General features: G+C 38.5%; 3 protein-coding genes and 1 long non-coding RNA gene across 18 annotated transcripts; 3 read left to right on the forward strand and 1 right to left on the reverse strand.

The window, feature by feature from the left end:
* Positions 1-8,256: 8,256 nt before the first annotated feature.
* On the forward strand, positions 8,257-31,307 carry ARHGEF40 (Rho guanine nucleotide exchange factor 40). 6 transcript variants are annotated; one of them, XM_051980383.1, is made up of 24 exons: positions 8,262-9,008; positions 12,039-12,236; positions 12,751-13,993; positions 14,105-14,269; positions 14,446-14,566; positions 15,009-15,105; positions 15,183-15,263; positions 15,374-15,493; positions 16,572-16,667; positions 16,832-16,947; positions 17,159-17,285; positions 21,327-21,449; positions 21,603-21,746; positions 24,143-24,753; positions 24,914-25,148; positions 25,612-25,698; positions 26,414-26,629; positions 27,643-27,813; positions 28,498-28,675; positions 28,836-28,940; positions 29,166-29,309; positions 29,852-29,982; positions 30,558-30,614; positions 30,745-31,307. In XM_051980383.1, the coding sequence occupies exons 1-23, from the start codon at positions 9,006-9,008 to the stop codon at positions 30,597-30,599; spliced, it is 4,554 nt and encodes a 1,517-aa protein (XP_051836343.1). In that variant the 5' UTR covers positions 8,262-9,005; the 3' UTR covers positions 30,600-30,614; positions 30,745-31,307. The 6 variants fall into 6 exon arrangements, with proteins under 6 accessions (XP_051836347.1, XP_051836346.1, XP_051836343.1 ...); XM_051980384.1 differs by having other exon boundaries at positions 30,750-31,307; XM_051980385.1 differs by having other exon boundaries at positions 31,120-31,307.
* Positions 31,308-31,960: 653 nt separating this feature from the next.
* On the reverse strand, positions 31,961-45,352 carry ZNF219 (zinc finger protein 219). 7 transcript variants are annotated; one of them, XM_051980390.1, is made up of 5 exons: positions 45,254-45,352; positions 35,495-35,580; positions 33,763-35,194; positions 33,357-33,488; positions 31,961-33,019 (listed from the first exon to the last, which is right to left on the reverse strand). In XM_051980390.1, exons 2-5 carry the CDS (start codon positions 35,498-35,500, stop codon positions 32,406-32,408), a joined length of 2,184 nt encoding a protein of 727 aa, XP_051836350.1. In that variant the 5' UTR covers positions 35,501-35,580; positions 45,254-45,352; the 3' UTR covers positions 31,961-32,405. The 7 variants fall into 7 exon arrangements, with proteins under 7 accessions (XP_051836350.1, XP_051836353.1, XP_051836354.1 ...); XM_051980393.1 differs by lacking the exon at positions 45,254-45,352 and adding an exon at positions 40,686-40,753; XM_051980394.1 differs by lacking the exon at positions 45,254-45,352 and adding an exon at positions 40,443-40,575.
* Positions 34,630-45,293, forward strand: TMEM253 (transmembrane protein 253). 3 transcript variants are annotated; one of them, XM_051980397.1, is made up of 7 exons: positions 41,512-42,252; positions 42,472-42,590; positions 43,291-43,401; positions 43,494-43,550; positions 43,796-43,906; positions 44,037-44,183; positions 44,526-45,293. In XM_051980397.1, exons 2-7 carry the CDS (start codon positions 42,486-42,488, stop codon positions 44,595-44,597), a joined length of 603 nt encoding a protein of 200 aa, XP_051836357.1. In that variant the 5' UTR covers positions 41,512-42,252; positions 42,472-42,485; the 3' UTR covers positions 44,598-45,293. The 3 variants fall into 3 exon arrangements, with proteins under 3 accessions (XP_051836359.1, XP_051836357.1, XP_051836360.1); XM_051980400.1 differs by lacking the exon at positions 41,512-42,252 and adding an exon at positions 42,977-43,156 and having other exon boundaries at positions 42,492-42,590; XM_051980399.1 differs by lacking the exons at positions 41,512-42,252; positions 42,472-42,590 and adding an exon at positions 34,630-34,716.
* A 19,619-nt stretch (positions 45,353-64,971) lies between the features above and the next one.
* On the forward strand, positions 64,972-67,543 carry LOC127551011 (uncharacterized). Of its 2 annotated transcripts, XR_007950997.1 has the most exons (3): positions 64,972-65,351; positions 66,123-66,209; positions 67,015-67,543. It is a non-coding gene; the product is annotated as an uncharacterized LOC127551011 (long non-coding RNA). The 2 variants fall into 2 exon arrangements; XR_007950996.1 differs by lacking the exon at positions 64,972-65,351 and having other exon boundaries at positions 65,642-66,209.
* Positions 67,544-144,179: the final 76,636 nt, after the last annotated feature.

Consider the following 144,179-nt stretch of genomic DNA (forward strand, 5'->3'; position numbering starts at 1 on the left):
AGCGGCCATTCAGGCACAGGACCAGAGAAAGCCGGGATTTCCCAGCCCACAGAGGCAAGGGAACTGAATCTTAGCAGCCAGAGCAGCCAAGCAGAAAACAGGGAAGTCTAGAATGGTTAGTGAGCCAGAGAAGCACCAGAAATCCCAGCTGCATTATAGCATTTATATTCACTGATGCTGAAAGAAGGATCCCTTCCTCAATTCCTTCCATAACCTGTGGAAGCAAAGAGACAGAATTGTACCCTCAGGTGACCCAAAGACTTTTAGAGAAGATTGAACAAAACACTCACAACTGAAATGCTTGACACTTGAGGATTGTTTGTTTGTTTAAGGATGAAGGAGAGGTTTTAGGTTCTTTTTAAAGTAAACTTAAGAGGAAAAAATAAAGTAATAAAAATTAAAATAATTTTAAAATTAATTTTACTATATCTAATGATTCTTTTTGCAAAAAAAATTTCATTTCCTGAACTTGAGCATTAGTGGGATGTGGGATTAGGGTTGTTGTTATTGTTGTTCTTGTTTTAAGTAAAATAAATTTAGCATTAATTATAAGAATTAACAAGGAAGTGTTTTTTGTGAATGTCAAGCTTGTGAGCAAGACTGAACCAATGGATAGACTAGCACGCCACCTAGTGAGCAAAATTATGAACCACCCCTCTCCAGTTAATGGTAAAGGAACATTATCTGCAGAAAGTGCAATAATGGAAGAGTATGGAATTCATTATTTCCATACCCCAAGAGCTAACTGGGATATCCATCAAGGACACAAAAAACCTGGACCAGTATTAGCCGATGATTTAAACTGATGCCTTCTGTTTCATTTCCATGATGTCCTTATCCAATGAATGTCCTTTGTAATAATGTAATAATAGCATATTAACAGTGTAAAGCAACTATGTATCATTTCCCACTTCTCTAATAAAAGAAGGAAAGCATAGTTTCTTTTTCTTCTTTAAGTCCAAGCTTAGCTACTGTAATTATATGATTTTCCATTTTATTCTATTTTTCTTTCCATACCCATTGTTAAAACTGTTGTGCTCAGTTTTCTTGGTTGTTTACTTCACCTTATATCAATTAGTATGCCTTTTGAGATTTTCTGAATTCTTCATATTTGTAATTTCTTAAGGTTTAGTGATAAATTTTTCCATTTATTTTTTACCACATTTTCATTTTTCAGTCAATGAGCACCTATTTTGTTTCCAATTCTTTGCTACCACACAAAGTACCATATGGAATATTTTGACATATAATGGGACTTTTTTCTTCTTTGATTCGTTTGGGGTACATGTCTAGCAGTGAGATACTGAATCAAAAGGCATGGATATTTTAATCACGTTTTTTAACATAATTACAAATTGTTTTCCAGAATTTCTACCAACAATTTGATCAGAATTCCTAAGTCTTTCAAAGTCATTTTTCTTCACAGTATTATTATATTGTAAATTGTTCTGGTTCTGTTCACTTTCCTCTGCATCATTTCATACAAGTCTTTTCTCTAAACATCCGTTTCATCACATACCATAATTTGTTCAATTTTTCCTCAACTGATAAGTAAAACCTTTGTTTCTAAGTCTGCAATACCAACAACAATAACAAAAGATACTATAAATATTTTTAAAAGAATGGATCCTCTGTGCCCCTAGCTGTACCAGACCTAAAACTATATTATAAAGCAGTGGTCATCAAAACCATTTGGTACTGGCTAAGAAATAGTCAATCAATGAAATAAGTTAGGTTCACAAGATACAATTGTCAATGACAAAGCAATCTAGTGTTTGATAAATCCAAAGACCCCAGCTTCTGGGATAAAAATTCACTAGTTGGCAAAAATTTCTGGGGAAATTGGAAATTGGTATGGCAGAAACTAGGCACTGACACACACCTAATGCCTTATACCAAGATAAAGTTGAAATGGGGTTCATAATTTACATATAAAGAGTGCTACTATAAACAAATTAGAAGAACAAAGGATAATCTACTTCTCAGATCTGTGGAGAAGGAATTTGTGGCCAAAGAAGAACTAGAGTACATTATGGAATGCAAAATGGATAATTTTGATTATATTAAATTAAAAGGCTTTTGTGCAAACAAAACCAATGCAGACAATATTAGAAGGGAAGCAATAAACTGGGGGAAAATTTTTATGTTTAAGGGTTCTGATGAAGGCCTCATTTCTAAAATTTATAGAGAATTGACTCAAATTTATAAGAAATACAAGCCATTCTCCAATTGATAAATGGTCAAAGGATATGAACAGATAATTTTCAGATGAAGAAATTGAAATCATTTCTAATCATGAAAAAATGCTCTAAATCACTATTGATCAGAGAAATGCAAATTAAGACAACTTTGGGGAACCACTATATATCTCTCAGACTGGCTAAGATGACAGGAAAAAATAATGACAAATGTTAGAGGGGATGTGAGAAAACCAGGACACTAATACATTGTTGGTGGAGTTGTGAACTGATCTAACCATTCAGGAGAGCAATTTGGAACTATGCTCAAAAAGTTATCAAATTGTGCATACTCTTTGATCCAACAATGTCTCTGCTGGACCTGTATCCCAAAGAGATCATAAACAAGGGAAAAGGACCCACACGTACAAAAATGTTTGTAGCAGCCCTTTTTGTAGTGGCAAGAAACTGGAAACTGAATGGATGCCCATCAATTGGAGAATGGCTGAATAAATTACAGTACATGAATATTATGGAATACTATTATTCTATAAGAAATGATCAACAGAATGATTTGAGAGAGGCCTGGAGAGACTTACATGAAGTGATGCTAAGTGAAGTGAGTAGAACCAAAAGAACATTGCACATGGCAACAACAAGTTTATACAATGATCAATTTTGATGGACGTGGGTCTTTTCAGCAGTGAGGTGATTCAAGCCAGTTCCAATAATCTTGTGATGGAGAGAGCCATCTGTACCCAGAGAGAGAACTGTGGGGATTGAGTATGGATCACAAAATAGTATTTTTACTTTTTGTTGTTATTGTTGTTGTTTGCTTGCATTTTGTTTTCTTTCTCATTTTTCCTTTAGATCTGATTTTTCTTGTGCAGCATGATAATTGTGTAAATATTTATAGAAGAACTGAACATGTTTAACATACATTGGATTACTTGCTATCTAGGGGAGAGGATGGGAAGAAGAGAGGGAGAAAAAACTGGAACATAAGGTTTTGCAAGGATAAATGTTGAAAACTATGCATGTGTTTTGAAAATAAAAAGCTTGATAAATAAATTTCAAATATTTGAAAAAACAAAAAAGGAATGGACTGTTTTTCTCATTCTTTAATCTCTTTGGGGGTAAAGATCTAATAATGATATCACTGGGTCAAAGAGTATATATACACACATTAGTAACTTTGGGGCATGGTTCCAAATTGGTTTTCAAAAATGGCTAGACTTTTCCATACTTTCAACAACAATGTATTAGTATATCTAATGTTTGTCAACCTCTCCAGCAATTGTCATTTTCTTTTTTTCCCATCTTCTGTTGAGTTTGAAGAAGAAGTTTAGAGCTACTTTCATTTTCATTTCTCCAATTATTCGTAACTAGAAGGATTTTTCATGATTGTTGATAGCTCAGATTTTTTGCCTTTGAAAACTGCCTGTTCATATCCCTTGACCATTTACATAGTAGGAAGTAATTGTTATTCTTAGGCATTTTAAATAATTTTTATGTACCTTGAATATGAAACATTCATCAGAAAAACTAGTTGCAAAAATTTTTTGCTTGCAGATAACTGTTTCTTTACAAATTTTAATTTCATCAGTCTTATTTATTCAAGATCTTTTTATTTTATGTAATTGAGTTTCTCCATTTTCATCTTCTCTGATTTTCTCTAGTTAACTCCCCCTATCCATAATTATGAATGTATTTTCTTCCTTGTTCTTCTAATTTGTTTATGATATGACCTTTTAAATCTCAGCTTTTCTTGTTATGTAATTTTTATATATTTTTTCCATAATAGACTATGAGAGAAACCTTTGAGAGCAGGATCTATTTTATTTTAGATTTTATACTCTATTGATTGAGAAAATATCTAGTAGCCAATCTAATAAGTATGAGGTAGTACCTCATTTTTCCAATCAATAATGAGTTAGAGCATTTTTTCATATAGGTATAGATAGGTTTGATTACTTCATTTGAAAATTGTTCTTATCTTTTGTTCATATATCAATGGGGGAATGGATCTTATTTTTATAAATTTGATTCCATTCCCTATATGTTTGAGACATGAGGTCTTTATCAAAGAAAATGGCTTCAATTTTTTTTCACTATTACTATTGCTAATTGTACTTTCCTGTTTATTCTAGTCCCTCCTTTTCCTGTCCCTCCTCAAAAGTGTTTTGCTTCTATCTCTTCCTCCAATCTGGCCTCCCTTCTATCACTATCACTCCCTTTCACTAAACCCCTTCCCCTCTTACTTTCCTGTAGGGTGACATAGATTTCTAAACACAATTTTTATTATTTTATTATTATACTATTCTTTAAGCCAATTCTGATGAAGAGTAAAGTTCATTAACTCTCTATATCTCTCCCTTCTTCCCTTCCACTATAAAAGCTTTTTCTTGCCTCTTTCGTATGAGATAATTTATCCCATTCTACCTCTCCTTTTCCCTTTCTCCCAATTCATTCCTCTCTCATCCCTCAATTTTATTGTTTAAAATATCATCCCTTCACATTCAACTCATACCTGTTTCCTCTGTCTATATATAGACCTCCCTAGTTGCCCTGATAATGAGAAAGTTTTTATGAGTTACAAGTATTGTCTGTCCATGTAAGAATGTAAACAGTTTTACCTTATTAAGTCCCTTATGATTTCCCTTTGCTATTTACCTTTTTGTATTTCTCTTGAGTCTTGTATTTGAAAGCCAAATTTTCTATTCTGCTATGGTCTTTTCCTCAAGAATGCTTGAATGTCCTCCATTTCATTGAATATCCATCCCTCCCCTTCCCGCCAAGGATTATATTCAGTTTTGCTAGACAGATGATTTTTTGTTTTAATCCCAGCTCCTGTGCTCTCCAGAATACCATGTCCCAAGTCCTGCTAAATCTTGTGTTATCCTGACTGTGGCTTAACTTGAATTGTTTCTTTCTGGCTGCTTGTAATATTTTCTTCTTGACCAGAGAGGTCTAGAATTTGACTAAGATACTCCTGGGAGTTTTCATTTTGAGATCATTTTCAGGAGGTAAACAGTGGATTCTTTAGATTTCTATTTTACTCCCTGGTTTTAGAAAATTAGGGCAGTTTTCCTTGACAATTTCTTAAAAGATGTTGTGTAGGTTCTTTTTTTGATCATGGCTTTCAGGTAGTCTAATATAGTTTAGATTATCACTCCTGGATCCATTTTCCAGGTTAATTGTTTTTTCAATGAGATATTTCACATTGACTTCTATTCTTTCATTCTTTTGCTTTTGTTTTACTGTTTCTTGATTTCCCATAAAATCCTTAGCTTTCATTTGTTCAGTTCTATTTTTTAAGGAATTATTTTCTTCATTGAGCTTTTGTGCTTCCTTTTCCATTTGGCCAGTTCTGTTTTTTAAGGCATTGTTCTCCTCATTTTTTTGTTTGTTTTTTTGTTTTTGATATTCTCTTCACCATTTGGTCTAATCTGTTTGTTAAAGTCTTAATTTCTTCAGTACTTTTTTGTGTGTCTCTTTACCAAGCTTTACCAAGTTTTTGCCTTGTTTTTCATGATTTTCCAGCACCCTCATTTCTCTTCACAATTTTTCCTCTATCTCTCTTACTTGATTTTAAAAATCCTTTTTGAGATCTTCTATGCTCTGAGACCAATTCATTTTTTCTTGGAGGCTTTGGATGTAGGAGTATTGACTTTGTTACCTTCTGAGTATGTGCCTTGATCTTCCTGTCACCATAGTAACTTTCTACAATCAGAATCTTTTTTTCTGCTGTTTGTTCATTTTCACATTTACTTAACTTTGAATTCTTTGTTAAAGTAGGGCTCTGCTTTCAGGGTGGAGGGTGCACCATCCCAAGTTTCAGGAGGTTTGTGCAGCTGTTTTCAGAGATAATTCTAAGGACTTGTAAGTTTTCATTTCTTCAAGGTGGAAGGTCTAAGAAGAAGTGAGTTTACTACTCTCCTAGCCTATGCTCTGGTCTGTGAGTGACCACTACCACTCTTTTCTGTCCTGGATATGTTAGAGGACTCCCACTATGGCTACTAGGGCTGGTGTGCTAATGCTTCTCCTCACCTTGGGACTGCCACCTAGGATTTGAGGATGGTTAAAGCATGCTAGCTTTAGAGATCCCTGTAATCGCTTTCTGACAAGTTGTTTGCTCCCCTTACAGTCTGTGGGTTGAGAATTCAGAAAGTCACTGGTGGTGGTGATGGTGGGGAGCGGGGGGGGGGGGGCGGAGATGCTGCTGCTGCTGCTGAAGATGATGATGATGATGGTGGTAGTGGTGGTGGTGGTGGTGATGATGATGATTCAATGGCTCCCAATGTCTATTCCTGGTTTGCTGGCACCAGGATTGTGCTGGGCTATGCACCATTCTCACCCCAATGCCGCAGACTTTTCCTGCCGTCTTCTAAGTTATCATGGGCTGAAAAATTGTTTCACTCCATATTTGGGGGGTTCTAACACTTAAGAATTTATTTAGTCATTATTTGATGATATTTGGAAGGGTTTGGGGGAACCTCAGGGGAATTCCCACCTTTATGCTGCCATCTTGGCTCTACCTCTAGTACTTTCTATTTTGTCTAACACAAAGTGTAGCATTGAAGAGATGTTTAACACAATTTATTGAGTTTGGCAATGCAAAAAAAAAAAACTTGAAGGAACTAGGTGAGAAAGGAATCTATTTCAGATTGCACACACTTTGTTAGGGCAGACAAGCAGAGAATAGGTGGGGGAGTGTAGTGTACTTGACAGATACGTGAAGGATAAGTATTAGGTAAAGCTAGACTAATAGAATGGCCACCAGGGGGAAGCAACTTATTTCTTTCCCCAGGCACTATTGGCAGTTTGAGACATGTTGGAGGCCTCTGCATCTCCTGACACTAGAAGATAACTGACAATCAGAAGATCCAAAGACTACTGGTTATTGGAAAGAAATCCAAATCCTATCAGGAGTCAGTCATTGTAAGGGGAATCGAAGGATTCTCTCTCTACATTCATCCTTTAGGGAACAAAGGAAAAAAGCTATTTTTTAATAAGATAAAACACATATCTCCTTAACTACTTCTCTTATGGGACAAAGAGAATCCGGATCTCCAGAAACTGAAACTGGGATACCTGGATTCTATTTATGTTTGCCCTATACTGAGAGATCCAGGGAGTAAACAAAGGGAAGGGATAAGAAAATTCCCTACTTCCAAGAACCACAAGAATTTGGAACTGGTTTCTTAGGTCAGAAGAGCAGCATTAACTTCCAGCCTTGGATCTCAGTGGAGGTGGACAGTTCTCTTCACCCAGGGAAGCTTTTATGTCTCCTTCTTCTCCTATGTCCCTCCTCCCTAAAACTTGGAATCCAGCAGAAGAACCATTCCCAGAGATGTGCCCTCTTCCTAAATAGAGAAGAGGATGGTATGATCAATATTTCTCTAAATGTTTCCATCAGGCTTTCTCACCCCACCCCCACATCATGTCCCTTACCTTATAAAGAGAATAGCTGGCTGAAAGGACCAAAGGATGGTATGGGACAGATGGGTTGGTGTCAAAACATGCTTTAGTTTTCTCCTTCCTCTGCCCCCCCTCCCCAAAATAAATCTGGACTACCCTTATGGATATCAGATATCTTCTGAATCCCTGATTTCCCTCCTCCCCCCAACATCATAAAACATTTAGTCTGGAGGAGGCCCGTCAGGCCAAGACTAAAAATCAGAAAGATGTCTAAATGAGGGGGAAATTTGGCCCACAGTAGAATTTCAAGATAGAATGTTTCCTACTTCCTGTCTTCTCTTGAAGGAAGCAAGAAGTGTTCAAGCCCTAAGAATTCCTTACCAGCTCCTTCTTCCCTAATCTTCATTCAGCCCTGACTGGTGGCCCTCTGGGCAAAGGACCAAAGTGGGGTGGAAGAAAGTAAGATGAAAAATGGATAGAGACAGCCATAGAAAAATTAGAAGTGACTACAGAAGAAACTTTGAGCTAGAATCCGCACCCCCCTCAACCACAGCCCTCTATTCCAACTCTTTGGCCCTCCCTTCTTCTCCATCCACACCCACGCACCTCGTCATTCTGGGACACAGGAACCTCATTGTCCGAGCAGAGCTGCCAGAGGCCCGAGCATAGTGGGCGGGAAAGAAGGGGGGTGGAGAAGATGGAATTGTACCGACAGTGGCTGTGGAGTCCCCTAATTGCCCTCCGTCCATCACCAAGAGATATTTAATTTATGAGAAGACTCTCAGACCAAGTCTGGACATCAGAAATCGAGACTCAAAGGAGGGGAAAACATGGCCCAATGTAGCGTTTCGAGATAAGTGGTCCCCAGCCCCGAGCCCTCCAGGAGAGGGGATATCGGGAAAGATTCACCCCAAGTCCCACAGATTTATTTGAGAGTCGGATCCCAGCAGAACCCGAGGGAAGGAGACCAGTCAGCAGGCAAAAGGGGAATCCCTGGGAGAGTCTGGCTGTCCGGTGGGTTAAGATCCTGAGTAAATTAATTGGGATCTGGGATGGATGAGAATCGAGAATACGTGTGTAGCTGTTCTGGGTAGATGGGCGGAGTGAGATTGAGGTGTCCCAGGGAGTTGTACATCTCCCGTTAGATCAAGTCGCAGAGAAGCGAGTCTGGGGAACTGGGGGAGGTTAGAGGGGGTGTGCTTAGGGGCGGGGCGGCCGTCTCGGTCCCCCTTAGTGGAGCCCCGCGGCCTGGGAGCTGGAGCCCGGGCTTAGCTTCTGCTACTGCCGCCGGGGCCGGAGCTGTCCCCCGCCCCAGCCAGACCAAGTGAGAGCCGCCGGAGGAAGGGAAGCGGTGCGCCCCGGCCCCGCCTGGACTCAGCCGCGAGTTGGGGCCCGGTGCCCCGAGCCATGGTGAGTCCTACACTTCAGCCTAAACCCTTTCTCCGTCCCAGCTCTTTGCTTCTGTCCCCCACCCTCTCCTCTGGGCCTCTCGATCCCAAGTCCCAATCCCAGTCCCGCTGCCTCCTCTGCCTGTCCTTGATCTCGCTTTTACTTTGATTCTAGTTCTCCACCTCGGAAAAGAACGGAACGCTCTTTCCTTCCTCCCTCTTCTTTCTGTCTCCTTGTCTCTGGGTCTAGAGCTGCCTGCCTCTCCCAGTTGGTTCCTTTCCCTCCATTTAACCCCCTCACTTCTTCTCTTATTCTTTATTCCTTTATCTGGACTTTGCCACCTCACTCCCATTCTTTCTTTTATGCTCAGATTTGTGCTTTCCGTATCCTTTGCCTTTTCCTCTGCCTTTTCTTACTCTCGGATCTCCTTGCTTCTGATTTACTCGAGCTGTATAGCGTCCTTTCCTTTTCCAGTTCCCCCTCCCTCCCGTCCCCCTGCTTATCCCACCCAGGGCCCCTGGGAGCAGGTCCTGGCAATGACCCTGGAAAGGGTCGGCCAGGCCATGAGAACGGACCTGCCTGCAAACACCATTTTCCATCTCAGTCCCCGGTCCTGTGAGGGGAGGCCCACCCATCCGGTCCCAAGAGGACCAGTCACCGCTGTAGCTGGCGTAGGGGCATGGAAAAGTAAACAGGGTAAGAGAAAAGATGCAGAGGAGCTGAGACTGCAGAGAGTACTAGCCCAGGTGGCATAGTTGAGAGAGGAAGGAAAGCATCACCTAGGGAAGCTTATGAAGCCCTTTGTTCCACACGTAAATGCTCTTATCATTTAATATTGTATATTTTAATTCTCTGTGGTTATGTAAGTTTTCTCTCCAAAACTGGAAACGTCAAGAGAAGGGATTATATTTTATTTAAACTTTTTATGATTCTTAATATGTTGCGTGTGGAGCTGAGCACACTGGAGGTGATTGACACTTTTGGTGAGTTGAATGGCACAGGGAAGACAGCTACGCGGCCAAAGGAGCGCACGCTGCAGTGAGAAGGGTGACACTGCCCTAAAAGAAGCTGCAAGGGCTCACACTGTGGGGAGGATGAGGATTTTTGGAGAACTGAGGCAGATGTGCACTCTGGGGGAAGAGAGGGGTTCCTAATGGACACTGCCACCTGGAGAACTCGCTGCAGACTACTTTCAGGAAATCTCACTGCTGAAAGAAAGAAGGCACTGCCAGGGGGAGCGCCTGCTGCAGGAATGGGGGAGGGGTACTGCCAGAAGGAGAGTGGACTTCGGGGAAGAAGGGGGGTACCGCCACTAGGAAAAGTCACACTTCACAGAGGAAGGGCACAATCTGTCAGGGAGAAAAGAGGGAAGAGTGCCAGGGGTTATTAACCCAGTCCCTTAGTCTTCTCTCTCGTTCCAGCCTTGTCACTTCCCTCCCAAACCCTCCCAAACTCTCCATTCCCAGTCCCCCTCTCTTCAGACTGCTCCTCCCCCCTCCCTCTGCTGCTGCTTCCTGTGGCTGGGACTCTCACACAGCCATGAGCTCACCGCCCCTAATGGGTTGCAGCTGCCTCCTGGCTGGGCTTCAGCTCCCCCTTCCCCTCCTGGCCTCTGAGCCTATCGCCCACTTGGCCCCACCCCCACCCCATTCTCAAGCTCCACCACCCCTTCCCATCCACACACCTATTCATTCTGCTAGACTCTGGAGTCAGCTCTTCCACATGCCTTCAGGTCCAAGCCTATCTAGGTACCCCCCTTTGTCAGGTCTAGTTATTCTCCATCTGTTCCTAATCCATTTGTCAGTACGAAAATGACAAAAATCTGTGGTGCTCTATGGCTATAGGTGCCTCCTTCCTGTGGATTAGGGTTATTTAAAGGTTGGAGGGGCATTTCAATGTAAACTCTTACACACACGCGCACACACACACACACACACAATTAAACTAGCTTACTTGGAACATCAAGGAAGGGAAAGAGGATATCGTGCATATGAGAAGGATCTTGATGATGGAGCTGTGAAGAGCTACTTCTGGGGTACTTGGAATTGATGTCACTGGTGTGTGGGCAGAAGAGATCAAAAAGGGGGGATGGTTCAGAGAAAGGACTGTGGCTAGAAAGAGAAAGGGTAAACCAGCTGGTAAAGCTAGCTGATGCTAGTAGTCAGGCCCAACTTACAAGTGTCCTACACACATGCAATGGGAAATCCTTCCCTGATTTTCTTTCCCTTATAACCCTTTTGTGACCCATTCCCCCTCCAAGAAACCCCTAAAATGTTCATTTGAACTTAATTTCACCTACCTAAAAAAGTGTTTCATTTGTGGAGATAGAGAACTAGGACAAAGCATAATTTGTCCTAGTTCTCAACCCTTCACTGATTATATGTGTGTGTATGTGTGTATGTATGTATTTATGTATATTGAGGCAGAAGATACCCCAACAATATTAGGTGAGTGTCACAGGTATGGTGAAAGAATTTGAAAACTCAATTTGTCTCCAATTTAAGAAGCAAAGATTTATTATGCTGCTAACAGTAGGCTAAGTTCCCAGGGAATTTAGCAAAGAATCTGGAGCAAGAAGATAATTTTATAAAAATAAGGGGAAAAAATCATATTCTCCAAATCACTGATATGCTAATTTTATGGTTTAGGGGTAAAATTCAAGAGTGATTGCACCCATTATTGAATTCTATGGTTGAGGTAGAATTGAGGAGTGGTCTTAGAGGTGGAACTGAGGAGTATTGGATTCTCAGAAACTTTTTTACTGACCCACAGATTGTTATCTGACAGCAGCATTGTTTGTGGCGCTCCCAAGGTCAGGTAGTCATAGGGTTATTGCCACATCCTCCCCAGGAGCTACACCACTTCATGTCTCTGTTTCTGTCCCCTGGCCAGCCACAGCCAGACCAATTAATCCTTGTTCTCCAGCATTAAATCTGACCAGACCAGTCTGCTCCAGCAGAGAGACCTGTGGACAGACTGTCCACCTCCCCCTGAACCTTCTGATCTCTAGAGCTCCCCCCCTGCTTTCTTCTCCGATTCCCCTTCTCCCAGGAGCCCGAGCCAGTAGAAGATTGTGTACAGAGCACTCTGGCTGCACTGTATCCACCTTTTGAGGCAACTGCACCCACGCTGCTGGGCCAGGTGTTCCAGGTGGTAGAGCGTACCTACCGAGAAGATGCTTTGCGCTATGCCTTGGATTTCTTGGTGCCCGCTAAACATCTTCTTGCCCGAATCCAACAGGAGGCCTGTGTGAGTTACTGCCTGCCTGCATGCATGCATGTCTGCTCCCTGGGCTCTAAACCGACTGCTTAATTACCCATCCCAGGGACCAGCCCTCGCAAAACGAACTCCCAGAGACAGATATGGCCAGAAAAACTGGCCTCCCCTCAGAGACCGACTCCCCAGAGAGAGCAACCAGCTGTCTTTCTTCATCTATATAACCAAGAGGTTGGGCTCTCTGGTCTCGATTTCCCTCCAGGGCTAACATTCTATGACTGTTATACTAGCCACGTCCGTTATCCCTCAATACTGAACTTACCTCTGTATATAAACTAACTGCTTGTAATGTGACTTTCCTGAACACTGAACAGTACTCTTGCCACATTAAGACTCAGTCTGTATTTTTCAAATAATGACCGAGGACAGGACTGTCCTTATTCCACCCATCCTTACCCTCTCTGCCCCTATTCTCATGCACTCTGCCTCCACAGCCTGCTGACCAGCCTAGGGGCCCCTTGACCTCCAGCTCCCCCTCTCTCTCCAGGCCCAGTACAGCGGCTTCCTCTTTCTTCACGAGGGCTGGCCACTCTGTCTGCATGAGCAGGTGGTGGTACAGCTGGCTGCTCTGCCCTGGCAGCTGCTTCGACCCGGAGACTTCTACCTGCAAGTCGTGCCCTCGGTGGCACGAGCCCCTCACCTGGCACTCAAGTGCTTAGCCCCAGGGGGTGGACGGGTGCAGGAACTTCCAGTCCCTGCAGAAGCCTGTGCCTACCTTTTCACCCCCGAGTGGCTGCAAGGTATCAACAAAGACCGCCCTGCTGGGCGCCTCACCACGTGCCTCCTGGCATCACCCACAGGGGTCCAGCGGCTGCCTTGGGCTGAGCTCATCTGCCCGCGCTTTGTGCACAAAGGCAGCCTCATGGTAGGACAGCGCCCGGTCTCTCTGCCCCCAGAGATTCCCCCAGCACCCCCGGGGCTCTCCAGCCCCCCTCCGCCCGAGGAGGCCCTGGGCACTCGAAGCCCCGGGGATGGGCACAATGCCCCTGCAGAAGCCCCCGAGGGCGAGTATGTGGAGCTGTTAGAAGTGACCCTGCCATCCCGAGGGTGTCCAGGGGATGCAACAAGCTCCCCTGGCCTCTCCAGGACTCAAACTGTACCTGCCAGGAAAGGCGCAGGCGGGAAGGGACGGCACAGACGACACCGAGCGTGGCTGCACCAGAAGGGGACAGTGCCCCGGGGTCAAGATGGAGCTCGGCCCCCGGGAGAAGGGAGCAGCACCGGAGTCAATACTGGCTCTCCCCCTCGAGCCGAATCCCCTCAAGAAGAAGGAACGCTTGATGCTCCCGAACTCCCCGCTGAGGCACTGGGAGGGGAGGCTGATCCTTTCCCTCTGAGACCAAATGAGGGTGGGGATGGGCCAGGCCAGGGGGATGAGGGACTAGCTGGGACACCCCGGAAAGTAGGCAAAGGAAACAGAAGGAAGAAGCGCGGGGGAGGCAGAGGAACTGCTGGGCAGGGGGCAGAAAGTGTACCGTCAAGCCCCAGGACCAAAGAAAAGATAGATCATCTGGAGGCCCAGATGATCACCCCAAATGAGATGGTGCTCTCGGGAGTCAGCCTGGTACAAGAAGAAGACCCTGAATGTGCAGAAAAGACTAAGTTAGAACCAGACCCTGAACCGGAGGAAGTAAAGGAAAAAGAGCTCATTGCCTCTTCTGCTGGTGATTCTGCAGAAGAGGGGAGAGGGGAAGCAGAGCCCACCCCACAGAGCATGGCTGCTGCAGAAGGTGAGACTACGGGGAGGTCAGTGGGGAACAGAGGCAGGTAGAGAAAGGACATGGTCCCGGGGAGCAGCCTCTAATCCAGACCTCAGGCCAACCCCCTTCTTACCCCTTTAGGATCCCCCCACCCAGAGGAGCCCCCATCTAGTCCCCTCATGCCGCCGTCTCAGGCTGGGAAGGACAAGGAAGGCAGGAGCCCCGAAGGGAATGTCCCGACTTTGGCTGGTGATGACTCCAGTATGACATGGGACTTGATGGCATCTGGATTTTTCATGCTGACTGGTGAGTGCTTCAAGTGAAGGAATAGGAGAAGATAACAAAAAATGGGAGGAGGGAACCAGTGAGGGGAAAGGAGGCCATGTTGTGGGGAGAGCCAAGGGATGTAAAGACTGATTGCACCTTCACCAAAATCAGCCTGTCATCTCTGACCCCTTTTCATAGCCACCTCCTGTCCACAGGTGGGGTGGACCAGAGTGGCCGGGCCCTGTTGACCATCACTCCACCATGCCCTCCGATTGAGCCTCCACCCACACAAGCAGAGATGAGCATCGTTCTTTGTTACCTCTATTCGCTGCTCAGGTAAATAGGGGCCAAGTGCTGACCTCCCTGCGTCCTTAAGATGATGACTTCATGGCTTCTACAGCAATGGCAAAATTACACACACACACACACACACACACACACACACACACAAACACACCATCCTCAGCCCACTGACTTTTATCTCAATGATCCTTCTGAATTCTGAGGACCCTGGTATTATATATAGGACACTCATTAAATTTTCCATATCCTGACTCCTTCACTATAGGTACAGTGAACACTGATCTCCCCAGAGCTTCAAGAAACTTGACTCCATGATTTTGAAGACACTCCCTCTTAGAGGCAAATTTTTCACCCCAGACACTGGTTATTTATATTCTGTCTCTGATTTTTTTCTCATGGACTAAAACCAAAGGCTCAGACTCTATGGTGCCTTAACCTCACGATGAGACTTTATTAATTTTCCCTTCCCACACAGGTCTGATCTGAAGACATTGGGGTTTTCTGTCCTTCTGGACCTTCGGTGTGCTCCCTTGCTTCCACCGGGGCTCATGCCTGTTCTCAGTGACCTTCAGGTACCCAGTCTAGATCTGTAATTCCCTCCTAGATTCCCTAACTCCCAGGGTTTGACCTGCTCCACCTCTTCCCTTAGGATTCCAAAAAGCATCCTGTGATACAGCGATTGATGATTCTAACTCAGAATGAGCCCCCCACTGAGCTCAATGATCTTCAGGTATGATTTACTAGAGCCCTACTTTGAGGGATGGCTGAGTCCCACAATGGCTTACCTTGTTGACCATATATCTAGATCCAGAATTCCATCTGATCCCAGCGTTTCCACAGGGTGCTGAGTTTCTGTCAGAGAGTGACCTACTAACTGTGGCCAAGCCTGAAGAGCTACAGAAAGATCTAGGAGGTCACAGGGATGATCCTTCTCCACAGCGCTGGACAGAAACACATCGGGTAAGATTATCTTTCCTCCTACCTCAGCCAAGGAAAGGTACTACTATAGGCATGAGCCCATGGCCAGGACATCCACACTGGGTGCAGCCTAGAGCAGAGGGCTACCTCAGAGCCACAAGACTGAATTCAATTCAACATTATTTACTGACCATTTAACTAAGATATTTCAAGGGTATCAAAAAATCTTGATAAGATCTAGTATGATATAGTAGGAGAAGTGGACTTGGAGTCAGATAATCTGGATTTAGGGGTTGGTTTGAACAGCACCATGCTGAATACTCGTAAGCAAGTCACTTGATCTCCTGAAACATCCATCATTAAACTGTAAAATGAGGATATTTGCATGACCTACTTTACAAATTTGTAAACTGCTTTGTAAATCCTTATGGCTACATCAGTGTTTGCTGTTATCATTCAAAAAGGTTGTAATATTGGGGAGAATGAGATATATGAACTTAAAACAAATAGAGAATAATGCAAGATAGTACAAAAAAGTCCTGTGTTAAATACCAAGTTCCCAAAAATATAGGAATAGGAGGCAGTATGAGAGAGCAAAAGGAGATTGAGAGGCTTCTAATCTCTAGGTGTCTCTAAGATGCTTCCCATGATCAAATATTTCTATAACTCAATGCCTCTGAGTGATGCAGATGGTTAAGGAGTGACCTTTACTAACAGTTAAAAAGCGGAGGGTAGCCAGCGGTTATTGGGGAGGACCCTCCCACCATGGCAGCTGTAGGGTTTGATCTGTGCCTTGAAAGATGAGCGGTAAAGAGGAAGAGCATTCAGGGGAGGGACCCTGTGAGCAATGAATGTCCTGGACTGAGGAAGTTTGGGTTTGAGACTTGGTTCTGACACTAACTGGCGGTGTGACTTTGGGTAAATTATTTCTCCTCTTTGAGCCTCAGTTTCTTTATAAGTAACTAAGATTCTACAAGTTTTCCTCCAGTTCTGATATAGTGAGGAAATCTCTTAGGGTTAGGCTACCCTGTCTTAGGGTTTGGGCTCTTCATCACAAGTAGCACCTGCCTGCAATGTCTCTGTCCCTTCTGTGGTCTCTGTGTGTGCGTGGGTTTTCCAGGAAGTAGCAAGACTATGCCAATTGTGCCACGATGTGCTTCGCTCCGTTCGGGAGGCCATTGAGGAGCTCGAAGGGGCCGTGGAGCCTGAGGGAGAGGTACAGAGGCAGAGGGAGGGTGAAAAGAGGAGGGAGGACAGGTAGGAATCCCAGGGCAGGAGAATGGGGGAACCTTAACTCATGGGAAAAGAGAAGCTTGTGGGACTGGGGTGGAAAAGAAGGGGGGTGGGCTGGTGTTCTTTCAGGGGTCCCTCTCGCTGCAGGTGAAAGTGGGAAGCCCGGAGCCCCTGCTGAAGGTGCTGGCAGATCCCCGGCTGGCAGAACTGCAGCGGGATGGAGGAGCCATTCTCATGAGGCTGCGCATGGCCCACAGCAGCAGGTGAGAGCAGTGGGCCGAGCAGGACAGGGAGGAGGCAGGGAGTGAAACTGAGGAGTAAAAGAGGTAATGAGGGAGGCAGAGGGCCTACCAGCCTGGCCGGGACGGGGGCCCCAAGGGGTCCTGAATGAGTGGGCTAAGGACACAGGTCTGAGTCAGAGGTAGAGTCCTGCCAAAGACAGTCTCTTCCTCACATCCCCACTTTTACTCTCAGGTTGGAGGGCCCAGGCCCTGCCATTCTGTACCAGGAAGTGGATGAAGCCATTCACCAGCTTGTGCGTCTGTCCAACCTTTACCTGCAGCGACAGGAGGATCAGCGACGTCAGCACAGGCTCCTCCAGGTGAGCCAGAGTCCTCCCTTTCCCACCATTCCTAGTTCTTGGCACTGATATAAAACATTCTGCTTTTTGAAGGAGTTGCCTTTGACAAGTCCCCTGCCCCCCCCAGGACTTTCGATTTTCCTTCTAAATCTCCTTGATAACTGAACCTCAGCTCAAGGTGCTGAGCCTCCTGGGGCCTTACATGGACTTGGTTTCCTAAGTTCTGAGATCTGCCTTGCCAAAACTCTACTTTGCTCCTCTTCTTCTACTACTAACCCCATTTGAAGACTCCTGATTCTTTCAATCAATTAACAAAGATCATTTTAAGAACCTATTATGTGCCAGACATAGAGTCTAGCCAGGTATTCTGGGGTTATAAAAACAAAAACAACAATACCCTCAAGGAATTTACATTATAAGAAGCAACATTTATAAAAGTGAACTAGACTAGATGGTAGCTGGAGGTCCCTTCCAGTTCCAGATCTGTAATCCTAAGTAGATGTAAAACACATGAAATGAAGACAAGGTAAGCACAAAGAAATTTCAATAAAGAAGCACTAACACCCTGGAGAATCAGCAAAGACCAAATCCTCTAAGAGGTAGCCCTTGAGCTGAGTTTTGAATAAGTTAAGTTTGCTCAGAAGTGAAGAGGAAGGAGTGCATGAAAGGCATAGGCAATTACCCATGGAAAAGCAAGCAGACTGGGGATGTGATATATTGTGAGGGTCAGCAAATAAATCAATTTGAATCGACTACAGAGTACAGAAAGAGGAGTCATATGTAATAAGATTGGAAAAGTAGGTTGAGATCAGATTGTGAAAGGCATTCAACGTTGAAGAGTTTATGGTTGAACCTAAGTGGAGGTTCTTAGTCTGGGATCCACTGGCTCCATACCCACCACTTATAAAAAAATCTGACATTTAATCAAGTTAGATTAAGTACTTAAAAATTGTTGAGTAAAACGGATCTATGAAGTTTGGTAGCAAACCCCAAAGCCAAAAATGGAGGTGGTTCTGGTTGGAAGGTAACCTTGCCACTTAGAATCATGAAGGATCTGGCTGCCATATCATGGGTTTCCCAGCCAAAAGGAACATGGCCTCCCTTGCTACCTGGACTCCAGGAAGACTTAAATTCAAATCTGGCCTCAGAAACTTAACTAGATGTGTGCCCCTGTACAAGTAATTTAAGCTAAGTTTATATAACCTAATTAACCTAATCTATAAAGGGAGGATAATAATACCTCTCAGGATTGTTGTGATGACAAAATGAGTACTGGTACATTGTAGGTACTACATAAATTTTGCCATTTTTATGTTCTGTCCTTACTATGTAATCATGGCATCTTAGATTAAAAGGTGGAAAGCCTGAGAGGACATTTCAAAAAGGAAAAAACTGGAAGAAACTGAGACCCATAAAGGACCTGAGACAGAATGTAATAATTTAGCCAATGATTCCCTTCCCTTCCTTATAGTAAACAGAACTACTATATACACTTTTCTGATCACATCATACATCAGAATAATTCAGCCAGAGACATGTCAGAGCTAGCTCAGATCAGCCTGGGAGAATTTTAAAATTTTCAGTGCGAGTATTTATATCTCAGAAATCAGTAAATGATACCAAATGGAGTTTGATTTGTTTCATTAATTGTTTAGACTTAAGATAGTAATGGAGAAAATGTTTACAATGCATTTTAAATTTTAAAATGTGTCTTGTGAACATTTTTTTTGAGATTTAGTTGTTAAACACTTACCAGCACACCACTGGAATCATCTTAATAAATGAAACAATCCCAGAATTTACAAAAAGACAAAAGAAATGACATATAATGGCAAGAGTGTCAGATTTAGAAATGGGAAGATATAGATTCAAAATCAGCCACAGACATTTATTAGTTATGAGATTCCTGACTAGTCACTTATTCTCTTTGAGCATCAGTTTCTTCCTCTTTAAAATGAGGGAGTTGGACTCATTCTGAGTTCCCTCCAACTTGAAATCTATGGTATCCTTTTCCTTAATAAGTAAACCTGAGGAATCTTTTCTGGAGTTCCCATGATATCCCCTCCCATACCCTGACCAGATTGTCCCTAAACTGCTCCCCCAGGCTAGCCTCTCATTTCTGCATTCTAGAAGCCAACTCACAAGTCTAATTTTTCCCTTCCATATGGAGATCTCCTTCCCTGATATTGACAGTTTTTTTTTCAATATTGACTTGCCTTCCAATCCCAAAGGGCTATTTTTAAAACTCCCTCTTCACCCTCCATAGGCTTCTTGAAATCAAGCTTTCTTTGAGGAATCAAGTCTTCCCCTCCCTAATGTTAAATGGAAATATTAGTCCCATCAATCTTCCCTCCCACCTTCTTTCCACCTTGCTTGAATCTGAGATCTTTGAAGATCCTACTGATAATAATGCTAACAGCTCATATTTATATGATTCTTTATTATTGACTAAGTGCCTTTCTCACAACTCTCTAGTGTAATTTTTATTATCTATATATTATTCAAGAAATAAACATGTAGAAATTAGATGATTTGTTCAGAGTTCCACAGCTAGAAGAAATGGAAGAGCCAGGAATTCAATGTGACTCAAATTAAGGTCCAGTGAACTATCCACTCTACCAAACTATCTTCTGTGATTTGAAAATCAGACATCCTAATGGATTTAGTATCTGAGAGACCCTATGTATCTTATGTACAGTGGAAAGTCTGCTGATGCCTGAAACTTCCCAGCTACCACCTTCTTCTACCCAATGTCAGCTTTAAATCTAGAAGCCATAAAAAATCATAATACCTAAGACCCCAAAGGAAGAAAGCTCAATCCAAGAGGGAAAAGGGTCTTGAAAAATATTAATCCCCATTTTAAAAAGGCCACTCAGAAATGCTTTCTTCCTTCTCTGACCATTAATCTTCTGGGGCCAAGAGTCCTGAAGAGAACTCTAACTGTTCTACTTAAGTACACCACGACCCTTATACTTGCACTTGTTTTTCATTCCATAGTCCCAGGCTCAATGGCTGAATTGCCTAGACTTAACATAGTAATAACTCTCTCAACTCCAGGTAAAATGAGGGTGCTGAGGTACTTTTCATAGCTAATACCAAGAAAGTGACCCTGGGCTCCCTATGTGACAACATTGAAATCTAAACTGCACTTATTAACTTAGTGACATTGAGCAAATCATCTCCCATTTCCTTATTTGGAAATAATAATAAAAAAGAAAATAAGAATCCTCGTACTACCTATTTCCCAGAATTGTCTGGTTCAAATGAGATAATTTAGGCAAAACATTTTGTAACCATGAAGCGTTTGTTATATGAATGTCAGATATAATAAAAATGTTACAGTTATATAGCATTTTAATATTAACAAGTATTTCCCTTTGCAACAATCTTGTGAGATAGGAAACCTATTTTACAAATGAGATTAAGTAACTAATACAGGTTCTCATAATTATTAAGTGGATCTTGAAGCTCTTTTCTCTGTCTCCAAGTCCAAAGCTTATTCCATTATACTGTGCTAGTATTAGATATTCTAATTTTTATTATTTAATAACATCTGTTTATCATCTTCCTTACACACAGGATCCTTGTAGACTAGGATCCTGTAGACTGCCAAACTAGTCAAGCACCCTTCTGAGAAAGAGCCTGATAAGTGTACACACTTGTATTTTTTTACATTAAAAAGACCCCAAAACCCAAACTTCATTAGTCTTTTTTTTAATAAAATAAAGTTCTAAGTATCTTTCATTGGAGCAGCTAGGTAGCACAATGGGTAGAGTATTGGGCTGGGAGTCAAGAAGACCTAAATTCAAGTCAGCTCAGTTATATATCTTGCCTACCTCAGGTCTTCTAAATAACCCTGGGATTTAGTGTATCTTATTCTTACAGTCTTTTAAATATTAGTATTCCCATTTTGCAGATGAGGAAATTTAGTGTTAGGGATCTGTCCAAGATTTCATGGTACAGTTAGAATAAATCAGAATCCAATACTTCTGGATTCAGTATTCTTTCCATAATGGTACTTTGTTTCTTGGTGCTTCCTCTTCCCAATCTGTTTGTTCTCAGGTGTTACAGTGGCTTTCTGGTCCAGGAGAAGAGCAGCTGGTGAGCTTTACTGAGCTTGGAGATTCCCTCCCTGCCCTACAGGAGTCAGAGATGCGTTTCCAAGCCTTCAGTTCTGAAGCCCAGGTAAGTCAAGGAGGACCAATTGAAGCACCTAAAAATAAGGAGCGACAAAGAAGAGAAAATCTGGTGGGGAAGGAAAGAAGAAAAGCTCTTAAAAGATCAAGGCAGAGACTGTGTGCAGTGGACTCTTCCTTCCCCCTCCCCCACTTTCTCCAGGAGCATCTGGCCCAGGCTCGGGAGGCCCTGACCCAGGAGGAGGACGCTACCACCCAGCAGCCCCTGGATGACTTTGAGCAGCGATTGGAACAAGTAGAAAGTAGCCTCCATCGGGCCCTCCGGCTACACCGTTTCTTTCAACAGGTACCCTTGATCCTCCCCCTTCTTTTTTTTTTGTTTTCTCTCCTCATTGTCTTTCTTCTCTTCCTATATCCCTTTCTGGAAGAAATAGGGCTGGATTAGGGGATCAGGTAACCTAGGTTCATATTAAATGTGCCGGGTTATATTCTGCTTCACAATGCAGATATAAAGATAAATATTCTATAGTTCCTGAATTTGAGGAGTTTATGTTCTATTGAGAGAAAACAACATCATATACTAGATAAGCCAATACAAAATACACACAAAGAAAGAACAAAGTTCATTTCAGGAGGAGGCTTTAGGAGAGCACTAGCAACTGAAGTATCACAAAAGGCCCCTTATAGATGATGGCACTTGAGTTGAATCTTGAAAAGAAATAGAGAATTCACAAACCCAGTGTAAGGAAGATGTGTATTATAGGCTAGAAGATAGTTTATACAAACTCATAGAGACAAATAGAATTTCGCTCAAAAATGAATAGTAGGCCAACTTGACTGGAATATGATTTAGTCAGTTAGCAAGCATTTATTAAGCACCTGCTGTGTGGCAGACACTATAAATTGGAGAGGAAAGAGATGAGAGTTAAAAGACCAATTAGAAATTACTACAATAGTTAAGAAAAGAAGCAATGAGAGCCAGAACTAGGGTATAGGCATATAAGTAGAGAGAAAGCAGATGGGAGAAATATGGAGAAATAATCAACAAAACTTGACAATTGATTGGGTATGGATGGCCAGGAAAGAATGGAGAATATAGGATGACTTGAAGATTATGACCCTAGATAACTAGAAGGATAGTGGTGATCTCAGCAAAAAAAAAAAAGGGGGGAAGTTTGGAAAATGAGTAACTTTGGACAGAAAAATAATGTGTTTCATTTTGAGCACATTGAGTTTAAAATATCTATGGACATCCATTCAGAGAAGTTCAGTAGGTACTTCATGATGCTGCACTGAAGCCTAGCAGAGAGATAAGATCTGGATATGTAAATATGGGAATCATCTGCACAGAGATTGTAATTGAAGTCATGGCAGTTGATGAAGTTACCAACAGAGATCATGTAGAGAAAGAAAAGAAAGTCCAGAGTTAGAGAGGTGAGGATCCAGAAAAGGAGCAGAAGACATGGTCAGATTAGTAGAAGGAGAACAAGGAAAGAACAATTTTACCCAAAGTCAAAGAGGAAAAAATAATCAGGAAGAGATGATGGTCAATAATACCAAAGAACTTAAAGAAGAATGAGGTCTAAGAAAAGATCACTGGGATTTAGAAATTAGATCTTTATCAAACTTGAAGTTTTAGTTGAATGATGAGATCAAAGGACCAATTAAAGGAGTTTGAGAAGGACAGCTAGGCGATGTGATAGAGCCCCAACCTCCAGGAAGACCTTAATTCAAATCCAGCCTCAGACACCTCATAGCAGTATGACTCCAGGAAAACCATTGATTGCCTAAAGAGAGAAGGGGGGGGGGGGGGGGGGATAGGAAGAGAGAGAAGGAGGGAGGGAGAAAAGGAGAAAGGGAGAAACTGAGAGGTAAGTGAGAGATAAAGTAAGGATTAATCCTTATAAAGTTTTATAATTTGGGCTAGTAAAGAAAGCTGTAGGATAGTTGGATTGTAGGGTCACATGAGAAGATTTGAATAAGTTTATAAGTAAAGAAGGATCCAAAAGGCACAGTTGAAGACCAGAGAGAAAACTGTTCATCTCCTGTTTCTGACACTCACCAACTATATATAATATGGAAGAGTGTCATCTCATTTAAGAAGAGATGGAGATAATAATTCTTGCATCCTTACCTTTTAGAATTATTGACTGGATCAACTAAGAGAATTTTCACTCCCACTTATATAGGGTTTTAAGGTTTGCAAAGTACTTTCCTCAAAGCAGCTCTCTGAAGCAACTAGTGTTTCTCCCACCCACCCACCCACCCTTTTTTTTTCCAAACAAGGAGCATAGGAAATTAAGAGATTTGCCACTGATCACTCAGATAGTCTGTGGCAGAGCAGAGATTTGAACCCAGGTCTACTAATGCCAAGACCATTGTTCCCTATTTTCTTTCCACTGGGCCTACCATGTCTCTGAAAGGATTTATTCAAATCAGACAATGTAAAAACATTTTGTAAACCCCACAATTCTAAGTCTAAATTATTAATTAATTTTCTTTACATGTCTGGTGGTCCTTACCTCAGAGACATGAAAGAAAATCAGTGCCCTCTGACTGGCCCTCTGGAACAGAGTATTCTCAGGGCATGACTAATATTCTTGTAAAAGCTCTGGGTGAAGGTGGATGGGCGTTAAGTGAAGAAATCAACTAAAGTAAGAGCCAGAGCCCAATCTCTCATCCCCACTTTCTCTGCTTTTCATTGGTTCCTCCTCTCCCATGTTTCTTCCATTGTCTTTACAGGCCCACGAATGGGTGGATGAAGGAACAGCAAAATTAGCAGGAGCAGGACCAGGTCAGGAGGCTGTATTAGCGGCCCTGGCCCCAGTGCCCAGTGCTGGCACCTTCCAAGAAATGAGGGCTCTGGCCCTGGAATTGGGCAGCCCAGCAGCACTCCGAGAATGGGCCCGCTGCCATGCCCGATGTCTGGAGCTAGAACGGAAGGTTCAGGAGTTTCTGGGGGATGAAACAAGTCCACAAGGCCGCTGCCGGCGTCGGGCAGACAGTGCCAGCAGTGGCAAAAGCAAACAGGACCCGCTCAGCCCCTCTCGAAGCCTCAGCTTATTGCTCCTCCCCAATAGCCCTGGCCCCCGATCAGCTCCTTCCCACTCTTCCCTGGCACCCTGTGGGGAAGACAGTGAGGAAGAAATGGCAGAACTTGCTCCTGAGGCTCCAGGCAAGCCCCGGCCTGGGACCACGCGAGCTGTCCTGATCCGGGGCCTAGAGGTCAGCAGCACTGAGGTGGTGGACAGGACCTGCTCGCCCAGGGAACATGTCCTGCTGGGTCGAGCTGGAGTCCCCGATGGGCCCTGGGGGGTTGGCACCCCTCGGATGGAACGCAAGAGAAGCATCAGGTGAGTCAGAGTTCACCTTGGATCACCTTCTGCCCACCTGCGCTCCCTTGCAGCCCCAGGATGGGGAGAGAGGGGGAGGTGCTCCCCTGGCACCCCTCTGTGCCCCTGCCCCCCCCAGGCTCTGGGATGACACTCCTTGACCCCAGTTCTGTGTTTCCAGCGCCCAGCAGCGGTTGGTGTCAGAGTTGATCTCCTGTGAGCAAGAGTATGTAACAGTATTGGGTGAACCAGTGCCACCAACAGGGTCCGAGCTGACAGGAGAGCTTCGGGCTGACTGGACGGCAGTCCTGGCTGCTCGGGAGAGACTCCGAAACTTCCATCGGGTGCATTTCCTTCGGGAGCTGCAAGGCTGTGCTGCCCACCCTCTTCGAGTTGGGGCTTGTTTCCTGAGGCATGTAAGTGGTCACGTAGGGTCTTTTACTTCCCTGAATATTTCCCCATGGCCTCTGCTTCTGAAAGCCTCATTTCCCCTAATTTTATTTTCTCCCAAGCCACATCCTCCTGAGCCATTTGCACAATGCCTATTCTCTAAAACTCTCCATTCCCAAGTGCCTCTAAAGGTCTCTCTCAGGTCTCCCTCAAGCTATTTCTCCATCTATTTCTGAACTGCTATGTAAATGATGTCATCTCCAGTATTAGTATTATATTATATTTATATTCTGTGGGGAGTCTCTCCATAAATCCGGTCCCTTTCTTTTGCCCAAATATCTCCTGATGTTCCCCATTTTCCTTTTGGGGCAGCAGGAGTAGAAAGCATCTTTTTCTGCATCACCCAGTTTTTCATGGGCTACTGTTAACCACCTTCCTCCTAACGCAGGGAGACCAGTTCAATCATCACTTACTTTCTTCCTAATTCAGAGGGACCAGTTCAATCTGTACGCTCAGTATTTGAAACATCGGCACAAACTAGAAGCTGGCCTGGCTGCACTCAACACCCCAAACAAAGTAAGTTCTCTTTTTAGATCCATGACAGCAATGGGATTGAGAGAGGCAGAACATACCCACCACCCCTTCCCTCTATCTATACATATGTCCCAGAGTGGGAGAAAAAAATGGAGTCTTTCTAATGGCATATAGATGTGTTTGTACCTTGTCTGAGTCACATGGTGTAGTGGAAAGGGCACTGGAACTGCCAGATGTCTGAAGCTAAAGAGAAAGGCTCAAGACTTTCTGAGGAATGAAACAAGTCCATAAGGTCAGTGCTAGCATTGGGCAGACAGAAGTGAAGAAACCTCTCTTCTAACCCCACTTCTACTGGATAATTAGTTGACTATGTGAATATAAACAAGCTACTTCTCTTAGTTTGTTTCCTCATCCCAGTAAATAGGGGGAATTCCAATTACTTATCTCAAAGGGCTGTAAAGATCAGCTAAGATCATAGATGTGAAAGCACAAATGCTATAGAAATATAGTATGTGATTATTTAACTCATTCCATTCCTCATCAGATTATGGAGGGCAAAATAATCTTCTAAATGTCCTCTCTCCCTAACCTTTCTCTAAGACATTAAAAGGAGAAACCCACTTCTTAGAAGGATGGAGAGTCCTCTGGTTCTTCAGGTGGCACTCCTTGACTCTCCAGAATACAACTACCATATGCTCATTGAATGAATGCCTCAGACCTTCACCATGAACCTCTTTTGTCTCCTCCCCCACCCAAGGGTTCCACAGAAAGTGGCTCCTACCTGCCCAGATTTGTACAGCAACCCCTGGAACAGTTAGCTCGATATGGGAAACTCTTGGAGGAGTTGCTGAAAGAGACAGGGACTGAGTTGAGCTCTGAACGTCAAGCTCTGGCAGCTGCTCTGCAGCTGCTGAGGGACCAAGAGGACAGAGGCCGGGACCTGCTGGCTGTGGAGGCCATTCGTGGCTGTGAGGTAAAAGCAGCCACCAACATCCACTTGACTCTGAGACAGATAATGGGTTCTAGTTTCAGTCCTGCTTGATAGTTTGTTATTTGACTAATGGGTTCTAGTTTCAATCCTGCTTGCTAGTTTATTATTTGACTTTAGTCAAGTCACCTCCTTAGTTCTAAGTTTCTTCAGCTGTAAAATGAAAGAATGAAAAGAAAGAAAAATGAAAGAAAGAAAAGAAAGTAAATCATTTCTCAGGCCTCTTCTAGCTCAAAATCCTATGATTCTATGAGTCCTTTCTTTTTCCTTCTACTTGACTTTCCAATTCCAGACCTTTTTCTCCACCTACCTTACTAGCTTAGATCCATCTCAATGCCCATTCAATTTTCCTCTTCCTTTTTCTCTTTTCTTCACCCTGAGATCAAGTTCCACCAAATTTCAACACTGCCCTCTCTTTTTTGGAACAGATCCTTCTAATTCTTTGTCTCCTTTCTTACAAGAATTTAGAGTGCTAGGATTTTCAGAATGCAATGGCATTTTTCAGCAATATGAACTGCAGTTTGCAAGGTGCCATGCCTTCCTCTACCCAAGACTGGGATGGAACACTCCCTGTAGAAATACAAAATGTTTGACTTTTCAAAGCAACCTTAAATTCAAGTTGCTTTGACTTTAAGATTCCCAGCCAAAAGCTTCACTACTTCCTAGGCTCTATCTAGAGAACCCAACACTATCCACACTTGCCCCAAAAAAAGTCTCCTTCAGGTTCTAGTTACTTCTGTTGCTATTTCCTACAAATTGAACGTCCCTGCTTCCACCTGCAAGGTCGTCTAATTTTTATCTCCAGATAGAGAAAAAGAAAACAGAAGAGACAAATAAAATGGGCATTTGGGAAGGAACTAAGTAAAATAGGGCCAGTAAGACAGATGGAAAAAAAGAAACAAAATTGAAAAATCAAATAGAAGGAAGGAGCCATAAAGTCATAAGATTTTGAGCTAGGACTAAGGATAGGCTAACCTTTCTCCTTTGTCTTTCATCAGTTGGATCTGAAGGAGCAGGGGCAGCTGCTACACCGAGATCCTTTCACTGTCTTCTGTGGGAGGAGAAAATGCCTGCGCCATGTCTTCCTCTTTGAACATCTCCTCCTCTTTAGTAAACTCAAGAGCCCTGAAGGTGGACCTGAGATTTTTGTTTACAAGCAGGCCTTTAAGGTACTTCTCTATAGGGGCATCCTTCTTTCCTTGGATATTTAGAGTTCTCCAGAACCTTACCCTAGTTCAGAGACTTGAATAATCTAGAAATAGATCTTGTCCTGGAGTCAACCAGTGATTGGTCAGGATTTCAAATGCTGAACCAAGCTCAGGAGAGCAGTACCTACCACCAGGAAATCCAGGGATAAAATGAGAATAATAATTTGTGATCTAGAACCTTGGGGTCAAACTCAAATAGAAAAGTATCTCTGTAAGCCACATAGTGACTTAGAAAATCACAAATAAACATTATTTATTAAACATTTCCCAATTACATTTTAACTGGCTGCACTCAGGAGTTTTGCCAGTGAAAAGTTTGATACCTCTGATGTAGAATACATAGGCACTGAAAATACTACTTGACCAGAGTGACTAACCAAAGGGAATGATGCAAAATTCTTGCTTAGTTACCAGGTGCTATTGCTGTTTTCCACAGTTATGGTTTTGCTCAAGACCTGAATCAATAGAATTAGAATCATTTTCTGTGCCTCCAGTTTTTATTCTAAAGCTACATTCAGGCTCTTGGAGGTCTGGTTTGTATGAGATGTACCACCTGCTCAGTTATTCACTCTCCACACCTGCTCAGTTATTCACTCTCCACACCTGCTCAGTTATTCACTCTCGTCTCCTTTTTTCCCCTTTCAGACTGCAGACATGGGGCTGACAGAGAACATTGGGGACAGCGGGCTCTGCTTTGAGCTGTGGTTCCGAAGACGGCGTTCCCGGGAAGCATACACACTTCAGGCCACCTCATCTGAGATTAAACACAAATGGACAAGCTCCATTGCCCAGCTACTTTGGAGACAGGCAGCCCACAACAAGGGTACCAGAAGAAAGCTTAGGAGTTCAAGCAGACTGAAGGGAGGGTGGTGGTAGAGAAGGAGCAAAAGACGCGGGAGGGGGAGGGCTGACAAGAGGCTGGTGGTCAAGCAGGAGCAGAGGTGAGAAGGGAGGGAGAAGTGACAGTGTCCCTGTTTTCCCAGAACTTCGAGTGCAACAGATGGTATCCATGGGCATTGGAAACAAACCCTTTTTGGACATCAAAGCCCTTGGGGAGAGGACCCTGAGTGCCTTGCTCACAGGGAGAGGTGAGGATCAAGATAAAGTTTTCCTCCCTCCCTCCTTGCCCAAGAAGCACTCAGAACCTTGAAGATGAGGGAATAATCCCAGACGGGGGTTGGTGGGTAAGAGATAAAGAGGCGTGGCAAAATCTTTCTAGGAATTGTGGGACTAAGGGACATTCCATGGGACCAAGGAGCATTATGGGGAGACAACACCCAGCCCCTCCCTTCCACACAACCCCCTTTCTGCAGCTGCTCGAACCCGGGCCTCCGTGGCTGTCTCTTCTTTCGAGCATGTCGGCCCCTCCCTACCCTGCCTCTCCCCCGGAGCCTGCTCCCTGCCGGCCCGCGTCGAGGAGGAGGCCTGGGACCTGGACATCAAGCAGATCTCCCTGGGTGAGGCACCATGAGCAGCAGTGGCCCTGCACCCTGGCGATGCCCCTAACTGGATGCTCCTAACAGCTAGTTCACCATGGCAATGCTTAGGGTTTGCCTGTAACTGGGAGATTTTTCTTGCCTTAGCCAAGTAGCCTTGTTGCTGTGATGGGTTTGTACACCTTCCCAATCCTGAAGTACCTTCTACCTTATTGCTAGGGCGACGCTTACAGCGGACTATTTTTTCAGGAGCCGTTCCTCTATACCCCTCTCTCTAGCTCTCCCTTGGTCGCTATGGAAACTGCCTCAGCTTCCTGTTGTGCTCTCCTGGTTCACCATGGCAATACTTACAGCTTCCTGTCGCTTCTTCCCTGGTTACTCTAATGATGCAGCTGACAATTTCCTGCCTTTTACTGGGGGAGGGTTCCCCTGCAACCGGGTTGCTATGGTGACTCACAGCTTCCTGTTGCTAGGGAGTTTTTCCTCTATGCTTCTACAGCCTGGTTGCTTAAGGTAATCTGGAGGGGTTCTATACACTGCTCTCATCCCAGCTTCCCCTCCAGCACCTGAATCACCGGACTCTTCTGGCGAAGTGTCCCCGAGAGCAAGAAGCAGCCCCAGCCTACAGCACTCCAACCTTAGGAGCAGCACCCCTCTTCTGCCTGGTGGAGGGATCTTGGGGTTTGCCCGCCCGGTGAGTTCCTACAATGGGGCCAGGTCTGGAAATGATCTCTTTATATGTGATTTCTCCCATTCATAGAGTTTGTTAATCAGGAACGTCGTCCTTCACAATTTAAACCAGAGATCAAAATATTCCTAGATACAGGAGAGAATTTTATAAGCAATAGAATGGCAGGGTGGAAGAAAAAAAGTAAATGATACTTAGGGTAGGGCTTAAGCTAAACTAACAAAATCCAAAAATATAGGGAGATCCCTTTGGTGTAAGTGGTACAATACCAGATTCTAGTTCCAAGAACTAATCCAGGCTAGCTTTCAGTGGTAAATTGGCCTGCTATTTGCTAGCTGTGTAACCTCAGGCAACACTTAATGCTCCTTGACTCCTATTTTCTTCATCTATAAAATGAGGCTGGTAACATCTAGCTACTTCAGAGACATTGAGAGGATCAATTGAGATCATATATACAAAGTGTTTATGGCTATAAAGAACTATATTAAATCTCAGCTAATATTATTAAAAAGGTACAGGGTTGGTAGGGGAACAGCTAAAAAGTTATCTTTCTAGCTCACATTAAGTTTCTCTTTTCTTAGAGCCATACTCGAGCCCCAAGTGATCCCACCACTCCTCTGTGACCCTGGAGCTCTGGGGTGAGTCATAAGATCCTTTTCCCCACCCAGCACTCCCCTCCACTTAGATGTTCCCAGCTACCCTTCTCTACCCCCCAGTTCCCAGGCATCAATTCTTCCTCTATTCAACTTTCACTCTTCTTTCTTGCAGAGTAGGTCCAGAATGCAACAGGAGCACCACCTTTGAAGGACATTTTGGGTTGGGGTGGAGGCATAATATAGGCATGAGAGAATGTCATGCTTCTTCCTTTCATTTTTATTTTCTGGGAAAGAGGGGTCAAGGGACCAGTGCATTATTATACTGCTCCCCCCTACCCCTTGCTCTTCCTAGCTTGGTGCCTTTGCCTGCGGGACCCAAGGTGACTACATCTGCTCATCAGTGAAACCCTGAAATAGGAGCAATTATCCCTCTTCCCTTTCTTCCTTAATCCTAACCCATCCTCTAGAAAATATATCACTGCACATGCCCAGTACTCCTCTACCCACAACTTTTTATTTCTCTTCCATCCCTTACTCCTCCCTAAAGGAAATCATCTCTTCGGGGCAAACTGGAGTATTATGGGAAATGGACCATCACAGGAGACAGAACTATGCAAATTGTTGTGGGAGGAAAGGGTTGGGGAACCTGAAAGTATCTTCTATGTAATTATGTTATTATAATTACTATTGCCATATTAAATGTATTTACTGGAGTCATCTCCTGGAAACAGGAAATCTTCTTAGTCTCTTGGAATGAATGAGACAACACTTTAATTTGAACACTTTCCCAGAATTATTCCCATGGCCAGAATGGATAAAACTGAATTTTAAGTAAAAAAGGCATTTTATGTGACTTTGGACTTCTAATCTGAAAAATGCTTGAACTACAAGCCCTCTACAATCTAAATCTACCATCAAAGCTTTGATCCTACAACTAATAGGACATACAAATAAGGCTAGATAAATGCAGGGAGGTTTATCACAAAAAGACTGACTATGAGGTAATGATTTATTTTGGTGGGCAGGGTGTCACTGCAAATCATGAAGTACCTACTTACTAAAGCATGGAAATGATTACAATCTCCCTCTGAAGGTAGTACCCACAAGGATGAAATCATAACTCTTCTGAATTATTTAAGTAAGCCAGGTGCCATCCACACTCCCATCACAAATCAAAAGCCGTTGGTGCAAGAAACCTGACTCTGAAACTCTTTATAGACTGGCAGTGAGACCACCAAGGGTAAGACGCTGCCTTTTAAGTCCTCTTCTACCCACCCACCTCTGTTGGTAGTCCTGGCTGCTTCCAGGGAACTCTGGGTCCAACGGACAATGTCTGAGTTGACTGACAAACAGTAGGACATAGGCCGACAGAAGGACACAGTGCCTAGTGCCTTAAGACACCTGTTTATTGGGGAAAACCGGGTCTGCGGGGATCGTACCAAAAATAGCAACGTCTACAGGACCCCTGCTAGGGACAGGAGGAGGGTGGGACGGTCCCCCTCGTACAAAAATAAACTCTCACGACTATGGACCAGCAAGGACTGGTGGGGTGGCCCTCTCTACCGGGTCCCCTTCCCCGCCCTCGGAATCTGCTCTCTGCCCCCCACCTCCGCCACTCTAAGGCACTGTGACTCTCCCCAGGACAGGGTGGACACCGCCCTCCAACCCACACATCCCAGGCTGTCTTCTCCCGGCTCTGCCCAGATCTGCCTGAGGACTGGATGTGGGTTCCGAGCTGCCCCCTGCTGGCTGCCCTACCCAACTACCTCTAGTGATTTCCCGCTCCCTCAAGGTGAGCGCTCTCTCTAGTCTACCTGCCCCTAAATGGGCTCCCTATCGTTCCTGCCCTCCCACCCCAGCCCCTGCAGCCTCCCCCTGTCGGGACAGCCCAGGGCTCCCATTCCCGTCCTGTGGAGGGCTGGGGGTCAACTCCCCTGACAGGACGCAAGCTGAGGAGGGAGGGGAAGGAGCAGACTGGGGTGGCCTGCGACCCCGAGCCCTACGGCTGTGATGCACTTGCAGATGCAAAGCCATGAGCTCGGGAGCTCCAGTGGCAAAAGGGCAGAAGAGGCAGCGGTGCAGGGAGCCCCCGGCCCCGGCCTCACCTCCGGTCCCCGCCCGCAGGGACAGGTCCAGAGGCTCAGCTTCACCACCTCGCCCATTGCGCAGGGTCCTCCCGGGGCTCACAGGTTTACGACGGGAGGGGGCAGTGGCGCTGGAAGGGAGGCGGGAGCTCATGGCACCCTCCGCCCAGGTTGGGGGCGTAGGATTGGGTTTGGCCCCTTGGGATGGAGCTGAGCCCCGTTGAGGAGGGGGTGGAGGCTCCGGAGGTGGCCCGGGTCCTGCCCCACTCCTTTGCTCTCGATGGTGGCGCTGCAGGTGATATTTGAGGGAGCCCGACTGAGTACCAGCGTAATCGCAGTGGGGACACTTGTAGGGGCGCTCACCTGTAGAGAGCAGAAAATTTAGTTGAGAAGAGCTGTGCCCACCAGAGACCCTTATCTTTGCCTTTCATGGGCTTGCATGTCAGAAAATGTGCAGGGTGGTCCCCTCCTCGGAGTTGTAAGGCTTAAAGGAATCAGGACTGACCCCAAACCAGTGACCCCCACCCATTTTTTAAGGTCCCCCCACAACTATGACTCCCTCATAAAATGCCTGCCACAGACATCTCCACTTCTGGGCAAGAGATACTTCTCATCCTCCCAAAATCAAGTGCTTTCCTTTTCCTTTTCAAAATCTGCATAATTTCCAGCCCCTGGAGCCCTGAGATAACCCTCATCTCACCTGTATGAACCCGCAGATGCACTTTGAGGTGGTGTGCAGAACGGAAGGATTTTCCACAGAAGGGGCAGTCCTTGCCAGAGGCTCCCCGGCCCCCTTCAGGCCTTGCTCCCCCTACTAACAGCCCATTCTCTTCTGCAATACATGTTAAAAGAGTCGAGTTAAGAGGCTAAGATCTCCCTAGTTGGACTTAAAAAATGCAAATTGGGGCTCTATAAGTGGAAAGGGAGTGTCAAGGAATGAGAGGCAGACTAGCGGGGAATCAATGCTCTGCGTGTAGGAACATGCTATCAAGAATAAGCATCTAAGAAATACTGGAACAATGAAGGACCCGAAATGCAAAAAGAGAAAAAGAGGATGATGTACAGGCCCACAGGGGTTACACAGACTCCTAGTTACATATACATACCCTGGGAGGCTGCAGACCGGGGTTGGCCCCCCGCAGTAGGAGCAGGATGACCAGAGCCTTCCCCTGGCCGCCTATGAAGTGAAGCCAGCGCTCCAAGGGCCCTGCTCCGAGTCCAGCTGTCGTCCTCTGCTTCCACCACCACCTCCTCTTCCTCTTCCTCTTGCTCCTCCAGGCGGGGACGACGCTCCCGGGCCGGGAGTGGGCGGAACCCCCCGAAGCCCCGGCCAACCCCTGGCTCCGTGCCCTCCCCGTTAGGCCTGGCTTTTCCAGCTCTCAAGCTCAGGTAACCCAGTAGGCCCGGGGGCTCGCCTCGATCGCCCTGTGGCGGAGCTGGGGCTAACAGCAGCGCTGGGCCCAGGGGCTCATAAGCCAATAAGCCCAGGTCAGGAGGGGGAGGGGCCCGAGGAGGACCCGAGCCGGGCCCTGGCGCACGCAGTGCTCCCAGCTTGCTGGCGTGCACCTTCATGTGGTTTTTGAGGAACCAAGGCTCCTTGAAGCAGCGGCCGCAGACAGGGCACGCGTGGTCGAAGGAGGCCTTATGCTTGCGCATGTGGCCTTTGAGGAACCAGGACTGAGTGAAGCTCTGGCCGCAGACTTGACAACGGAACTCTGGGGGCGCCGGAGGTTCCTCGGGGGCGGTGGCTGGAGCTGGGGCAGGCTCCGGCTCCGGCTCCGGCTCGGGTTCGAGCTCTGGGGCCGACTCGGATTCTGGCTGGGGCAGGGACAGGGGCAGGGGAAGAGGCAGGGGGAGGGGTTGAGGCCCAGCCGAGGCGGCCGCCAAGGGGCGCTCGGGAGCGCCATGAGCTGTCAGGCTGTGGCGCAGCAGCTCCTCCTCCTGGCTGGACCCGAAGCTGCACAGGTTGCATTTCCAAGGCCGGTGGAGGATGTGCAGGTGGCGTTCACGTTCCGCGGCCGTGCGGAACTTGCCTTTGCAGAAGGGACAACGGAAGGCAGGTAGAGTTGGGACCGGGGCCGGGGCCGGAGCCGGAGCGGGCAGCTCTGCGGAGGGCGTAGATTGCAGGAGCGCCCCGGGCGCATTGCCCAGCCGGGCCTCCCGCAACAGGGCGCGCTCCTCCAGCTCCAACAGCAAGCGCGCGGCGGGGCTGCGCGGGCGCTCTGGCTGGTGCGTGCGCAAGTGCAAGCGCAGCAAAGCCCTTTGAGCCGTGCGGTGGCCGCAGTGCGGGCACTGGAAGGGCTGGGCGCCTGGGTGGGCCCGCAGATGCAGCGCCAGAATCGAATTGAAGCGAAAGCGCTTCCCGCATACTGGGCACGGGAAGCGCCGCCCGCCCCCTCGGCTTTCGGGCCAGCCAGCTGCTCCCATTCCTGCCGGCCCCCCGCTCACGCCCGGCCCGTTGGAGTAACGCTGGAGGTCCAGCTCGCCGTCGAAGGCTGGCAGGGCAAGGGGGCCGCCCGGGGAGCGAGGACGTGAGCCCTGCCAAGACAGGAGCGGAGGAGTCGGGTCAAGAGAGGATACAAGGAAGAGGGAAGTGGGGAACCGGAAGATAAGAACTATGGGGGCGGGAAAAGGGAGGATCAAGGGACAGCAGAGCCCCAAGGGGAGAAGAGAGTGGTAGGAATTAGAGAAGCAAAGTAATATACCTCCCCTCCAAAAAACCCGACCAACCACCGTCTCCACATACATCTCCAACCCCCAATTCTGCTTCTTGCCTCTGGCACGCAATGGGAGCAAGGATAATGGATTGCTTTAGGAAGGGGCAACGGCATCACTCACCTCCATGGACTCACTTCACATTCTTTGGTGCCAGGGATTGTAGGGAGGAGGGAAAGCCTCTGGTGGAAGCGTCTGGGGCAAGGGGGCTAGAGAGAGAGAGCCAGATTCCCAATATGAGACCATAGGTTTCCAGGTGGAAGAGATTCAAAAGACTCTTCCCACTCCAAAACTCAAATATAGATATCCTTTCTTTTCTCCTAAACTGAAGGGGGAGGGGCACAGAGATTTCCTCTAATTCCTCCGAAATTGAAACCCTTGATCCCCCAGCCCCACCAAGCAATAAGTGAGAATTTCTAAACTCACAACTCTTCCCTTGCTGACTTTTGCCAGTTATCCTGGAGTCTATCTCATGTACCGATTCTTCCATTATGAAGGGGAAGGGAGTGGACTTCATAATGCCCCCATATATGCCAAGTTGGACTGAGCATTTCCCTTGGTCAAGTGGAATTACCTAGCTTCCTGGTTATCCATTCCTTCTCTTTAGCCGCTGCCTATCATGCTGGCCAAGTCTACCCTTCCCATTGCCTAAACCCTGTCTTTCTGCCTTTCCCCCTCATTCCCCCTCCCTTTGCCTGGATTCCTGCTCCATTCATTTCCATTCATTACAGAGACTCATTCATGCATGGGAGAGAAACACCTCCCAGCAGCAGTAGCAGCAAGTCTGGAGACAGACAGAGGGGGAGGGGCATGAGGGGGGAAAGACAGAAACAGAGAAGGGATGGGAAAACGTTGGGGAAGAATGAGAGCAAAGGAGTTCTTCTGGCCTGGGAAAAGGGAGCAAAAGTGGGAAATCCTGATAAAAACCATCCCCTTGCTTTTAGCACCCTGGAGACTGAGCCCTGATGGTACCTCACAGCCCCTTTGTCCAGGGCTGCTCCAAGCCAGGCTTTCCTTATCTCTGCAGGGGAGAGGTTCCCCTACACAAGAGGAGGATTACACTGGCTCTGAGCTCCACAGCCCAGAGTGTGGGGCAGAGAGGCGGGGCTAGAGCCATCTGCACAGACAAGAGGCCCAGCACATGGTCTGGAAAGGAAAGGGTTAAAGTTTTCCAGGATAAGACTTCAAGGCCTGGTCATCCTAGCTGGAGTGCTCAAGGAAGCTCTTTGCACTGAAAGAAAAGTCAGGGGGCACTCTAGCCTACAAAGGAGGTCAGTATTAGGAATCAGAAACTGAACACAAGATCTCCAAGCTGAAAGAGAACATAAAGATCACCTAGTCCAAACTCTTTATTTTGCAGTTAAGGAAGCTGAATCTCAGAAAAGTGAAGGGATTTGTCTTGAGGTCACGAAATTAAGATAAACAGAGCCGAGGTCTCTACTCCTAGGCCAAAATTCTCTCTGCTATATCATGCTGACTGACCACACCAAAATACAGCATTGCCCAAACAAGTGGAAGAGATAACCTGAAATCACCCAGTCTTTTTTCCTGCCTTTACACAGAACTGTACTTAACCTGACTTCCTTGGAGTGAGGGTTGTGAATCTGAAATGTGTTACTAGTGAAGATGGAGCTGTGTCCTTCCCTTTGACCTTTATTAATAAGAAAGTCTATCTGAACCAGGGCAAGATTATTCTTGCTTCGAGGGAGAGATTATAATGACCTCTGGAGGGACCCTGCATGTCCAGGGATTCTATATGGAATGTGCTGAGCCTCCATCTGTTATCTGGGATCTATGACCCTTTAGGCTGTGGGAGCTTTATTATTAGCGTAATGTAGGACAAAGGAGTCTGTGGGTCATTGAGCCCAGAGAAATGTGTCTCACTCTAAACATTAACATATCTTCCCTCATCCAATTTTGGAAATATCATGGGGGAAAAATATGTTTTCTTGGAACCAAAAGCCTGAAAGAACCTTAATAGAGCTATGGTTAGTATCTCCTGGGCCTGGGAGAACAAGCAAATCAAGTGATTGTGAGATTCAGTACCATGGAGAGTACAATGGACTACCAGAGGGGTACCTTTGGCCACCTCATACCACAGAAAAGAAAATGACATACATCAGAATGGCCATCTTTGTCCTCTCAACATCAATAAAGGGCACTGGAAAACAGAAAGAGGACATCTCTCAACTATGAGGGGCTCTTTTGTACTTCTCAATGTCACTGAAAATTAAAAACAAAAAAAGTCATGGAAAATAAGTGAAACTGCATTAATTTACTAGATATGAGGAGCAATGTCCTGCTGATTACAGTTTGTACATCCTGGGATCAGTAACTGAAGAATCTATTTCTTAAAGCTGTCACATTCTGGAGCTCTCTTGGGGATTCCAAAACATCCTAGTATACAACCAATCTTGTATATTCAAAGAAACTTGCATATTAGGGATGGGGATACTGAATATCCAGAACCCATTAACTAATAGATGTTTCATGAACTTCTCTCCAATGCCTCCCAGACCCTGAAAAGGTTCTAGAGCTCCTGTCTAGGTCCAGGACCAGAGCTCAAGAGAGCTGGGAGAAATTTCCTGGGAGAAATTATCACAGAAGATTGTCTTCAAGGTAGTGGGGGGACATAATTCCTAAGCATAATATTAAAGAGCCATTAGACACCTAAATAAACACTTAAATGATCTAAAATTAGAATTCACTGAGGATCCTTCTAAGTAGATCAAATTCTCCTAGAAAATAGTGACCTGGAATGAACCTTAGAAACCAACCAAGGTCCACTTTGATACCATGAGTTATCACTATACTCTGGTCCTCTGGATTTATCCCAATCTAAAATTATATTGGAGGAGTCCTAGATTCTTTGAAATAGGGCCTGAGGCCCCATTAAAGATTCATGGATATATCATCTAGTTATAACAGACTAGTGTATTTCCCATAAAGTCTGAACTAATTCAAAACTCAAAGGTCATGACTGATACAATGCTGATCAGAAAAGCAACTTTCCATTCCCACCCCCACCCCCACCTTTTCCAAATACACATAAATTTTTTTATTCCCTGACAATCCATAACTTTTTTCAATCATATAACTCTAAAGAAGGTCATATGAGACTTAAGGCAGGAATCACTAACTTAAATTATGTGCCATCCTACTGGCCCCCAAGTCTAATGCAGGGGGGATTTGAGATTTAGGACAGGCAACTCCCATTACAAATGGGTAGAGAGAGCAAATATAAGGAAATAGCAGGTAGATGAGACAATGACCAACTGAAGTGCCACTCAAGATTGGCCCTCATGCCATCCTGTACTATGTGGGTTATGCATTGCCAACCAGTGACCCCTTAGGATCAAAGTGCACAATAAAATAGTACTTTTATGGTCCAGTAACACATATATCTAATTCTTCCATGTTAAAAACTTGAACTCTCTGTAAAGAGCCCAAATCTTCCTGAAAGGTATTGCTGAGGCCAAACTGCTTACAATAGGACTTACAGAGAAGGTAGGGTGGAGGGAAGTATAGTCCAAGGACTTATAGACCACCCCAGTCCACTAGCAGTACCATGGTTCCCCCTCAGATCATCTAAACCTGTGTGACTAAAGGGACCCAATGAACTAAGGCTTTGGCACCCCTCAAGATAGGGGTACTCAGCTTCAGTATCTCCAGTTATAGAGTAAAAGCTACTATTTTTCCAAATTCACTGTTCTGGGGTAGGCCCTCATTCTGGGACCTAAACAGGACAGGAGGGAGTAAAGTATACTTACTTGCCCAACCAATTTCAGGCTAATCAGTGGAAATGCCCCAGAGTCTTGGCCTTCACCCAAACCCCAACATGACCCTCTCCTGGTGGTTTCACAAGGCCGCCTGATTGAGCAGGGGATGAGATTAGTGAAACCCCCAGGTTCTATAGCCAAAGCTGACGATATCTAGGCAGGAATCCCCTAGATGGGAGCCCCCAGCCCCCGGATGGAAATCTGAACGCTCTTTGGGGGGAAGAGCCTCCTTGCTGCCCTGCCAGTAATTGGATTGGCAAATTAGGCTGGATTCACACAGGGATCTCCCCACCCCCGCCCCAAACCGATACGGAGGAGAAGAGGTGGGCAAAATGATTGGGGACAGACTCCTGGAGGGAGCAGCCAGGGGCTCGACTAGCCCATCTCAGGAGAACAAAAGCGGAGCTTCAGCCGCTGCCTCGGCTGCCGGCGGGCCGAGCTCTTTGTGACACTTTGTTTGGGACTCAGAGAGAAACAGTCCTTCCCCCACCCCCATCTCTTCCCTCCCACCCCCACATCCCAGAGCGGAGAGGTCGGATCCTCACCCCCTCCCTAACCCCAGGCCCTACCTACCTGTGCCCCGGATCGCCCTCCAACCCCCGGTTCCCCAACCCCGCCAGCCCCGCGCCCCCGGCTCCTCTCCACTCCTCTTCCCTCCCCGCCCCTCCGGGCCCCTACAAAGACGCTCGCTCCCCCTCGCCTGGCCCTTCCTCCTGGGTCCCCGCTCCCCGCGCCGCCGGGACCTGGACCCCACCTCTCTCTGGGCCCCCAGCTTCCCGGGCCTCCCCGGCCGGCCCCCGCTTTGGGAGCTCTGGGCGAAGTTTGCTCGGGGCCGAGCCGGCGCCCCTCCCCCGCCCCCGCCCCCTGCACCTGCTCCGAGCTGGGCGCGGGGAGCGCCCCCCCCCCCGGCGGGGGGGGTAAGGAAGAGGCCTGGGGCGGGAGCCGGGATGGCGGATGAGGTGGGGGGGGAGTGAGAACGGGAGGGGGGGAGAGGCTACTCACGAGCCCGGGGCGGCGGCAGAGCGGGCGGGCGGGCGGCGGGCCGGCGGCGCGGGCGTCAGCGTTACGTGGGGCCGGGGGAGATGCGCTGGGCCCCGGCCCCCCCGCCCCCGGCCGGGCCCGGCCCCCGCCCCCTCCCCCTCCTTCGGTCCCCCCGCCCCCGCCCCTGGCCCGCATTGTGTGGGGCAGGAGGCGGCCCCGGCCATTAGCATGCGGGGGGCGGCGCGGCCGGGCTAGGAGCCGAGCGGGAATAAGAGCGGGGTCCCAGGGACTGGGGAGATAGGGCTAAGCACCTCGGTGTTGGGCAAAGAGAGCCAGGAGCGAACGAGATGGAGTGAGGTTGGAAGATGGGGGCGCCTTTCTGGGGAGGGACCAGGTGATAAGGCTCAAAGGATGAGGTTTTTTTTTTTAAAGGTCATCAGCCTTTCTCACACACACACACACACACACACACACACACACACACACACAGAGGCTCCCTCTTTACCTCCCCCCCCCCTTCCCCCGCCTTGTATCCCGGCAAGACTACCCCTTACCAGGCATTTAGTTTCTCATCATTTATCTGCATAGTGTATAAGTGTGAGAGTGTGTGCGCGCGCGCGCGTGTGTCTAATCTAGTCCCTCTAAAACTGCGTTTTAGTGGTTATATTTTGTACCCATCACCAACCTCCAACCACACCTTGGTAACCTTCAAAGTTAAAAAATATAATAGCTAGTTTACGGTTATATTTATAAAGCTATTATTAAATGTTGTAATAATGGCTGTCCTCCCGGTATTGGTCCCAGTGTGATTCTCATATATCGCAATTCTAGGCCGTTGAGGAGCTGAACACAGCTATCATACTTACATATTACTACCCTGCAGGCAGTTATACATCTTTTCTCCACCTCCTCTCGCCCCTACGTCCCCATATTCAGCCCCACAAACAGGTGCCCAATCTCAATCATAATCTTTCCAGGATTTTGAACTATAGGGAAAACATCACACTGAAACTACAGAAGAAAGAGCCTGGGAATAAGGTGTGGTGAGGGATAGTTGTTCCAGGACTAGGGAATGGGAAAAGGAGGAAAAGGAGGAGGCGGAGGGAGAGGGGAGGAAAGGAGAAGGACCTGATGGAAAAAACTGCCAATAAAGGACAGACATAGGCCACAATGTGAATATTATCTTCTGCTTGTGTTTTCAGTCTGGAATGGTGGAAGGTGAAAACAGAAGATATGGGAGTAAAAACTAGCAGTAAAGTACTGAGATTGAGAAGACATGGTAGTGGTGAGAAAAAACAATAGAAGCAGCTAGTTGAAATAAATAGCATTGGATTGAAAACCAAGAGTTCTGGATTCCAGTTTTTACTCTATTACTTCCTTTCTATGTGTTTTAGGAAAATGAATTAACCCTTCTGACCCTCAGATTTTTTATCTGCAAAATTAGAGGGGTGGGAAGGGAGTTGAATTAGATGATTTTTAAGGTTTATTCTAGCCCTAACATTTTATTATAATAAGATTTTTTTATCTGGGAAGAACTAGAAAAAGCAAGAACAGTAAGTACACAAATCCAAAATCTAGGTTTGAGCAGACTAGCCTGGCTCCAATATGGGGTACTTACTCAAGTCATGTTCCTGAAAGAATCTAGAAGTGGAGAAAACAGCTTCCTTTCCTACTTATTTCGATTAGGTAGATAGAAGGACAGAAAATAGTGAGAAAGAGGGAGAAAATAAGCATAATATTTGTGAGGTGAAATTCTAGTCTAGTTCATGGAGAAGATAGGTGCTAATAGGTGACGACAGATCTAGAGATCTGGAAAAATGGGGACTGAGGAAATAGAGATGAAGAGAGACTGACTAGGGAGATGAATATATAGAAAATAAAAATGGAGGCATATGAGACCTCTAGTGCCAGGGAAATCTGTTGGAAGGCTTGTGACTTCCGAACCTTAGTTATCTCCCTTCCCTCCAGCAAGTCATAAGAACTTTTACCCTGGCCCCACCCTGCCCTTGACAATCCTTTCATGAAGGGACAGGAGTGTTCTTCAAACTTTTCATTCCCTGGAATCTACATTATTAGAACAGCCAACTGTTTCCTGCCTATCTGAAGAAATCACCCGATTCGGTATGTTTGAGTCAGAGAACTTACTCCCGGAGGCAATTATAGGTTGAAACTAAGTAGATGGGTGGCTGAGGCAGTAGGCTAAGGATAGGGACAAGCAAGGCTTGTCCTTCTATAAGCTTAACCTAGAAAAGGGGTAACTTCTCTGATCTAGATGACCCTGGGCCCAGTAGAGTGGAACAGTTTCATGTCCCTGGGGCTAAAGCTGTGAGGTCCCTCTAGGTTCCAGCAAAGTCATGGAGGAGAGAGAGATCCTGCCTGCAGAAGAGAGGCAAGTTCGGGAAGAAAAATTGAGGCATTGGGCCCAACACAGAGAGAGTGGACGTCTCCTGGTGTTATCGGTGAGATTAGATAGCCCCCAACTCCTTCATTCCCTCCACAACTCCCTACATAGTGTCCCCCACCCCACCCCAAGAATTACTCCACCTATCCTTTCCCTTTCTCCAGATTCCTTCCTCACCATACCCTCCCCCCTCTTTCTACCTGCACCTCAGGAATGAGAGAAGCTGGGTACAGTGGTAGAGTGGAAAGAGAGCCCTAATCAGTAGTTAAGAGATGTGGATTCAAAACCAGGCTCTGACTCAGCTGTACGACACTGAGCAAGTCATTTCCCCTCCGAGAGCTTCAGCTTCCTCATCTATAAAATGCAGGGGAAAAAACTCTCCTCTTCCTTTCTCCTGGTTTCTTCCCCACTACACCCTTCCCCCTCTTTCTACCTGCACTTCAGGAATGAGAGAGGCTGGGTTTGGTACAGTGAAAAGAGAGCCTTAGATCAGTAGTTAAGGCATGTGGATTCAAGACCTGGCTCCAACTCAGCTGTGCGATAATAAGCAAGTCACTTCCCCTCTGAGCGCTTCAGCTTCCTCATCTATAAAATAGAGGGGAAAAAACTATTTCACAGGAATATGTAAGTAAAATATCTGACAAACCTTAACTACTATATAAATGTGAGCTATTATTATGAAGAGCACAAAAGCAGACAAAGTGAAAACTACCACATGTTATAACCCTATCTGTCCTCTCCTTACCTTCCCAAATCAGGTGAGCCAACTCTGGATGGCAGTGGCTTCTGTATCCTTTGCTGTTTCCATTTCTTGCCTGGAATCAGACTGCCACATGAATGTAGCACTACCCCTGTGGCCAGGAGTTTCGGTGAGACCCAGGGAGTGTGAGGGGAAAGTTCAAGGAGTCATCCCTCTACATACCAAGGCAACAACCCAACATTAACCATTCTTAACCTTCAGGGTCTCCTTACTGGGATCTTGACACTAGAACTTCGAAGAACACCCCGCCTCTGGAAGGTGAGTAGAGGTCCTGATCACAGAATTCTCCAGATACCATTGGGCTCATGACTAAACTTGGAGGAGATCCATGAAATCAGTGTTTCTATTTCTCAGTAGAGATGGCTAAGAGGAAAGAATGAGACAGATTGCTGGGGTAAAGACTCAAGGTTAAAGATAGGGAGAAAGTGGTGGGCCATATAATCTGGGCTGGGTGATCTGCTCCTTGTCTTGGACAGGATAGAATTAAATTCACTCTCTGGCAGGTGAGAGCTATGATGATACTGAATTTATTTGGAATGATCCTGGGACTTGTGGTGGTGGCAGTCCAGGGAATGAAGCTGGCCTTGGGTCCAGTACTATCAACTTCCTACCAGGTACCATGAAAGGGGAAAAGACATGAATAAAAGTGATTAGAAGAGAGGCTGGGAGGAGTAGGGGGCAGGGAGAGTCATTCAGTGGAAAGGGGAAACTGCAAGTACCATCCCAGACTCCATCTGCCTGCAGTGGGTTGGCTTGCTGATCCTGGAATTGAGTGCAGAGGCCTTCATCCTAGGCGGAGCTCTAGCCTCTGCCTTTTCCCTTCTCCTGCTGAGCCAAAGAAAGCCAGGATGCTGTGGTGTTCGGAGACTGCGCTACCAGGAGCTACAAGAGGTACGAGATCTGAAGAAGATGATGTGGCAGCTGAATGCTTTTTTCTGCTTAGTGACATTTAAGAGGAAAGGATAAGCTTCTGGGCAGGACTTTGATGAAGGGTGGCAAAACCGGAGCAGGAAAAGTCTGGGCCTCCCAGTCCTAATCCATCACTGTCTGGCTATCTAGTTCCAGCCATGATGCATCTAACTTGGGGGGAAGGGAGAGGGTTGGAAGCAGCCAGTATTTCTGAGTAAGAAATAGAGAAAGCAGGAGGGCTGCTCGGTCCAGCTTCTTAGTTCAGTTCTCTCCCCTTACCAGCTGCTCTTATCCTGACCAAGCACCACTGTGTCTACCTTTCAGGGCCTATCAGAAATGGAAGAAGTTAAAGGTACTGAAACTATTCCCTCTACAGCTTGCGCAGCAAATGAATGAATCAGGAAAGTGGAACAGAGGAGTATTTCTAGAATGCTTTTTAAGGATGAACCAAATGGTCCTTGAGCACCCTGTACAGACACTGATGCCAGGGGAAGGGAAGAGGAATGGTTTCTCTGCTTCCCCACACCCCGGATCTTAGCTCCCTGAAATCTCCTTCTGCAACCGATTTTGCCTGGGAGGTTGGAATCCAACCAGACTTACAGGAATGTCACCTAGGGAGGTGACCACGTCTTCAACTTGGCTCAAGCGTTGGCACGGGCTTTTCCCTTTCCCCTACCCAGGCAGATATGTTCTTGAAACTGAGTTTTCCTTCCTCAGAGGGATGATGCTAACTGCCTCAATTCATCATCCTGCGAAAGGTCCCTTATTGAATCCTGAATTCCCCTCACACCTGTTGCTGTTCCAGTTTATGTATTTATCCCTCCACCAACCATAGTCTGATGCATCCGGCTCTCAATCTATCCCTTTTCCTCCATCCATTCCCTTCTATCCTCATCCATTCTTCCAGCCAATTCCTCCCGCCGGGCTCCATTATCCCATTCATCACATTCCAGCCTTCTACAATTCAACACCTTCCCCCATCAGCCGCAACTTCCCCAGTCCTTTGGTAAGAAAGAATGCAAAGAACTACAAATCCCAGCAGATGCCCTTACCGCTTTGCATGCTGGGAAATAAAGGTCCTTCTCTGTGCAACTGGGGGCGATATGGATACCTTGAGTGACGCGCAGCGCTAGAGATCTGCCCATCTCGGTCCATCCACTTGGTTCGCGCAGACTTCCCTAGGGTCCAGGCAACCAATAAGCCGGAAGAAGCTGGGCGAGGCGGGAGGAGGGGGGTAAGAGGTGTGGGGCTAGGAGTAGCTGACGTGGATCCGACCTGCATCTGGGCGGAGAAGTGGCTGCATCCCAAAGGGGCGCTGCAGCGAGAGACAGCGCGGCCGCCAAGGCGCGGGGAGCACGTCTGCCCGCGAAGCGGCGGCGGGAGGAGGGGCGTCTTTGCCGCGGCCGCCGAGCTGGGGTTTCCCTTGGGGAGTTATCCCTACCCTACCGCTTCTTCCAACTGCAAGGCATAAAGCCTCCCCACCCCACCCTCCACGAGATGCAGGATGGAAAGGGATTGGCGATGCCTCAAGCAGTGTACCTGGGTCAAAGTGGGGCCGTCTTAGAGCGAGGAGGGGATGGACTGGACGAGGAAGAGGGGATGGATGGGGCGAGGAGGGGATGGACGGAGCCAGATGAGGGGAGCAACCTCTTAGCTCCACATGTCTGATAAAATAATAACACTTATGTAGCGCCTTCTTCACAACCCTGGGAGGCAGGTAGTACGGATATCTTAAATCTTCATTTAACAAATAAAAAAACTGAGACAGTGAGGTTTTCAGCTAAGGTCTTTAGACACTCTTATCTAAAGCTTAACACCACCCCCATCCACTTCGCTTTCCAGCCTTTCCCCCTCCCCCCTCCTGCAGAAACGAAATTATGCCTGGCTCTGGTTGGCCGCCTTAATCGACCTTTGATCCAGACGTTCCAAGCGCCAGGCTTTTGAATCTCCTGTGCCTATCACAGTCAAAGCACACTCCATCTCCCGCCTCCCTGCTTTCAGGAAGGCCGTCATCCCGTACTTTGGAATGCACTCCCTCATCTCCGCTTCTCAGATTCGTTATCTTCCTTCTAGGTTCTGTTCTCATGCCACTCTCCCATCTTGTTTTCTTCGACAACCCCCACCCCTCGCTTTCCGTGTTCTCTCCCTGCTGGAATGCCCTTTGAACAGTGATTTCCTTTGCTTTTACCCCCATCGCTACTTTGTGTTATTTCTACCTGTGTATATGTATCTCTTAGAGAAGGAAATGGCAAACTACTCCAATATCCTTGCCACGAAAACCCCAAATGGGGTCAAGCAGAGTCGGAGGCTGCTGAAATGACTGCACTGCCCCACCCATAAAAGGTAAACCCGACAGGCACAGCTCAGGACCCTGAACCCAAGAGCCCTGGAATAGTGATTTTAAATAATGACATGAAAGAGACGGTTTTACCAGATGCTTCACCTCTGCACCCTAAGGGCTATGGGACTTCTCGATTTGACTTGCAACTGGAACTTTCTGAATGTATTGTTTCCCCTATTAGAATGTGAGCTCCTGGAGAACAGGGAACCTATTTTTCTATTTTTACCAGCTACATTCAACACAGTGCTTTGCACACATTATGTGTGCAAATAATAATTCACATAATACTTTGTTTTCAAAATAAATGTTACAAAAGTTATCTCATTTTCATCCTTAGAAGTTTCAGCCAAGTCAGGTAACATTCTGGGTAGGGTGGCAATCAGTATAGGAATAACTGGGGAGAGTCATCAGCTAGAGTTCTCAGGCAATCACAGTCACCCTTTATCTCATTTATTATCAAATGAAAGAACAGAATTAACTGAGTAGTGTCTCCTTACCAACAAAATAGCTAAAGCCCAAGAACTGGCTGTCATATATTCCAGAATCCCAGTAGTCCAACAATTGAGACTCCCCTTTCATGGCACCTTGGTAATAAGAGTGATCTCCTAGCCAATTTTGGAATAATCTTCAGTCAGTTCCATTACACAGTAAACAACTGAGTGATTTCTATTTGCAGGTTACTTGACTAGATTACTGGGGGCACAAAGACAAAAACAAGCCCATGTCTGTCCCCAAGGAGCTGAGAGTCTGCTGAATGGGATACAGCACATACACATCCCTTTTACGGAAAAGATAGTGAATAAGAAAAGCTGAGGAAGGAGGTGGGGAGCAGAGGGCTTGCCCTTAAAAAAAAGTTTTTGTTTTTTCAGATCTCTGGGAATCTAGAGAGATTATTTCTCTATAGGAAAGAAAAGAGCAGGAAAAAAATAATATCTGCAATGTTAAATGGTGGCCAAGAAAACCAAGAATGATGCCATCAAATTAGTGTAGAAAATTCTCTTAAACTAGAGCTGCAGATCTTGATTAGGTAAAGAATTAGTAAAACTTAGGCTAGAGCCAGGAAAACATGCCATGATCATCACAATATTGGGATGAAATGATTCCAAATGTACTTCAGAGAAAACAAAGAGTTAATCACTTGCTGTGAGCAGATGAGCAATTGGAGCTCATTCATTCTTATAGTTATACTCCCATCTGCTTCTACTGTGGTTTAGTTGTGGTTTAGTCACATGAACCACTGAATTAAATTTTAGAAGGGAACTTTGCTCATACCTATTAAAAGAGCACTGATCTGGGAGTCACTTAGACATAGGTGCTCTGTTGAACATTCAAAGCCCTTCACAGTCTGGCTGCAGCTCATCTTTCTTGGCTTCTATTACACATTGCTCCTTTTCACAAACTACATTCCAGCTAAACCAGATTGCTTGCTGTTCCTCATATACACATTTAGCCTCCCATCTCCATGTCTTTGCACAACGCTCTGAAGCTTTTCCTCATCCCCACAGTTGTTTGGGCCTTTCCCCAAACCCTAGGGGAAAATAACTTTAGAAGCTTTCTGTAGGGCATTTTATTTCCTTCAAAGAATACAAGCTTTATAAAAGAAAGGAATCTTATTTTTGAGTTTTCATTCCCATCACTTCCCAAAATACTTGGCATATAGTATGCACTTAATGAATGCTTATTTTTTTGATTAGCTGATGGAGGGACCAGTTCCAGGCAAGACTTCACCAGTGCAAATACAGTCACATGCTGTGTTTTAGTTTCCTTATATGGGAAATTTAGTCAGCAAGCTATCAACTTCATATCAAGAACGGTATTAAGCCCTTTACAATTATCTCATTTGACCCTTACTCTAGGAAGTAGGTGCTCTTACTATTCTCCTATTTTGCAGATGAGGAAATGAGACAAACTTGCCCAGGATCACAAAACTTGACCAGATTTGAACTGGGATCTTCTTAAGTATAGGCCTAATGAGCTATCAACTGCACCACTTAGCTGAAAGGCCAAAAAATAGTTTCTGCTCTCAAGGAGCTCACAATCTAGTGTAGGAGATAACATGAACAACTAAATACCAATAAGATATGTACCAAAAAAAAAAAAAAAATAGGAGATGGTCAACAGAGAGAAAGGCATCAGGAAAGGCTTCTTGTGAAAGTTAGGATTTTAACTGAGACTTAAACAAATCGAGAAAGGTCAGGAGGTATTGATGAAAAGGCAGAGGTTTCCAGGGACAGCCAGAGAAAATACCTAGAGTTGAGAGATTGAGTGTTTTGTAAAAAGAACAACAAAGAGGTCATTGTTACTGGATGATAGAGCACTTGAGGGGAGATATAGGACGGGAAAGGAAGTGTGCCTGATTATGAAGGGCTTTGAATCACAGACAGCTTCATATTTAATCCTAGAGAAAATAGGGAACCACCAGAATTAAGTACCTGGATAACATGGTCAGAACTAGGGCAGCTAAGTGTCAAAGTGCATTAGAGTGCCCTTGAGCCTGAATCTGGAAAACCTGAGTTCAAATGTGACCTCAGACACTCACTAATGCTCTAGGCAAGTCACTTAACCATGTTTGCCTCAGTTTCCTCATATGTAAAGTGAACTGGAGAAAGAAATGGTGAACTACTCCAATGTCATTGCCAAGAAAACTCCAAATGGGGTCATGAAGAGTCAGATTTGACAACAAGAAGGTCAGAATTGCACTTGAGTCAGACCATTTTGACAAATGAGTGGAAGGTGGATCAGAAAGTAGAGAGACCAAGAGGGACTGAAATGAAGAGACCTTGAGGAGGGTAGAACAACCAGAAGGCCATTGTAATGGTCCAGGTATGAGGTGATGAGAGCATGTTCCAGGATGGTGGCAGGGTCAGGGAAGAAGGTGTGAACAAGAGATGCTGGGAATAAAGGACCAATAGGACTTAACCTATAGATTGGAGAGGGTTGGGGGTAAGGTGAGGAGATGTGGGAATCAAGGATAATATCTAGCTGTGATCTGGGTTGCTCTCAATCACAATAGGAAAGTTGAAAAGAAGGAAGAACTTAGGGGGAAAAGATACTGTTTCGTTTTAAATATACTGAGTTATGGTATTAATGATACTTTCTCTTTCAACCACAGTGGGGTCCTGTGAAGATGAAATTGTGTGAAAATTATGTGAAAGTACTTCAAAAATTTAAATGCTATACAATTGTACTTGGGGCACTGAAAACTACAAGGGATGTAAAAAATTGAGTACTTTTGCCTTGACAGCTTCCTGCTAGCTGCACAACTTTTTAAGTTCATCTCGACCTCTCTACTACCTTCCGAACAGTTCAGCTGTATCTCTTTTTTGTTGTTGTTGCCAGCTACCACATTGCTCCCTTTCTTTCCTAGACCAAGACTTTCTTAAACTTTTTCCATTCTTGACCCCTTTTTGCCTGAGAAATTTTTACATGACCCCGGGTATATAGATAAATAAAATAGGTATAAAATTCAAGCATAATAAATTGTCATTTGTAATAATAATAATAATTAAAATATGTTATATAATTATATATGTGATATATTATGTAATGATAAATTATAATATATAATTATAATAAATTATGATTTTGCCAACACATATTATGTGATCCCTATATCCCATAATTTAAGAAGCTTTACCCTAGAAGATCCTTGACTTTTAAAAAATCCCTTGATGCCTTCTTTTTCATGGTCCTCTACTATTTATGTTTCTTTCATCATCCAATGTAACAACCTTCTTAATATATTAGGCTCTGTGGAGATCACTGATATTTTGCTCTATTTGCTGACCAACTGACATCTCACAGGAATGACTATGAATGAAAGCCCTGATGATGTCATATTTATCATCACTAACTTCTTTCTCTTACTCATCATTGGGAAGATTTCCCAAAAAAAGACATACGATCAAGAGCTTATACAAGTCCAGATTTGATCTGGAGCTGTCATAATGTGATATAGTAGAGAGACCTCTAGAATCAGGAGACTAAGGTTGTAGTCCAACTGTCACTAACTACTTGTGCAAATCTGGGCAAACTACTTAAATTCTCTGGGCTTTAGTTTTCTCACATTCTCACACTGGACTAGAGAATCCCAAAGTCCTACATTTGTAGGAACTATCCCATTGATTGGTATTCCTTATTTATTCATTAATCTTTCCTGATTTAAATGAGCACATTTAAACCATGGAGAATCAGCTCTCAAAGTTTGCTTCATTGACTAAGACTGGGTCCTATTGTTTTCTGGGAAGGATTCTACTAGAAATAGCTTACTCACTCCAGAAAAGCAGTTTCTTTGCTTCCATCTCTGGGTTATGTCCTCTGCTGCCATCTTCTGGCTTCTGGGCTGTCCAGATCCAGGTGTATACAGGGGGGTCTTTCAGTCCAGATATAGGTAGAAGTTCAGTAACTCAATCTATATAGTAAGTGCTGTTCCTCCTACTGTGAGGGACTCTGGCAGGATGTTTATAACATAGCTATAATGTGGTCAGAAACCTGATACTCAAGTGCGAGTTTCACACTAAATTCTAGCTTCCATTTCTCAAAGTCTTCCTACCCTCTAGGCAGTTATTAATTGGCTATGTTTATATTTTAATACTTCAAAGACCCATATTGGTATGAGTAATCCCTCCTTTCATGTAGATACAAGGTCTTCATTAATTGCTCTCTCAGTCCTTGAATTATCACCTGGAGGTCAATGTAGTGAAGAGTCTTTCTGTACTCAGCTAGACATTTCCTTAAGATGATAGAAAAATGGTCTATCTACAGATCTGAACTTGAAGGTGTTCTTCTTTGGAAAGACCTGCCAAAGTTTGCATTCAATTAATGTCTGCAAGAACAAATTGTCACCTTAATATGGAAGCAATGAAGTATTGTGATAGCTCTTTGCCCAGTCCTGCCTAAGACATTTTCATTTCCCATGCTGCAGGATGGCTAATGCTTTCTGGGGATGTCACAGCGCTGCTCCAACTGCACCTGCTCTCCATGGGTCTCACATGGCACTCACAGTGCCCTATGCTGATGTGTGAGTATGGCATTTTATTGGTCTTGAAAGGTGGTTTCTGAAAACGACAACCCTAATGCTGGGATCACTAATAGAACTGATTCTTCCATAGTCTTCTCACATTGCTGTTGCTCAGCAGAGCTGGCTGCTGCCAAGTTGTGGAACCTTACTCTTTCCGGCTTCAGGTTTCTTAATTAGAGTGTTCTTAAGCAGGGTGCCATTTCTTCCTCATAGGAAGAGTGGGCTATACATGCTCTTTTACTTAAATCTGAGTGGCTTCTTTTTAGTAGTTCTTTCAAAAAAAATTTAGTAACAACCTTAACAAAATCATCTCATGAGGATGGGAGAATACTTCCTAGGGACAAAATCAAGGAAGGGGTTTTTTTTTTCCCTCCAATGAATAATTTGTCTTTTTCTTCCATAATGTGGGCTAAAAAAAAAACCTTCCTATTTCTACAAGGAGATTCTTTGCTCTAGGTGCAAAGCTCTTTAGAATACAGAGTAGATCTACCTCTTAGCTAGTTGGTACTGGCAAACTTAATTCTGTCTCTGAACTATATTTCGTTTTAATAGTATTTTTTATAACTACATGTAAAAGCAATTTAAAATATTCATTTTTTTAAAGTTTTGAGTTCAAAATTTTTTTCTCCCCTCCCCTACAGTGGTAAGCAGCTTAATTTAGGTTATATATGTACAATTATATAAAACATCATTAGTCATATTGTGAAAGAAGAAATAAACCAAAAGAAAATATGAAAAAACTTAAGTGAAAATTGTATGCTTCCATCTGCATTCAATTTGCATTAGTTCTTTCTCTTAATGTGGACAGTATTTTCTATTATGAGTCCTTTAGAATTGTCTTGTATCATTCTGTTGTTGAAAAGAGCTAAGTTATTCATAACTGATCATTGAACAGTTTTGCTGTTATTGTGTACGGTGTTCTGGTTTCACTTAATTTTGTATCAGTTCATGTTAATTATTCCAGGTTTTTCTCAAATCATCCTAATTCATTGTCTTTTCTTATAACACAATAGTATTCCATTCATAGCCACATATTCCACATTATTCATATACTATGACTTGTTCAATCATTCAATTAATAGGAATTTCTTCAATTTATAATTCTTTACTACCACACAGATACAAAAAACTGCTATAAATATTTTTGTACATGTAAGTCTTTTTCCCTTTGTTATGATCACTTTGGAGTATACACCTAATAGTGATATTGCAGAATCAAAGGATATGCACAGTTTTGTAGCTCTTTGGGCAAAGTTCCAAATTGTTCTTTAGAGTGGTTGGATCAGTTCACAACTCAACCAATAGTGCATTAATGTACCAATTTTCCCACATCCTCACATTTATCATTTTCCTTTTCTGTCATATTAGTCACTCTGATAGGTATGAGGTGGTACCTTAGAGTTGTTTTAATTTTCATTTCTTTAATCAATAGTGATTTATAGCATTTTTAATATGACTGTAAAATGGCTTTGATTTTATAAATTTGACTCATTTCTCTATATATTTGAAAAAGGAGGCCTTTATCAGAGACACTTCCTGTACAAATTGTGTCTCTGCTTTCTGTTTTCCTTCCAATCTTGGTTGTATTGGTTTTGTTTTACAAAAGCTTTTTAATTTAATATAAGCAAAATAATCTATTTTATGTCTCTCAGTGCTCTCTTATTTCTTATTTAGCCATAAATTCTTTCTTTCTTCAGAGATCTGACAGGTAAACTATCCCTTGCTCTCCTAATTTGCTTATGGTATCACTGTTAAAGTTATGTACCTTATCGTGATATATAGTGTAAGTTGGTCTATACATAATTTCTGCATTATTATTTTACAACTTTTCCCAAAAGTTTTTATCGAAAAAGTACATTCTTGAGCCAGAAGCCAGAGTCTTTGGATTTATCAAACATTATTACTATGATCATTTACTACTGTGTCGTGTGTAGCTAACCTATTGGAGATCCATCATTCTATTTCTCAGCAAGTGCCAGATAGTTCTGGTGATTGCTGCTTTATCATATAGTTTGATATATATAGTATAGCTAGGCCACCTTCCTTTGCATTTTTTTCATTAATTCCCTTGACATTCTTGATCTTTTGTTTTTCCAGATGAATTGTATTTTTTTCCTAGATCTATAAAATTTTTTGGTAGTTTGATTGGTTTGGCATTAAGTAAATTAATTTAGATAGAATGGTCACTTTTATCATTTTGGCTCAGCCTATCCATAAGCAACTGATAGTTTCCAGTTGTTTAGATCTGACTTTATTTGTATGAAAAATATTTTGTAATTGTATTGGTTCCTGGATTTGTTTTGACAAGTAGATTCCCACATATTATATATGATTTACAATTATTTTAAATGAAATTTCTCTTTCTATCTCTTGCTTCTGTAATTTGTTAGTAATGTATAAAAATGCTGGTTATTTGTGGGAGTTTATGTTCTGCAATTTGCTAAAGTTGTTGTTTCAAGTAGTTGTTTAGTTGATTCACGGGATGCTACAATTCTCTTGTATTATTTGCATTTCTCCTTGTATTCTTTAAGCATACCATCATATTACCTGCAAAAAGTGATCATTCCCCCCCCCATTTCCTATTCTAATTCCTTCAATTTCTTTTTCTTCTCTCATTGTTATTGCTAGCATTTCTAATACAATATTGAATAATAGTGACAATAATGACCATCCTTGTTTCATTCCTGTTCTTACTGGGTAGGCTTCTAACAGCCCCATTACAGATAATGTTGCTATTTTAAGTACTAGTTATTATTTTAAAGAAAGCTCCATTTATTCCTAAGATTTCTGGTATTTTTAAGTAGAAATGGGTGCTATATTATGCCGAAATTTTTTTCTGTATCTGTTGAAATAATCATATGAATTCTCTTGGTTTTGTTATTGATATGGTCAATTATGTCGATAGTTTTACCAACAATGAACCCACTCTACAATCCTGGTATAAGTCTCATCACATCATGGTGTACAATCCTTGTGATATATTGCTGTAATCTCCTTGATGATATTTTATTTAAAAATTTTTGCATCAATATTCATTAGGGAAATTGGTGTATAGTTTCCTTTCTCTGTTTTGGGTCTTCTGATTTAGGTTTCAGCACTATATTTTTGTCATAAAAGGAACTTTAGTAGAGCTGATTCTTCACCTGTTTTCCCAGTAGTTTATATTGTATTTGAATTAAATGTTCTTCTTAAAATGTTTGGTAGAATTCACTTGTGAATCCATCTGGCCCTGAGGATATTTTCTTAGAGAGTTCATTGTTTGATTGTTCAATTTCTTTTTCTAAAATGGGATCATTTAAGTAGTCTATTTCCTCTTCTGTTAATCTTGGCAATTTATATTTTTGCAACTATTCATTCATTTCATTTAGATTGTCAGATTTATTGGTATATAATTGAGCAAAATAGTTTAATTTCCTCTTCATTGGTAGTGAATTCAGCTTTTTCATTTTTGATACTGGTAATTTGATTTGCTTCCTTCCTTTTTTAAAATCAAATTAACCAATGGTTTATCTATTTTATTAGTTTTTTCCCCTAAAACTAGCTCTCTATTTTTTTTTATTTCTGAACTATATACTATGTCTTGATTAGAGATGATGTTCTAACTCTGGGTAGAAATTCCTTGTGGGTCTCTATTTAATTTCAGATGGTCAGACTACAACTGGCTTCCCCACCAACAAACTACCAAGAACCTTCAGAGTTTAAAGCCCCAGATTTCCCAATTCTGAAACTCTTATGCTCTTCTATGAACATGAGTGTGAGGTAGAAAAGCATAAAGTAAAATTAAGCCTAGGAAGTAAAGCCATCATTCCCTGCCAAGCTATGATCCTGGTCTTTCCTATGCATATGAAGCAACAAAACCTTTTGAGTGCACTCTTAACTAAGCTATCTAGATTTCTAGAGGAAAAAGTTCCCCGTGTGGACATGTTTCTGTGCCTCTTCTCTTACCCACTAACTACCAGGGTAGCATCTAAGTTCTGTGTTTCTTTCAGGGCATCTGTTGTTTTACTCTAGGATCAAGTACTGCCTCTGGATATTTGTGGTTTAGGATGAGAATGGTTCTCATCTTCACTGTTTGTTCTGAAACTCTGCCTCAGCATTCTAAGTTTGGGTTCCAAGTGTCCAGAACTAATCCTAATAAACTTTTAGAATGAATAAATGCTGTGGAAGAACATTTTTCCAGAATGAAGACACTTTTCTCCAAGTTAATTTCCCACTCTCCTTCTTTCTCTCTATTGGTGCCATCCAGAAGTACAGGGCCTATTTATATGTATGCACTATTGGGAGCTGGAGAGAATTCGACCCTGACTCTGGCATCATCGGGGCATTACAAGCACAATAGAGGCCTAGAGTCAGGAAGTCCTGAGTTTAAATCTGACCTCCGACAGTAAGTATGTGACCCTGGGAAAGTCACTTAACCCTGTTTGTCTATGAGCTGGAGAAGGAAATGATAAACTTACTCCAGTGTCTTTGCCAAGAAAACCCCAAATAGGTCATGAAGAGTCAGAAACATGAAAATGACTGAACAAAAACCAAGATAAGTCCAAGTAGATTGGTGGCCAGGAACACAATTTTGGCTCACAGACAAGTCATTCCCAAGATCCCAGTCAATGATACCATGTTCTCAGGCCCTACCTTCAGGCACTTGTTCAGTCCTATCCAAGTATGACACCATGTACCATACTGTCTTCGGGATTTTCCTCACAAAGATATTGGAGTGGTTTGGCATTTTCTTCTGCAATAAATTAAAGCAGACAGGGTTAAGTGACTTGCACAGGGTCATCCAGTTAGTAAGTGTCTGAGGCTGGATTTGAACTTAGATTTTCCTGACTCCAGGCCCAGTGCTCTATCCACTAAGTTACCTAGCTGCCTGACTTTCAGGTTCTAGTAGTGATAAAAGCTCCAGAAAAGGCATCAAAAGTCATTGAAATCAGGCCACTAGATTGCTATTAATGAGGCACATGGCTTGGACTCTAGAGGCAGCATTCCATAGGTAGTTAAGCTCATAATCAGAAAAATTTGTGTTCAAGTCCTACCTACCTCATACAGATTGTGTGATTTCTCAGTTTTTTGGATAGATCTATAGGACTATATATTACACTGCAGATACCTAATCTGTATTGGTGGAGGATGTTTGCTCATCTGGAGTTCCCAATATCAATTAAATCACAAGTAGGGTTTAAAAAAATGCTTTGGATTGATTTCTGGATTCTATCACTGGATTATATAAAATCATTCTCAATCCCCTGGTGAGCTGGCCTAGGGAAAATTCTCCTCTCAGTAACCTTTTGCTCTTCTTACTCCCCCTATATTTAGATGTATTGTACTTTAATACTTTCCAAGATCCCTCTTTTTAGAGGAAGCAGAAATATTATTCAACAGAATGATTGTAAGAAAACAGATTTAGAACTGGAAAGGTAGAGTCAAACCTTTCCATCCTACACATAAATAAATTGAGGTCCATAAAAAAGATGTAGATTCATTTTGTTTGGTTGTGCTTATTGATCTAGTTAGGACATGTGTTATTTCTTCCAGCAGAAGGTGGCAGTCCACCATTTTGGGGTCCAAGCCACTCAAATAGAGAACCAGATATGACTGTTCTGGATTAAGAAACAATGCTAGCCAATGATAATCACCAGGCAAAATTTGAGTGCTAAGACTTGTTATAAGCTTAAGGCTTTATTTGACTCATTTTTTACTTTGAAAGATGGAATTAGTTTAGGTACTTCCTCCTCCTATGTAAATTGAAACTTTCTACATGATTTATTATTTGCCTCAGATGAAAAGTTCATTATCAGTTTCATAGTAGATAGTTCGACCTCAAGTTGGTCAATCCATCAACAATCAAAAACCATTGGTTAAATGTTACATATATGTAACAGAAAAACTTTTTACATCTCATATGGACTTCCCCATTAATTTAAGGAACCTTAAAGTTCATCTTTGAAATAATCTTTTAGCTCAAGAAGTTTGGTACAGATCCACTCAACAAAAGCATCTTTTGATAATTTTAAATAATCCATTTAAATAATTTTAAAGTTTTTGAAATACATATAAATACATATCTATGGTGGTAAATTTATAATAAAGCAAATACTTTGTTTTACAGAAGCAACAGGTAAATATATTGGGTGTGGGATGCATGTCCTTATTCCTACTGTTGGGGAAACTAAGATAAACCATCACTTGACTTTAGGAGTTCTGAACTTGTACAGTAGCCCTAAAGCCAGTCAGTCCACACAAAGTCCAGCATAAATATGATAAACCCTTGAGCAAGGCTGCCTAAGGAGGGACCAACATTTCAGGTCAGAAATGGAACAGGTCAAAGCTTCTATGCTAGCAGCAGTGCGGTCGAGCCCATGAATGACCACTCCACTTCTAACTTTCTTGAAATAGGGAGACACAATCTCTCTTTTTTTAATTTAAAGCTTTTTTATTTTTTTTAATGATTATTAAAGCTTTTTATTTTTAAAACATATGCCTAATTTTCAATATTCACTCTTGCAAAACCTTGGGTTCAAAATTTTTTTTCCTCCCTTCCCCCACCTCCTCCCCTAAACTACAAGTAATCCAATATATGTTAAACATGTGCTTCTATATATATTTCCAGGAGACACAATCTCAAAAGAAAGGAGAGAGAAACAAATCCAACAGAAACAAAATCAAAAGAGAGATGAGAGAGAGCATGAAAGATAGGCAGAAAGATACAAACTCAGAGAGAGTATATTGTAAGCAGAATACTTTGCAAGGCACTATGGGAGATATGAAGTTTTGGTAAGAGATGGTTCCTGTCCTCATGGAGTTTATAGTTCCATATCAGAGAGACTAGAAAATTAAAATAGACAACTGTAAAATATATTACATGATAGATACATTATCTGTCTAATGTATCTATCTACTATCTACTATCAAAGTGCTATGTGAAGTTCAGTGGAGAAGATCAGAGAAAGCTTCGTAAAGTACAAAACAAACACAAAAAAAACCCAGCATTTGAGTTTAACTTTAAAACATATATAAGAGTTTTGCTCGTCCCTTCAGAGTGGAGGATGATACCTTATTGTCACAATGTTAATTTACTTTATGAAAGATAATTTTTTAAACAAATGTATTTATTTTTTAACTTAAACCTAGCCATACAGTTTTGGCTTTATCTAACAGGTGAAAGACATGGATATTAAAATAAATTGTAAGAAAAATAAATGAATGAATGAATAAAAGTTATGTTAGAGTTCCTTAAGAGAATATAGGACATTTGAGGAAATAAACAAGTGTGAAGGTGTAAGAAAATGGAGCATGAAGTCTAGATGAGTTTGACTAGAGGACAGAGTACCCTGAGGAGCTTAATAGGATAATAATATAATAAAAGCCAGAAATTTAGGTTAGTGACAGAAAAACTATCAAGGCACACAGAAAAAAATTGGATTTAAACACTGAATAAAGTGATGGTATTCAATTTAGGAAGAATTGAATCATAATCCCATCTAAAACACTTCATAATTGTGTTTCCCCAAATAGGTCACTTAACTGCTCTGTGACTCAGTTTTCACATCTGTAAAATTAGAGGGTTGGACTCATTGGCCTAGAAAGTCCCTTCCAGTTTTAAATCTATCATTCTATTGTAAGATTGTATTGTATTGTACCTTTTAACCGAATATATGGTGTGTGAGTTTTTTTTTCTTTCTAAGGAAAAAAAATGCTGATTTAAGTCTACCTTGGCAGGGGTAAATACTATACTTGTCTGGGGATATTGGTATGCTCAGAGTTCTAAGAGAAACAGTCACTCTAAGAATTCTAGTTATTGTTAATTTTGAATGTAATAAACTATACTGGACAAATATGGACTCATGGGCTGTTTTATGTAATAGGATAAATGTAATTTATATGATTATAGATAGAAGAGGAGAATTTGACATCCAGTATCTGTATACTGGATACACAAACATAACCATAATGATGTAAAAACATGACAGATTCAACAGGAAAACTAACAAGGAAGGAGTTTAATGGAAGAAGTTTAGGAAGGATGATAATACTGAGAGAGGAACAGTCATAAGCAACACAAACATCTTAATCTTGAAGATAGAAGTAAAAGGAAAAAGAAAAGAACTGGAATCCAAGGGGAGTGTCCATTATTAATTGGAGAATAGCAATAAATTCTGGTATATAATATGATGAAATATTATTGGTAGAAATTATGAAAGATATAACTGCAGAGAATCTCATCCTGTACAAACTAATGCAGAATGAGGTCAGCAGAAAGAGGAAAACAATTTATTTAGGGATACCATGGTAAAGAAAAATAACTCTGAAAAACTAAGAGTCGAATCAATGCAATGGGCAATCATATATCCAGAGAATCTATGATGAAATATCTTACTTTTTGATAGAGAAGAAACGAATATAAGATGCAGAAATAGATATGTTTTTTGGACATTAGCCATTATATGGTTTTATTTTGTTTGATGATGTTTATTTGTTATCAGAGCTAACTTAGGGTTGTGGGGTTTTGTTTTATTTTATTAGTTTTTTTCATTGGGAAGGGATTGGAAAAAGAGAGGGGGATTAGTAATAATGATGAAAATGGGTCATTGAAGTATTTTTTTTAATTCATAGAAGAGAATGAAACATTCAGAAGAAAAGTGAAGGGTAACGGAACAACTTTGAAAATAAGGTTTAAAATTTATTAGGCATATACTATAATTTTTATTCATTTTGAACTCAAATGCAAAAGGACAAGAAAATTCTCATATACATAGTACAACACAAAAAGAGAGCTCAGTATGAAAATATGACTCTCCATTTCACAGTTTACTTTTAAAAAAGTAATAGTAAACATCATTTTCAGTTACTCTGCTTTTTTTGTGCTTCTTTTGAATTTTCTTTTGTTTTCTGCTGTCACTTTTTTTTACTTTCCCTTCCCACCCCATACTAAAGAAGGCTACCATTGAATACAAATGTGTATATGTATGTATGTGTATGTTAAATCATACTATACATCTTTCTATTAATCAGTTCTTTCTCTGGAAATAGATAATAACTTCCTTCATAGGTCCTTTGCACTTGATTTGAATATTCAAATACTCAAAATAATAAATCATTAACGGTTGTTCTTTGAATTATATTGTTGAATATGTGGCTCTGCTCATTTCACTGTTCATTATTTTATGCAAATCTTTCTGTGTTTTTCTAAAATCAACTTTCTCATCATTTCTATACCACAGTAATATTCCATCAAAACCATATACCTGTTCAGCCATTCTCCAATTGATAGGCATCTCCTCTATTTCTAGTTTTTTTGTTACCACAGAGAGAACTGCTATAAATCTTTTAGAACACATATGTTCTTTTCCTTTTTCTCTCCTCACCTACAGTCTTGATAAGTGTTATTGCTGAATAAAAAGATATGTACAGTTTTAAAATTCTTTTGGTATAATTCCAGATTGCTTTTCAAAATGATTAGACCAGTTCACATTCCACCAACAGTATATTAATATCTCAATAATAATTTTTCCATATCCTCTCCAATATTTGTCATTTCCTCCCTTCTATCATTTTAGCCAAACTAATAAGATGTCTTAAAAGTTGTTTAATTCATGTTTTTCTAATCAGTAGTGATTTAGAACTTTTTATATGACTTGTAGATATTTTTTATTTCTTCATCAAAAAAACTGCCTATTTCCTTTGATCTTTTATTTAAGTTTGATTCAGTTCACTATATATTTGAGTTATGCAATCTTTATCTGAGGAACTATCTATAAAAATTTTCCTCCAATTTTCTACTTTCCTTCTAATCTTGGCTACATTAGTTTTATTTGTACAAAAACTTTCTAAATTAATGTCATAATTATCCATTTTACCCTTTACAATGCTATTTCCTGTTTATTCTTGACTTCTTCTCCTATCCATAAGCCCTATGATAATATGTATCATGTTTTGTTTGTTTTTTACATTTTCTTATATCTCCCTTTATACCTAGCTCATGAATCCATTTTGACTTTATCTTAGTAAATACTATAAAATGTTGGTCTGTGCCCAATTTCTGCTAGACTGTTTTCCACTTTTTTAAAATAATTTTTACCAAATACCAAATTTTTACCAAATTTACCAAAATAAAAAATATTTTATCAAATAATGAATTTTTTTGTAAATCTTTACATTTGTCAAACACAAGGTTACTATAAGCACTTACTTCTGTGCATCATATTTCTATTCCTTTCCACTGAGTAGACATTGTATGTGTTCTCCTTTCTATTTCTTAGCTACTGCCAGATAGTTTTGTTAATTACTGTATTATAATATAGTTTAAGATCTGGTATTGCTAAACCTCCTTTACATTTTTCATTATTTCCTTTGATATTCTTGATCCTTTGTTCTTCTAATTGAATTTAATTATTATTTTTTTAGCTCAATAAAATAATTTTTGGAATTTAACTGGGATTCATATGCTTTTTTTAAAAAAGCAGTTAAGATAAAAGATATTCACAGTTTCAATACAATTTTCTTTTTGCTCTAATTTAAATTAAAATATTTTTTAAAAGCAAATCTAGCTAAATTTAGAAGCAGAAAATTGATTAAATCATTTAGTGGATAGACTAGTTTGGCTAGGATGTCATGGTAGGAACACTCTCTTAATCTCTACCCTCATGAAAGTTAGGCTAGTGTTTATTTGTTACTTTTTTAAAAAAGTAATAACTACTAAACATCATTTTCAGTTACCCTGGTTTTTTTGTGCTTCTGAGTTTTCTTTTGTTCTCTGTTGTCACTTTTTTACCCTCCCTTCCCACTCCACACTAAAGAAGGCTACCATTAAATACAAATGTGTGTATGTTAAATCATATTATTTGTTTTTCATTGTATTAGAACTTTGCTGTAGACTTGCTTGACTTAGGGGACTAATACTGAGACTACTGCTGTCACTTCTCCCCTGAACTCAAAGTAGCTGGTTAGAAGGAATAGTAGGAAAACTCTAAGGCTGGGCTAGTCAATCATGATAGATAACTTAGACAAGAAAATTTTACTTAAGCTGAATCAATTTAAGGTGTCTTCAATGCCTTTCCATGTTGAATATTTTTCTCCTGCTCTGGCTAAGAAAATCTCCTTTTGTTAATTGTCAAACTGTCTATGAGTATCTCATTTTGTTCCATTATCAAGTGGGAATTGGCCTGAGTCAGGCTCAGTTCACCACAGACTAATCTCAGAGCTATTAGTCAAGCATAGTGTCCATTAGTTTAGTTTAGGAATGGAAGCATCTGCTCAACATAGAAGCTTTGGGCATCTCAAGGAAATTTTATGGACAAATAGAGATGGAAAGAGAGCAATAAAGTTTACTTCCCACCTCCCAGGGTTGTGAGTTATCCCAACTAAGAATCAAGGTCTTGATTCTTGAGGAGAGAGAGCTATTTTTATATCTAAGGAAGATCATTCTAGAAATGACCAAGAGCGTTGGAGAAGGCAAATAGTAAAGATGAGAAGAACTGTTTTGAGACTTTTAATAGGATTTAGGGATGGAAGCAACCTTTGAGCTGATCCAGTGAAGTTCCCTTGTTTAATAGATGAGGCATCTGAGACCCAGAGAAGCTGAGCAGCTTTTCCTAACATATAGGAGGTAACAGAGCCGAGAGTAAACCCAGTTCTGAATACAGATGCCGTGAAATTTCCACCCTCCAGTACTATAGGCAAGTACACATTGGAGCGCCTGTCTTAGAGTGATCAATATGAGAACAGAGAGGAGGGCACAGTTACCAAAAAGTGTTCTAGTAGTGGAACTGACAAAACTTGGCATCTGACTAGATGAGATATGAAGGAGAGGTAAAAAAATAAAAGACAAAAACAATATTGTAAATATTGAAAAACCAAGAGAATGTGGTACCACAAGTAGAAATACCAAAGTCAAAAGGAGAAGCAAGTTCAGTGAGGAAAATGTTAGTGTGGTTTGTACATGAGACATCTCTTTAGAATTAGAGGCAGGCCGAAATGGATGGGGTTAAGCATCTCAGAAGACAAATCAGGAATGTAGATACAAATTTGGAAATGACTTTCATAGAACTGGTAGTTAAAGCTAGTAGGAATCATTGAGAGTACTAAGGGATTTTATTTGACTGTACATGTTTGTGATGAGTTTTATTTTTATTTTTATTTTTTTTTTGCTTTATCAAAAGGATAATGGGGGAGATGATTGGGAGAGAATTAGGAGCTGAATGTTAAAAAAAATGAATTTTTTAAGAGTACTAAAGAAGAAAGAGTAGGATATAGAGAGGACAGGGAAGAATATGAGAAGAAAGAAGAGTAGGAGAGATTGAAACAAGGAGAGAACAAGAGGAAGTTGAGGGAAGGGGAAGAGAGAAGAGAAAAGAAAAGTAGACTCTGAATGTGCTAATCACAAAACCTTTCCACTCCTGAATCTGCTTCCAGGAGTAATGTGGCATATAAGTAATTCTCTTGGTTGCAGGCTACCAGGACATCCTTCAGGACTATACTGGCTCAGCTCTGGATCCCAATTGCCAGCTCTTTAGTAACTTCCCTGACCTTCTCCATTCCACTGCAGTACTGAGCCACCTAAGAATAATCAGAGACACAAAGGCGCGATGTATTCACAGTTAGCCATGCCTAGTGCTAGTGGGGAGTGAAGGCCTCTGGAAATACAGCTCTTCTCACATGGAAGTCTACCCCTAGCCAGGTTAACAAGCATTTTGTTTAGCAGCTGCTATGGGGCAGTTGGGGAGACAGAAACCAACCTCTGTTCTCAAGGAGCTCACATTCTCAAGGGGAAGACAAAGGGCAACAGTTGTTCTTGCCCCCAGGAAAAGAAGATTTCAACTGTTGGGACAACTTATGTGCCACTCACTTCTGGCTCAGAAAACAGTTAAACAGCTTGTCTTTACCATTTACATAGTAAGTAAATAGGAAACAATCACAGAATATGTATGTATGCTCTGGGGCAGGAGCCAGACCGTTCCATTCCACATCTTCTAGCTTTGCCAGAAACAGGCTCACCAATTCCTCCCAAAGGTGTAGCAAAAGGTAAGCATATTGTGCATGTTCCTAGGATTGGGCAACCAATGGCCAGTTCCCATACAGTACATATTTAATATTGCATTATGCAGCTCCCCTTTGAAGAATCACACATCTTTTAGACACCCTGAGAATATATTCCTTAACTGTTTTGAAGTATATTAAAAAGAGAGTATAAAGAGAGAGAGAGAGAGACACAGAGACAGAAAAGAGAGAGACACAGAGACAGACAGACAGAGACAGAGACAGAGAGAAGAGAGAGAGAGAGAGAGAGAGAGAGAGAGAGAGAGAGAGAGAGAAGAGAAAGAAAGAGAGAGAAGAGAGAGAGAGAGAGAAGGAGAGAGGGAGAAGAGAGAGGGAGAGAAGGAAAGAGGGAGAGAGGGGGAAGAGAGGGAGAGAGAGACAGAGAGAGAGAGAGAAAAGGAGAAGAGAGAAAGAGAAGGAGAGAGGGGAAAAGGGGAAGAGAGAGACAGAAAGAGAACTTAAAGTGAATCAAAGTTCACAGATACAGTAGATATTTTCAGATCTTGGAAAGCAAGGTGCCCTGCATGAGTCCCCTTTTCCATTTCACTATTCATGTACACATTGTTATTCATCTATACCTACTTTCTCCTTACACGTAGGCGAGAAATTGGATGAAGGAAGTAACCTGAACACCTCCATGCTTGTATTGATTTAGATGTGGAGACTACCTCAAATGAAGATTTTATTTCCCTTTAATTTGTTATATAGATTTAAACTCAATTCAAAAAGTATTTCTGACGTTTCTATTCCATACAAGGTAAGAAATATTCTGGCATACTGGACCAAAATCATGAAGAGCTGGGTTCAAATCCTGCCTCAGACACCTGTTGGTCAAGGGTTCAATGCTCCAGGCAACTCTCTAAGACTAAAAATTGCAAAGCAGGAGCCAATTTGCATCTGCAAAGGAAGTTTCGTAGCTGGTAGATGTCTAAATTCATAGGACCACACATACATAAATACACATATATGCAAATATATGTTTATATAACTATATTTTGTGCGCGTGTGTGTGTGTGTGTGTGTGTGTGTGTGTGTGTGTGTGTAAAATATTGTTGAGCACTTATGATTAAAAAAAATCTGGCCCTGACTTCAAGGAACCATATCATACTCTTGATAATGGAAATAGAAAAAGCACGAAATCACAACCAAATAGAATAATTTTAACAATCATTCTCAATCCTAGAAAAAACTTATGAAGCACACTTCACTTCAGTTTGTAGAAAGATGTGGGATACCTGGCAGTGGATAATGCACTGGGCCTGAAATCAGCAAGACCTGAATTCAAATCCAGCTCAGATACTTCTTATAGCTGTGTGACCCTAGGCAAATCATTCAGCCTCTGATTGCCAGACAAAAAAGAGAAGGAAATGGTAAACCCCACTAGTGTGTTTGCCAAGACATGGACAGTTGGTCCACAGAGTCCTGATGATTCATGACTGAACAACAGCAAAAAAGTAGGACCGTGACTGGATTGTCCATGATTGCTGGTTTGTTCTGTTTTGGTTAATTGTTTTTTGTTTTTTATTAGAAACAGATTGGTGATGAAGTAGAACACTGGGTTTGGAATCAAGAAGATCTCTGAACTGTAATTCTGCATTAGACACTTAGCAGCTGGGTAAGTATGGTTAAATGACTTAATCTCATCTGCCTCCAATTTCTCATCTGTATAAGGGGATAATAATAGCATATATCTCCTGGAGCTGTTGTGAGGATCAAATGACTATATATAATGGATATGTGTGTGTGTATGTGTGTGTGTGTGTGTGTGTGTGTGTGTGTGTGTGTGTAGTGTTTTGTATGTTATATAGGGCTATATAAATGTTGAATTTTATAAATGCTAGCTATTATTGCTATTATTATTGTTATAAGGGAGGGTTTGGTGGAAATATCTATCACATTAATGACTGGGTATAAACAAAAGGTACCAATAAACTTTAAACACATGATAATTGTGGTTCAAAGCCTGAGTACTTTTCCTGCTCCTTTTGTTTTGATATTTATAATATATAACAAAGCTAAACTACAGAATCACATTTCATTAATAGAAAGGTTAGCATTCAATACAAAATGTGCAGATGTACCTCATATTATTGCACTTTGCTTTATTGCCTTTCATAGATAACAGATTTTTTTACAAATTGAAGATTTGTGGCAACCTGCATTGCAAAAGTCTATTGGCAACATTTTTTCCCCAATAGCATATGTTTCTCTGTCAATTTTTAGTAATTCTCATGTTATTTCAAGCTTTTTCATTATTATTAAATCTGTTATGGTGGTCTGTGAGCAGTGATCTTTTATGTTACTGTTGTAACTGTTTTGAAACCCTACAAACCACACCCATATAAGATTATTTAATCAATAAGTGTTACGTGTGTTCTGACTTCTCCACCAATTAATGTTCCTTGTCTCTCTCTCCTCAGGCCTCCCTATTCCCTGACACACACCAATATTGAAATTAGGCTGATTAATAATCGTACAATGGCCTCTAAGTGTTCCAGTGAAATGAAGAATCGATCAATGCTGCATACTACTTTGCTATCTTATTTTAAGCAATTACCACAGTTATCCCCATTTTTAAGGGATAAAATCTGTATCAGTAAGCAGCCATCAACATGGTAGCAAAGCTTTCTACCAATAAAACGATTATGACTCACTGAAGGTTCATACGATGGTTAGCATTTTTTAGCAATAAAGCAAAAATGCTTAAAAAACAGTATTATTTTATTTTTTCTCCCAATTACATATAAAGACAATTTTAAAGACATTTTTAATTCCAAATTTTCTTCCTCCTTCCCTCTCCTCTCTTTTCCTTAAGATGGTAAGCAATTTGATATAGCTTACATGTGTGCAATCATGTAAAACATTTTATTAGTTATGTTGTGAAAGAGGAAACAAAAAAAGGACAAAACCATGAAAAAATAAAGTGAAAATAGAATGCTTTGATCTGCATTCAGAGTCCATCAGTTCTTTCTCTGGAAATGGACAGTATTTTCCATTATGAGTCTTTTGGAATTGTCTAGCATCATTAGAACAGTAAAATATTTTTAATTAAGGTATATACATTTCTAGACATAATACTATTGCATACTTAATATAGTATAGTATAATGTAAATATAACTTTTATATACACTGGGAAGCAAAAAAATTTGTGTGACTTGCTTTATTTGAGACGGTCATCTTATTACAGTGGTCTGGATCTGAACCTCCCATATCTCTGAGGTGTGCCTGTAATTTGGTCAGTTAGCAGTCAACTAGCATTTGTTAAGTATTTACTATGTGTAATACACTACACTAAGTGCTGGGGAAACAAAAAAAGGCAAAAAGCAAACTGTCCCTGCTCTCAAGGAGCTAGCAGTTTAATGGCTTGAAAATCTGAAATGGGATATCAAGTTATATAAATTAAAAGTTATCCATATCCAACATATAAAGGACTGCTTGCCATCTAGGGGAGGGGAAAAAAATCGGAACAGAAACGAGTGCAAGGGATAATATTGTAAAAAAAATTACCCTGGCATGGATTCTGTCAATATAAAGTAATTATTTAAAAAAAAAATAATAATAATAATAAAATTAAAAGTTATCTACTAATTTTATAAGCTCAACACGTTATATGACATGTTTAAATTATGTTGCTAGTTGAGAAAATATATAGGCTTGTTTGTTTAATATGCATTATGATATTTTAGAACTGAAAACTCATAGGCTTACTGATTTTAGGAGTGGAGCCAAAAAATAAAAATAAAGACATTACAAAAATATGGAAAACAAGTTAAAGAACTGGAAAATGACAAGGTAAATCATATTAAGATCAATTTGGGAAGATCTTTTAGTATTCTGTGAATTATTTGATTTGTTGAATCATGCAAAAATGGTGCCTACATTGACAGTGATTTTGTGAGTAGTGATTTACACACTCCTTCTGAAAAAGAGGAGTTAGTTGTTCAGTAGAATAGACATAAGACAAAAGGAAACTAAAGTCAACAGAGAACTTCTTTCCTGAGATAAATTTTTGAATTTTTATCTTATAAAGAAATATAAAGTGAATTATTCTCTCTCAGAGAGAAGGTTGACTCAGAAAAAAGTACACAAAGAATCCTAGTAGCAATATTTTGTGGTTTATTCAATATAAGGCTATCATCCCATAGTCAGCCACTTGACTTTAACTTGACTTGTTACCATATTTGTTTTCATTATTTTGATTCCTAAGGACTATGTTTAGATATTTCCTTGTTAATGACTAAAATTGCAATTACTCTCTCATTTAGTAATCAGCTCTATGCCTACTGTAGTTTATTAAATGTTCTTTATTTAGTAAACTGGAGAAAACTCTATTCCCATAAGGAAATATAGATAGATATAAATTAATAAAAACCTTCAATCTCCAAGGCTGAAGTTAAATATCAAAGGTACTAGCTATATAATATATTAATGGTGTATAAATAATGCAAAAACTTGATTATTTTTAGTGTTTTAGCAATGATATAAATGACATTCAGAGCTATTTCTATCACTACCTATGTCTCAACTCTAGAATACAGCTTCACCATTTAGCTTTTCTCAGCACAATATTTTCTTTATGTTTCTTTATAAGGTAAAAGTTAAAAGTTTTCTCAGGGAAAAAAGTTCTCTTCATACTCTTTTTTCCATATTTCTCTCAATATCTCTTTAGCCATGATTGTTCAGAATTTCTCTAGGATAATAGTTACTATTTGTCCCTAAAGATCTTTTTTAAATTAATTTTTATTTTTAAAATATATTATTTTATTTTTCCTCACTTAAATGTATTGTCTTTTTAAAGATACACTACTTATAATCTCAATGGAAACAGCCTAAAGCTGGTGTTATGCAAGCTATTTTAGGCATTAACTAAGAAATCCTTGGGTTGCTGTAAAACAGATTATGTGCCTCACCAGTTTAAATAATAATAGTGCTTTCTCCTTTAAAGTCTGAAAATTATTTTTTTCACAACCTGTGAGGTCACTAGTGCAAGTAATAGCATCATGTCCACTTTACAGATGAAGGAACTGAAGCTCAAAGAGATTCATATAGGGACAAGGTCACAGTCACAATCAGAGGCAAGATTGGAACTTGAGTCTGGATTTCCACTTACCCCGTGCCTTATTGTGTCTTTCTTCTCACCACCACCCCCAATTATGCCTCATGATGTCTTTCTCCTTCTTATAACTAACCCTTTTAGGATGCTAAATGGCTCACTGGATTTAACCTGCCTGTCAATGGTATACTCCCTTCTCCAGGAGTATTTCCCTTTTCTTGATTAATTGTGAATTCCACTAGGGAACTTGTCTTTTTCATTGCAAATTGTTAAAATTCCTTTTCTTGCATTGTTCTTTCCCAACTCTATTTCCTATTTACTATTCCTGGTGTCTATTTGTATCCCTTCATTTTGTCTGTAACCTCTTCCTCTAAATAAACCCACCTTTTACCAAAGAGAATTGCCATTGTGAATTCTTCACATGACTGAACCCCAACATTTGGTGTCTACACCAGTCTCAATATTTGATACTAAAACCCAAACAAATCCTTTGGAACTAGGAACTGCTAACCTGAACACTTCAGTTGCCCTGGAAATGATGTATGGTAATGAAGGCTTCTAGGTCTCCAGCTTGTTCAGTAGTTGAGTTGATTTTTACCCCAGCAGTATGTTGTATAAGTATGCTTATCCCAATTTTACAAATTCGAAACTAAGGCACAGCATGTCAAATTACATGTAGCTAATACAGTGCATGTCAAAATCTGGATTCCAGTCTGCCAAATCCAAATTCACTGTTGTTTCTCCCACTCTACAATAAGCATTTCCCATGAGTACTCTTCAAGAAGGCTTTTATGGAAATGCAAAGAGAGGTATCTCACTACACTGCTTGCACCTTCAGGTATACAGCTTTGTTCATTCTTCCCAGCATCTGGGGCACATAGACTCTGAATACATAAATACACAATGGCAATGTTTTCTAAATAAAAACCAGGAAAAAAAATAAGAACAAAGAAAGCTTAATGTTTCTTACTGGCAACCTCTCCGCTGCAGCTTTGCTGACCTTGAAAGGGAGCCTTATTCTCCTCCCCTCAAAGTTTCTACAGGAGCTCAGTGTCTGCCTTACCTGTGTCTGATGTGTAATGTGACTGTGCATTTCCTAATCTAACGGTCTTGTTTTGCTTTTGGTTACAATCAATAAGGACAATTAGGTGGTGTAGTGGATAGAGTACAGTCCCTGGAGTCAGGAGGAGCAGAGTCCAAATCCAGTCTCAGACATGTACTAGCTGTGTGACAAATCACTTAACCCTGTGTGCCTCAGTTTTCTCACCTGTAAAATGGGGTAGAGAAGGAAATGACAAACCACTCCAGTATCTTTGCCAAGAAAATCCCAAATGGGGCATAAAGAGTCAGACATAACTGAAATGATACAACGATCAATGAATAACTATTGATTAAGTGCCTACTGTGGGTCAGGCTCTATGCTAAATCTACAAAGATAAAAGAAGGACTCAAGGAGTTTGTACTCTAATGGGGCAGATGACATGGGCAAATTATTTACAGAATAAGTACATATATGTATATGTGTATATATATGTGTGTGTATATTTATATCTCTGTATATATATGTAATATGGTTTTGACAATCATATTCCATCTAAGATGACCACATGTCCATCTAAGATCCAGCCACCTAGTAAATACTTGAGACCTATACCTGGATATAGAACTGGCTCTACCTGGGATAAAGGACTGGCCCTACCTGGGATAAAGGACTGGCCCTATCTGGGATATAGTACTGGCCAAATCTGGAATAAAGAACTGGCTCTACCTGGGATATAGGACTGGCTCTACCTGGGATAAAGACCTAGCTCTACCTGGGATATAAGACTGGCTCTCCTTGGATATAGGACTGGCTCTACCTGGGATATAGGACTGGCTCTACCTGGGATAAAGGCCTAGCTCTACCTGGGATATAGGACTGGCTCTACCTGGGATATAGGACTGGCTCTACCTGGGATATAGCACTGGCTCTACCTGGGATAAAGGCCTAGCTCTACCTGGGATATAGGACTGGCTCTACCTGGGATATAGGATTGACTCTACCTGGGATAAAGGCCTAGCTCTACCTGGGATATAGGACTGGCTCTACCTGGGATATAGGATTGACTCTACCTGGGATAAAGGCCTAGCTCTACCTGGGATATAGGACTGGCTCTACCTGGGATATAGGATTGACTCTACCTGGGATATAGGACTGGCTCACCTGGGATAAAGGACTGGCTCTACCTGGGATATAGGACTGGCTCTACCTGGGATATAGGACTGGCTCACCTGCTGGCTCTACCTGGGATATAGGACTGGCTCTACCTGGGATATAGGACTGGCCCTACCTGGGATAAAGGACTGGCCTTACCTGGGATATAGCACTGGCCAGACCTGGAATAAAGGCCTAGCTCTACCTGTGATATAGGACTGGCTCTACCTGGGATAAAGGGCTGGCACTACTTAGGATAAAGGAATGGCTCTACCTGGGATAAAGGGCTGGCACTACTTGGGATAAAGGAGTGGCCAAACCTAGGATAAAGAACTGGCAGTACTTGGGATATAGGACTGGCTCTACCTGGGATAAAGGCCTGACACTACTTGGGATAAAGGACTGGCTCTGCCTGGGATATAGGACTAGCTCTACCTGGGATATAGGACTGGCTATATCTGGGATATAGGGCTGATTTGGCTTACCATTTTGTTAGGAGAAGCTTCTTTCCATTGGCTTATTTCAGTTTTAGGTGCAAATATTGTCATCATCTAGGAGTAACGCCTTGAGAAGCCAGGATTCTCAAGGACACAAGCCCAGTGTGGCTTTGGACTTGGAACTTGGTAGCACTAATGCTATATACAAACTGAATTGAGCTGTAAATTTAACTATTTTCATATCCCCAGAGACTGAAGTCTTATAGGGAGGAATATGCCCCCTAGGTACTAGAAAGAAGTTTTTATATATTTGGCTTTATTACATTTTTTGAAGCAAATATTGGAATTGTAATATTTAGATTCATAAAATAAGTTGGATCATAATCAATGGGAATTTTGGCTAATGATAGAAATGAGGGATTCTAAGTCCCCTTAAGAATACTAGATAGGTGGGAGAGGAGAGAAACATCACACACATAGTTCTCAATTAGTGGGGACATGGTAGTTGCTGTTACATTAAAAAAAAATGCAGAATGCTTCTGAAAGAGTAAGGACTAAGCTGGGAAAATCAGGAAAGGTTTCATATAAAAATTAAAATGAGCTAAATTTTAAAGGAGACAGGATTCCAAGAGGAAGAAGCAAGGAAGGAAAACATGGGGAAGAGCCATGGTGAACAATGACAATGAGTGAAATATTATGTTTGAGTGTAATGTAAACCATCTAATAGTATAATGTCTAAATGATCTTCTTAGGCCAGATGCGTATAAGAGAAAAGAGTTATCAGCAGATGGGATGGAAACACAACAATATAGAATCACTTTAACCCATTTCCTAAATTATGTTTCTAACAGGAAATCAGTGCTGGAGAGAATATGGTCCCCAAGACATCTCATACACCCTTTAGAGAGAGAAGGACAAGTAAACTGATTAGAGGAATGGCAATTGTATATGAATAGGAATTAATATTCAAATCTAAGAATGTGTAAAAGAAGGATCCTTTCACTCTTTGGAAAGGAGATTATTGGAAGGGAGAGTATTCTATTAATATTACTCTGTTAATGATTATATTGTGATATAAATATTCAAAATATTAAGTGTTTTAAGGATATTGAAAATAAAGAATGACACAAAAATAACTGTGGTCCTCAGAATAGGATCTGTTTGTCAAGAAGTGCAATCTGGGAACCTCTAACTATCCTGTACTTACTTTTCTTTCCAGAATGGACAGTTTGAAGGAGGGCCTAAAATGCCAAACTGGGTTGCTTCAGAGAAAAACATACATATTCATTTAGAGATCTATCATGGACAGAATGAAATTTTTCTAGAGAGAAGAATCTAGAGTTAGTTTAACACAGGGCTTCTTAAATTTTCCCCACTCACAATCCCTTTTCACTGGAGAAATTTTTCTGACCCTGGGTATATAGGTATATAAAACAGGTATACAAATCAAACATTTACTGATAATAAATCATGATTTTGCAACCCCCACTTGGAGTTACAATACCATATGGGGTCATAAAACGCATTTAAGAAGTTGAGCTTCAACCATATGGTCAGAATCAGGGATAACATCTAGAAGTCATCACAAGCATGAATTGGATAAATTTGTCATTTTGTAGTGACAATAGTGTAGTAGAGAGAATTTCCTCTCTATTACACACACACACACACACACACACACACACACACACACACACACACACACACACTCCCCATTTTTCTTTAGAATCCTAACCATTTTCATGTGTTGACTGCTTATAGAACAGAAAAAGACAATTTGGCTCTGGTTCACATGGATAGTGAGCCCTCTACTGGTCTGTCTGAGGTTGTATTGGGGAAATCAGGTATCCTGAGTTATGTAGGGTATTAAAGGTGTGTGTATTAAGAATATTTTTTGAGGGAGACCATAATTGAGAAATAAATACTGACTATACATAAAATGATGAATCTTGGTGCTATATGATGCTCTCTCTCGGGAAAGGCATGTGTGATAGCCTCATTAGCCAGTGTCTGGGAATGTATAAATTGGTGGTTACTTAGATATAGATTAAACAATAAGGTTTGGTCGGAGCACCAAAAATTCACTTCATGATTGGCTAGCTGAGCATGACATTATAAAATACATAAATGAACTAGAGAAGGGCCAATTTCAAAAGAATTAGTACATAGGCAATATTCTAGGGATAAAAATGTCATTTTATTGTTGGGAAAAATTTTTTTAAAAAAGGATGTTCTATGATGGCAGAGGAAATCATGGTGGGCTTAGAAAATTATCAATAAAAACTTTTTGACTTGATGTCAGGAAGACTTGAATTCAAGTCCTCTCTCTGACTGACACTTACTAGTTTTGTCACCCTGAACAAGTCACTTAATGTCTATTTGCCTTGGTTTACTGTAATATGGATAATAATCTGTAATATTCAGATCACAACAGAACCTACCTCCCAGAGTTGTGAGGGTCAACTCAAATTTGTAAATTTGTAAAACACTTAGCACAGTTCCTGGCACATAGTAAGTACTAAATCAATGATAGCTTTTTAAAAATTTTTTCAATAAGCAAACTGAAAAAAAAAAGGAATGTTGTTACAATGAAAATTATTAATAAATGAGGCAAAGAATATCAGAAGAAAGACATATGGAAGCAGCACCAATAGCTATTAGAAATTGTATAAAAAATTTCTAAAGATACAATAAAATCAGTGATAGACACACTCAAGAAATTAGAGGTAGCCATTAAATGAGCTCATAAAACCCATAAGTTTAATAAAGATAGGAACCAAGTAAAGCTAAGGAAGCATGAAACAAGATAATCATGGAACTTAGTACTTTGTAAATGAGTATAAAAAGTATAAAAACATCAATATAGACAATTAGCAAGAGAATTACTAACACAGTGAATAAGACAATGGCAATGGCAGAAAACAATTAAAATGGTGGGAGGGAGAAATCAGAAAATAAGTCAAGAAGAAAAAATTGGGTAGCGACTGAGCATTGGGAGTTACAAAGAATAGAATATGACAACTATTTCTTTGTTTGTTTGTTTGTTTTTTTATAATAACTTTTTGTTGACAGAATCCATGCCAGGGTAATTTTTTTACAACATTATCCCTTGCACTCGCTTCTGTTCCAATTTTTCCCCTCCCTCCCTCCACCCCCTCCCCTAGATGGCAAGCAGTCCTATATATATTAAATATGTTGCAGTATATCCTAGATACAATATATGTTTGCAGAACCAAACAGTTCTCTTGTTGCACAGGGAGAATTGGATTCAGAAGGTAAAAATAACCCGGGAAGAAAAACAAAAATGCAAATAGTTCGCACTCATTTCCCAGTGTTCTTTCTTTGGATGTAGCTGCTTCTGTCCATCATTTATCAATTGAAACTGAGTTAAGTCTCTTTGTCAATGAAATCCACTTCCATCAGAATACATCCTCATACAGTATCGTTGTTGAAGTGTATAATGATCTCCTGGTTCTGCTCATTTCACTTAACCTCAATTATGACAACTATTTCAGAAAAAAAATTATACAGGAAAATTTCTCAAAAGTTTGAAAACATATTTTACTTAAAAGCAATTCATAAAACCCTAGTAAAGAAGAACCTTAAATTCAACTAACCCAGAAACATCACTGTCAAATTTCAAAATTATAATGACAAAGGAAATCATTCATAACCTTCTAAAGAAAAGCATTACTTATCAAAAAATAGCATAACTTAGAATCTCAAAATATTTTTGACAAGAATACAAAAGGATAAAAGAATCTAAAATATGACTTGTGTAAAAATTTTTTAAATATGCACTTGAATCCCACAATCAGTTTTTAAACAAAAGTATGCTTTCTTTTGGAGGAAAAAAAGATAATTATTTAAATATCTAGAAAAATTCAAACAATGTTTAGAGAAAAGGCTTAATATCAGAATGGCTTTTGACTTAGAGAGATAAGAATAAACAAAGAGTCCTTGGAAAATTTGTGACAAATTAAATCAGCTTTGAAAAAAAGAAAGAGGAAAAAAATATATATTTTCAAATTCATGAAGAGTTAAATTCTAGGAACAATAAAAACTTCACAGGTCAAATTAACTAGAGTCGGAGAACCTGGGTCCTACTATCTAGGTAAGTTACTGGAACTCTTTGAATCTCAATTTCTTACAAAATGATGGTGAGGGACCATTAGGCCTCTTCCAGTGCTTAATTAATTGTTATATCAACATAGTTGCCACAGAGTGATTAAAAGTCCCATCAGTACTATAATTGTAAATAGAAAGAATTCATAGAACTCAACCAAGGAGGAAGTCTAAACTGATTATCCATTGAATAATAAATTTGGTCCTGGAGACAGAAAGCAGAAGATAATAATTTAAAGTATATAACTAAAAGGACATTACAATTGAAAAAGAGAGAAAAAATAAAAGATAAGTAAAAGTGGAGTAAGGAGAGGAAAAGTTCATGTAATCCCAAGGCAAAATTACTATTTTCATGAGATGGTTTTAGCAATGTAGAAAGATACTCAAAGACCAAAATGGACCTCTGATCTCATCATTGTGGATATTCTCTTTCATGATGCACATACCAAATCTATACATGTCTCTACTAAGCAATTCTTCTTATCCATGTCATCTAGGAAGTTTGAGGATGGCACCCCAAATTCTGGGACATTCTTTTTCCTGACATAATGAGGATATGAATGGAGTCCACTGATTCATTGCTCACCACTTATTTGTCACTCTTCACCACATAAGACTATCTACTTTTTCAAACATATATTTGCCTGATAACTTTCTTTACTTTGGTTCTTCAAAATTCTTTTTGTGTTGTATTGCAGTGTGCTTACACCTACCATGGTCCATTTGCTCTTAATCATTCCTGTTTTTAATCCTTTATTCCCTTTACTGGGAGCCAAAACCACATTAGTATTTTAAAAATGGGCCTTTTTTTCTTGAAGCATTTTGTGACCATTAAAGGAGTTTTTATTTCTCCAGAGGCAATATAGTACTTGTTTTCTCTTACTCTTTCTCTTTTTTTTTTAATTAAAGCTTTTTTATTTTCAAAACATATGGGTGGATAATTTCTCAACATTGACCCTTACATAATCTTGTGTTCCAAATTTTCCCCTCCTTCCTCCCACCTTCTTTACTAGATGGCAAGTAATCCAATATATGTTATTAAACATGTTAAAATATGTAAACATATTTATACAAATATCATGCTGCACAAGAAAAATCAGATCAAAAAGGAAAGAGAATGAGTAAGAAAATAAAACGCAAACGAACAAAACAAAAAAGTGAAAATACTATGTTGTGATGATCCACATTCAGTTCCCACAGCCCTCTCTCTGGGTATAGATGGCTCTCTTCATCACAAAATCATTGGAACTGGCCTGAATCATCTCATTGTTGGAAAGAGTCATGTTCATCAGAATTGACAGAAGATTGTATAATCTTGCTCTTGCCATCCTACTTGTTTTTTCTTGTTTAATTCTGGGACCAATTTATTTTCAACTTATATAAAGAAGCATATGTGGATGTATGTGTGTCCATGTCCATATACACATATATGTTGTACACATGCTTGTCTATATGCACATGTGTACATATTACAAAGATACATGTATGTTACGTAAAATGCGATTTAAATTTTTCTATAATAAGTTTTGAATAAAGAGTAAATACACAGACATATATATAGTATACATGAAAAGTCTTAGTGAAATTTTAAGCTCTAGTAGCTTAAAATCAAATAAGATTTTTGGTATACCTATATACACATACAAATATTGATAGGTAAAAGAAAGAGAGGTTCTATAGAATGTTTTTTTGTTTGTTTGTTTTTTTGTTTTTGTTTTGCAAGGCAATTGGGATTAAGTGATTGCCCAAGGTCACACAGCTAGTAAGTATTAAGTGTCTGAGGCTAGATTTGAATTTAGGTCCTCCTCAGGGTCAGTACTCTATCCACTGTACTATATAGCTGCCCCTAGTTTGATTGAATGTCCATCCAATTAGTTGTTATAACCTGGATAATATATAATTTTATACATTTGGTCTTTCCTATGAATATAGATCATATAGAATTAAGAGTATAAAATATAGGGATTTATTTTAGTTTATTTTTATATTGATTCAATGGAAAGAATGGTGGCTTTGAACAGATATGAACTGAATTTCAATCCTGAATTTTCCTTTATTATCTATGTGATTTTGAATAAGAACTCAATTTCTTTGAATTTTTAAGTTCCTCATCAGTAAAATGGCTTTAGATGAGTCCCTTCCAATTCTAAATCTATGAACTTATGAAATGAGAATATTTTTATTTTTCTGACAAAAATATTAAAAGAAGAAATAAAACTAATTTAACTTGTGCCAGTACTGTGTCCTCTTATTTTTTTAATTAGTAATTATCTCTGAGGTAAAGATGATGATGATGATCAGAGAAAGAGAAGTAAATTTGAACATCTCTTTCCCCAGCTCCCTGACTTCTCTTCTCAGAAAAACATTCTCTTAATAAATAGTTATGTAGTATGAGAGGAGGAGGGGTGGACTATAAATGCCTAACCCTTTGTAGCATGTTCATTGTGCTTTTGGGCAGCTATGTGGGAGACAGCAACTCGAGTCCAGAGGACCTGAATTCAAATCTGGCCTCAGACATTTACTGACTAGGTGACCCTGGGCAAGTCACTTAACTGTTTACCTCAATTTTCTCATCTATAGAATGAGCTGGAGAAAGAAATGTCAAACCACTCCAGTACCTTTGCCAAGAAAATCCCTAAAGGGATCATGAAATGATTCATGTAATGCAAATGACATTATTGTACAAATTAATTTATTCAGTGCATAAAAGAATATTAAACTCTTTTTAAAAATCTCAATTGAAAATATTTTAAAATATTTCTGTCATCTAAAATTCTTTCTAGACTTTTCCCATTAGGACAGCATGTAGGAGATCAAGGACAAAAATGCCTTCCTTGGGAAATAGATTAACAGCAGAAACCAAAATTAACTCTTATCTAATTAAGATAATTAACTTTTCTATCCTTTAAAGTTATTGGTGATACATCTTAGATACATCTAAGGGTAATGTACTCTTCCATTCAAAAATTAAGATAATGATTTCAGAGGGGAAAGTTCTTTCAATCCTTGATGTAGTTGTCTAAGGAAGATATTGAACAGTTCCATTTGGAGATTAAATGACAGGAATGTTAACTCAAAACTATATGTTCACATATTTTCTTTGCTCAAAATTCCTATAATATTACTTCAAATTATCATGGAGTTGAGAGATATGCAAGGGCACTGTAGAGTGGAGAGAGGAGAACTATGTTAGTTTAGATATTTCTTTCTTTTAGTTAGAAATATTTGGATTTGGAATAATAGTATTAATTTAATTAAAATTGTTCCTTACAGACTTTTACCTAAAACTATTGCTAAAGAACAATGTGATGTAGTAAAAAGTTTAGTTTCAGTTTGGATCACAATTAATAAAGACACACCAATTAAGAAATACGGTTTATTTTAATAAAAGAAGGAAAGAAATATACATCACCAAATCGGGGAAACACCTACATCTGGATCACCCAGTTAGGGAATTCTGGTTCAGTCTTCAGAGTTCTGATTGGGAAAGTCCTAGACAATGGGTCTATTCCACTGGTGAGACTTGCAGAGTAAAGTGGAGGACTCAGCTTTTTAAGCATTTTTTAAAGATCTATTGTTACTCAAGTTAAGCTTGTGATCATTTGACAGACATACCCTGCTTATTCAGGATGTTTTGTTCACTGGAAGTGGGTCAGACCTTCAAAGGAAAAAACATCTACCAGGGTCATGTTGTCTAACTATGGGGATAAATATTTTCTCTTAGAAACCAGGAGTTCATGTATCAAACATGTTCTCACAATATTGAGCCTATAATAAGGCTCATTATAGATTGAGATGGAAGAGCCAAACACAGTGCACAGTATTAGTGTATGTGTGTGTGTTTTTTATTTTACAAGTGCCATGTCTCTTTCTAGAATCTTGCCTTTGATATTACCTTTCATTTACACTATAAAAATCTTGTACATACAATTTTTGGCATGTTTTTTTTCCTAATTTGAATGCAAACCCCTTGATGGTATTATTTGCTTTTGTATTCCCAGAACTAAACACAATGTCTGGCACATTGTATTAATTTAATAAATGCTTATTGATTAAATGACTGGTCATAAGTATCAAACTACCAAAGGATTGTATTAAGTTCAAATAATATTAACAAAATTCATATAGAAGCACAGACCATTATCTTATGCTGTTTAACAAGATAAGGTCAAAATGGATTATATGACCTAGATTTAAAGGAAGATATAAGTAAATTAGAAGAACATGAAACATATTACCTATGAGACTGGAAAAGAATTTGTAAATTAACAAAAGATAAAGAGCATTGTCAGATATAAAATAGATTTTTTTTAAAATTGCATTAAATTGAAAAGGTTTTGTACAAGTAAAGTTAATGTAGACAAAAAAATTTATACTTTTTTCAGATAAAGATTTTATATCTCAGACATATAGAGAACTAAGTCAAATTTATAAGAAAATCAGTCATTTCCCAACTGATAAATGGTCAAAAGATATGAGCAGTTTTCCAGTGAAGAAATCAAAAGTATATATAGTCATATGAAAAAATTCTCTAAATAATTATTGATTAGAGAAATACAAATTAAAACAGCTTTGAGATACTATCAGATTGGTTAAAATGATAGAAAAAGAAAATGATAAATATTGGAGAGGATGTGGGAAAATTGGGACACATATCCAGTTGGGGAACTGTGAACTTATTCAACCATGTAATCTGGAATTACACCCAAAGAGTTCTAAACTGTGCAAATTCTTTGATCCAACAATATCATTATTAGGTCTGTTTCCCAAGATGATGAGGGAAAAAAGAAAAGAACCTGTACATTCTAAAATATTTATGGTAGTCTCTGTGAGGATAAAGAATTGGAAATTAAAGGCATGCCCATTACTTAGAAAATGGCTAAACAAATTGTGATATATGATTGTGTTATAAGAAATGATGAGCAGGTTGATTTTAGAAAAACATGGAAAAACTTGCATGAAATAATGAAGAGTGAAATGAGGGGGAACCATGACAATAGGAATATTGTCAAAGAATAATTTAATTTAATTTAAGGAATTTAAAATGTAATGAAAAAATTTTAATTTTTAAAAGATTCAAGTGAAAAGGTCAAAAATCTCAAGGGAAATAATGCAAAAAAGTGATGAGGGTTTGTGCCTAGCAGTACCAGACCTCAAACTATGCCACAAAATAATTTGATGCTAGTTAAGTATTTAAAAATAGAGAGGATGATCAGTGAAATGGATTAAGTATGCAGTATACCAGAGCAAATTAATCCAGTAGCCTAGTGTTCAACAGATATAACGACTGCTATTACTAAGTAAGGAAGGACTTAATATTTGACAAAATAATAATAAAGAATAAAAATAAAGTAATGTCAGAAATTAGGTTATTGATTATTGATTATCTCATATCATGTACCGGAAAAAACTCTAAAGGTATACCTAACCTCGACTTAAAAAGTGACATCATAAACAAATTTGAAGAACAAGAAAGTACTTTTCAGACAGGAATAAGAGTTCCCCACCAAAGAAGGAAAATGCAAGATCAAAGCAGATAAAATGAATCGTTTTGTTTATATGAAATTTTAAATTTTTTGCATAAATAAAATCAATCCAATTAAAATTAAAATGTTATGGGGAAAATTTGCATCATTTTTTGATAAATGCCTCATAAAAAAGATACCTAAGTAATTTATTCAAAATTATAAGAATAAAATCAACATCTCAATAGATAAATGATCAAAAAATATGATTAGGTAGTTTTCAAAAGAAAAATGCCAAACTATCAATAGCCATATGAGTAAAATTCTCCAAATCACTAATAATTACATAAATGTAAATTAAAGTAGTTTTGAGGTTATCTCACATTCATCATTATCAAAGGATGAAGACTTACATGTACAAAAATATTTGTAGCTCCTCTTTTAAAAGAAGTAAAGAACTGAGGACTAAGGGAGCACCCATCTGGAAATGGCTTAACAAATTATGGGATATGAATGTAAGAAATCATGAAATGAATAGTTAAAAAAAAAAACCTGGGAGGACATTTATGAATTGATGCTGAATAAAGTGAGCAAAACCAGGAAAACAATTTATACACCAATAATATTATAAAGAAAAAGTCAGATCAACAACCATCTTCTAAGGACTTAATACCTCCTACAATGGGGATACTATTAAAAAAATTTTAATGTAGTTATTAAGGTCTCAAGGAATTTCCATTCTGATGGAGGAAGACAACATTTAAAAGGAAGCAGAAAAGAGGGTGAGAAGATAACAGTTAAAAGAAGGTCTGGAGTCATGAGCAAAATCTAGAGTTGATATAGCTGATCTGGGCCCTTCTTTAAAAAGGAAAATCCAAGAGGAACTGACCAATCAAGAGAAGGAGATTCGGGAGAGGAGAGATTTCTTTTATGAGAAGGCTACAATAACTCTGAAAGACTTAATAATCAATGCAATGCAATAATTTCAGAGAACAGATGATAAAATGCACTACCCATCCTCTTAACAAGAAAGTGATGGACTAAAGATGTATAATTAAAAATAATTTTTTAATGCAATGTGAGAATTGAATTCTTATGTATTAATATTCTCATTTATTAATAAGTACATATTTATTACAAGGACTTTTTTTTCCTTTTTTCCAAGAGGAAGAGTGAAAGAGTAAATGGGGTGAGGAGATAGAGAGAAGGCAGCAAAAAAAAAAAAAAAAAAAACAGTTAAGTCATAAAAGCATCTATTTTTTAAATGTCAAGAAGAAAGCAAAAGGAAGGCCAGAATAGCATAAATAAAAGCACAAATAGGAATGCCTTGAAAGCTATAAGTTGAACATACTTACATATATATATATATATATATATATATATATATATTATATATATATATATATATATATATATATATATTTAATCAGTTATTTAATTGATATTTAGCATTTATTAAGTCCCTACTATGAACCAGACACTGTGGTAAGTGCTAGGGATATAAAAAGAAGCAAAAAAACCTTCCTGTCCTCAGGAGCTTGCAGTCTTAAACAGATTTTTAAAGTTGTAAAAAATCACTGCTTTTTTCATGGATGAGCTTTTTTTCTGTCATTTTGTGTTCATGGAAATGTCCATTTAATTTAAAGTTTGTTAAGTTTCAGAATAAAAACAAAATAAATTAAATTTTAAAATGGCATATTTAGTGACGCCTCAGGGAACTAATTTTCCACAAGCTTAATGGTAGGTAATTTAATAAGGTCATTTCCTGGTGCATTACAAAGGTTCCAGTTAGCCTAATTCTTATGGGGCTCGACTTCCAGAAAAGGCCCTCTTGTAAGGCCTGGGGTAAAGAATGCCAGACTGTGAACTTCATGGTTTTCCATAACTATAGTCTATCCCAAGCTCCATGTGAAAAAGTAGACTTAGAAGTCACTTGGTAAATGAGGGCACCAAATACTTAGCTAGAATACATAGATTGTTCAGAATCCAAAGTCCAATAATCATCTGAAATTCCTTCTTAACTTGTTAAATTCTTAAATGGAAAGGAGGTCAATAGCTTATTACAGCATATATCTGGAATCATCTGGAGTTTCCTCAGCTGGCATATTTCCCAAAATTTAACTGAATGGGCTGGATCCAGAATTTTTTAGTTAGTCTCTTTCCTTTTGTCTGTTATATGAGCCACCATCCAAGCTGGGCACCCTGCCACTATGACCTCATCTGACCCAATATTATTTCATCCACATAGTGGTGGATATCAGTGTCCTGAGAAAGGATAATGAATGTATATTGAACTCCTCAGGCAAAAACAAAATGTTCCTTTCTAATCTTAGCAATGGAAATAGGGAGAGGAAAGGCATTTAGTGAGATCCATTACTCCTTTCAGTTTACTCAGACTATCACCTACCTGGTCCACTTTGTTTACCAGGTCAGGAATATTCATTGGTAAAAACAATTTTATTCTGTGTCAGATAATGTATTTTAAATCCCCAGGTACTATCTGACTTCTTTGCCAACGACATAACTTTATCATATGGGAAATTTAGATAGAAAAAAACTTCAGTCCCCTCTATCTCTATTACCAAGGAGCAACCAGCTTAAACTCTTTCTTTCCTTCCTTAGAAGATGATATTCTTTAATATTAACTACATGGATTGTTAAGTAATTCCAAGAGCTTCTATTTAGTCCTACTGGCATGCAAACTAGCTTAATAAGTAGTACAGGTCCTAACAACTAGGAATTCATATTATCCATACCTATAGTACATTCCCCCTGGTTAGCCATTACACCTGTGACCCAAACTGTGGGTCTTTTACCCACCTCAATGAGAGGAAAGATGCTCCTTTCCTCAGTAATCTTCTATCTTTCCATTTCCATGGAAAATACAGCAACCATGTAGACCCATTGAGGATCACTTGGTGTAAAATTAACCTGACTGCCAGTATTTAACAGTCTCTTTTATATTTGTCCAACATCTTTTTTTCATTCCCATTCATTTTGGTTTATTATCTTTAGTCCCCCTGAGATCCTCCAACTAAAAATATCTGAATATTGAGAGAAAATCTCAAGTCTCAGTCTAGAGGAACATATCCCAATAGTTGTTGATTGCCCTTCGTTCATTTATGACATCAGGGAGGGGATGCCATGACATGAAAATGAATTGGGTTTGAGAGAGAGAGGGCTGGACAAACTCATTTGTCTCACTTTCTTCTCCAGAACCGTCTGGGTCCAACAGCCAGTTATAGATCATGACAACTAGAGATGTCACTGGATGCAATGGGAGACTATCCCAATAGTATCTCATATCTCTCTAAAAAGATTTCAGTAGCTTGGAATAACCAGGTGGGAGGGGGAAATGACTGAGTGCAATATGGACTATCAGGAATGTCCTAAATTTTTTGGGCAGGAAAAAAAAGTACCATACTACCCTGGTCTCAGACATACCAATACAATTTTTGTAGCATTCTCAATAATCGATGATCAATCATTTTGCCAACCCCATATTTCAAAAGACAACCAAGCTTCTTATGGGAAAGAATATCACCATCCTCTTCTATGAAACATGGTAGCAAATGTTGTACTTTTACTAGTATCCCCAGAACACACTTTGTATGAACAGACATTTTTCCTGGAAAACTATTAGGGCTGCCAAAATTTCCCCCTCAAAATTCACTAGTTAATCTGCCTAGAACTGTTTGGTGATCGGGTGGGGAAGATCCATAGCTACTGCTTAAAGATCCCATATCTTTGGACATGCATTCTTTGAAATGGCCAATGTGAAATTTTGTTTTGCTTGACTATTCTGTTCGTATGCTTATTTCTCCCTTTTTTCAATTGGGGGAAAAGAGGGGAAGGAAAGAGAAGAAATGTCTGTTAATTTAAAAATATTTTTTAAAGTTTTTTTAAAAATAATTTTTTGAGAGAAGAGTCAGATGATATTCTATACACTAAATATCATAATAAAAGATTGATTATGTTGTTGTAGTGGTCTGGGAACTAGTGAGAATATTGGAGCTGAGAATCAAACAAGAACATGAAATTAATCTGAATTGACTTCTGGGTTCTTGTTGGCTTTGGGAAACATGATAAAGATAGCATAAAATATTTGGGAATCTACCTACCAAAGGAAAGTCAGGAATTATTTGAGCAAAATTACAAAAAAGTTTTCACACAAATAAAGTCAGACTTAAATAATTGGAAAAATATTAAGTGCTCTTGGATAGGCCGAGCGAATATAATAAAGATGACAATACTCCCTAAACTAATCTATTTATTTAGTGCTATACCAATCAGACTTCCAAGAAAATATTTTAATGATCTAGAAAAAATAACAACAAAATTCATATGGAACAATAAAAAGTCGAGAATCTCAAGGAAATTAATGAAAAAAAAATCAAATGAAGGTGGTCTAGCTGTACCTGATCTAAAATTATATTATAAAGCAGCAGTCACCAAAACCATTTGGTATTGGCTAAGAAATAGATTAGTTGATCAGTGGAAAAGGTTAGGTTCACAAGACAGAATAGTCAACTATAGCAATCTAGTGTTTGACAAACCCAAAGATTCTAACTTTTGGGATAAGATTTCATTATTTGATAAAAACTGCTGGGATAACTGGAAATTAGTATGGCAGAAATTAGGCAAGGACCCACACTTAACACCACATACCAAGATAAGATCAAAATGGGTCTATGACCTAGGCTTAAAGAATGAGATTATAAATAAATTAGAGGAACATAGGATAGTTTATCTCTCAGACTTGTGGAGGAGAAAGAAATTTGTGACCAAAGATGAACTAGAGACCATTATCGATCACAAAATAGAAAATTTTGATTATATCAAATTAAAAAGTCTTTGTACAAACAGAACGAATGCAAACAAGATTAGTAGGGAAGCAACAAACTGGGAAAACATCTTTACAATTAAAGGTTCTGATAAAGGCCTCATTTCCAAAATATATAGAGAACTGACTCAAATTTATAAGAAATCAAGCCATTCTCCAATTGACAAATGGTCAAAGGATATGAACAGACAATTTTCAGATGAAGAAATTGAAACTATTACCACTCACATGAAAGAGTGTTCCAAATCACTATTGATCAGAGAAATGCAAATTAAGACAACTCTGAGCTATCACTACACACCTGTCAGATTGGCTAAGATGACAGGAAAAAATAATGATGAATGTTGGAGGGGATGCGGGAAAACAGGGACACTGATGCATTGTTGGTGGAGTTGTGAACGAATCCAGCCATTCTGGAGAGCAATCTGGAATTATGCCCAAAAAGTTATCAAACTGTGCATACCCTTTGATCCAGCAGTGTTTCTATTGGGCTTATATCCCAAAGAAATACTAAAGAAGGGAAAGGGACCTGTATGTGCCAAAATGTTTGTAGCAGCCCTGTTTGTAGTGGCTAGAAACTGGAAAATGAATGGATGCCCATCAATTGGAGAATGGCTGGGTAGATTGTGGTATATGAATGTTATGGAATATTATTGCTCTGTAAGGAATGACCAGCAGGATGAATACAGAGAGGCTTGGAGAGACCTACATGGACTGATGCTAAGTGAGATGAGCAGAACCAGGAGATCATTATACACTTCGACAACGATATTGTATGAGGATGTATTCTGATGGAAGTGGATTTCTATGACAAAGAGACTTAACTGAGTTTCAATGGATAAATGATGGACAGAAACAGCTACACCCAAAGAAGGAATACTGGGAAATGAATGTGAACTATTTGCATTTTTGATTTTCTTCCTGAGTTATTTTTACCTTCTGAATCCAATTCTCCCTGTGCAGCGGGAGAACTGTTCGGTTCTGCAAATATGTATTGTATCTAGGCTATACTGCAACATATTTAACATATATAGGACTGCTTGCCATCTTGGGGGGGGGGGTGGAGGGAGGGAGGGGAAAAAACGAAACATAAGCGATTGCAAGGGATAATGTTGTATAAAAATTATCCTGGCATGGATTCTGTCAATACAAAGTTATTATTAAATAAAATAAAATTTAAAAAAAAAAAGAAACATGATAAAAATTCATTTCCCTGGAAGCATATGGTAAACCAGAGTTTTGGCCTAAAGGACTCTGAAGAAAGGTAGAAACTGGATTCAGAGTAATGTCCTAAAAGGGCACTGAATGCTGAACTTTTCCATTGTGTATTGATTTGTGTGCCAGTTGGCACACAGCTACCATGACTAAGGCATCAAAGAAAAGCCTTAAAAGCTAAGGGTACTGTAATGAAAGGAGAAACAGCTCAAAGCTGAACAGTACTCATCTGGCATATAAAAAGAGGGGTTCTAGTGGTAATACTGAATTCAAGATCCCCTTTCCCCCATCCCCAAACTATTTATTATTATTATTATTATTATTTTGCTGAGGCAATTGGGGTTAAGTGACTTGCCCAGGGTCACACAGCCAGGAAGTGTTAAATGTCTGAGGTCAAATTAGAACTCAGGTCCTCCTGACTTCAGGGATGGGGCTCTATGCACTGCACCATTTAGCTGCCCCGACCCTCCAACTATTTTCTTTGGAAGGTGGAGGGAGATACACTCCTCTTTTGCTAGTGGTAGAGATAGCAGAGCACCCTGACAGGAGATTGCAAGTGCTAGGTAAATTGAACCACCCCTACCATTTCTCTTCAGACCCTAATGGAGATAGCCCAGGACCCTGAATAGCAGAACCTTTGCAATAGCCACTATTCCTGACCTACATCCTCAAATATCATTCTGAGAAGCAAATCCAGTGGGGATGCAGCTACAGCCACAGCTAGGGAAGACCCAAAAAAGAAAGTTTTGGCAACTAAAGTCCTAGACAGAGTCAAACGATTCAACATCAAAATTAATATGATTTTTATCAATGAAAATGACTTTAAAGACTTATCATATGATGTAGTGTTGTACCATAAGGACCAGGGGACCTTTTCATCTGTGAACAACTTAAGAGCAGGGCCTGTCTTACTTTTCTGTTTTTAATCCCTGACATTCAGAACAGCGCTTTGCAAACAGTAAAAATTTAACAAATTCTTTTTTATATACATTTGTTCATCTACCTCATCTATGTCCCTATTTTCACTTGTTCCCTGATAGAGTATGGGATAAAGAGAAAATCAGTCCTTCTTCCTCTTCCCTTGCAGTTGCAAACTACATGGCCACATTTAAAAATATCTCTTGAAGAAGTATTGTCTTAAGTTTTCTCAGAATGCATGTGACATTACATATTAAAAGCTATTCAAATCTATGCCAATTATGCTTTCTTAAATGTGTGTAGTGAGATTAAGAAAGGAGGGAGAACAACCCAGAAGGGAAGCAGATTTAAATTATCAAAGATTTGCAAATTAGAGTTGGAGCTACCAAAGCAATCTGGCTGAGGATTCATGATCCACATATTTAACTGAAATGAAAATGCATTAGAGAAAGAAAAGCAAACAATAATCAGGGCCAAATTCTTCTGAGATGCAAGCCAGTAAAATAAAAAAAGAATACTGGCCTGGAAGTGAACAGGTGAGTACAGCCAGAGGGCACATTTGGGCTCTCTGGGTTTGAAAGGAAAACTATACCCCTGAAAGCGAATGATCTAAGAAATTGTCACCCTCACAAAAGGAATGGGGGGGAACAAATCGCTGGGAAAGAAAGTCACATCTATATATAGGATGAGGATTCTTCCCCAGATGAAGCTTAAGCCTGATTGACAGTTCAATATGCTGACGATGAACAAAGCAAATAAGAGCAAAAATGTGATGAATAAAAGACCAGGAAACAGAATTTCTAAGTAATTAAAAACTCATTAATTTGACTAACTAATAATCAAAAAATTGATGGTTAATAGTTTTTCCAGAAAACAAATACTTAGTGGTGATACTGAATACTTTAAATGTTTTTTTGAAAGGGAATGCCCCGACAGAAGAAATCAACCCTGACTGATAGACATTTATATGAAGAAACAGGCTAAAAATCTTCAACTCCTTCTGAGAACATGTCTTGATCATAATACTCAGGCACCTCCAGCAGTCTGGACAGGGAAATCATCTTTCCCTAGCCCACGATGATTTATCTTCTTCATGAATTGGGTCTCTAAACCCTAATGAGGAAGGCAAGGGCACCGGTTCATTGCTTTGGGGCAGAAATCTACCTAGATTAGATTCTGTTTACACTCTAAATAAATAGAAGTAAGATCTCTTAGTTGAGTGGATCCAGTCTACATGGAGCCCATCTTCCAAGGTTTAGGGTAATCTCATCTATCAACCTTGTCTTTCAGAAACTGGCTGACTTTCCTATACATTTTGGTTCCTGAATAAGGAAATTAAAAAATCTGGATTCTAATTAATAATAGTTATTAATATACTAGAAAAGAATTCTATTAAAGTTTAAAGACAAGAAATGACTACTCACAGATATGGGAGTCATTTTTTAAATATATGAAAATGCAAAACTCTATTCCAATTTATATCACTCTCAGTTCTCATTTTATGTAAATTTGAATTATAAAGCTTCCAGGAGGCAAGCAGGCAATGGCAGTAGTGGCAGTGCCTGCAGCAGCAGGAGCAGAGTCTGGGATGGGGTAGGACTTATATATGTAGAAAGAGGGAAGTCTTAAGGCACAGTCCACTGTACTTGGGTTTTTTTTTTCATTTTTTTTTGTACTTGGCTTTTTAAATATATGCATATAATAAACTAAAGTCATTATATTCAGAAATCATTACTTTCAGAACTGTCTTACTTGTCTGTGCTTTCTTCTGAATTCTTGATGCTATCAATATAAATTTATTTTTTTAAAAAAAGCTTTAGTTAGTGTAAATCAAATACTATTTTTAAAAAACTACCAAAAGGGTCTAGGAATCACCACAGCCAACCACACTTAAGTCTTCTTGCTATGTAGAGAAATACAGAAGACGAGAGCAACAAAACTACTAGACAGTCTTATTTGCAGATGATGTAAGAGCTTCCCAAATATGTTATAAATTTACTCAAAAGATTTTCTTTTAACTATATGCAGATGAAAAACTGAATAGGTAAAGAAAGCCTGTTATCCAAACTGACATGTGGTTGGATCGATATTTATATAGTCATCAGTAGGTGTGTTTTGATTAAAACTAGGATTATACATTGTATTATGCCCAGAATTAAACAGGAGAGCCTAATTGCCTTTGGGAAATAGTATAAGTGCTTTCAATGAAAACTGGCTTTCCCCAGAAATGATGATGATTCTGATGATTCTGCATCCCTGAAAATCATGACGTAGCAAATTTTAGAATAAAAATAATAATCTCTTAAAGGGGGATGAAGAGACAGAAAATATGTGAGAGGCTGCAATACATTATCTACCAAAATGTTTTAGGAGAAAGGACAAGATATATAACTGGAACAGAAGCTAGAGTGGTCAGATGAAAAGATGAAAGAATAAGTGAAGGACAGCATGCTTGCTTCCACTGGCATCCCCACAATTTCAAAAGATCAAGAAATTAACTCAAATTACCTTGTATATTTTTGTATTACCTCACTGTATATATGTTCCCCTGATAAAATGTGCACATTGAATCCACATAAATTATCAACATTTCAATATGTTTACCAACAAAGTCCAGCAGCAAGAGACAGAAAGAGAAATCCCATCTAAAATAACTGTAAATAATATAAAGTGTTTGGGAGTCTACCCGCCAACACAAAGCCAGGAACTATATGAATATAATTACAAAACACTTTTCACACAAATAAAGTTAGATCGAAACAATTAGAAGAATGTGAAGTGCTCATGGGTAGGCTGAGCTAATATAAAAAAAATGACAAATTCACCTAAATTAATCTACTTATTCAATGCCATACCAATCACACTTTATTACTTTATAGAATTAAAAAAAATTAATAAATTCATGGAAGAACAAAAGGTCAAGAATGCAAATGTAAAGGAATATGGCCTAGCTATACTAGATTTAAAATTATATTATATGGTATGGTATGGTATGATATATTATTACATTATATTATATTATATTATATTATATTATATTATATTATATTATATAGCAGAGGCCATCAGAACCATTTGGTACTGGCTAAGAAATAGAACAGTAGAATGGTAGGTTCACAAGACACAATAGTCAATGACATAATCATAATCTGATAAACCCAAAGATTTCAGCTTCTGGTATGAGAACTCATTATTTGACAAAAATTGCTGAGAAAACTGGGGAATAATATGGCACAACTAAGCATTGCCCAACCTTTAACACCTTAATAGCAAGATAAGGTTGAAATGGATTCATGATTTTAGACAAAAAGGGTGATACTATAAACAGATGAGGAGAACAAGGGATAGTCTGACTTTCAAATCTGTAAAGAAGGGAGGAATTTATGACCAAAAAACAAGAGAGCATTATGAAATGCAAAATGGATTATTTTGATTATATTAAATTTAAAAGATTTTGTACAAACAAAACAATACAACCAAGATTAAAAGGGAAGCAAAAATCTGGGAAACAACTTTTATATCCAATGTTTCTGATAAAGGACTCATTTCTAAAATTTATAGAGAATTGACTCAATTTATAAGAATATAAGCCATTCCTCAATTGATAAATAATGAAAGAATATGAGCAATTTTTAGATGAAGAAATTAAAGTCCTTTCTAGCCATCTCAAAAAATTATCTAAAACACTATTGATTAGAGAAACGCAAATTAAGACAACTCTGAGGTACCACTCACACCTCTCAGATTGGCTAAGATGACAGGAAAAGATAATGATAAATGTTGGAGGGGATGTGGGAAAACTGAAATAGTTCTATATTGTTGGTGGAGTTGTGAACTGATTCAACCATTTTGGAGAGTAATTTGGAACTATGTCCAAAGGGCTATAGAACTGCATACTCTTTGATCCAGCAAAATCACTATAAGATCTATACCTCAAAGAGATCAAAGAGAAAGAAAAAGGACTTATTTGTACAAAAACTATCCTGTCTTATTTAATCCTCAACAACCCTGAGAAGCATGTTTACAGATGAAGAAACTAAAGCAGTTAGTGATTATGTGACTTGTCTTGAGTCAATCAGTTAGTCCATGTCCTATGCCAAATTTGAACTCACATATTTCTGAGTTCAGCTGTAGTACTCTAACCACTGAACCACCTAGCTGCCTATAGAGGAACTCAAACAAGAATTGTACAAAATGACCAACAATGGATAGGCTAGTATCTACATTTTGAAGGGGTGCACTCATTAATGTGTTAAATGTATCCCAGGGAGGCACTACTTTCACAGAAAGATATCTCTGGGACCCAGAAAACCCAGATTCAGTTCTGGGAAAGGCAGACCTCCAGAGAGGAATCAGGCTTTTTTCCCACTCTGAAATGTAGAACTTAAGGGGAAATCTCTTAAAGTTTAGATTTGATTCATATCTAGGTACTCCCCCAAAGGAACTATCTGGTCCCATCTAGAAAAATTACTCATTCTAAAATATGTATCTTTAATTGCTTACATCAACAAATTTTTTTTTAAAAAAAGAGCACATCAATGAATTGGGCAGCAACTAAAAAAAAAAAAATAGAAAAAGGACAAATTAAAATCTCCAATTAAATCGTTAGATGTCCTGAAACAAAAGGCAAGATTAATAAAACTGAATGTAAGAAAATGATTGAGTTAATAAACAAATTCTGGATCTGGTTTAATGAAAAAAATTAAAAAGATGAAAATTGGTTATGATTTTTAAAAAGAAAGAAAAAAACAAATCACGAATATCAAAAATGAAAATTAAAGATCAACTACACTAACAAATATAGATATAAAAATCCTAAATAAAATACTACCTAGAAGGCTACAACAATATATCACAAAGATTATACATTGTGACTAAGCAGAATTTATACTAGGAATGCAGAGATAATTCAATATAAGGAGAACTATTAACATAATTGATTATATCAATAACAAAATCAACCAAAATCATATAACTATATCAATGGATGTGGGAAAAGCTTTTGATAAAATACAGTAATTATTACTATTTTTAAAAAATTGAAAATATCATTTGCAAATGATATGATGGTATATTTGAAAAATCCTAAAAATTAGTTGAAACAATTAACAATTTTAACAAAGTAACAGGATAAAAATAAACTCATATAAATCATCAGCATTTCTATATATTACCAGCAAAGACCTGTAAAAAGAGGTAGCAAAATATGTTTCATTTAAAAATAATTATAAACAATACAAAATCTCTGAGAGTATACCTGCTAAGACAAACCTAGGAACTATATGAACATAATTACAAAACACATTTTATACAAATAAAGTCAGATTTAAATAATTGGAGAAATATTAATTGTCCATGGGTGGGCAGAGATAATATAATAAAAATGACAATTCTACCTAATCTATTTATTCAGTACTTATCCCAATAAACTACAAAAAAGTATTTTATAGAGCTAGAGAAAAAAAACAAAAAACAAAATTCATTTGAAAGAACAAAAGATCAAGAATATCAAAGGAATTAATGAAAAAATCAAAGCAATGAAATCCAGCATACCAGGTCTTATGTTGAAATTTTTAAAAATCAGAATTTGCACTTTACTCCTATTCTTTTATAATATTCTCTATTGACTTCTAAATCAAGCTACAAAAGCAAAACTTCCTCAAACCTTCTCAATATGCTAATTAAACCTTTTCATTTTTATCCATCTTTCTCATGTTTTGAAAACCCATCTTCCTTATTATCTTCTAGATAGATTGGTAGTTAGATAGATGTATATACACATACACACATGCATGCACATAAACATATAAATATGCATATACATACACACATATGCAGAGAGACATACATATATGTATATCTCTCCCATAATCTTTAAAACATACCTTTCTTATTTCCCTTTCCAAATCTCTAAAACCTTTTATTCAGACTATACAGCTTTGCTTATTCAAATAGTATATTTCAACCACATCCAAGACCATATTCATTCCACTGAATATTTCCTTCACGTTTTTAGCACATGTTGTTGTTAAACAAATCTAATGACTTTACTAAAATTTTACTTTTGCAAGATGTATAATTTCTTGTACATCAGGTACAATCAGGTAGTTTAGAATTTTTTAAAACTAATTTATCTACAATAATTAAACCCTGTTGCTTGATTAGTTGCAATTCTAATGTTCTCTTAGGAGATTAAAATACCTCAGGTTTCTCTTATTCTCCCAAATGGGTATAAAAACCTGTACTATCTATTTTCACTTCCAGCATATGAAGTAGTATGTGAAGAAAATCCCCTTTAAAAATCTACTAAAATGTTGTTGGTAATTGTAATAACTTTTCAGAGGACTAAAATGGCTGTCAAAACACAGCGGAGGGGTTATGAACATTTTCAGCCTTAGTAAATAGCTTGATAAAAGTTTAATTTCTCATTTAATTACAGATCTGTTATATTATGCACAATGATCAGCTTTTTCCAAATTCAATGTACTTACTCTCTTTTCTGTTTATTTAAACTTCAGTTTTCAGAATCTAGGGAGCGTTTTGTAATTCATAAGTCAAGAGAGTTGTATTTTTCAATTTTTACCAATATTTCTTAAGTTAATATGCTAATCATTTTTACTATGGCAACATGCATGTTAAACATAAATTGCTCTAATTTATAAGAAATCAAACCATTCTCCAAATGATAAATGGTCAAAGGATATGAACAGACAATTCTCAGATGAAGAAATTGAAACTATTTATTGACATATGAAAATATGCTCCAAATCAATATTAATCAGAGAAATGCAAATCAATATTAATCAGAGAAATGCAAATTAAGACAACTCTGAGATACCACTACACACCTGTCAGACTGGCTAGAGTGACAGGGAAAGATAATGTGGAATGTTGGAGGGGATGTGGGAAAAGAGAGACACTGATACATTGTTGGTGGAATTGTGAACACATCCAGCCATTCTGGAGAGCAATTTGGAACTGTGCTCAAAAAGTTACCAAACTGTTCATACCCTTTGATCCAGCAGTGCTACTACTGGGCTTATACCCCAAAGAGGTACTAAAGAAGGGAAAGGGACCTATATGTGCCAAAATGTTCGTGGCAGCCCTGTTTGTAGTGGCTAGAAGCTGGAAAATGAATGGATGCCCATCAGTTGGAGAATGGTTGAGTAAATTGTGGTATATGAACGTTATGGAATGTTATTGTTCTGTAAGGAATGACCAGCAGGATGAATACAGAGAGGACTAGAGAGACTTACATGAACTGATGCTAAGTGAAATGAGCAGAACCAGGAGATCATTATATACCTCAACAACGATATATATGAGGATGTATTCTGATGGAAGTGGATCTCTTCGATAAAGAGAGTTAATTTGGTTTCAATTGATCAAGGATGGACAAAAGCAGCTACACCCAAAGAAAGAACACTGGGAAATGAATATAAACTGCTTGCATTTTTGTTTTTCTTCCCAGGTTATTTATACCTTCTGAATCCAATTCTCCCTGTGCAACAAGAAAACTGTTCGGTTCTGCACACATATATTGTATCTAGGATATACTGTAACCTATTCAACATGTAAAGGACTGCTTGCCATCTTGGGGAGGGGGTGGAGGGAGAGAGGGGAAAAATCGGAATAGAAATGAGGACAAGGGATACTGCTGTAAAAAATTACCCTGGCATGGGTTCTATCAATAAAAAATTATTTAAAAAAAAATTAAAAAAAAATTGCTGAAATTCGAATTGATTGTATTTAAGGATACTACAGATAAACCTTGATCAAAGTGTACCTTACAGGACAAAAAACTTATCTTGCAGTTTTAGACACATTGCCTGATGTCAGATATCAGGTGGGCAAATGTAGGCAACAGAGTATCATCAAAGAGCAGGAAATAGTAACCTTAAAATTTCCCAGAAGATCTAGCCCCCACAGGAAGATTTAAGCATGAGGAGAAAACAGTATTCTTAAAAGCAGGAAGAAAACTTACCCTTTAATAAAAGTACTTTTCACATACAGTTTCAGTTAGTTAGCATTTGTTAAATTTCTACTAGATCTTATTGATAGAAAAAGTAGTTATTTATCTTCTAAAATTGGTGGGGAGGAAAGTAAAGGGAACATCTGGAGAAAAGTCAGGGCTAAAATCTTGGCTTCTGGGAAAAGAAATTCTGACTTTGCGACCTAACTCACTTATCCCTTCTGCTTTGAGCATTATTTCTACTTAGGGAACTTGCTGCTGTTATTTCCTTTCTTATTTTCCCCCTACAATTTCTTTTCTTTTTATAATTTTGGTTAATATGATCTTTTTTCCCACTTACACGGATCTTGAGATGTGGGCGTTGACTACCACACTGCCTGTGTAGGGGCCTCTGAGACAGCAGGTAAGAAACCTTGGATAATCTGGGCTGAAAGTTCCCATATTGATATGACCTAATCTTTCTTCAGTTCCTGTCCCTCTTTTTCTTCTCCTGTGTTTCCTTTTCCTCATAGAAAGTATATAAAGCAACATAGTTGATAAGCTCAATAGCCCTATTATACCAATTAGGGTATCAATTATGAAACATTTTCTGGCAGAGATTGATTAACAAAATGCAAGCAGATTGTATAAACACTTTGTGGACTAGCCTTGCATATTGTTTAGCACTTTTGCATAACCTATTGTAAAAATGAATAGAATTCTCACCCTCTTCTTGCAAAAGAATTTAATCTACTGAATTTAATCTAGTTCAATGGACATGCTGCACAAATATTCATACCCTCAAGAAAAGTTTCTCTGGTCATTTGCTATAGCCATCAATCAACTTTATTGAGGTCTCATTGAGTTTGTATAATCTAAGACAAATCTACTTATTCAATGCCAATCCAATTAAATTCCCAAAAATTTATTTTGAGCTAGAAAAAAAATTATTAGACAGAACAAAAGGTTAAGAATAACAGAGGAATTAATGAAAAAATATAAAGGAAGGAGGGTTAGCAATATCAAATCTTAAATTATATTATAAGGTGGTGATTCTCAAAACTATTTGGTGTAGCTAAGAAATAGAAAGATAGAACAGTGGGACAGAGTATACATAAAATACACCATTGTAAGTTATTATAGTAACCTTGTATTAGAAAAATATAAAGATTTAAGTTTTTAAGTAAGAAGTCATTATTTGGTTAAAAAATTACTGGAAAAACTAAAAAGCAGTCTGGCAGAAACTAGACATAGATGAATTTCTTATACCATTTACTAAGATAATGTCAAAATGGATACATGACCTAGATATAAAGGAAAATATCTTAAGTAAATTAGAAGAATATGCAATATATTACCTATCAGATTTATGGATAGGAGAAGAATTTATGAATAAATAAGAGGTAGAGAGCATTGTGAAATGTAAAATAAATAATTTTTATTATATTAAATTTTGAAAGTTTTTGTATGGAGAAAACCAATTTAGCCAAGATTAAAAGGTGGGAGGCAGGATAAAATTGTAGTTTCTTAGATAAAGTCTTAATATCCCAAATGTATATTTTTAAAAACTGTCAAATTTATGAGTATGACTCATTCCTCAATTGGTAAATGGTCAAAGAATATGAACAAGCAATTTTCCAATGAAGAAATCAAAACTACATATAGTTATATGAAAAAATGCTCTAAATCATTATTGATTAGAAATATGCAAATTAAAACAACTTTGATATATTAACTCATAATTACCAGATTGACTAACATGATAGAAGAGGAAAATGACAAATATTGGAGAGGATGTGGAAAAATTGGGACACTAATGTACTTTTGGTGGAACTAGTACTAATGTACTATCTATTTTGGAAAGCAATCTGGAATTATACCTGAAGAGTTCTGAACTGTGTAAATTCCTTAGCATAGCACTGCCACTATTAGATCTGTTTCTCAGGATGATGAGGGAGAAAGGAAAAGAAACTGTATGTTCTAAAATATTTATAACAGCCTTCTTTTTGGCAGCAAAGAACTGGAAAATGAGGGGATATCTATTACTTAGAAAATGACTAAACAAGTTGTGATTTATGATTATGATGGAATACTGTGCTATAAAAAATAATGAGCAGGTTGATTTTAGAAAAACATGAAAAAACTTGCATGATAAAGAGTGAAATGAATAGAATCAAGAGAATGTTGTATACAATAATAGCAATATTGTTTGAAGAACAACTGCAAATGACTAAGCTATTTTGAAGATTTAAATATTTAAATCAACAACTAAGGACCTATAAAAGGATAATGCTATCCACTTCCAGAAAAAGAACTGATGAATAGAAGTATCCATGGGATGGTTTTACATACACACATTTATATATCCATATGTGTATGAAATGGTGATCTTCTCTAATGTGCAGTGGGTAGGGAGGTGGGTAGACAGTTTGGAACTTAAAATGTGAGAAAAAAATAAATTTCATTAAAAAAATAGAAAGATTTGCAAGAAATAATGCAGAGTGAAACAAGCAGAACCAAGACAATATTGCATACAGTGATAGCAATGTTGTTCAAAGGGTTACTGTGAATGATTAAACAATTCTGAGAAAAATGATCATTCAAATCAACTATAAAGTACTTACAAAGGAAAATGTCATTCATCTCCAGAGAAGGAATTGATGTGTAAAAATTTGTATAGTATGTTTTCGCATATATATATCTATATCAAAATTGGCCTTCTCTGATGCAGGTTCAACTCAGAATTCAAAAAATATAGCCAAAAATAAAAAAAAGAAAAGTTTTAATTGTACAAAATAGTAATTGTCTGTTATAAAATAGCAATTTATTTTCTTCCAACACAAAGGAAGTATATAAAACACAAAAGATTCATAATCATACGTTAACAAATCCTTAAATATAAGCTACAAACCATTATTTCTGTTTTACTATTGTAGGAGGTTGATTTTTAAAATAGAAACTTGCTAAGCAGGTATTTCACTTGTACCTCAGGTCTATTCTGCCTGAGCAACTCACTGAATGTCTATATTTGGCCCGCCAGTTATGCATCTGCTGGATTATTTTCTCTTTAGAGAAGTATATTGACTTTAGGAAACATTTTCCACTAGACAACCGTAACTACACCATTCAATGCCTAGACCTTTTGATTTCATGAAGCAGTCACCAAGAACCATCTGTCTCCATAGTGCTATTTTGTCACTTGTGCTCAGGAAACAAAACAAAAACAACACAAAACAGAAGTGGAAGCTAGGAATTTGTTATCAGTCTCAGATTTACTTAGAAAAGACTATGCTTGGGGGTAGCTAAATGGCACAGTGGATAAAGCACCATTCCTGAAGCCAAGAGGACTTGAGTTCAAATCCAGCTTCAGACACTTTATTACTTCTTAGCTTAATCTCAATTGCAAAGAAGAAAAAGAGAAAGAAAGAGAAAAAGAAAAACATGTGTTTGTAGCTATTGTAGCTATTGCTAGGAAATGTAAAGGAGAGAGATTCCCTTCATTAGAAATACAAGAAAGGCTGCCCATTGTCAAACACTGTCCAATGAAAGGAAAAGAAAAAACGTCAGACTTTGGAATTTCTTTTTAATGGAAGAGAAAAAGGAAATAAGCATACATTAAGTCCCTACTATATGCCGGGCACTGTGCTAAGTCCTATACAGATATTCTCATTTGATCATCACAACAACTCAATAAAGTTGATACTATTATTGTTACCATTTTACAATTAAGAAAACTGAGGTAGAGAGGGGCTAATTGACTTATCCAGAGTCACATGTCCAATTAAATATCCAAGACTGGATTTGAATTAAGATCTTCTGACTTTGGGCTCAGTGCTTTATTCACTGTACTACTTAGCTGCATGTAGATTCTTCTAGACTCTATTGCCATTGCTCTTTGAAATAGTTCCCTTTTTTCACCACTGAGACTAAAGAGCCAACCAGTTGTCTCTGGTTGCAGATACCTTTTAGGAATAGATCAGAATACATATTTCCCCAAAAGTGGCCTGAATATGAGGTCCACTGGGAGGAGCTGTTATAGAGCCTCAGCTTCATGGAAAATGTTCCAGTCCAGCAAATTAGGGGTGCCCTCATGATTAAACTCCATTGCCAATAAGGTCATGGATTTGATGAAGTATTGGAAAAGAAATTTCCAGAGTTCATCATATTTACCAAGAATTTCTGCAGGAAATTATTAGCTGAGCCAAGACTCTGTGTATAAAAACAAAAAAATGGGAAATTCTTCCCTAATTGAGAAATATTTCATTTACAAATGGATGGACTCAAGGATGAAGTGATTTCCTTAAACAATTGTTGAGAATAGAAAAGCAAGCAGAAATAAAGAAATAATCAAGGGAATTAATGAACAAATACAAAGGATAGTGGCTTAACAGTATCAAACCTAAAACCATATTATAAAGAAGCTGTCATCAGAACCATTTGATACTGCCTAAGAAATAGAGTGATGGATTAGTGGAATAGATTAGATACACATGACACAATAATCAAAACCTATAGTAATCTCATATTTGATAAATCCCCAAACTCAGCTTTTGGAATTAGAACTCACTATTTGACAAAAAATTGCTGGGAAAACTGAAAAATCAGATGTCAAAAACTCAGTATAGACCTACATCTCACATTCCATATCAAAATAAGGTCAAAATGGGTACATGATTTGGGAGTAAATGATGATACACAAATAAATTAGGAGAGCAAGGGATAATTTATATATCAGATCTTTGGAGAAGGGAAGAATTTATGACCAAAAAACAACTAGAGAACATTATGAAAGACAAAATGTACAACTTTTTTTTTAATTTTATAATAACTTTTTATTGACAGAACCCATGCCAGGGTAATTTTTTACAGCATTATCCCTTGCACTCACTTCTGTTCCGATTTTTCCCCTTCCTCCCTCCACCATCTCCCCTAGATGGCAAGCAGTCCTATATATGTTAAATATGTTGCAATATATTCTAGATACGATAGATGTATGCAGAACTGAACAGCTCTCTTGTTGCACAGGGAGAATTGGATTCAGAAGGTATAAATAACCCAGGAAGAAAAACAAAAATGCAAGCAGTTTATATTCATTTCCCAGTGTTCTTTCTTTGGGTGTAGCTGTTTCTGTCCATCATTGATCAATTGAAACTGAGTTAGGTCTCTTTGTCAAAGAAATCCACTTCCATCGGAATACATCTTCATACAGTATCATTGTTGAAGTATATAATGATCTCCTGGTTCTGCTCATTTCACTCAACATCAGTTCATGTAAGTCTCTCCAAGCCTCTCTGTATTCATCCTGCTGGTCATTTCTTACGGAACAATAATATTCCATAACATTCATAAACCACAATTTACCCAGCCATTCTCCAACTGATGGGCATCCATTCAATTTCCAGTTTCTAGTCACTACAAACAGGGCTGCCACAAACATTTTGGCACATACAGGTCCCTTTCCCTTCTTTAGTATCTCTTTGGGGTATAAGGCCAATAGTAGTACTGGCTGGGTCAAAGGGTACGCACAGTTTGATAACTTTTTGGGCATAATTCCAGGTTGCTCTCCAGAATGGTTGGATTCGTTCACAACTCCACCAACAATGCATCAGTGTCCCAGTTTTCCCGCATCCCCTCCAACATTCATCATTATTTTTTCCTGTCATCTTAGCCAATCTGACAGGTGTGTAGTGGTATCTCAGAGTTGTCTTAATTTGCATTTCTCTGATCAATAGTGATTTGGAACACTTTTTCATATGAGTGGTAATAGTTTCAATTTCATCATCTGAAAATTGTTCATATCCTTTGACCATTTATCAATTGGAGAATGGCTTGAAAATGTATAACTTTATATTAAAAAGGTTTTGCAAAAACAAAATCAACAGAAACAATATTAAAAAGGAAGTACAAAGCTGGAAAAAAATCTTTACAGTCAGTGTTTCTGATAAAAGTCTCATTTCTAAATATATAAAGAACTGTGTCAGATTTATAAAAATACAAATCATTTCCAATTGATAAATGGTCAAAGGCTCTGAACAATTTTCAGATGTCAAAATTAAAGTCATCTATAGTTATATGAAGAAAATATATTCTAAATCACTATTGATTAGAGAAATGCAAAGTAAAACAAGTCTGAGATACCACCTCACAACTCTTAGATTGGCTAGGATGACAGGAAAAGATGATAAATGTTGGAGGGGATGTGGGAAAATTGGAACACTAAAGCATTGTTGATAGAATGATGATGAAATTCTAGAGAGCAATCTGGAATTATGCCCAAAGGACTATAAAACTGTACATACTCTTTAACCCAGCAGTGCTATATAAAGAAGGGAAAAGGATCCACATGTGGAAAGGTATTTGTAGCAGCTCTTTTTGTGGTAGCAAAGAATTGGAAAATGAGTAGATGTCCATCAAGTGGGGGATGACTGAATAAACTGTAGTATATGAAGATAATGGAATATTATTGTTCTATAAAAAATGATGAACAAGCTGATTTGAGAAAGGCCTGAAAAGATTTACATGAACTAATTTTGAGCAACACAAGCAGAACCAGAAATACACCATATACAATAATAGCAAGAATGTGCAAAGGTCAACCAACTAAGAAAGACTTGATTCTTCTCAGTAGTTCAGTGATCTAAAGCAATCCCAATAGACTTTAGACAGAAAATACCATCTGCATCCAGAAAAAAGAATATAAATCAACACATACTATGTTCACTTTTTTTTTTCTTTTTTTAAAATCTCTTCCATGAAATGAGTGTGGGCCACAACATAGCATTTACACTCTTTCTGTTGTTGTTTGCTTGCATTTTTGTTTTTCTTCCCAGGTTATTTTTACCTTTCTTAATCCGATTTTTCTTGTGCAACAAGAGAACTGTATAAATATGTACACATATATTATATTTAATATATACTTTAACATGTTTAGCATGTATGAGACTGCCTGCCATCTAGGGGAGGGGATAGAAAGAAAGAAGGGAAAAGTTGGAACAGAAGTGTTTGCAAGGGTCAATGTTGAAAAATTTTACCCATGCATATGTTCTGTCAATAAAAAGCTATAATAATAAAATAAAAAAACTCTCCTATGGTTTTTCCCTTTTGCTCTGATTTTTCTCTCCCAACATGATTCATAAAGTAATGTGTATTAAAAATAAATAAATTTACTAAAAAAAGAAATAAAAGAATAAACAGCGATTAATGAATTTATTAATTGTCTTTAATGTCCTCATTAATGTAGTCACAAATCCATTGAAAGTTAAAGTATTATTTTCACATTACAAATTAAAAAGTTGATTCAAGAATATTTTTCATTATGTTTGAGTCAGGTGCCAAAATTGCCTGAATTGTCAAGTTTATTCACAGTTTATTGCTAGTTCTTCCCCAAACAAGAAATAAATTTTGCTAAGAACATTCTCTATACTAGAACCTCATTATCACTTCTATTTTGCCTTTTAGAATATTTTTTCTTCTGAAGTGCCACTTCTTCTGGCTAACATTCTCTGATCTGAATAGCTGAAAGTATTCTCTCCCTTCCTAAATTTTTAAAAAATATTCATCTGGATCTTTCCTTTAACCTCATCATACAAGAATACCTTGTGTTCTACTTATTGGCTTAGAAATCATACCCCAAGACCTCCTCACCTGCATCTCCCTTTACACAACTTTAGTGGAATGTAAGCTACCCAAGGGCAGAGACTAGGTCATATTTTTCATATACACAATCCTTTGCACAATTCTCTAATAAATAATTAATTGAGCAGCTTGATGCCGTAGATTAAGTCTGAAGTCAGAAAGACCTGAATTCAAATCCAACTTTAGACATTTACTCACCATATGACCTGGGCAAGTCATTTAACCTCTGTCTGTCTCAGTTTTCCCATCTGTAAAATGGGGGAGGGAGGGCAGAAGGAGGACTAGATTCTACCTCCCAGGATTGTGGTGAAATAAAATGAGACGTTTGTAAAGCATTTTAGCACATAGCAAGCATTATATAAATGTTAACTATTATTATTATCTCTAGTGTCTGGCACATCATGATGCAGTTTATCTAAAAAATGGGGATTTCAATGGAGTACAATCTCAAAATGAGTCAGTACTATGATGGCACAGTCCACAAAGTTAATGTCTTCTTGGGTTCCATTAAATAAGACCTAACTACTTGAAATCTATCCTAAATAAAAAAAAGGAGATTAGAAAATAATCTCAAAAAAGTTTTGGAAACTATTTTGAAATTATTTCTCCAGTTCTTTATCTTGGATTGTTCACTTCTTCACTTTGTCTGCAAGATCTATGCTTCCTTTGAAATCTATTATGGATATAATGTTTGCTGCCTAAACCTAATTTGCCCTCTCCATATGCAGGGATGAAAAACCTTTTTTTCTACAAAGGGCCATTTGGATATTTATAACATCATTCATGGCCATAAAAAATTATCAACTTAAAGAACTCAAAAACAGTAGGAGGTTGTTGTCGCCTGCAATTGCTTGGCAGGGCAAGCCCAAATGATTTCGCTTTATACAGTCCATGGGCCAGACGTTCCCCATTCCTGCCATATGCTTTTACTGAAAAGGAAGCAATTGTTGAACTAAAAATTGGTGAGTTGATTTTTTGAAATCTTGTGAGAGCCATAATTGCCTGAAATAACTCTCTAAAGACTGTGTAGCAGTTACAAGTACTATTTGTCTATATGTACAAGGCTAATGTACTAGGTTATACATTTTTTTGCTTTTTTCTTATTATACTATATTTTTATTCTGACCTCAACAAACCAAAAAATTAGCATTTCCATATAGAAAGAAAAGAAAATGAAAATGAAATCTGTTTCACATTGCTTATTGTACTTTCAAGCATATAATCAACATGTAATTTCCAAAGCTGTCTTGCTTGTCTGTTTTGCTTTAGCATTCCATCTGCTTTCTTCTGTGTATTTTTATAAGTGTTTCAATGATTCTCTTTCCTTTCCTTTCTCTTGTTTTGAAGGTGTTGAAATATGCATAGTTAAGTAAAACAGATTCCCACATTGGCATGTCTCAGAATGTATGCCTCATTTTGTGCCCTTTGTCCATCACCTCTCTGTCAGAAAGTTGCCAGAAATAGGCCATTGCACTGAACATCATTTTTAAGTCTTTCATAGTTGTTTTTGTTTACAATATAGTATTGCTTTCTGGATTCTGGTCACTAAACTCTACATCAATTCCTACAATTCTTTTCAAGTTCCCTTAAATAATGTACTTTTGCTTATTTCCTATGGTACAATATTATTCCATAACATTCACATATCACAATTTATTCACTCATTCACATCTCTTAGTTTTCTTAGATGGGTATCTCTTAGTTTTCACTTCATTGCCATAAACATCTTTTTAAATGAGTCCCTTTCTTTTCTCTTTGATATCTGTACAATTTAGTGATTTTTGAATCATACTTCTAAATTACTTTCAAGATTGGACCAATCACAATACTGTTGGGAGTATATTAGCATGCCTCTTCTCCTATGGTCCTTCCAGCAATTGTCTTTTTTTTTATTATCTTTAACAAATAATGGGTATGAGCTGGAACCAATAACTGTTTCAATTTTAATTTCTTTAATTATAAATTAATTGGCTACTTTTTATATAGTTATGGAGAACATGAATTTCTTTCTTTGAGATCTACCTCTTATTCTTTGAACATTCTATTGGAAACTAACTCTTGGTCTCATATATTTAAATCAGTTCTTTGAATCAATCTCAAGTCTTGGAAAGGAGACCTTTTATCAGAGAAATTTGCTGAAAAGATTCCGCCCCCCCCCAATTTTCTATTTCCTCTTTAATTTTAATCACATTGGTTTTATTTACACAAAACTTTTTTTTTTCATTTTAAGTAATCAAAATTGTTCATTTGATCTTCTGTGATCCTTTCTATTTCTTGTTTGGTCATAAACCTTTTCCCTATCATAGTGTCAAAGTCATTTTCTTTCTTGCTCCTTTAAATTTTTTTATTATATAAATTATGTGTCCTTTTGGAACTTACTAAGGTATTTAGTATGAGATATGATTCTAAAAACAAATTTCTGCCAGGTTTAAGTTCTTTCATTTTATTGGGCTATTTTCTTTGTTTTTTTTTTTTTTTTTATTTAGAGTCTCTTATCATTACTCATAAGGTGAGACATGTGACAGATATTGTCAAATAGTTTGTTGGCACTTTCAAAGCCCCCAGCTGTCCCAATGATTTGCAGAAATTCTACCCAGCTTATTTTCCACCCAAAGTTGTATAATGACTGAAACTCTCTTGGTGTCTTCTACTCTTTCCTCATTATTTTCTTTGTCTTCAAACAGAAGTGTTAAATGAGTTTTAAGCAAAATATTGAGATCCCCCTTTCCCATTGAAAAAATCCATCTAATAATATTGCTGGATAATATTTAATTAAAATATAGAAGAAATATCCTATACCAGGATAAGGTTGAAATGAGCTAATGATTTAAACATAAAGGGTGATATTAAAAGCAAAGTAGGAGAATACGGTATAATATACGTCTCAAATCTCTGGAAAAGGAAGGAATTTATGGCCATAGAAGAACCAGAGAATATTATGAAATGCAAAATGCATTATTTTGATTACATTAAATTAAAAAGTTTTTGCACAAGTAAAACCAAATGCAGCCAAGATTAGAAGGAAGAAGAAAGCTGGGGCAGGGGGAGGAAGGGAGGGACTTTTGTAGCCAGTGCTTATGATAAAGGCCTCATTTCTAAAATATCTAGAGAATTGACTCAAATTTATAAGACTACAAACCACTTCCCAGTCAATAAATGGTCAAAGGTACATGAACAGATAATTTTCAGATGAAGAAATTAAAACCATTTCCAGTCATATGACAAAATGCTCATAATCACTATTAATTAGAAAAATGCAAATGCAAATGAGGACAACTCTGAGATACTGCTATACACTCTCAGATTGGCTAAGATGACAGGAAAAGATAATGATAAATGTTGGAGGGGATGTGGGAAAACTGGGACAGTTCTATATTGTTGGTGGAATTGTGAAATGATCCAACCATTCTGGAGAGCAATTTGTAACCATGTAACAAAGGCTACAAAACCACGCATATTCTTTGACCTAGGCCAGTCTCAATACTGGGTCTGTGTCCCAAAGAGATCATAAAAGAGGGGAAAAGACCCGCATGTACAAAAATGTTTGTAACAGACCTTTTTTGTAGTGTCAAGGAACTGGGAACTGAGTAGATAACCATCATCTGAATGGCTGAATAAGTTATGGTATATGAATGTCATGTAATATTATTGTTCTATAAGAAAAGATCAGCAGACTGATTTAAAAAGGCCTGGAGAGACTTACATGAACTGATGCTAAATAAAGTGAGCAGAATCAAGAGAGCATTGTACACAGCAATAAGAAGATTATGTGATGGAAGTGGCTCTTTTCAACAATGAGGTGACTTAGGACAATTCCAAGTCTATAGACTTATGATGAAGAGAGCCATCTACATCCAGAGAGAGGACTATGGGGAGTGAACTTAGTATTTTCACCTTTGTTGTTATTATTGTTTGCTTGCTTATTTTTTGTCATTTTTTTCTTTTGATCTGATTTTTTTTGTGCAACATGATAAATGAGGAAATACATTTAGAAGAATTACACATGTTTAACCTATACTGAATTACTTTCTGTCTAAAGAAAGGGGGAGGTGGGGAGTGAGGAAGAAAAATTTGGAACAAAAGGTTTGAAAGAATGACTATTGGAAACTATCTTTGCATGTATTTTGAAAAATCAAAAGCTATTATTACAACAACAACAAAGAAAGAATGAGCAAGCTGAAAAGCCCAGAAAGACTTACATGAACTGATGCTAAGGGAAGTAAACAGAACCAAAAGAACATTGTACACAGTAACAAGATTATGTGATGTTCAACTGTGATGGACTTGGCTCTTTTCAACAATGAAGTGATTCAAGGTAATTCCAATAGACTTGGGATGGAAAGTGTCATCCATATCTGGAGAACTATGAAGACTGAATGTGGATTGAAGCACAGTATTTTCACCTTTCAACCTTGTTGTTTGCTTGTTTTGTTTTTCTTTCTCATTTTTCCCCCTTTTGATCTGATTTTTTCTTGTGCAGCATGATGCCCTTAAGCTGAAGAAGCTCCTTTTGGGGACTTTTTTGGTTATGTCCATTATCACTCTGGTGGAGGATATGTCGGTACTCTTTTTGAACTATATGAGTTCAAATTTGCATATTCCCATGTATTTCTCCCTGAAGAGCCTCTTTTTCTTAGATTTCTGGTACTTTTTAGTTTTCATCTCCCAAATCTTGGTGAACTTTTTAATTGAGAAAAGGCCTTTTGATCTTTCTACCTAGGATGTGTAGCCCAGATTTTTTATACTGGATTTGCAACAGGTAGAGCGCTACCTCATAGCTGCCTTGGCCTATGATCGTAACACTGCATCTATCAACTTTCATTCTATCATGAACCCTGTCCAACTTTTGAGTGTGTCTCTTTGGTTGTTGGCTACTTTGATACTGGTTTTCTCAAATCTTTCATTCACATAAACAGTATCTTCTGCTTAAATTTCTTGTGAAGACACTTTTTTTGTGAGGTCTTGCCTTATACTTTCACCATCTTGGTTTCCTATCTATTCACTTTCCTCATCATAAGAATGAATTCTACTGAAAGTAGGCTTAAAGCTTTTCCCACATGTACCTCCCATTTCATAGCTATCTGCCTCATCTATGGAACTAGTCTCTTCATGTACCTTCAGCATGCTTCCAGTTATTCCATGTACCAAGATCATATGGTTGTTATATTATACACACTGGTCATCCCAATGCTGAATCTCCTGATTTATTCTCTGAGAAACAAAGATATGAAGGAAGGTCTATGGAAGGTATTGAGAGGAGTTGCATTATAATACAAGCCAGTGACTTTGGTAGGCAAATTAAGAAAATTTTGTTGATGGCTTCAGGACTGGTTCATTTCTATATTGCTTTACTATCGATATGTGCCTCCTTGTGGGTCTCCTTGTCCTAACTACTGTAATAAATGGAAGTTTTAATGGACTTTCAGAAAGGGCTTATATGAAGAGGATTTGCATATGATCCAGCTATCTTGCTTGATCACAGTGTTTTAAATGAAAAAGGGTTCTATCATTTTTTCATATTTTGAACATTAATCTTTAAGAAGATTAAAAGGCATCTATTTTTCATAATAAATAAATCCCTATGATTTACTTAAAGAAGATTTTGTTAATACAAAATCATTCTGAAACCTTTTCACAATCTCCTTTTTCATTAGGTACTTGATAAAAAAGGATGTTTCTTTTTCTATGTGTAACCTTTTTGAATAGCACTAGACTACCACCAATTATATAAGATACATATTATCTTTATTTGAAAAATGAGGAACTTGAGGTTAAGGGAGAGTATAACTTTTGTACAATTATGTACTTGCAAGTCTAGAAGCAAGAATGTAAACTTAAGTCTTCTAAAAACCAGTATTAGTGGGCTCTACATAATCCTGTTGCTGCATTTCAAATTCCCCATATTTCAACAGTCATGTTATATAATGTTTTATTGTCTTTTATCAGTTTTCTCCCTGACAATATTTCAGAATTGTGATTTGGACTTAAGTCGTCAGCTTCCCACATATACATTCCCTCTTTGTCTACTTATTAAAACAAATGGCCAAAAGAAAAACTAAAAGCCAAAGTGATATCTTATAAAATGGCAGTCCTAGAAATATTGTGGCTTTGAATTTATGGGAAATATGGAATTAAAATTAGTCCCATTACAAGGAGCTTCAAGACATGGGTAGAGGCTGTAAATCATCCTTGGTGGCTCCTTGGTGGCACTTTAGATACTTCCATTATTCTAGTGGCCATATGGTATCTTCTTCAAGCCTCTAGGAAAGCCCTCTGTCACTGAATAAACAATCAAAGGAATAAAAGGAATAAACATCTTCCTACCAGGTAGCACTCTAGTCTACCTAGCAATCAACAAGTCTCCCCTATGTCTCTTTGTCACATGTTCATAGTGAATCTCACTTATCTTGGATTTCTTGGTCAGTGGTGCTCAACATGGGGTGTATCTGTGTGGTTGTTTGTACTTATAACTTTGGTGGGCTAGATTCAGAACTCAACTAGGACAGATGATGAAATTTGTGGGATAGATAATGGGATATCATAATTTATTCAGAAATTACTGGAAAATTGGCCCATTCACTTCTAGAATTCCCTTTCCTGATGATAATGCTCAAAGAATTCAGTCACTTAATTTATTGTGGCATAGTTTATTGAACATAGTAAAAACATAGAGAAAAGTATTAAATACTCCTTCATGAACCTTCATCCAACTTCTTCCCCAAATATCCTTCAGTTTACACTTCCAGTTTTCCTTTCTATGGTGCGGAAGCATTTAGCTCTCAAAGGATTATAAAAAGGTCAAAGGGAAGGCTTTCATAGCTAGAACTTTACTTCATAGTCAGCGACCTAAGCAAGAAAACAACAACAAGAGGGAGACTAGAGGGAAGACTATCCATTTTGGGCTGGAAAGGGTCAAAATGATAGCCAGTATATCTTTCCCTGTTTATAGTGGTTAGTTGAGACTTTGGGATCAATCTGGAATCATTTCCACAGGCTGCCTGCATAAGTAGACAGTTTTGGTTTCCCACAAATAGCATCTGAGGTCATGACAAAAGCAATAGCAGCCATGATCACAGAACAATTCAGCAGCCTGTGGCAATCTGCTTTGTCTCTCCTATTGTAATCTGCAATGAAGACAGGCACAAAATCCTGAGTATAATTTATTAGCAAGGCTTGCAATTGCCAATAATAGTTATATTAATGGTTACATTAAATTCAATGATATAAGCTAAACTAAGACTGTGATTGATCTATACTAGAGAAAACAAGAGGCTTATGTTTTGCTGATTTGCCAGAGTGGGTCACCAAAGTCTGTAGTAATAAGGAAAACAGGTGTAGTCAATATTCTCTAAAGAAAATTGTGTAACAGATATGGCTGTACCAGAGAGACTCAGTTCAAAGTAAAACATCAGACCAAGTTGATTCATCCATCATTCACCTTCCTTTAGATAAGATAAGACTTTTAGGTATATAAACTTCTTACAAACTCTACTACTAAGGCTTGCCGTATTTGAATCAAATGTAATCCATAGATATTAGTTACAATTATTAACTAAAACTCTGTTATTAATGAAACAATTTCACATTCCAGCAATGCCAAAGGAAAATCTCTTCAAAGAGAACAAAGGAGAAAAAAACAATTCTGGATTTCTCCTCTTCATGAAAATTTTTGTCTTTTGTGAATATGCACTTGTGGCAGTCTCAGTAAAGGAGTAATAAGGGAAGCATAATGATCACAAGAAGTACTCTGTTATTCCATTTTATATTACCCAAATTACCATTATTCTTGGCCTAGAAGAATGACAGTTGGAGAGCTAGAAGTTTGTGGCATGAGCATTGCTCACAGCATTCACTCAGCCAAATATTTTGTAATTAAAATATACTTAAATCACTTAAGGTTTACTTAAACATCTAAAAGTAATAATGATATATATCATAATAAGCATCAATTTCCCATTCATCCAGAATAATCAGCTTAAATCACAAATACCCAAACCATTTTATCTTTTATATCATATCTACATTAACATAACATATATAGCAACCATCATAGAAAACAATTTTGAACTATGCTCAGATTATCAAAGTATGCATATACATTCCCCCAAAAATAACACAGCTAGGTCTATACCCTAAAAGAATCAAAGACTGAAGAAAATAAGTTATATGTACAAAAATATTTATAACAATTCCGTTATGGGCCAGAACTCTATACTTAAAACAAGGATTCTTACAAGGTGTTAAGTCAGTGGAATTGATAAGATGATGGTTATCTAGTTTACATGGTGATTAATAGTTCTCTAAGTTCAGTATGAACTTACAACAAATAATGATTTCCTATTGATAATAATGATTGATTTATATTCAGTGTAGCGCATATAAGTTGGGGCAAACTCAGCCAAGGACAGAGCCAGATTCATTCACTTCATCTCACACCACTGAGACCAAGGTCTGAAAGTCTCTCAAGAAAGCTGGCCCGAGCCCCAGACAAGGAGGCAATAAAGAATTTGGACTTTAACACCTGATTATTCTCGTGGTGATTGCTCTGCTAAAAAGAAGATTGGTCCAGAGACCTCCAGAAAACCAACAAGAACACTACAATTCCCCATGTGAGCCAAATGATGACATTTCGATATAATATTATTGTGTCATAAGAAATGATAAAATGAAAATTGCAGAGGAAATGCATTTTACTCATGTGAAAGAATGTTCCAAATCACTATTGGTCAGAGAAATGCACATTAAGACAACTCTGAGATACTACTACTACACACCTGTCAGATTGGCTAAGATGACAGGAAAAAATAATGATGAATGGTAGAGGGGATGCAGGAAAAATGGGACACTGATGCATTGTTGGTGGAGTTGTGAACGAATCCAACCATTCTGGGGAGCAATCTGGAATTATGACCAAAAAGTTATCAAACTGTGCATACCCTTTGATCCAGCAGTGTTACTACTGGGCTTATATCCCAAAGAAATACTAAAGAAGGGAAAGGGACCTGTATGAGCCAAAATGTTTGTGGCAGCCCTGGTTGTAGTGACTAGAAACTGGAAAATGAATGGATGCCCATCAATTGGAGAATGGCTGAATAAATTGTGGTATATGAATATAATGGAATATTATGGTTCTGTAAGAAATGACTAGCAGGATGAATACAGAGAGGCTTGGAGAGACTTACATAAACTGATGTTGAGTGAAATGAGCAGAATCAGGAGATCACTATTCACTTCAAAAATGATACTGTATGAGGATGTATTCTGATGGAAGTGGATTTCTTCGACAAAGAGAAGATCTAACTTAGTTTCAATTGATCAATGATGGACAGAAGCAGCTACACCCAAAGAAAGAAGACTGGGAAATGAATCTAAACTGTTTGCATTTTTGTTTTTCTTCCCGGGTTATTTTTACCTTCTGAATCCAACTCTTCCTGTACAACAAGAGAACTGTTCAGTTTTGCACACATATATTGTATCTAGGATATACTGTGACATATTTAACATGTCTAGGACTGCTTGCCATCTGGGGGAGGGGATGGAGGGAGGGAGGGGAAAAGTTGAAACAGAAGTGAGTGCAAGGGATAATGTTGTAAAAAATTACTCAGGCATGGGTTCTGTCAATAAAAAGTTATAATTATTAAAAAAAAGAAAAGAAAATGATGGCAATTGAATCAGGAATTGCTACCTATTCAATAAGTAATGAAAGGATCAAGGAGAAAAGCTAAATTCCTATTTTGATCCCATTGATGCAAGAGTCTATATTCTCTTATAAGAAAAGAAGGGTTTCTCTGTCTTCTACTGAAATAGCAAAAGAGAAGCAACTTTCAAACACAGGGCAATGAGAACAGGATTTGGAGAACATCCAAATTTTGAAAAAAAAATGAAAGATATCAAAGTCTGAAAACTAGAAGCCAGAGAATTTCTCTTTGATTACTAGAAAGAAAAAAAATTAATTATTAAAAAGATAATTGGCAAATATCTAAAAGGCAAAGTGGTGATTACAAAGACTCAGCATAGCTTTATCAAATATATATCATTTCAAAGTAATAATGATAGGGTGCATGGGGTGCAGCTTCTAAGGGAAATATAGCAGTAATCCTGAGGCCCCCTAACCTTAGAAGTGCTATTGTTATAACAATCTGTCATCAATAATTCTAAATTCTCCTGGACTTATGAATACTATAGTATAATCCTACAAACATTGCTGAATTTCAAATAAACAACCTATTCATCAGTGATAACCAAGTCCTTGAAACAATATTGGTGATCTATTCTCCCCTCAAATCTACCTGCAAGCCACAAAATTAGCACATAAGTAACATGAAGCTCGGGTTTCTCTAATTTTGTTCTATAAATTTATCTTCTTGTTCCTGGTTCTCCACTACTTTCTTTTGGAACTTAGCATACTTCAATTGGTGTTACAATTATAATAAATTTTGCCCCTTGACTTGGAGATGGGTTGCAGGTTAAACTTGCAAATTTTTTTGAGATACTTCACAAGACCAACCTGCAACCCTAACATTTGGGGTATCCTTTGAATTTCAACATTTGGTGCTCCATACGGGAGACTCTGGTCTCCTCTGGCTTCACCAGCTCCTTGTCAAGGTAAGCCCTCCATTCTTTTCTCCCTCAATCCTATAATTGGAAACTCCAAACACCTAAAGGCTTGTCTGGATCCATCTTGAGCTCCACATTCAGCAAATTTTTTCTGACTGAGGACGCCCAGACTTGGAAATTCTTGCAACTTTGTCACTCTTTTCACTTTCTTTGGGATGCCGAAAGAAGCAAGGTGCTGTAGGATGGCTTTTGACAAAGAACTAACCTTTGCCACCAGAGAAAATATTTTAAGACTTTTGGCAAAGAGGGGACAGTTCTCTTCTATGTAATTTTTGTTTGTGTTTGTGTCACTGTGTAGAATGTCTGTCTCATGATTGTTCTGTGAGCTACATTTTGTTACCCTAAAAAAATTGAAGTGCAAGCCACAAGAAAAAAAAAATCTAAATTGTAATTAGAATAATGGGAATGATTTCTTAACATCCTTGACTCCCACCTTAAAAAGACCTGACTTTTTTCTGTGGACCCCAGTTCTGGCTAAGCTGGGAGTTACAGAAACAAAGTTAGCTAATTAAGATTATAGAAATATAAAGTAACATCTTAGCAATTCTCAAGGTTTTTTAAGATTGTAAGACAATCCTGAAACATTGGGGACAATTCCAGGAATTTACCTCATTTTGAAAGAAGGGAATGAAAAAGAATAAAATGCAATAAATATCAACTTTTTTGCTGATCCTTCCTTGACTCTTATGTTGTCCCCTTCTGCTCTGCTGGAAAGGTATCCCAGAAAGTATTAAGGGACCCTCTCCACAACTCTAATCACTTGGCATGCTCCCTGGGTCCTGGGTGTATCTTAGCTGTGGGGATTGCTAACAAAATGGATATAGCCCATGTCCCTCTCTTAGCCCCTCTCATCTCAGATTAGATTAAGAAAAGAGATTAGAAAAGAGAATGTTAAAGATCTTAATTTTGAGAATTGTCTTTGGGCAGCTAGTTGGTATAGTAAATATAGCACTAGTCCTGAAGTCTGGAGAACCTGAGTTCAAATCTGCCCTCAGACACTTAACACTTCCTGGCTGTGGGACCCTGGGTGAGTCACTTAACTCCAAATGGCCTCATCAACAATAACAACAACAACAACAAAAATTGTCTCATTTTCTCCCTAAAACAAAAGAGAAATTTATTTAAAGGTACAGGAGGGAAAGCTGAAACCCTCCCAAAGCTGCAACAGTATAAGGACAGAATAAACTGAACAACTGAAAGGTGGAAAATTTATTTAGTCTTACTAATAGCCTTTTATAATGTTTTATAAATGTTATTTGGGGAATTAAATATTTTCACCTTTAGTAGAAAATTTAGAGGAAATTATAGCTCACACTATTTGGCTATTACTTATGAAAATTCTAAGATTGTTAACTAAGTTATCTAGAGTTATTGTCATTATGTTAAACCTAAAATTGGTAATTATTCTGTGTGGAACCAGAGGGATGAGGTGAAAGCCTTATCAGCTCACCTTCAAGTGGAAGGTGTGCAGCATCCTTTCCCCCTTCACAGAGTGGGGGAAAGTATCAAACAGCACAGCCCACAAAAACACTAAGAATAGTTGAGATGTGCAACAGCAAGCTCAGCCACTTGCCTGGGGCCTCTCTCACCTCACCTTAATTTGTAAGCTTGCCAGTTTTCTTGAAACCATTAGGATAAGCAAGGTCAACAGCCCTGAAAAATGAGCCTGTTTAGGATGTATAGTTCCTAAACAAGGAATGTGTTTACTAAGAATCTATGAGTTTAATGAATGGTCCTTGCACCCAGATGAGTTTAAACTCAAGAAGAAAAGAAAAACATGTTAAACAAAATCTTGTAAAGGACTCTAGAAGCGGGGATTCACTTCAGGCCAAGGGAAATAGGCTTGCAGATTCAGCCGCCCTTGCTGCTCCCTGTTTGCCCCTGACCATGGCATCTTTAATTCCCTGGCTTCCTGACTCCTACACTCCCTCAAAGCTCCCAGGAAGAAGACCTTGCTAAAGAAGGGGATACATACTTTCTCCTTCTGAGTGATTTCAAACACCTTCAGGCCCACTTCTAATCCCAGAGGCCAGCCAGTGGAAACTTCTCTTTGGTCTACACCAAAGTACTCACTTGGGGAAAAATATCCTTCAAACCTTTGTGAAATTTATTTTCATTGGTCACAAGTTAGGAGAAACAATTAAACAGATCTGCCAGGCCTGCCCCATTTATGCCCATATAAATCCTGAAGGGGCTGTTAAACACCACCTCCTTCTCCTGAAGCCCATCAGAGGAGGGGGAAAACCCAGGGGAGGACTGGCAGGTAAATTTTATACACATGCTCCTTTGCAGTGGCTTAAAACTGCTTTTGGTTTTTGTTGACACTTTTACTAATTGGATAAAAGCCTTCCCCTGAAAGACTGAAAAGGCTCAGCGTTTTTGCTAAACTCTTTTTGGCCTGCCCAGCTCTTTACAGAGCAACAATGGCTCTGCCTTCACTTCTCTGATAACTCAAATAACTGTGGCTGAGGCACTTAAGATTAATTATCATCTCCACTCTGCCTGTCTTCTCTATCCAATGTTTAACGCTTTCAAACATGGTGCTTGTATCCTCGGACACTTTGAGCACTCTTTTTACTGTTCTAAACTTTGCCCCTGCTTCTTTGCGAGACAAAAGCAGGAATTCTGGGGGAAAAATGTTTTTTGGTATATATCCTAGGAAAAGCCATCCAGATGTGAAACATTCATGATATTCTCATCTTCGCCCCCCCCCCAAGTCTTCCTCTGGGTGGGGTTCCTGGATACTATCTCTGCTAGCTACTATACTAACTCCACTTTTAGTTATTCTTTTTTTTGCTCATTTTTGGCCCCTGCATTTTTAATCTACTTGTGAGATTTGTTTCTTCCAGACTCCAAGCCATGGATTTATCATCTGCTACCTGATTCTGACATTCAGCAGTCCCTGGGTGCCGCTGATACCATATAAATGTCATGTGAGTTCTCTCCTCAGTCTGGACTCTACAAGGCAGGACCAGCTCTATGTCCCTTATCAGCCTGAAGCACTTCCAGAAGATGTGACCTTCATCCCTTTGTCCCAAATGAATTTGAGTCTCAAACTTTTTGAGAGGGGAATGATGGGGTGATGGAGTGCATGGGATGTAGGGAAAATATAGCAGTAATCCTGAGGTCCCCTGACCTCAGGAATGCTATTGTTCTAATAATCTGTCTGTCAATGATCCTAAAGTCTCCTAGCTTTAGGAATATAATAATATAGTTGTACGTTTTTTCCCCTAGATTTTAGAGAAGATATAGCAATAATCCTGAGGCCCCCTGACCTTAGGAGTGCTATTGTTCTAATAATCTATCTGTTAATAATTCTAAAGTCTTCTGGCCTTATGAATACTACAGTATTGCTATAGTATTGCTGACTGTCAGATAAACAATCTGTTGGTCAGTGATAACTAAGTTCCTGAGGTAATAGTGATTAGACCACCCCTCAAACCTATCTGTAAGCCATAAGATAAGCACATTAGAAACATGAAGCTCTGGTATCTCTGATTTTGTCCTATAAATTTATCTTCTTGTTCCTGGTTCTCTGTTAAATCTTTTTGGAACTTAGCCCACTTCAATTAGTATTATAATTATCATAAACTTTGCCCCTTGACTTAAAAATGGGTTCAAACTTTAAAATTCTTTTGAGACACCTCATGACAGCAGTCTGTGACCCTAACCTTTAGGGTCTCCTTTGAACTTCAAAAACATCATTTTCTTCTTTTACAAGGCTATTGAACTAGTAGATGAGGGTAATTCTGTAAGTTTATTTTACCCAGGTTTCAACAATGCTTTGATAAACTCTCATATGTTTCTATGGGGCCTTTTTCTCTTCCCTTTTCTTTCCATTCATCTTTTAAGATCACCAAGATGTAACAAAGCCAATCTCAGTCCTAATTGTCTAAATTGCTCCTGCTTTTATTTCTAATGAGGATGGGGTTCACAGGGGATACTATCAAAACAGAAAACGGGGCATGGGAGTTGGAAGTAAGATCTATGAGGCAATAACATAGAGACTGTTTAGATAAGGGAATTCAAAAAAAAATTTTAGAAGCTATAATTTCATAAGCATTACATATTAAAGCAGGCATATATGAGTATTGAATGTCCCAAAAGACTTAATGTCATTTAAATCTTTAATAACTTCAGAAATATAAATGCTACTAACTTGTAAAAAAAACAGTTTGAAAGTTTAGTTATTTAAATTTATAATCTTATTTAGTTTTCTGAACTCTGAATAGTAAATTTTATATTTTAATAAGATAGGGGCGCCTGTCATTATGATAATATGTGCAATAGTATCTAGGTTGACATTTTCTTTAATCAATGGATCAACTGAAAAAAGTTTTTACAAAATTCAAAGACTGATTAGAATAATGTATAACATAAGATGGTTATGTGGAATATATTTTCATACAAAATATATGAATATTTAAACATTTTAAATAATTAACCTTTCAAATGTTTCTTATAAACTTGTAGAATTTATACTTCTGAAATTTAAAGTGTTGAACTGCACTAAGACTTTTAAGACACCTTTTTGGACATAAAGTCTATGAATCAAAGAATTAAAGTTTAGAATACATAGAAAGGAAGGAAAAATTATGAAGAAATTGAGGGAAAGAAATCTTTTTAAGAAAAATACGCAGAAAATGAAAATTTTAAAACAAAACAAATTAAAAGTGAGGAGAGGAAGAGAGATTTTATTTGACTACTTAACTAAAAAAGAAAAAAAGGGGGAGAAAATTAGATAATGAAATACAAAGAAGAAAAAGGAACTAATAAGTTAAGCAAAACTTCAAAAACAAGAGAAAAAAATAACAAACAAGACTGAAGTGGGTTGAGGGTGAACGAGAGACAGTGTGAATAAGATTATCTTAAAATAAATTAAACTAAAGTAATAGAAAAAAATTGTCTTTACGAAAGAATAAGGAAAAATTCCAATTCAGAAAAAAATATTAGAAAAATATGAAGGAAAATGTAAATCTAACTCTCATAACTATATTTAAATGGGTTAAACAATCCCTCCCCCAAAAAAAGAGCAACAGATTAGATAAGAAAATATCCCAAAGTCCATAGCTTATAAGAAACATATTTGAAGATATATACAGGATCAAAATATTTGGCTGGACAAAATTTACTATGTATCAAGTGAACCTTAAGAAAGTAGAAATTGAAACTATGCTATCAGATGAAGAAAAAAAATTTTTTAATTCTCAAAAAAATAAAGAAACCACATTATGTTGAAAGGAACCAAATATTCAGCTTATATACTCCAAATGCTTTAACATCTAAATTCATAAAGTAAAAATTAATTTTACTACAAGATGATATAAACAGTAATATAACAGTAGCAGAAGAGTTCAATGTCCCTCTCAGTTTTGGACAAGTCTTATATAAAAACACAAAAAGAAAAAAATACATAGAATTGGACAAATTGGGGGAGAAATTAGAACTGAAAAAACTTATGGCATTTTCTAAATGAAACTGAAAATAAAATATGTATTTCTCTACATCACATAGAATTTTTGAAAATGGTGACAATATATTAGGGCACAGAGACATTGGAAACAAATGTAAAAATATAGAATTATAAAACAATGTCTGATAGATCATAATGCAATAAAAATAGTAATTACCTCAGAGAATACAAACAAAATACAAGGATTCAATTGGAGAAGTAATGATGAAAACTTAAATTATGAGGGATTCAAAGAACAAATCATAGAAACAATTATGTGAAAGAAAATGATAATGCTGAAATAACATCCCAAAATTTCTGAGATGCAATTAAACCGTCCTTAGGATGAAAGTTAAAATCTTATGAACCTATAATAACAATATAGAAAAAAAAAGAGAAAGGATTAATGAACTGACTCTATAATTTACCAATTAGAAAACAAACAAATAAGCAAATCTAAAGTAAAACAGGAAGGAGGAATAGGTAGTATAGTGGCTAAAGTACCAGACCTAGAGTCAAAGAGACTCATCTTCCTGAATTCAAATCTGTCCTCAGATACTTCCTAGATGTATGACATGAGCTGGAGAGGGAAATGGCAAACTACTCCAGTATCTCTGCCAAGAAAATGAGGTTATGAAAAGTCAAACATGACTGAAATAACTAAACCACAACAAAGTAAGCCTAGGAGATTGTTTTTTATTATAGCTTTCTATTTACAAGATACATGCATGGGTAATTTTTCAGCATTGACAATTGCAAAACCTTTTATTCTAATTTTTCCCCTCCTTCCCTTCACCCGCTCCCCCAGATTGCAGGTAGACCAATACATGTTAAATATATTAAAGTATATGTTAAATACAATATATATATACATATCCATACAGTTATTTTGCTACATAAGAACAATCAGACTTTGAAATAATGTACAATTAACCTGTGAAAGAAATAAAAAAATGCAAGTGGACAAAAACAGAGGGATTGGAAATGCTATGTAGTGGTTCACACTCATTTCCCAGAGTTCTTTTGCTGGGTGTAGCTGGTTTTATTCATTACTGCACAATTGGAACTAATTTGTTTCATCTCATTGTTGAAGATGGCCACATCCATCAGAATGAATCATCATATAGTATTGTTGTTGAAGTATATAATGATCTCCTGATCCTGCTCATTTCAGTCAGCATCAGTTCATGTAAGTCTCTCCAGGCCTTTCTGAAATCATCTTGCTGGTCATTTCTTACAGAACAGTAATATTCCATAAAGCTTGGGAGATACTAAAAAAGACTAAAAAAAAAAGATAAAGTGAAAATAAAAAACCTGTAGAAATTAAAAACAAATACTTGTTTAGTTTTTAATAAAATTGACAAAACTTTGTCCAATTTGAATTAAAAAGAAGGTAGAAAATGAAATCAATAAAAAAAAGTAAACAAAATGAAATCACATCAAAACCAGAAGAAATAAAAGAATCATCAGAAACTAACAAAGCTCAGAACACAAAATAAATTCTTTCAAGAATACAAAATACCAAAACAAAGAGGAGACAAAATATTGATCTTAAATGATCCAATCTTAGAAAAAGAAATAGGACTAGCTAGTGAAATGGGGAGGAGGGAGAACTCTTATTTCGTATGATTCATAGGAAAATTCTATAAAACTTAAAGAACAGGCACCAACATCACACAAATTATTCTCAAGATTAAGAAATATAGCATACTATCAGGTTTTAAGAGAAAATTCAGTTGTAATAACTAAACCAGGGATGAAAAAAGCACAGAAGTATAGACCAATATGATTGCTGACTACTAATTTTAAATAAAATACTGCCAAATGGTCTACAATGATTCATCCAAGAAATTATTTATCATGCCCAAGCTGGATTTATACCAGCAATACAAAGATGATGCAACATTAGAAAAACAATCAACATAAGTGTGTTTTTCTTAAAGTTCAATTTTACTTTACTTTCGGTTTTTGACTCCTTTCCTCCCCTCCTTCATCTATTGAGAATGCAAGAAATATAAATTTTATTATAAAAATGAAACCATGCTAAACAAAGTTCCTCATTAGTCATGTCAAATCCTTTGGAACTGTGATGAGTCATTGTTTTAATCACTTATGAAATCTTTCACAGTTGATAATCTTTACAATGTATCTATTACTGGGTAAATTGTTCTCTTGGTTCTGCTCACTTCACTTTACTTCAGTTTATACAATATCCTAGGACATTTTGAAACTATCCTCTATTGTTTCTTGTAATGAATTGACTTTGATAATATTTTCATTTTTATTACATTGGCATGGCCTGTCCATGAGTACTGAATTATTCCTCTAACTATTTAAGATTTGTTTTTGTTTTTGTTTTAAGGAGCATTCTATAACTGAATATATAAAAGTATTTTGTGTACTTTGATTAATTGATTTCTAGTATTTTATGCATTTTACTGGCATTTGAAGTGGCATTTCCTCTTTTATCATTGCTTTAGCAAGTTACTAACTTCTCTTAGGATGACTCATTTGATCCCATCTGCAAGATGTGTAAGGGGTGAGGAATTAAATCATCTCCCAAATCCCTTCCAGCTCTAAATCTTCTGACCTCATGTTTAGAGGTTTTAAGTTTTTTGTTTGTTTTTGTTTTTTAATTCTCATAAATGTAAATCTCCCTTGCTTCCATCAGGGAAATTTCCTGTGGAACTGAGGAAATGTGGATATATTTTCTATGATAATTGTGAACCCAAAATCAAACTTGGAGACTAGAATTCTGAGACGTAATTGACTCTCACTCAAGGTAGATCAAAAATAATCTTATTGATTTGCAATTAACTATTTTTGGTTATAATGTTAACAATTAGGTTAACAGAAATATGGGAAATCCTTCTTCTTCCCCTAAGTTAATTAAACTAGTTTGCTCTGTTGCAAAAAGACTATTTAATAAGATGTTCAAGCACCCAAAGTATGAATCTGCCAACAATCAGAGAAGGTTATTTTTCCCCTTTCTTGACCTTTGCACTTTTCCAACCCCTCCTAGGTATTAAGGCTTTGACAACTATTTCCTCTACCAATCCATCATTCTTGGAATATTTCCTTCTATTTCTATAGATTGGTTTTCTTCTGCCTTTCCACAATTCTATTCATAATCTTTGTATAACACTATCTTGTCAAAACATTGCACTTTTTCACTTTCTAAACCTTGATACCTATCCACTCCAGACCCCATGTTTGAAGTTCAAGGTTACTATGTACTTATCAACAGTGACATATTCTCTCTAGCTTCCAGGTTTATTAGAATACCTAGGTTTTGGGATTTTCTGTGGGGCAGTGAATAGATAGATAGATAGATAGACAGACAGACAGATAGATATAGATATATAAATATATAGATAGATATGTGTATATCTGGAGAAGCAAATGGCAAACCACTCCAGTATCTTTGCCAAGAAAACCCCAAATGGGGTCACAATGGGAAATGGATATTGAAACAACTCAACATCAACAAATACAAACAAAACACAAAAGAAAATCTGTATGAAATGAGTGAACAACAACATAAGGCAGCTGGCAAACAAAAGGTTATGATAAGAGGATTACATTGATTTGAATCATTCAGTTAAGTTGTTTAATTCAGAAGTCACTTAGTCCAATTGTTATCTAAACAAGACTCCCTTTTAAACAATCTTCAACAAGTCATCATCCAGGTTCTACTCAAAGACTTTCTGTGGGGAGGAAAACATCACATTACCACACAACTCAACTCTTTTTTAAAAATTTCTACTTTTGGAAGATTTTTTTTCATCAAGGTGAAATCTGCCTTTCTGCAACTTGTCCCCAGTACATACAGTTCTACTTTTTGAGACCAGATAACACAAATCTTATCCCTCTTCCCCATGACAGTCTTTCAAATACTTGAAGACAATTAACTTGTATCCCCAAAGTCTTCTCTTTGTCTTTTTATACAAAGCAAATCATAACTCAAAAGACATGTGTGTGTGTGTTTCAATAATATTGAAAAGTTGACCAATATATTTCTTCCATTCTCCCGAGGGCTCCTTTCCTAAATTTTATGTGTATCAGGAATTTAAAGCCAGCAAAATGCATTTGTAGCCAAAATGATCATTTTTCTTTCTCTCTTCCTCCCTACCTCCCTCACTTCCTTCCTCTCTTTTTCCTTCCCTCTTTCCCTTCTTCCCTTCCTTCCTTCCTTACCTCTCTCCCTTTCTTGCTTCTTTCCTCTCTTCTTCATTTCCTTCCTTCCCTCCCTCTCTCCCTTCCTCCCTTTCCTCCTTCTCTTCCTTCCTTCCTTCTTTCCCTCCTTTATTTCTTCTTTCTTTTTTTGGAGGCAATCAGGCTTACATGACTTGCCTAAGGTCACACAACTAGTAAGTGTTTGAGGCTGACTGAACTCAATTCCTCCCAACTCCAGAGCCAGTGGGTTATCTGTCTTTCTACAAGTGCTAGTTCATTTTTTTTTCTAATTAATTCTCATCCCAAGTAATCAAGGGGTATGTTTTGCTATTTCCACATTAATTACTAAAATTACAATAATTTTCTAAATTAAACAATTATTTAAGCCTTTACTTTACTTATTATTTAAGCAATTACTTAAGCCTTCTTTTCCACCTAAAATATACTAAATATTATTTAAGAAAAAATCTCTTTTGCCATCAGAATTAGCTTATTTCTAACTATATATAGCAAACCCTTTAATCTTCAAGTCTTAAATAAACATCAACTTAATGGACAATACTATTTATTAACAGTATAATCAAAATGAAAGCAAAGACACAAATGATTATTTACAATGTTTCAGATGGGAGAACAATAATAGTCAGTGTCCTTTAACTCACTACATCTGCTCACTTCTCAATTCCACAAACACAATTTGTCTTTTCAAGAATTTTCTTCATGTTCCTTTGAAAGCTAATGGTTACATATGTGCAAAAATGTAGCAGCCTTTTGTAGTGGCAAGGAACTGATGAATGCCCATCATTTAAGGAATGGCTGAATAAATTATTATTTATTCTTTTTCTATTATTGTTCTATAAGAAAATGATGAGCAGGCTGATTTCAGAAAAGACTAGAAAGACTTTCATGAACTGATGCTGAGTGAAATGAACAGAACCAAGAGTACACAGTAACAAGATTATGTAATGATTAACTATGATGGACTTGGCTCTTTTCAAAAATGAAGTTATTAAGGATTCCAATAGACTTGGGATGGAAAATACATCAGAGAGAAAACTATGGAGACTAGATGTGGATCAAAGCATGATGTTTTCACTTTTTTGTTGTTGTTGTTGTTTGTTTGGTTTTTTTTTTCCTTTTGATCCGATTTTTCTTGCACAGCATGATGAATATGGAACTATGTTTAGAAGAATTGAACATGTTTAACTTATATCAGATTGCTTGTCTTGAGGAGAGAGATGGGGAAAAGGGAGAGAGAAAAATCTAGAACACAAGGTTTTGCAAAGGTAAATGTTGAAAACTATCTGCATGTATTTGGGAAAAAATACTATTGAAAGAAGAAAGAAAAAAGAAAGTTACGAGTTAAAATCAGTTGTCTCAAGAAAAAAAAAATCCTCTTAATCTTTTTGTCTTTTTTTCAGCTATCACAGTTAACAGCCTTTCCAGAATGACAGTTAAACTCCCAGTCTCTTACAGACTCTTCATAGAATGACAATTAAATTGTTACTTCCCGATCCCATTGCTGCTTTAAAATACAACAGCAATAGCTTCAGTCTGTAAAAGAAACTCCTAAAATTAGAATTTGAACAAGTAGCACTTTACAAATGACTTCAGAATTATTGGCCAGCTGACTTGGTTTTTAGGCTAATCAGGCCAAGGAAAGGATTTGAGATTTGTGTCTATAACTTTACTTTATGACCTAGTCACTTATCCTAGTCAATCACTTTGCAAGTGAAAATTTTCCTAGCACCAATCTCTGCTGACATAACCAGCTTGATCCTCTAGTCCTGGACCTAAAGATGTATTTAACTTGGGTCATATAACAATGTTACCAAATGTAGAGCCAGAAAAGACACAACACTTAAGAAAGTTTGGCTGGAGGTATCTAAACAAAGAAGTGTTTCAAATACTTCAAAAGATTTGTGATTTTTAAAGTGTAAGAATTCCTCTCACTAAAATATATTTCATATAAATCTTGCTAAAAGGTCTCTATGAGTTGCTGAAACTAAAAGTATTAATTATCTGTCATTCAATTTCTTGTGATGAATTGATTATAAAATAATAGGATTTTGATTTGGAAGAGACAATAAAAATAATTTACTCCAACCTCCAAATTTTCAAATGAGAAAACTGAGATTTATACAGCTGAAGTAATTTATCCAAGGTTCCATACATTAAGAAGCAAAACCAGGATTTGAACTCAGATACTTGCATAGGCATCAAAAGCTATCCTTATAGCTCAAAGCTTTCCTAGCTTTTTAGGACTGACCAAAACTTATGCTTTATTTGCCTAGCCTTTGAAAGCCTGGGGTTATCTCCATGTCATATTGAAAATTCAAAATAAAACTTTAATAGAGGAAGAGGAAAATGACTTCCCCACAAAATCTTCCTTCTTATCCATTTGTCTACAGTCCATAGACAACTATCACAAAATGTTTGGAGTTCTGCAGTTCAGTGGAGAAGAAACACCAGAGATACTTTCTTTGGGCAGGAATTTCATGTGAGCAGAGAGGAAGCTTGTTTGTCTTTTGATCTCAATGAGTATCAATGGCATCATGATTATCATGTCTTGATGATTTGGATTTGAGTGAGGCAAAGCTACACAGTCTTCAATCTTATCCTCTCCTCCAAAAACATCAGAATCCAGTGGTAAGACAAAGGTTAATAAATGACCCCTATTGGATCATATATTTAGAATCAAAAGATATCTAGAGGCCAAACCCTTCATTTTACAGATGAGGGAACTGTAATTGACTTAACTATTGATAGTAAGCTTTAGAGGTGAAATTTGGTCAAATAATATGGCTCTTTCCACTGTTCACTGGGTGTGTCATATGAGGTCAGAATTCCAAGTAAGATCTCTTTCTCTGTTTTGCAATATCAATAACCTTATATATCATAAGCAATTCAGTGGAGCATAGATGAAATTACCTATGAAATCTATAGATAAAGAAAGATCTTCCCATAAGACAGAAAGGTTTTCAAGAGGTAAAGTAGTGGTTATATAAATTTAAAACCTATTATAGAAATAAAATGAATAAGGCTAAAACTAGAAGAAAAGCAAGAAATTGGGGGAAATCTCTGCAGAACATTTCTCTGATAATGGATTAATTTCTAAGCTATATAGGGAACTGAGTTAAATTTAAAGGAATAAAAGCCATTCCCCAATTGACAAATAATTAAAACATATAAATAAGCAGTTTTCATATGAATAAGCTTATATGGATATTAACTATCCATAGTCATATAAAAATTGCTTTAAATCACTAATAAAGAAAGGCAAATTAAAATAATGCAGAGAAATCACCTCACAACCATCATATTGGCTAAGATGCCAAAAAAAGGAAAATCACAAATGCTAAAGGGGCTGGGAAAACAAGTAAATTAATAAATACACTACTATTGGAGCTGTGAACATACCTACTTTTCAAAGCTCATTTCCTGGTAGGATCTTCTGGCCCTTCCAGTCCTTGATTTGAAATCCCTTTCCATAATTGCACTTGCTACTTAAGGTATTCTAATGAATCAGTGATTCCATGGTGTTATGAACTTCTGCTAGTAACTCAGATGGCAGCCCATCTATTTCTGCCCATCCCGAGCAATTCTTGTCCCTATCTTCCCATAAGCTCAACACAGACAAGGGTACCATTGGAGTACTGTAGCTGTCCACTCATCATCTTTTACTCTTGCCTTGTGGGATATAGGGCACATTTAAGGAAGATTAGTACCTCTGGGGTGAAGGCTGCCAAGAACTTTACAGTGCTGCTTTCTATCTTTTGTGTCTACCTGATCCACCTAAATCTTACCTGTGGCTTCAAGAAGTTGTAGCATGCACAGTGATCACGCTCTGGTAAACTGCTTCGGCAGATAGGCTAAACCAGATTGACGGTCTCAAATACAACAATGAGAACAATTTGTTCTACTGACCATAAAGTTAGGTGAAACAGGTGTGGTAGAGAGATTGGAGCTTAATTAAACATCGAAAACATCAAGGTCATCCACTGCATTTCAAGTCATCATTTGTCATTTTGATTCTGTCCTGTCATTGGACAGTGATGACTGTGGAAGAGAACAAAGCTTATGATTTCATGTAACTCCACCTCACTTAAATTCAGATTATGCATGAACCAAAAAACATCATCATCCCATTTTACCTATCTCAAATCCCTGATGGGCAAGTGACAAAGCAGCAGGTGTGGATACACTGGGAGCTGTAGTCACAATCCTACCCACAGATAGCCCAGGTCATAAGGCCATCTTCTCACTAGAAGCAGCAATGGGATTCAGCAGTCTTCTGATTGAACAACCTTTTAAAGATCATATTGCTCACCTCTAAGTGTTAGGAAGGACCTAGAAAAGGTGCCCTAAAAATGGTCTGTTTACCTAACTCTTATCTGATTACCATGGCAAGCAAGCATCAAAACACTAAAACATGAACAAAATTTCTGCAAAGTCGAGTCCACTAACATGGAATGTGCACACATTTGTAGACAACGTAAAATCTTGTAGACCTGAAAGATGGAAAATTCTTGATGCAAGAGAACCCAATAGGTATCACATCCAAATAGCATCCCTGAGTGAAACTAGGCCAGCTTATTGAAGTAGGAGCTGGATACATGTTTTTCTGGAGTAGCTTCAGTGAAAGGGAATGCAGTGAAGGTAGTGTAGGTTTTGCAATTAAAAGTAATCTAGTAAACAAATTCAAATGCCTTCCAAAAGAAGTGAATGACAGGCTCATGACAATGTGATTACCATTTGGAGGAACACTACATGCCATCATCATCAGTGCCTGTTCTCCCACCATGACAAAGCTGATAAAGTCAAAGAAAAATTTTATGAACATCTGGAGACTTTTATCATCAATGTCCCAAAAGAGGTCAGCTTATGATTCTGGGTGACTTTAATGCTAAAACAGGTTCAGACTACAAGTCATGGTAGAGAGCTCTTGGGAGAAATGGAGGTAGAAACAGCAATAGCAATGGTTACTTAGTTACTAAAGACTTGTGTATCTCATGATCTTCTCATCACCAACAATGTATTTCATTTACCTAAATGCAATAAAACTTCATGGATGCACCCTTGCAGCAAACATTGACATTTAATAGACCATGTGATTATAAGGAGTGACAAAGTGACCAAGTCAATATATGGGGCAGAGTGCTGGACTGATCATAGGCTTATCTCCTCCAAGCTGAATATTCACATTGAACAAAAACAGCAGCCCCAAAGCAAAAAGACTACTAGAAGAATTAATGTCAACAGATGAGAGTGCTTCTCTGAGAGGAAACAGTTTATTGTTAACTTGGAGGATAAGTTGAACAAACACATAGTTGGCAATAGTAGAGCAGAATGAGCAGTCACCTTTCATAGATTTAATGTACAGAACTGCTTTTGCTCATCTGGGTTAGAACACTTGCAAATAACAAGACTGGTTTGATAAAAATTGGGAAATTCAGAAGCTTCTAAATGAAAAACGAGAACTTCACAATGTGTACCAGAAGTATAGTTCATCTATCTCTAAAAAGGTAGTGTTTAAAGTTTATTATAATAATAATATTTAATATTAATAAATATTTCTTTATTTATTATTAAATTATTGATTATTTATTCATTAAATAAATAATAGATAATTAATAACAATTATAAAGTACAATTAAAACATAAATATAGGTTTCTTGGCTCAGTAAGAAGACAGATGAAATTCAATTTTATGCTGATAGTAACAATCTAAAGCATTTTTATGATGCACTGAAGGCTATTTATATATATACACATTACTGAAGTCTATGGTGCATCTCAACTCATCTCACTGCTGATGGAGCCAGATTGATTAATGTAAGGACATGATCCTAGAGAGATGGGCTGAATACTTCCATAGTGTTCTCAGCAGACCATCATCAATCAATGCTAAAGGTGATAACTGTTTTCCTTAAATTTGAATCAATCACTTCCTAGCTGAAGTTCCAACTGAGAAGGTTTTGAAAGCTATTAGAGTTACTTTCATGTGGCAAAGCACTGTGTTGATTGTATTCCAACTTAAATTTACAAGATAGGGATTGAGGAATAGTCCATTGTTCATAGAAAAGCTGACTGAAATTTTCCATATTATTTATCAAGAGGAAGTTATGCCCTAAGAGTTTAAGGATGCCTCGGTTGCCCATCTCTATAAAGGTAAAGGGAACAGATTGTAACAATCACCTGGGGGAGGTAGCGCTCTCTTGTCTCTCTCTCTCTGTATGTGTCTCTGTCTCTGTCTCTGTCTCTCTCTGTCTCTCTCTCTCTGTGTCTCTTAGTGTCTCCCTGTCTCTCTCTCTCTCTCTCTCTCTCTCTCTCTCTCTCTCTCTCTCTCTCTCATACACACACACACACACACACACACACACACACACCTTACTGGCAAGATTCTTTCCAGAGTCCTCAATAGGCTGATTCTACACCTTGAAAAAGGTCACCTACCTGAGAGATAGTGTGATTTGGTAGGGGTCAAGGAATAGTCAATATGTTTACTGTCCAACAATTATAGGAGAAATGCCAGGAGCAGAATAGAGGTCTGTATACATTTGTAGATCTGACAAAGGCCTTTGATTCTGCCAGTCATGAGGGCTTATGAAAAATTATGTCAAAATTTGCCCAGAGAAGTTAATTGGTATAATTCCAGTCACCAATGGAGTGAAACAAGGCTGTGTGCTTGCTCCCATGCTTTTAAGCATGATGTTTTCACTCATGTTGTCAAAAACTTTCAATGAAGACAAGCATGGCCTCAAACTCAGCTATCGCACTAATGGTAAAATTTTCAACTTGAAAAGACTATAAGCCAAAACTAAAGTAGAGGGAGTGTTGGTGTGTGATATTTTGTTTACAGATGATTGTGCACTCAACGTAGACTCTGTAACTGAGACACAACAAAGTATAGATCAATTGTCTGCTGCTTGTGCTAATTTTGGCCTAACAATTAACACCAAGAAAACACAAGGTCCTCCATCAGCCAGCACTAGACCATGCATATGTGAAATCATTGGTTACATCAAATAATGAAGTTTTGAATGCTGTGGATAGATTTATTTACCTTAGCAGTATACTTTTTTTCTTTTTTTTTCTTTTTTTTTTTTTTTTGCAGAGTTGAGAATCTTTTTTTTTTTTTTAATAGCTTTTTATTTACAAGTTATATGCATGGGTAATTTTACAGCATTGACAATTGCCAACCCTTTTGTTCCAATTTTTCCCCTCCTTCCCCTAGATGGCAGGATGACCAATACATGTTCAATATATTAAAGTATAAATTAAATACAAAATAAGTATACATGTCCAAACTGCTATTTTGCTGTACAAAAAGAATCAGACTCTGAAATATTGTACAATTAGTCTGTGAAGGAAATAAAAAATGCAGGCAGGCAAAAATATAGGGATTGGGAATTCAATGTAATGGCTCTTAGTCATCTCCCAGAATTCTTTCGCTGGGTGTAGCTGGTTCAGTTCATTCCTGCTCCATTAGAACTGATTTGGTTCATTTCATTGCTGAAGATGGCCATGTCCATCAGAATTGATCATCATATAGTATTGTTGTTGAAGTATATAATGATCTCCTGGTCCTGCTCATTTCATTCAGCATCAGTTCATGTAAGTCTCTCCAGGGCTTTCTGAAATCATCCTGCTGGTCATTTCTTACCGAACAATAATATTCCATAACATTCATATACCACAATTTATTCCGCCATTCTCCAATCGATGGGCATCCATTCATTTTCCAGTTTCTGGCCACTACAAAGAGGGCTGCCACAAACATTCTTGCACATACAGGTTCCTTTCCCTTCTTTAAGATCTCTTTGGGATACAAGCCCAGTAGTAACATTCTTAGCAGTATACTTTAAGAGAAGTATACAGTGATAATGATGTTGACACACACACATTGCAAGAGCTAGCTCAGTGTTTGTGAGGCTCCAAAGGAAAGTGTGGGAGAGGAGAGGTATTAGACTGACTACCAAACTGTAAGTCTATAGAGCCATTATGCTGACTTCACTGTTGTATGTCTCTGAAACCTGGACAGTATACTAGCACCATGGCAGGAATCTGGATGGATTCCATTTGAATTGTCTGGAAGATTCTGAAGATCACCTGGCAGGATAAGATGCCAGACACAGAGGTCCTTTCTGGAACTCAACTGCCAAGCATTCCAACTCTACTGCAGAGAGCACAACTATTTTGGACTGGGCACATTCTTTGAATGCCAAATGTACATTTGCCAAAAGGTCTATTTTATGGAGAAATCACACAGAGCAAAAACTCATAAGGTGGTCAGAAAAAGTGATACAATGGCATTCTCAAGGTGTCTCTTAAGAACTTTAGAATTGATTGTATGATATGGGAGACACTGGCACAGGATTACCCAGTATGGCATTCCCTCATCAGAGAAGGTGCTATGTTCTATGAACAAAGCAGAATTAAATTAGCTCAGAAGCAGAACAAGATATTCAAAGTTAGAAAGTATACCCCAAATGTTCATAAGGACATTTATGTCCAACCTGTGGCACAGCATTTCAAGCTTGTACGGGCCTGATCAGCCAGAGTTCACATTGTAACTCAAATCTCACCTAGTGATGTGATTTTGGTCCTCTTGCAGATCAAAGAATAATAACAATCAGTCAATCAGGCTTCATAAAACAGTGTATCACAAAGGCTACTTCATTCCAGTCTATAGGAAAGTCTTAGAATTAGAGATATATAAACAATTTACCATAAGTTGCAAACTCAGGGACATTTTCTACTTATTTATCTATAGACTGGGAAACTCTAGGTTCCATTGTTTCTAAGCATCAACTAAGCTAGGAATCTATAATCTCCAATCTCAAATGGATTTGATATTACGGTTAGTTTCTTTGACATCTGGGACAGTCACATCTCTGTGGTCTCTGGGGCCAGCTACTGGGAACTAAGAATATAGCAAGTAATACTGCCATCACAATGTCTTCATTATCATAGTCAAAGGTCACATTTACATTTAGAGTCAACAATAATATCATAACCAATAGTAGTTAGTGGCAGGAGGGAAGCAATAACTTTCAACTCAAGAGATAGGACTCTAAATTAGGAAAGGCATGCCAGGTCAATTACTGAAATGTGTACTGAATACCTAAATCCAACGATATAAGACAAATGAGTTAAATGATCAGAAAATCCAGAGTTGAGGGAATTCATAAGAAATTAAGAAATCAAAAAGCTGACATTTTGTCAAACAATTAAATTGATACCTCAATATCTCTTTTTATTGCGTCAATTTACATGCCTGCATCCACTTGGCTAATGATGATGTGCCCACCTGGTTATTCTCAGATACCTTCACTCAACTAAAATATAGAGGCATGTCCTGGAACCAAGATACAATCCCTATGCTTCCCTTCCTTTAGATATCAGTTCTGTTATGCCACAGTTCTCTTTAACTGTCCTGACACAGTTTCCCTGTCTCAGTTTCCTTAACTGTTCTATCTCTGACCCAGTAAAACTAAGGATTATTCGCTCTCAGGTTATGAATTAGCAAGATAAAAGAGTAAATCTCCTGACTCTTTTACAGATTTACAATATCCTTTAGAATATTCCAAGATTAACCCATGATATCTTTACTTCTTTGTCTCTGGAATTTTTAGGTTTTATGGCTTCCCTTCCCTGATAAAAAAACTTTCCCTCCCTTTCTCTTCTTTGTCTCCAAAAAGATATTTAAGAAGTTGGGGTTCCTCCATTCATTGCTGGAGTATGGCATCTGGCAGCTGTATGCTGGACGCTGGATTCTTTGGGTCCTCCAGCCCTGGGACCAATATGGATTCCTTGGTCCCAGTATACTTATCTCTGTCTGACTGGATAATCTGAGACGAGAGTCCTGTCCAGTCAATCTTACTCTCCCATTAATAAAATATTAAAACTCTCTAATCTCTCTCCTGCCTCAGTTTCTCGGCATTACAATTTGGAGGTCCTACTGAGATAATAGAAACTGAGAACTGGATTAGAGATTAGAGACCTCTAGGTCTCCACCTAGGCCTGAGGGGGGATCAGGACCTGGGTCTGTTCCTTGAGGAAAAAAAAAAAAGGAAGTGGTTCTTCAGCCCCAGTCTGGCCTACAGTGGACAACGAAATCGATTCGGCATTTGATTCGGCATTTGGGAGAGTAAGTCTGTCTGGGTACCTTTTGGGGTACCATCTGGTTTTGGTTCTGGTTCTGGTCTGTTCTGTTGCTAGCAACCTGTGGTCTCAGAATAAATACCGATGGGTTTAAAAATTCTGAGACGGGTATTTTCTGGGACGATGGAAAATATCCTCTGGGTATGTTATATGTTTGCTTAATGTTGTAACTGTGTAGTCTGTGTGATATATGTTCTATGTTCTGTGTGGTTTGTCTGTTATGTTGTTGGTTGGAAAACAACGTTGCAACTGTGCATAGTAAATTGGAGCTCCATGTTTGTCTGTGTGTGTCTGTGTTAAAAGTTAAAATAAGCTTGTAAGAGATAAGGATTCAGCCTCTGTGTTGCAGGCTTAGAAAATATCAAGAAGTTTGAAAAATCTTTCTCTCTCTCTCTCTGTCTCTGGCTGACTGCAGCAGCCTGTGAGAAAAAGGGAGAAAAGGGAAAGGAAGAAAAAAAGGAAAAAAAAATAGATTGGAAGGGATTTGAAAGTTCGGAAAGTTATAATATATATATAGAAGAGCAGGTGCTAACATTTAAAGGAAAGACATTTGAATGGAATATCTAGGCATTCTCTGTGAAGGCAGAGTAAAGCACTAAATGGGCTTGGAAGTTCACAGAAGCCCCTTTGGATTCTGGAATGGGAAAAGGGAATTCAAGGTGAAACATACCTTTCTCTGGGGGTGGAGGTCCTGGAAACAGCCCCTAGTCTGTTTGCTGATTTAAGAGCTTTGTTAAGTTTTAAGAACAATGATTAAGAAATTTGGGGATTAGTTGTTTGAAAAATTTGCTAGTGATTTTAAACTTTTTTTTAAGGAAAAGCCTACTAGAGTAAAGAGCAATAAAATTCAAGCTTAGCCTGGCCTGGGCAATAAAAAGCTCTGGAGATAAGATGCTAATAGCTGTTAGAAGAAATGTGGTGGAAACGAAAAAAAAAAAACTTTTAAAAACAGCTGTATTAGTTTGATTCAGTTTGTTACCTTTTGAAATATATTGAGTTACTTGTTAACATAAGTTATACTTTAAATCCAGCTCTGCTGGACATGTGTGGGTTTTGTGGAGGTTTGGGTTATTCACTATAGGGTGAATCTTACAGGTTTTTGAAGGGAAAAGGAAAGAGGAATGCAGGTGATTTAGGAAGGACTGATTTGTAAGGGAAATTAAAGGTTCGCATGGTGTTAGGAAGGTGAAAGAAAGACTTTTGGGAGTAGGTGAAGAGGTGGGGGAAGGAGTCACCCACCCCCACTGCCTTCTGCTACTTTACCAAAGGAGCATCTGGGAAGGAAAGTTCTTTAAGGAGATTGTTTAAGTATGTAGTCAGGGGGAAAGAGAAAGTTGGAAATGGGTGGATTTGGGAAGAAACCTGATATTGGGAAACTGACGGGTTAAATCTTGAAAAGGATCCCCATGTAGGAAATTGAGTGGGGAACCCGAGGGAAGTTTTTTTTTTCCTAGGGGTCAGGAGTGGGGGAAGGGTGGCCACGTGGAATCCTCTCCTCCCCTCTCCTCTCTAAGTATGTTCCTGCCGCTTTTTTTCTTATCTGATTGCGGCAGTGCAGCAAAGTGTGATTTTTAAGGACATGCTTACTTTTAGGTTAATTGATTGAATATTTGTTTCTTGATACATAAATGTTTTTTTGGTTAAAAGAAAATGGTCGTAAATGTGATCCATACTTTGGTACGAATATTTCTAAGAGTTTAATTGCTATGTTAAAAAAACCTTCTTGAATTATTTTATGAGGAATTGGGTCTTTTGTATAAGTTTAAATTGATTGTATTGGGTCATCCTGAGGTTATTTAAAGGGCCTCTGAACATAATTTTTTTTTTCTTTGTCTTTTTGAAAATGTTTCTGTTATGGACAATATGCAATTTGGGATGTTTTTCTATGTATTGGGTATTTTAAAAGCAAAATGATTTGTATGTATAATGTTCACTCATGTAACATCCACCTATGATAATTGTTCTAAGTTGTGAACTTACTGAGGCGAAATTTCTTTCTGTTATTACTGTAAGGTTATCTCTTTAAGATTTATCAGAAATTTGATTAATGACATTTGTTATTGGAGGTAAAAGTTTTTGGGCTTAGAGTTAATTAGCTAATGCTATTTGGGAGTTTTAAAGCTCCACCCTCTGACAGTTACTGGGACAATTGATTGATAAGCTGTTAAAACTCAACTGCTTATGTTATGTTATAGTTATATTCTTGAATTTTTCCTTCTGTAACTGATCTCTCTGATCAGAGCAATGGTCAATAGAATTGTTAATGCAATTCAATTATGTCATGCCTTGCTATTTTCAGTCTGGTTATATGTAATCATTGTATCCTAAATGCTTGGGCAACTATTTCGCCTGGTCATCTGTCTGTTACTGGATATTTGTGTTTTGTTCCTTTAAGGTTTCTACATGATTAGTGGACAATTAACAGGGGTCTGTAAGACTGCACCCATTTGCTTGGCCTGTAAAGCAAACTCATCTTTTCACATAGGAAACTGCTGGCCAATTTATTTTGGCCTCCTCATGTTTTGCAGCAACCTGATGAACTGAATCTTTCTATCTGAGACTGATCTAATCTTTATGTGTTAGATTTGTGTTTTTGTTCTAGATTTTGGTCAAATTACAGATATTGGCTTGCTTCTGGAACCTGGATCAGCTTGGATCAGCTTTGATTGTCAGCATGACGCATCCACTCTGCATGGAATGAGAGCCTCCTATCACTTCACAGCCTGAAGCAGCAGTTTTAAAATGAGACCATGGACTGGATCCTGCATCTAGTGTACTTTGGACTGATATGAGGGACTTTGGGAATGGTTGATGACTGACTGTTAAACCTTGCCTAGATCATCTATTACTGTGTGTTTAAGACTTGGGATGGGATTTGTTAAAACTGTGTAATTATTGCTGTTATGTTTGAGGGCTTTTTAGGACTTTTTAAGGAAATGCTACTGTATTAGTCTGTTATGTGTAGGGATTTTGATTTGCTCTTGGGATTTATATGGGGAATGGTCATTTGATAATTCCTTTCCGTGAGAAAAAAAAAGGGGGAGGTAGAGATAGAACATTGGGGAAACTGGTATATTTTTTCAAAATACCAAAAAGAATGGGAACCCCTAGCTCCTATTTTGCCTTAGGCATCTCTGCCCCACCCCCTATCTCACTAGTTCAGATTGAATGTGGATGCTTTAGTTTTAGAATCCCTTATTTTGTTAAAAGTGCTCTGGCAGACTCAGTTTTTGAGATTATTTTTTTTAGAAAAGTTTTAGAAATCAGACACCTGTTGTGACACTGGCAGTCTCTCTGATCTGTTTTTCCATTCCTGTAACCCCAGTTCATTAAGTATTTCAGCATTTCAAAGGACCTTGAAGTTTGGTTTGAGGCACCTAAAAAGTTTGGAGTTTGCCTGCCTTGATGGTCTAACTGTGCATAATCTGCTCAGAAATCTGTATTCTAGTAGCAGTTCTGTTTCTCTGGGTGGGGACGGGTGGAGCTACTACAAGCCTCATCCTTCTCCCATGGAGAGGGCTGCCTCTCTGAATGGGCCTTGGACCCTGCTGCTTTGTAAGCAGAGACTGAGTTAAGTGCACAAATGACCACAGACCTAACTGTCCATCTCAAACTGGATTCTCTGGCTGAGATGGTGCTCCAGAACTGGAAAGGACCTGACATGCTTGCAACAAGGGAGCCTTTGTACAGCTGTTAACTCTGGGGTTATCAGGGAGAGACTTGCTCTTGCCATATGAGTCCTTACATTTTTCTAGTTTTATTTTTGGCTCATTTGCTTTACATAAGGTGGGACAAAGACCTCCTGGGTATCTAGAGGAAGGTGCTAAGATTCAAAGGTTTGAATATTTAGGAGAGAAAGAGTGTGGAATGTTATGCCACAGTTCTCTTTAACTGTCCTGACTCAGTTTCCCTGTCTCAGTTTCCTTAACTGTTCTATCTCTGACCCAGTAAAACTAAGGATTATTCGCTCTCGGGTTATGAATTAGCAAGATAAAAGAGTAGATCTCCTGACTCTTTTACGGATTTACAATATCCTTTAGAATATTCCAAGATTAACCCATGATATCTTTACTTCTTTGTCTCTGGAATTTTTAGGTTTTATGGCTTCCCCTCCCTGATAAAAAAAACTTTCCCTCCCTTTCTCTTCTTTGTCTCCAAAAAGGTATTTAAGAAGTTGGGGTTCCTCCATTCATTGCTGGAGAATGGCGTCTGGCAGCTGTATGCTGGACGCTGGATTCTTTGGGTCCTCCAGCCCTGGGACCAATATGGATTCCTTGGTCCCAGTATACTTATCTCTGTCTGACTGGATAATCTGAGACGAGAGTCCTGTCCAGTCAATCTTACTCTCCCATTAATAAAATATTAAAACTCTCTAATCTCTCTCCTGCCTCAGTTTCTCGGCATTACAATTTGGAGGTCCTACCGAGATAATAGAAACTGAGAACTGGATTAGAGATTAGAGACCTCTCGGTCTCCACCTAGGCCTGAGGGGGGCTCAGGACCTGGGTCTGTTCCTTGAGGAAAAAAAAAAAAGGAAGTGGTTCTTCAGCCCCAGTCTGGCCTACAGTGGACAACAAAATCGATTCGGCATTTGATTCGGCATTCGGGAGAGTAAGTCTGTCTGGGTACCTTTTGGGGTACCATATCTCTGTCTGACTGGATAATCTGAGACGAGAGTCCTATCCAGTCAATCTTACTCTCCCATTAATAAAATATTAAAAACTCTCTAATCTCTCTCCTGCCTCAGTTTCTCCGGCATTACAGTTCCACCTATATTCCTATATAGGTTAAACTGGTGCTTGAGTTGTTTGCCAATTTTCCTTCATATACTTTAGAATATTTTGCCAAAACTCTGTCTTTGTTTACAATAATACAATACTGCTAACATATAGTATTAATAAACAAAATTCATTCATAATAAAGAAAGGAACATTTCATCATAGACCTTACCAAATACAGTAAAAATCATTAACATGATTATATCTCATGCCATTAGTATAAGTCTAGTGTGATAAATTGTAGCATTAGAAAGAGCAATGTTTTAGCTTATATAAAGCCAAATCTTCCAATTCACATTTTCTTCATGTTATTCTTTCTATTCAGCATAGCTGGGGGAAAAAAACCACCCCAAGCCTAATTCCTCTTCCATGTGAAAATCCTTTGAGAGAAATGACTATTAATAATTAATGATTTGGGGGCAATTCAGCGTTCCCCCTTTTTCTATTTTCGAGATCTCAATATCGCTAAAGATTTAGTTAACTTCTATTGACTCCACCCAACCCACAAGAAATCTCTAGTATAAGGTAAATTCCATTCAATCAAGCTTGCATGGAGACAGATCCATTTGTCTAAATTGCTTAAGGCTATGGGTGGTCTGAGCATAGAGACAGTCTCTGCTCCAGGGTGACATTTTTCACTCAGCCCTTCTTTCACTGTTCACCAACTAGGATTGATTCCCAAAGTGGGAAACACCTACTCTTTGAAGAGTATTAAACCATTAATCCCCACTCCTACCTCCAAAAAATGTCTTTGGTTTAAAAGGTCAAATGAGCATCCTTTTATTAATAAACATATTGGCTTTATTAATCAAATAATTACCAAAACACTATGTCTTTCATCCTTTTAATTGCCACACTTTCTAATATTTGAACACAATCATCTTTTTTATGGCTTGTGATTTTCTTGGCAAAGATACTAGAGTGATTTGCCATTTCTTTCTCTAACTCCTTTTACAAATGAGTAAATTGAGGCAGTTTAAGTGATTTATACAGGGTCACACATCAAGTAACTTTCTGAGGTTGATCTGAACTCAAGATGAGTCTTCCTGATTCCAAGCCCATGTGTAGATGATCTACATTTGTTTTTGTTCAGGTGTTCTATTTAAAACTGACTTTTCATAATCATAGTTGGGTTTTCTTGCAAGAATAGTGCAGTGGCTTGCCATTTCCCTCTGCAGGACATTTTGACATTCCCAATCTCTTTAATTGATTTTCATATGGCATGCACTTAGAGCCCTTTAATATTGTTTGGTCTCCTTTGGATGTTTGCTAGTGTCAATGTCTTTTAAAAACAAAACCCAATATTATGGAAGTGGTCATCCAGGTCAGAATACATCAGAACTAATACTGCCCTAGTCTTGAGTGGATACTCTGCCTTCCTTATTGTAGACCAATATTAATAGGTTAGGATTTTGTTCTTTTTTTCTACATCATATGGCTAGTTCATATGGAATTGACAATCCACTGAAAATCTCAGGACTTTTTCAGTTTCGATGCCTGAAATCCCAATGAAAATATCACCTTCTACAGAAGGTTTTTTTCCAATTTCTCTTAATTCTAGTACCTTCTTATTTCCAATTTATCCTGTATGTAGCTTGTTTGTATCTAGTTGTTTACATGTTGTCTCCTCAAGATGGCATGCATTTTGAGAGTATGAATTGTTTTAACTTTTCTTTGGATTCCCAGAGCTTAGTATTTCCTGTCACATAGTAAGCACTTAGTATATTATTGACTTACAAACCTAGTGTTTTTCCTCATATTTATTTTTAAGTGGTTGTTTTTGTTTTGTTTTGTTTTGTTTTAGTATAGGTGTATGACCTCTTTTGATTGTGATGTAATAGAGCATTTGAGATCCCCTGATGGGACTTCTAACAATGTCAGCAGTCCTAAATCTTCTGGCTTTGGAGTTGCCTCAGGAAACTCACATGCCCAATCTGCCTGATTCTGACCATTCCTTAGTCAGATAGCTTCTGGCCTCAGGATAGTCCCACAGATCAAATTCCTGAGACAATAGTGAATAGACCATTCCTCAGTTCACTGTAGACTATCAAATAGATAATCTTGGTCAGTGATAGCCAAATTCCAGATACCATTCCTAGGCCATAGAATTAGTATGTCAATGATAGAAAGCTGGATAAAGGGGTCTCCTTTCTCTTAAGACTTTGCCAATTCGGAATTTAGCCCACTTGTAATGGCGTTATAATTACAATAAAACTTTGCCTCGACTAGGAAATGGGTTCAAGCCTGCAAATTCCTGAGACACTTTGCGACACTGGTTTAGTGTCAATTCATTCCTTTCCTTTTTCTTCTCACCCCCATCTTTTGAGTAAAAGTTTTTGAGAGCTGGCTATGTTCAAATGCTAAGAAGAGAAAATGGCTAGACTTGTCTTGGACATTCATTGTAACATAGCAAACACCTTTGCCAAGAATATTTCTCCCTTTTAAGGCTGTTGGTAATCAGAGTTTTATTGTATAGTTATTCCATGATTATAGCTATCAAGAAATCTAACATTTTTTAAAGGCATCATTTTATAAGTTGAACCACCTTTTCTTCCAAAAAAATGATGTCTCCACTGGCGGGTCAAAGATGTAGTCTTCTATATAAAGTCAATTATGAAAGTCTCCATATCCTTTCTCATAATTTCATTAATATACTCAACATTCATAAACTATTCCCATAAAAATGCATAGAATTGAGTAAGCACAAGGAGCAATGACTTATGTTTTCTTTACCTTTTTAATTTTCTTTTAAATTGTTCTTTTTTTAAGAATCATCTTGTTTAATATCTTGAAATTTTATCTCGATACACCTTTAAATGTGTCATCTCTAGAACAAATTTTCTCTGTATTGAGCCAAATTCAGTCATTCTTCAAATATCATTGTCTTGAGTCATTTCCATTAGTTCAAATAGCAGAATCAATGAAGTGGCCTGTGAAGTCTTTTGGTATGCATGTTCAGTACTTTATGACTCTCCCTGAAGCAAATACTCATAATAGACGAACATAAGTTTTGAGTAATCTACAAATATTCAGATTTCTTAATCCTGAACTGTAATTTATATCCATTACCTTTTTTTGTCCAGCATCTTTACTGTAATGCTGGAGAAACTAAGGCAAGATAGAGATTAGAGAGTTTTAATATTTTATTTATTGGAGAGCTTAATTGATTAACTGGACAGGACTTTCATCTCAAAGTATCCAGTGGTGAATGTGAGACTCCCAGGTCTTTTTATAGGACTTTAGTAAGAAGAGAAACAAACGCAGGGGCAAAGAGCAGGAAGTTTCAGGAATGGACCATAAATTCGGTTCTAGTAGGATGGGGGGAAAAACCATAAATTTTTACCAACCAGGAGGCCAGAGTCAGGATGTCTGAACAAACAGAAGTAAAGATGTCAATTAAGTACCTGAGGTAATCTGATCTTTTGGAATATTTAGAGTGGGTAGTACAGCCCTAATGGACAAGAAAAAAGGTGGGGGTTGCATACTAACTCAGGACAATGGAGATATAATTCAGGGAAACTAATGCAGGGAAACTGAGGTAGAACAGTTCAAGGAGATTGTGGCATAACATTATTTATATAACCTGCAATTCCATAATTCTGGGCTCACAGACTAAGTTCAGCCTGGAAGGTTATTTAACAAAAAATAATGGCTTCTATAGTTCTCTAAGAAACAAAAGAATTTTCTTCAGGTCTTTACATGCAAAAGTGTAAGTAAAACATGAGCCTTTTAGAATTTTCCAAATGAATATAAAGAAAAGAGAAACTCAGAGTTGTAAAGATCCTGAATTCAGATTACAGTCGACTTACAAAGTGTGAGCGCCTTTCAGATTTGAGTAAATCAGTTAGTACCTAGCAAAAGATGTTGAGTAGCCATATTTGCCCCTTATTGAGATACTGAGGTTTTGAATCTAGGAGGTTCATTGGAAGGACTGTGCAGCATAACTTGTCCCATCCAAGAAGACACTATACACTATCAGGAAAGCAAAACTGCAGTAGCTTAAAAGAAACAAATTTAGAGATATCTCCATTCCAAATGTTTGTATGGACTATTTGTGCTCGACTTGTGGTAATAATGGAATATACTTTCTAGGGGAGACAACAATAATTTTAAGGTCCCCTGACCTTAGAATGCTTCTGTTCTAACAATCTGTCAGTGATTCTAAAGTCTTCTGGCTTTGGAACTGGCTCTCCCAACCTTGGAGTAGTATTGCTCTGTTTGCTAATGGTTGCAAAAGTTCTCTGGCCTAGCAATATAAAAATTATTTCCCTAGACTTTAGGGAAGAAATGTTAGTAATTCTAAATCTTTCTGACCTTAGAGTACTACAATCAATGATTCTAAAATCTGCTGGTCAGTGATACCCAAATTCCTGAAACCACTCCTCAGTTCTATCCCTAGACCATAAAATTAACATATCAATGGCACAAAATATCTTCTTATTTCTGGTTCTTTGTTAAATTCTTTTGGAACTTAGTCTGCTTCAATTGGTGGTACAATAAATTTTGCCTCTTGACTTGGATCATGGGTTCAAGCCTGCAATCTGAGAAACTTCATGAC

The sequence above is a fragment of the Antechinus flavipes genome, chromosome 2 (genome assembly GCF_016432865.1).
Source record: "Antechinus flavipes isolate AdamAnt ecotype Samford, QLD, Australia chromosome 2, AdamAnt_v2, whole genome shotgun sequence".
In the NCBI taxonomy this organism is placed as follows: domain Eukaryota; kingdom Metazoa; phylum Chordata; class Mammalia; order Dasyuromorphia; family Dasyuridae; genus Antechinus; species Antechinus flavipes.

What these genes read in the sequence shown, in the direction of transcription:
- ARHGEF40 (XM_051980383.1), top strand. An exon ending in GCTGGACAGAAACACATCGG is followed by an intron (nt 15,494 to 16,571) that starts GTAAGATTATCT and finishes TGGGTTTTCCAG; the next exon opens with GAAGTAGCAAGACTATGCCA. An exon ending in CCGTGGAGCCTGAGGGAGAG is followed by an intron (nt 16,668 to 16,831) that starts GTACAGAGGCAG and finishes CTCTCGCTGCAG; the next exon opens with GTGAAAGTGGGAAGCCCGGA.
- TMEM253 (XM_051980397.1), top strand. Translation starts at nt 42,486, where the DNA reads ATGGAGGAGAGAGAGATCCTGCCTGCAGAAGAGAGGCAAGTTCGGGAA. An exon ending in CCCTGTGGCCAGGAGTTTCG is followed by an intron (nt 43,402 to 43,493) that starts GTGAGACCCAGG and finishes CTTAACCTTCAG; the next exon opens with GGTCTCCTTACTGGGATCTT. An exon ending in TACTATCAACTTCCTACCAG is followed by an intron (nt 43,907 to 44,036) that starts GTACCATGAAAG and finishes ATCTGCCTGCAG; the next exon opens with TGGGTTGGCTTGCTGATCCT.
- ZNF219 (XM_051980390.1), bottom strand. An exon ending in CCGGTCTGCAGCCTCCCAGG is followed by an intron (nt 33,489 to 33,762) that starts GTATGTATATGT and finishes CATGTATTGCAG; the next exon opens with AAGAGAATGGGCTGTTAGTA. An exon ending in GCATCTGCGGGTTCATACAG is followed by an intron (nt 33,020 to 33,356) that starts GTGAGATGAGGG and finishes TGCTCTCTACAG; the next exon opens with GTGAGCGCCCCTACAAGTGT.